Genomic DNA, 112465 nt, shown 5'->3' on the forward strand with positions numbered 1-112465 from the left:
GCAAAACAAATGAAGTAACTGGAATACTAGCCGAAGTGATTACAACAACCGAAGCCCATGCCCTTGCGCTGTTATACATCAAAAAGCAAGTTGCGGTGAAGGCTACCATCATGCCCGCCATGGAGATGAAGAGTGTGGCAAGTCCAAACACCAACTTTGAAGGTAATGACTTGAAGAAATCCTCTTCTGTGTAACGTGACGTGAGAATTGACAAGAAAATTACTATTGAAGTTGAAGAGGAACACAGTGCAACTGCATCTGATATGAAGAATACCGTAAGCCATTTACTTCTCAAAAAAATAGGAATGCCTGTATCTTGATTGCTTCCACCTGGTACAGTAAAGGCTGCAGCAAATATCACAGTGGCAATCAATGTTGCCACGAGCATGGAATAGTTTGCTGTGTCCTTCATCCATTTTTCACCATCTTCTTGCAATTTTGTATGTGTTTTTATAAATATCTCCTTAGGTGTTTTGCCTTCTGAATTCTCCATGTTCACGTATGATGACGGGACAATCTTTTCTATCTCCTACAATTGACTAGATATAAATTGACAAGTAACAAGTAATGGAACCAAAAGGAAACAAAAATTAAATAATTAATATTATCACTCACCTTAAACCACAATAACTCTCGTTGCATTTGAAGGGCTGCTCCTGATACGATATTTAGTCGATCTAAAGAAGGCAATTGTCCAGCTAAATGAAGCATGTTATTCTTGGTTTTGAAAGTACAATAGGATGCAATGCTCTCCTTGTTCGTACCTATCTCATATATTAGATTGAACACACTCTTATGCCGATATAAAATAGCAATGTGAAATATACTCATGTTATTTTCGTCTCGTTGCCATATAAGGTCAGGATAAGAGCGTATAAGTATAATGAGAAATTCAACATTTCCAACTTTTGCAGCTTCAAAAATTAAAGTCATATGATAGTGAACCAAGTTTGATGAGAATTGTGGAATTCCAACTTTTTGCCAAAGGCCTTCTACTAATTGATGGGCTAACGTCTTCATCAAAGCTTTTGCACAGATCCCTTTGAACCCTATATATGTACGTTTAGAAATGAGAGAGAGTTTGGTAATAAAGAAATATTAAATCTATATAATTATTTTATCAATATCCATAATAAGAAATGATCATACTGAAAGCTTTATAAAATAAAAATGTAAAGATAATTACTAAAGCATAAATATTGCGCAGCTCCTTAATTATTTAGTCCAAATTATTGACTTCTTAACATATGTTTTGACTTTGAATAACCCGATTTTAAATCTTCTATCTTTTGAATTCAAAGAAAAAGAAATGCTATAGCTTTTGCTAAAAAGGAAACGGCTCTGCAAGTACCATTACAATAGACTGAGTCATTCCAAATAGAAAATAACTTAATTATTTCATAGAATTTTTCATACTTTAGAAGTATATATATTTTATTCAAGTGTTTCGAAAGTTCTTGTAAATTGCTTAAAAATCATGGATCATTTTTATAAATTATTTTGAATAGAGGTGTAGTTTGTGATACCGACATTTATTAAATTTTATGATTATAAAAGAAAATGTTTCTTATGACAATTGTCTTTACTGAGTCATAATTCTAATATCAATAAAAGAAAATGTGATATTGCTTATGTAATGATTTAAATATTATTCGGTTAATGTCGTAAAGATATTCCTCCGGAATCCATTCTCAGTAGGCTAACAAGACGAATCTTAGTGATCATGTCAGTGTATCGTCTAATGCCAAGCATGAGGTATTAATTTATTTAAACATGTGCCAGGTGATTAGCTAGCGGTAGAAATATTTCAACAATGTATTGCGTCCAGAGATGTAAGGAATCCTCTACCCCTTCTAAAATTATTTTATGTCATATTATTTTATCCATTGATTCTAGCATATTTACGAATAATTGTTCTCGTTATGTATTTCAAATTTACATTTGCATGAAGGATTGCTTTAAAATAGTTTTGAAATCAAAGTTGTTGGTAGAAATGATATTATTGAAATCAACGGTTTTAAGAAAAGTTTTAGTTATAAAGGACTTTCTAATTATAGTAAATTGCTTATTTGGTTCCCGAGATGAAAAGTTACTATTTTTTTTTGAAATTAATGAAAAGAGGAGTGTAAAACTCTCCCACACGTTGCCTTAAGAGTTACCAAGCATAGTGAAAGGAATAAAAATAATTTATGAGAAGGAGAAAGATTTTATAAATGAGACACGTGTGTGGAGGAAACTATTATTTTGGCTCCAGAGATATTTACAGAGATTCAAAGAGGATTAAGTTCGGTACCGTTGCTTGGATGGAAGCGTAACCGCTAAAGAACTTTGAGAATGTGGTAATTCATCCTTAGGTCATGCTAAGTGCACTTTAATTAATTAGCTGACGGGGCAGACCTATGGCCACAGTTTACCTGCCTAGGTTATATTGACCATGCAACCCTAGTACACAGGCCATAATAATCTACATGGGCCCTAAATATGAGGAGTTTTATTTATCTACCAGTAATTTTATGCTTTAAGTAAAATGCCAAACTTATATTTTATATCTTTAAAATTTAGATTTCAAATGTGCTTTAATAATTGTTTTAAAGAAAATGATTTTAATTCAACCGTTTTATGGTTGAGGGTTACCTTACTAAACATTTTTCGCTCACCCTTATTTTGTTTTGTTTTCAGGTTATGAGCAAAGAGACCTAGGCGACTAGAATGGAATCTAGGCTAGCATTAGGACATTGCATTTCATTTACCTTAATAAGTGCACCAGCACAATAAATTTATTTCTACTTTGATTTTTTATTTATCGAACATAATTATTCTTTTCAAAATACTCGTTTCCGCATTTATTGAAGCTCTGAGTTTAAAAAATTATTTTTTTGGCAATTTTTTTAATTTAGCATGTTAGCTAGGTTATCTGGCAGACCTTATGAATCTTTGCAGCTTTGTGTAAGAAAATTGACGAACCTAACCCTAGCGGTTTGGGGCTGTACAGTTTATATGTATATATCATCTAAAAATTTAACGAAATCAAATAAGAACTTTTTCCCATGCCAAGGTAATATATTTGAGTAAAATTGTCATCAAAATGTGATTAATGTAATAAGATAACTACTTTGGAAATGTCATGTGTGTGTTTGTGTATATGTATATCTGGAATTAAAGTAGTTTGGGTTGGAGGCAAACAAACATGAATTTAAGCAACTTTTCCAGAATGCTAGCTGACTTTCGCTGCCAACTGCAAAAGGTTTCCTGGCCAACTCATCCAAAGCTCTCCACCCACATTCAGTGTGGATAGTTAGTATGTTTGGATCCATTTCGAGAATTTTGACTGCTATATCTGTTCATGAAAACAACACATTAATTTGATCATTCAAAAGGTTAATGAAGAAATGCTTATATATAATTAATATTGCAAGAGAAGTAGTGGTAACTTCATCAAACAAAATTACAGATATATATATATAGTCAGATGCAGGGCTTACCATACATATCATAGTAAATAGTACTAAGAAGAAGCCTTCTGCGTTCATCAGCAGACAACTGTTGAAAATGAGTCATAGAGAATAGATAAGAAACCATGTTTCTATGTCCTAGCTCAACTGCATAGAGAAGTGGTTTCCTTCCACAGGAATCATGGAACAATAGCGGTTTTTTATTGATTTTCACCAGCTGCTCGGCAATTCTCACGATTCCTGATTGAGCAGCAAAGTGGAGGGCCGTAACTTCCTGTGTGGTTCTCAATTCCAAGTCCTCCGGAGTCATCCGTTTCAACAATTCTTTTATAAAAGTGGTGCGCTGTGCAACCACCGCATTGTGAAGCGCCGTCCCCTGCTCTTTCGTTATGGGAGCTCGAACACAGTCTGGGTTTTCCTCAAGAAAAGCCTTAGCAGCTGGCCAATCACCTTTTATGGCAGCTTGAAGGAGGGGACTACACAGGGCACGGTATTCATCTACTGTTCTTTCCCCTGGAACTTTTTTTTATGTAAAAAAAAAAAAAAACACGAAACGTATTAATTACAACATGCATTTGGTGAAAAATCAAGCCACTCGGATGCATGCAAAGATCTTGGAACAACTAATTTATCTCATGACCTTGCGTATTATGCAGCACAAGTGAAATTTTGTCTACTTCTTTTTCCTGCATGCGTGTTTGTAATTGTTGGAACTGTAAAAGTCCATGGCCTATTTTCATACTCAAAAAGACACTTTAACATAGAGAGAATATCATGACTTATAAAAAATCTTAATAATGTGGAACATTATAACACACCCCACGGATGGCAACATTAGCCAAGTACGTGTTTTATTTAGTGATGTGGCATATTCAGTGCATCACTAAATAGTGAGGTGGCATATTCAGCATGCCACTAAATTGTTTAGTGACATTTCATAAAATGAAACTTCACTAATTAATGATGTGGCATAAAACGAGTTACTGTAACTACGTCACTAAATTGCTAATTTTTTGTAGTGAACACTTTAACTGATACGAGTGTTAATTTAACATATTTTTTCTTGACCTACAGAAGGTGCTTAACAAAGCATTTTCGACCATTTCAAAATGGAGTTTTTGCAAGGTGGAACTGGAATGGATAGGAAAATTCGTGACTGCACATAACGAGAAAGAGAGATCGACCACTTACTTCTATTACTTTCACTTTCAATATCTTCGCTTGAGCTTGGCTGCAGCGACACTATCTGCTCCAGTTCTTCTTGTGATATCTTTGCATATGAGCTACTTTCTTGGGGTTTGTCAAAGTTTGACGCCGGTAAGAACCTAGCTGCATCCCAGTTTGCCAAATCTTGTAGAAGAGAGCTTAAAGAAGGCTGAAGTTTAACGAAAAGCGGCCATAGCGCCTCAAGGCTAGCATCTCCTTCCTTAGCTACTTGTCTATCATATTCCAAGTTTGATACATATGGTTGTTGTTGAATAAAAGATTCTCCCTGATCCAATTCTGGAGGAAATGACGGAAAGGAAGAGGATTTTTGTTGATGGAAAATCCTTTGAGGATGACTTGTTGATGGAAAAGTCTCACTCCTTGCTAGTGTTATCATTTCCTTTTGTGTTCTTTCATGAAGATTATCGATAGCACCTTCTTCCATTTTTTTCTTGTTTCTTCGAAAATAAAATGAGATAGAAAATAAATAAATCAATGTGGTAATATGAATATATATCCTAATTAAGCGAGTAGATTAAGAGTAACGGCTTAAAAAAGTAGGTATTTATATCTATGTGAACATCAACAAAGTCTCTTATATCCTACTTTAAGTTTGTGGGGATATATAATGATAATTTATGTGTTCAAACACTAAAGAAGACCTCCCATATGAAGCAGATGGGTGCTTGGTATTGATTAAATCAGAGAGATATTTTCAACAACAAAAGCATGTAAATTTATAGTGAAAACCGACACATGAACATATCGATCTTGTTATACGTTTTATGAATGGAGATATTTGCAAATAAATTTGAAGATTTAGACAGAAAGAGTGAGAGAAGTAGTAAATTTCTATCGGTTACCCCCGTTACATAAATTTCATAAGGAAAACTTCACTTCCGTACAATGCTGGATCTTTCATCACTTTTGCAATTATAACGTCAAACTTTAAAAATTCTCAATTTTAGGTATTTATCTTTCAATTTTTTTTATTTTTCGTTAAATCCTGTTAAAGTTCTCAAAATACCCGTATTTTTAATATATATATATATATATATATATATATATATATATATATATATATATATATATATATATATAATTCAAAGATTCAAGCATAGGTATTTTTGCAAATTCTATTAAATTCTAATCAAAACATAATCTTCTTGCAAATTTTTTTTCCTAAAAAAAATGAGGGGTATTTTGAGAATTTTGACATGATTTAAAGGAAAATTCTAACTTAAAAAATAAAAAATAAAAATGAAAAAATGAAAGATGCTTATCTTAAATTGACACTTTTAAAATTTTGAGAAATGATTGCAAAGGTGAGAAAATTAAAGATCAAGAGTTATAAGTGAAGTTAATCTAATTCCAAACAAAAATATTATAGATTGCAGAAAATGAAAAGGGAGGGGGGGAATGATGGATGTATGGATGTTTATTTTCAAACTCCAAAGAATAAATGTGCTAATGACAAGAAGTAATATTATGCCGAAGATTAGAGGTTATTGACAGTACTTACTATTAGAATTCTAGCCCTTATTGAGCTTCAAGCCCTGTTGAGGAATCAGAGGGAAAGAGAGGTTTGATGCTCAATCTTGCAGGGAGCTTTTTGGCTACAAAGTCCACCATATTCATACAACAATGTTCACCATTATATAGTGATAAATTAACATAAATTAATGCATTAAACAACGTTCACATTGCTCTGAGAAACACAAACAAAAAACAATGTTCATATCTTTTGAACATGCATCGTTTCCCTACCAAAGAAAAAATGTTTTTAATATTATATATTAAAAATTACAAGTAGTCGTAGTTCTGACAAAAAGCGAGCTGAGCGATGCTTCCGTGGAAGCATGACTTCACTTATATCAGATCATGCATGTGTCATTTTATTTGTTTACTAATACTTTAATTTATATTGAGTGAATCTGTGAATGCATGTCGTAGTGCACTAAAATTATAAGATTAACTTAACCATAAAAGTCAAATAATGTCGGAGACCTAGCTGTAATTGTTCGAGCGTTTTAAGAATAATCTACATGCATGTGGGCAACTTCCAAAGTTCAAATGCTGCAAATTAGGAAATGTACATGTGAGCCCTTTGTTCAAATAATGTGATGATAGGCAGTTTCATTGTTTGGATGGTTAGTATTTTGGATATTAACAGTATTTATGAAACTCAGTCTGTTTGAATATATAGGCAAATTAGTCTCATATGAACTCTCATAATTGTTGGCCAAATTACTAAAAATCTTTTTGGTTATTAGAAGACATATATAATGGTTTATCGAAAATAAATTCAGTAGGCTAGAGAACACAGTATTCTTAAAGATGATATTCTAATTAATTTCCAGAAATAAGAGAGTCATGTAATTAAAAACAAATACTGCAGCTCATACTTAACCTCGTCTAATGGAAATCATCTTTTTCCTAATAATTTTCCGTGCATGGTACATAGTCTTATCCCGATTATTTCAGCCCACAAAGTGGAATAAAGATAAATAGAGATAAAGGATTTTACGTGCTTCACTCTCGATCTATCACCCTAATAAAACCCTAAGTGCTACAATATTTCTCTTATGACGTTTTTATGATACATGAGAGTATGGTAATCAAATCAATTACAATAAATTTCTGAAATCAAATCTCTAATCCTAATATATTCTAAGTCCCTTGTGTTCAATAATGTACTCGCAACTTAGCTAATAATAAAGAAATCATATATATCATTGTATTTGTCTTGTTTTGACAGAGAAGACATTGCAATTTAATTTTGGTATTATTCTATTAGGTCAAACAAAATTAGATACCTCACAAATTAATTAAGCATAGAATTTATAATTAAATTATTTGGGCTTTTAAAGTCACTTATTTCTAGAATTGATTGTTTATGGAGGTTTACTTCTGCCTTAACTATATAAGGATTATAATAACACTTACCAAAGTCCAATTGCACATAATCTATAAACATATAATATAATAAAACATAACAACCCAAATTGCATATAATCTATAAACATATATACATATACCCCCCTCGGAAAAAAAAGTCCTTAGTTCGATCGAGCACTTCGCATGTCCATTTTAGTTTAAACTTCATTAATTCTATAAGCAAAATAAAATATATGACCAACCTCACAAAGCACATGAAACTTATAAAATTTATTTATGCCTTTAAAGTCACTGATTTTTAGAATTCATTGTTTATAGAGCTTTCACACATGACTTAAGTCTAGAGATGATAATAATACTTCAACAACCCAAAAGAATATAATATATATAACTAGAAAGAAAAAAATTACAAAAGTATATAATATTTTGAACTCAGTGATTTCTAATATTTATTGTTTTTTTTTTTTTTTTTTTAAGAAATATAACTGATCTCATTAAAAAATGTGAATCAACCAAAGCCTAAACAGCTCTATGAAATCAAAGATGGAATTTCTGAAACAACAATGTGATGAATAAACTCAAGAATACAATCAATCCAGCTACGACTTTGAACCTGTTTAACTCCAACTTGTGCCATAGTGTGAGCAGCCCTACTTCCTTGCCGTTTAATATAACATGTTTTCCAAAACTGAAATCCCTGTAGAATATCTTGAATATCTTTTATAATAATCTCATACCTACTCCAGTTTGCCCCTAAACGATTAATAGCATATACCACAAGAAAAGAATCTCCCTCCAAAAAGAGCGATAAAAAACCTTTGTCCCCACAAAACTCCACCGTAAATAAACCCGTAAGAGCTTTCCCAACCACTGGATCAGCCACTATATTTACCGAATGACAAAAAGCCGCTTTCAAATTTCCACAAGAATCCCGAACAGTGCCGCCAAAGCCGAGCTTGACATTTTTATTGTATTATAAAGCCTTCACATATGCATTATTTTTGCCTACATAATATTAAATAGTTTTGGGCATATATGCCGTTGTTGAAGTGCTATTATCATCTGCGCATCAGCTATTTGATATATATTTTTAGACTAACTTGACTATAGAAGGCAGATGATAATAATGCTTCAACAGCTAGCCCAAAAGTATATGATATGTCGACTAAAATATATATACTTTATGTTCTCGAATTTTTGAGTTACTATTTATTTGATTCATGAAATTCTAAAACTTGAAATTAACACATCAACCTTTGGAATTGTTCTTATCCATAATTAAGGTCCCTAATAACTGCAAGACCGTTCAGTATTCAAAACCATAACGTTTACAATTTTTCAAACTTTCCAAGATTTAGGAAGAAAAAAAAAAAAAAGCCCCAATAAAACGATGTTGTCCCAACGGTTATGCCACTGCAATGACGTCGTATCGACGTTTCTATTATATGATTTAAAATCTTGAGTTGACATCAATTAAACCCAAAACAAATTCAAACCATGGCCCATGTTGCATCACCTCACCCATGGCCAACTTGTTAGAGTATATTATGAGCAATTCTAAACCTCAAATATCCATATCTATTTAAAAATGATGTGGTTTTTAAAATTATTATTTAATTTATGATTAATCACTATTAAATTTTGATTTTAAAAGTCATGTCAGTTTTGAAGGGACACAAGAGGAACATGGATATGACATCTAAAATTATTCATATATTATGGGATTTGATTTCAGAGAATTATTGTAATTATTGTTATTTTCTATAATCAGATTTGATGGTAATCAAAACACATATACTTATCTAACCAAGTTCTCCTATAAATATATATGAGTCTCATATATTGTGAAACTATCAAAAGGAATAAAAACAAAATGTAACCATTTGATCTTTATCTTATAAATGTAGGTCATAGACTGAACCACGTAATTCTTGTTCTTATTTTCTTAATTTCGCTTTATAAGCTAAGATTAATGTTTGACCCAATGGTCTTGTGAATTCTTTTGTTTTCTATTTTATTGTCTTGTTTTAATTTGCAAATCCATCATCACTTATGTTTCACCCATGCCACTTTCCTGCCTATTGGCTTTTCCTATGGTAAGTTGTAGTTCATTATAGTAATTGCTCCTAAAATGTCATGGCACAAGTCTATGGAAGTAGAAACACGCATTTGCCTCTGCCTCTGCCTCTGCCTCCTCACTTTTTTTTTTTTTTTTTTCTTCTTCTTTTCTTCTTTTACGCCACAGTGCTCACTGGCCTGCTCGGTGCTCCCACTCCCAATCCTAGTCTGATCGAGCAGCCTACAAGTGAGGAGGCAGAGGCAGTATCTTCGGACACTTTTTGATCCATATATAAAATTGACACATAAATGTGAGTCCTAAATGCCAATGTAGATTGTGGAACCTCCTTTGTGTTAATTTTTAGCCTAATCAAAAGGAAACAAAAGAAAGCTCCATTGTAAAGTGTATTCTTATTAACAAATACAAAAGTGACATTTTTATAGTCAACATAAAGTTAATTATATTATCAATTTATCATTTTTTATCAGTTCTTTCTCCATGTGATTCATTGTTTTACATGTATTTACTAATATTTCTTTGGAAAAAAAAAAAAAAAAAAACTGTGCATTAATTCTAGGGCTACTAGTGATACAAAGAAAAGTGTCTTCCCATATCTTTCAATAAAAAGTTTTGCAAAATAATGTACGTAATTTATCAAGTAATCAAAAAAAAAAAAATCCTTTCTATTTTTGGTGGTTTTGATATTTTATCTTCATGGCTTATTTTTATCATATTAAAAATAAAAATAAAAAAAATCAACAATTTATAAAAAACGGTTATCTGTTAAAAACCAATTTTTAATAACCACATAACCGCCAGTCTAATAACCACACTCAATACTGGTTGCGGTTGCAATCACAACCGACTGCACACTCCTATCTAACACTTAATGATTTTGCAAGAAGTGATGTTCTTAGACCTAATTGACTTAATTAATATAGACATTTTGTAAGGCGGTGGAATGGATAATATTCCTCCAGGCTCCAGCTAAGTAATTATATTATTTGAAAAGGACTAATACGCTAATGGACCTCTAGCCTATTAAAAATTACAAGTAGTAGTTCTGATAATAAGCGATCGAGCGATGCTTCCGTGGAAGCCTGACTTCACTAATTATATCAGATCATGCATGTGTCATTTGATTTGCTTGCTAATACTTTATATTGAGTGAATGCATGTAGTGCACTAAAATTTTAAGATTAATTAACTTAATTAACTATAAAAGTCAAATAATGTCGGAAACCAAGTTGTAAGCGTTCGAGCGTTTTAAGAATCTACGTACATTCAATGGGGGCAACTTCCAAAAGTTCAAATACTGCAAATTAGGAAATGTCAGCTTGCCCTTGCATTCAATAATAAATGTATACGCATTATTAAATCATATCTATCTATCAATACTGATTTTGTCTTGTTTTGACAGAGAAGACATTGCAATTTAATTTAGCCATAATTCTATTAGGTCGAACAAAATTAGATAACTCAGAAAGCATAGAATTAATTTATATTTAAATTATTTGGGCTTTTAAAGTCAGTACTGATTTCTAGAATTGATTGTTTATGGACGTTTACTTCTGCCTTAACTATATAAAGATTATAATAACACTTAACAACTCAAATTGCACATATATAATCTATAAGCATATATTACATTAATACCTTAACAACCCAAATTGCACATATATAATCTATAAACATATATCATAATAAAACTTTAACAACCCAAATTCCATATTATCTATAAACATGTATATAAAACTTCATTAATTATAGCAAAATAAAATGACCAACCTCACAAAGCAGATGAAACTTATAAATTTATTTATGCCTTTTAAAGTCAATGATTTTTAGAATTCATTGTTTATAGAGCTTTCACACGGGGCTTAAGTCTAGAGATGGTAATAATACTTCGACAACCCAAAAGTATATAATATATAATTAGAAAGAAAAAAAAAATTACAAAGTATATAATATATAGAACTAAGTGATTTCTAATATTTATTGTTTTATAAAGCCTTTCAAATATGCATTATTTTTGCCTACATATTACATAGTTTTTGGGCAGTTGTTGATTGTTTACAATACATAAGTCCCTATTTATAGTTAAATCAGTCGACCTATACAAGTAAATTAAACCTAAATCAACTTATACAAGGTAACACAAATCGACCTAGACTAGGAAATATAAATCAATAATATTATATTCATAATATATTTAGAATATATTCTGTCATCCGCCCTCAAACTCAAGGTGAAAAATTCTGGAAGCTTGAGTTTGAAAATAGAAAACGGAGGCCTGTGGTGAAGACTGACGGACGCTGCCAGAGAGACAAGAGGCTTGCGGGCGTTAACGCTGACTTGAGCCTGAAACTTAAAAATGAATGATCAACTTCTTCTTCTTTTCTTTCTTCTTTTTTTTTTTTAAAAAAAAAAAAAAAAAAAAAAAAAAAAAAAAAAGAAAGAAAGATTAAAAAAAAAAATGATGAGCCCACTTGGACAGTTATAAAAGGCGTTGTGGGCCTATAATCGACTACGGGCCGACTGTGGGCCAAGAAGAAAAAAAAATAGCCCAGTTGGGCGATTATCGGTAGGGCGCCCTGCGAACCAAGAACCGACTAGGGGTCGACTACGAGCCAAGAAGGAAAAAAGATGAGTCCAACTGGGCGGTTATCGGTAGTAGCAGTGGGCCAAAAACCAACTAGGGGCTGACTGTAGGCCAAGAAGAAGAAAAAAAATATGAGCCCAATTGGGCGGTTATCAGTAGGCTTTGTGGGCTAATAATTGACTAGAGGCCGACTGCAGGCCAAGAAGAAAAAAAAAATGATGAGCCCAATTGGTCGGTTATAGGGTTGGCACACCAATCCCGACATGGTGTGTGGCGCGCAAGAAGTCGTCCATTTAGACCGCTCCTTTTTTTTTTCTTCGAAACCCACTGGATGGGTTCGAATCTGGTGTATGCAGGAGCACTCTAACCTTGTGAGCTTGTAAGTATATGATCTAGTGTAGGTGAGTACATTAAAAGGAGAGTAGGACCTCAGGGCTGTGATCTAGTGTGGCACATACAAGTGAAGTCGCGGACTGTGATCTAATGTAGCAAAAAGGTGTAGGTGGTATCGCGGGCTGGGATCCGGTGTGATGTACAAAAGCTGGACAGGTGAGCCTTGGTGCTTGGAAGACACATGTAGTCAGTATAGACCGTGCGTGAAAGCGCATGGCAGCTCCAAGGGGCGCGTGGTTGCAGCGGTCTGATAGATCGGCAACTTTTGATCCTGCATCCAAGGTTATCTTCCTCATACGACTGGTGGAGCAGGAGCGTGATTCGCAGTGGAGGCACGTGGAGTAGCTATAAAAAACTACATGTAGCACGTGAGAGCGCATTAAGGCTCTGATGCCGGTGAAACTGGCAAATCTGTCTAATGGCTTGACTGTCGAAGTGGTTCGATGACTGTAATGGCGCATAGTTGTATGTGCAGAATTTTTGAGCGGTGACGATGACTATGGCGGTGATCTCAACGGCGATGGAGCCATCTACTTCAAATCTATTGATTGGCATGGCTACCAAGGTGATTGGACGACTTTGAAAGTGCGTAGTTTCAAAGGCATAAACTCTTAGCGGCGGATGGAGGAGTGACTGAACTTTTTAGGCCAAGGAAATATGGCTTTGATATCATGTTGAGATTTGTGTATAAATTTAAAATAGAATAAAAGCGAAATAATAACAGAAGCAAGAGAGAGAGAAAAGAGATGGAGAATTTATATAGTTCGGTCTATAATCTTTGCCCACAGGATAAGAGCTACATTGTGCTCAATAATTTCATTATTTACAATATATAGGTCCTATTTATAGTTGAATAAGTCGACGTATACAAGTAAACCTAAATCTACTTATACAATGAAACACAAATCAACCTAGACTAGGAAATATAAATCAATAATATTATATTCATAATATGTTTAGAATATAGTCTAACACTTGAAATTCTAAAACTTGTAAGTAACACCTCAACTTTGGAATTGCTGTTATCCATAAGATCTAATGACTGAAAGGCCAGGGGTGAAAATGCGGATACAGTTATTAGCAATACTTATATCCACATTATATGATTACTATCTGCACCCACGTGTTTATTACAGTTATTATCCGCATATGAGGTAATGGGCACTTTGGATTACTATCTAAATTTATATACAATATTAAATAATGCAGTTATTACTATATGTAGCTTAAATAAATTAATATTTAACTAGTTACACAATTCACGATTAGTAATTTGGATTACAAAAAAAAAAGAAAAATAAATAAATGCAATGGGTATGACTTTGAGATAATAGTGAAAAAAAACCTAAAATAACCTAAAGGTCTTAAACTTACTATATCCAAAACAATGTCGTTTTAGTGAATTTAATTTTATATATATAAAGGGAATGTAGATGTAGTTATTAACTACATATGCATGTACGGATAGTGATTAGGTGCGGATAGCGGATGCAAACGGTTACTATCCGCCCGCATTTTCACCTTAGTTCAGTATTCAAAACCATAACGTTTACAATATTTCAACTTTCCAAGATTTAAGAAAAAAAAAAAAAAAAAAAACAACAACAACAACAACAACGATATCATGCCAATGTGGATTGTGGAACCTCCTTTGTGCTATTTTTCAGCCTAATCAAAAGGAAATAAAAGAAGGCTCGTAAAGTATATTCTTATTAATAATACAAAATTGACCTTTATATAATCAAAATAATTTAATTACATTATCATATTTTATTAATTCTTTCTTGATGTGCTTCATTGTTTTAAATGTATTTATTAATATTTCTTTGAAAAGAAAAAAAAAAATTGATTAATTCTAGGGCTAAAAGATTTTTTTTTCTTTTTATTTTTTGGTGGTTTTGATCTTTTATCTTCATGGCTTTTTTTATCATATTAAAAAAAAATATAAAAAAATATATATAAAAAAAAAAAAAAAAAAAAAAAACAATAACAACAACAACAACAATTTATGAAAATTGGTTATCGGCAGGTTTTTAATAACCACATATCCGCCGGTCTAATAACCACCGCAACCGATTGTAAACCTCTAGCTAACAGTTAATTATTTTGCCAGGCGTGATGTTCTTAGACCCAATCGACTTTATATAGGCATTTGTAAGGAGGTGGAATAATAGATAATGGGCCTCCAGCCAAGTAATTATATTATTTGAATAGAACTAATACGCTAATGGACCCCTGGCCTATAAATATGTCAACCCAACTCTTGGTTGGTTTAGCTCCACCAAGTCACACCCTTTACTCTTTATATATATGGTCAAATATTTTTTTGCAATTTTGTTTTTCGCGGTAGTTAGGAGAGGTACCAATATATGTAGAATTCTTGAGTTTGAAGTTTATTCATTAATTTTCTTTAAAGTTACCCATTATGGTCTATGAATTGAAATGTGATTCAACACTAAGTAAAAGAGAGAACAAAACAAAAAGATTTGATAGATTGATAATTTCTTATTAAATTTAAGCAAGCAATAAGATTTGATATACCAGTTTCAATATTATTATTTCAAAGATATTAAGATGTTTTGAGAACAGTTATTGTTTTTAAAAATAAAAGTACATTTTATTAAATACATTTCTTCATACACTTGAACTAATCGTTGATCACCAACGAGATGTCAGGTAAAATAACGTTCATCACATCAAGATATAAGCAAAAGTAAAGGATTAGAAAAACCATGTTTGATATATATGGTAATTAGCTCGTACAAAAATTTTGCAATGTTATCGTCAATCATTAGAATAGTATCCCTCTCCAATTCAAATTAAATGGATATTATACATTTCATAATCTGGACTTAAAGTTAGTACATCTATATATAAAGTCAGCACGTTTTTTAAAAAATTGAATAATTTTTTTTTTTATTAAATGTTCCTAAAAATGCATTAACCGGAGAGAATCTGAAATGGAGAGGATCCTTGTCTCCAACCTGCTCCGCCACCGGCTCTGGTCCTCCTCCGCCGAGAATTAAAAAACCAATCTAGCTTCCCTTCCCTCAAAAGCCAACCAACAAATTAGATCCCACCAAAATACCCATTCGGTTGTTATACACAACACACCACAAATTCAATCAAAATCATCAAAACTCAAATTTTAACCCAAACGGTAACAACACCAATCCATCGGCCAACAACAGAGAACCAAGTTCTCACCAGACTCGGCCATCCAACCCCCACCAAAACAGAACAACAAACGGCCAACTCTACCCAATCGGCCAATGACTCAGAAAACACAAAATAAACCTATACCGAACACCTATTCAATTCCCTGAAGGAAATTAAACCTATATATATATATATATATATATATAACAAAATAACATTAAACAAAAAATACGTGATATCAAAATGCTCCCAAAACTGAAGAGCAGATACTCAAGCAGATATTTTGGGAAGTTAGATCAAGAATTTCTGGAAGAGGAAAGTTTAAGAAGAATAGAGAGAATGTTAAGCTTTGTCATCTCTGGAATGTAGATGTTTGTATTCTTGAATAGTCCTAGTTAGTGAGACTTTGGTTGTTTTGGTTCTGCTGCAGTTTTTTCTGCTTTGTTTGTTGTTCTGTTTTGTTTCTTGTTGGTTTGTTGTTTGTAACTCTGGTTCTTAGTTGTTAATAATATTGATCACTTATTCATCAAAAAAAAAAAAACGTGATTGGGGGACCAACAATTTTTTCTAATAAATTCGGAAGCAAAAATAGAGAAACTAATTATATATTAGAAAAGTTGAATATGTGTTTCAATTCAACATTAGATTTTTTCGTGGACTTCAGAGTTTTAGAGGCATTGAAAATGGCTCCAGCACAAATCTAAAAGCCAGCCCACTAGCGCAATGGTTTTCTCAAGATTACTTTTGTTCCTCTCTGCCATTTTCCTACTCAGTGCACAGGCAGTCAGGCAGAACCCTAGCTACCCCTTTCTGTTCAAACGACAAGGGTAACTACACTGCTAGAAGTATAACAAATTATGGGATCATAAGATGGTCCCCCACTTGAACAATTAATGGGATATCTTTTCCACTCATTAGAATATGAATGAAAATTGATCTTATGTATTAGTTGGGCTATCTTATCAACCGATGCAGGAGGAAACTAGATACAACTATAAAATTAATTGGTCTATGATGTGGCGATGAGATTCATTTAGCTTAGGCAAGAAAGGAAAGGGTTAACTACTCAAGAAGGAAAGAAGAGACCTTTGACAATTGTGATTTAGAAGATATTCTCTACCGAGTTGTCAACATCCATCAAGAGAAAGACCAAGAAGGAAAGAAGAGACTATCGACAAATCTTTTGATTCATCTTTTAAAGAATTCCCATATTTATATTTACGTTGTCGTCAAGTAATATTATAGTTGTTGGGGATAAATTCCATTCAACCCGATCCAAAGAGGAGATTCAAAAGTCAAATAAGGTCCAAACAGATAAGAATAATGATCATATCAGAAGTCTTAGAAGATATCAGATCAGAAGTCTAAGAAGATATCATATTAGAAGTCTAAGAAGGATTAAAGTCCAATTAGAACTCTAACAACAGTTCTAGATCAATAAGGAGCAGCAGTTTTAATCCAGGTTTGACTCCACCACTTTGCCTATAAATAGGCTCATATCCCAGGTATAAACTAAGACTCAGTTTTTATGCATAGAGCACTATTTTTCTTACAGAAGCTAATTTAGGCATTGGAGAGGGACCCCCGGAAGGGTCCCTAGTTTTTGTTGTTTTGCAGAATTATCAAGGAGCGCGAAAAACATCAAAGGAACGTGCAGATTCACATCATACCGGAAACTGTACCAACAATAGTTATTATTTTTTTCCCTAAATATGGTCATTCTTTGGCACCAAGTATTTTCCATTAATTTGGAGATATTCTTTGGTACAAAGTATTTTCATAATATGCTTATTTATATTTATTTCAAGTCTTACGAGATTTATTAGGCTTTTCGGGATTTTGCTATTTTTGGCAAAATTCTTCTAAAGACCTAATTTTCAGCTATTTAAGCCCGGCTTGTGGGCCTTTTTTTCAGCAGATTATTGTTATTGATTAATTATCAAAATTCAGAGTTTTCTCTCTGTTTTGGGTGAATTTTATTGTTTCTTCCTTGCAAAGTACTTGTTGATTAGCCTAAAAATAATCACTATTCTGTTCTGGCATCATCAACCCTCAGAATCTTCTAATGAGAACAGTTTTATAATACGATTCTTGCACGGAGCGAGAGCAACAAATTTTTGCATGACTGTCATCGTTATATATAATTGTGCCCACTGTTGCTTTTGTGCTACTAGTCATCGATCTCCTCCTGCCTATATTTCAAAGAGAGCAGGCCATGTCAGAAACTTGAAAGTAACTAAAATATTTTGTTTTGTTATTTATTATTCCAAAGGTTAGGCCTAGTGAATATCGCAGAGGCCAGGAAATGACAAAGATGACACATACCATAAGTTATAGGCCTGTTAGAACAATTTCTGATATGGTAGTTGACGAACCAGTTGAACCTATCTTCGTTATCCTGTAAATAAAACAAACTACGTCGGGGGGAATCCGACAATCCCACTCCGATGCCTTTGTCAGTTTTTATCTTAGGTGTATATCACTCTTATATCACAATGAGCAATCTAAATTACCTGTTCAGTAGTGAGGTATTTATACATGTCATGTTGCGAGCGATCTGGTTCTTTCATTGAACCACGTGTTAGGTTTGGAGCACTTGTCGGCCGCTCAAATTGTGGGATCAGGGCACACACTTAACAATCGTGGCCAGAGGTTGGTCTTTAACCTTCTGGAGATCGTGGAGAATAGTCCTTCACGACCACTTCTGGAATCGGTTCTCAACCGCCCTCACGATCGTGGGCTAGTCGGTCCTCAACTGCTCTTAGATCGTGGGGACACCTTCCTAAGTAGTAGCGATCGTGTAGGTAGTGGGCTTCCTTCCCTGGTTGGTACGAGGTCGGTAATTTACCGTCCTTAGCCTTATCGTGGAAGTCGGCAAATTACCGACTTTAAGTACGCATCCTTGGATATTAGCCGAGTATGATTCTGATGGGCCGTGAATCTGGCCCATTGGGCAAGATCGGGATTATTTCCCAACAGTTACCCCCCAATTCCTTTTGCACGACGTAGTTTCGGTAAAAGGAATTTCTCTGTACATTTTTGCTAATTTCAAACTAAGTTGAAAGCCTTTAGAGTATCGGGACATTTGAAAGAGAAGATTTTTTTTTTTTTTTTTTTTTTGAAATCAGAGCCATCCGAAATAATGGACTTAGTCATTATGAGATTCGAAACCTGCTGTCAAGTCGGTTCATATCCTTGTATCGCATGGCTATGACTAGGTTGATTCGGGTTGCTATGCTGTGCGTGTCGAAACTCACTGGCTTTTTCGCCATGACAGCTGATTCACGCGCTAAGATGCGCGTTAGCTTGTCTTCCGAGGCCAGCTGTAGACCCGACGATAATAAAATCTTTTAACCCGGTGCATTTAATTAGCGTCTTTTCAGCTACTTCAAGGAGGAGTATATATATCTCCACCCCTCATTTTCACATTTTACCATTTACTATTCCGTAAAACGTCTCTGAGTTTTCCGGCAAGAACTCTTCTTTCCGGCGAAATTTTCTATTCCCCGATTATCTCCAAACGGCTTTCCGAGTTGCTTCAAACATTTCACCGACTTCCTTCAAACATTTTACCGACTTGCTTCAAACATTTTACCGACTTGCTTCAATCATTTCACCGACTTCCTTCAAACATTTCACCGACCTGCTTCAATCTCTGAATCACGCTATGGGTTCTGATTCTGAGTCTGACGGTGCTCAAGTTGGGGGCGACCCCACTCTCGTTCCTCATGAGAACAGATATAGGTCTTTGATTCTGGCTTCTGAGGAGAGACGCCTCCGCCGGAGTTATAGTATTCCGTCTTCAGTAAGCCTTCATTTCCAGCATTCCGATCAACTGTCCATTGCAGGCGGCGATGTAACCATCACAGAGCGAATGCTGATGGCCAGATGTCGGTTTCCTCTTCCCGATATAGCTCGGGAATTATTAGTACGGCTTGGGGTGGCTCCCTCCCAAGTAAAGCCGAACGGATGGAGATACTTGTTCGGCTCTTTTGTTCTCTGGATGACTAAGCTCCAGAAGAGGATGACCATAGACGAGTTTTTCACAATTTACCGAGCTGGTTTCCGACGAGATGGTACAGTAGAATTCACCGTTCACAAGAAGCCGTCTATCATCCATCTCGCTTGGAGGTATTCAAACAACAGAGAGTGGAAGGAGCAAACGTTTCGGGTTTCTGGCCAGTGGGAAAAGCCGGAACAGTTATTATTGCCAGAGAATCAGAGGGTTCCCCGAGAGTGGGGTCGCATGAGAGTCGGGGCGTCGGAAGCCCCTGATCTAAATGATGAGCAAGTCGACAATGTCGACACCATACTTGCCTTTGTGAAGGCCACATCAGCCGAGGATGCTAAGGTGGTGTTGGATTTCGACCACCTTGTCACGAACGAAAATATGCGGAACATGCTCGGGTACGAGATCCCAATTTCCGACCTTCCTTTTCTGAAGGAGAGGAAAGGTAAGGCTCAGAAACCGAGAGAAGATCCTGCGCCTACCATTCTCAAGGGTAAAGAGAAGGTCTCTGACGGATCAAAGAAGTCAAAAGAGCCAAAAGAGGTTCCAAAAACTGTGAAGAAGCTCCTCGCCGATGCCCAACGGATAGGGGCTGAACAGGAAGCTAAAGCCAAAAAGGCCGCAGAAAAGAAGAAAACAGCCGAGAAGAAGAAGGCAGCTGAGTCGAAGGTCGTTGAGAAGCCGGCTGAAAAATCAAAGGCTTTTCAAGAAAGGCCTCAACCAGATGAAGAGGCAGAAAGGGAACCTGTTAGGAAAAGACCGAGGATCGAGGCGGCCCAGTCATACCTCAAGTCGATTGGCTCGGCGGTTAAGGGTATTTCCATTCGCGTCGAGCCTTCGGCAATGGTTTCTTCCGAGGGTACTCATCGGAGTATCGAGAAGGAGGGAGTGCCTCAGTGCCCATCTTTAGGCGAAGTGTTAGTACTTCGTGACGAGGCCATTCCCAACTCGGATCCAATAGTTGCCTTGATTGCCCCTGAGTGCCCATCCCGAAGTACCGAGGAGGAGGTTGAGCCTCAACATTCAACAATAGGGGAAGTACCGGCTCTTCACAATGAGGACGTAGTCAGCACGGAACCTGTGAGCCAAGACGTGATCCTTCCGCCTGTGGTTAGGGAAGAGGTGTTCCAGATCGTCCTTTCTGAAACAGATTCGGCTTTACCCGAGTTGTTGAATGCACGGGTGGAAACCGAAACCGAGCCTTGTCAAATATCGCAACCAAGAATGGGCTTTGAGGTTGGTGAAGACACGGGCTCTGCGCAAATAGAGGCCGAGAACACAGCCACAGGGCCAAGTGTTGGACCTATAGTTCAGTCCATGGCAGAAAGGGCAGAGCCGAGTTCTAGCACGCCTTTTGTCGAGCCTCGACTTAGAGAAGACGGGCCAGCGAGGGAACCCACTCGTGATTCTGTTGGGTTTTTTAGGCCGGCCCAGGAGTATGAATTTGACGAGGCCTCTTTGGAAGAGCGCTTAGCTGGACCAATTATGGACGCGGTTCAGGCTTTGACTCCAGCCGACTATTTGGGGTTAAGTACCGTTGGTTGCATACCGACCGAAGACATGATCGCCTCGTTAGTTCGTCTGCAAACCATGGTAAATTGCTTTCCCTTTTCTTTTTGTGTTTGGCTTTTGATATTCTGTTTTCTAAGTTTCTTCTTTGCTCGGCAGCAATTGGTGGATACCCTTGCTCTTTATGACCAGCATAGGGATTTCCACCGAAATCAGGTCCCGGTTATGGCCGGACTTCGACAACGGATTTCTGAGCTTGAGCTTGAGTTAGCTCGGAAGTTATCCTTGGAATCCGAAGTGGCTCGGTTGAGTAAGCTTCTCGTTGAGCGGGAATCGGAGCTTGCTAGTTATGACGCGCTGATTGCTAATGCCGAGCTCAGGCGAAATGTGGCCGAGGTAGCCAATCATGGTTTATCCGCCCAGCTCGATGCGCGGACTCGCGAACTGTTTGCGCTTAAGGCTCATACTGATGCTGTCGAGGCAAGATACTCGGCCACATCCTGCAGCAATACTGCGTTGCGAGCGGATCTGAGTGCGGCGAAGGCGCAGAGAAGAATCGCCGAAGATGCTCGGCGGGAAGCTGAAGAAGCTAAGAGCACTGCGGGGGAAAAGTTGGAGGCGCTTGAGGAAAAATTGAAGGAAGCTGAATTGGGCTTACAAGCTACTCAGGCCGACTTGCAAAAGGCTAAACTGAAGTCTAGCGAGCTGCGGAAGAAGTCTAAGCACTACAAATCGAAGGCTGCTCATTATAAAGCAAAGGCCGATCGGTTCCATAGTCAGATTCTTGCTTTCACTCGAGTTCGAGATCGAACCTGGGTTAATGGGTTTAGCTGGGGTTTTGATTCCCTTAAAGAATTCGTGCTTAACCCTCTGACGCCTTCCCCAAATTTTGCCGGGTTGAATTATACCGACTTTATGGATGTTCCAGAGCAAGCTATCTTGGAGCTATGGGAAATTGGCCGAGACTTGATTCCTGATGTCCCGGACTGGGTTGGTGAAGACGTCGGAACAGCTGATGAGGTGACTAAGCCGGCAGACTTAGGTGCTTCGACTAAGGCCACTGAAATTGAGGCTCCTGATAGCCCAGCTTCTAAGGAACCGAATGCAGATAGGATTTAGCACGCCTTTTGTTTCGGCGTTTTTGTTGACCTTTTCTTTTCCATGTTAATAACATTCGGAAAATCTATATTAGTGTTGTATATATTTTACTCTATTCTTCAGCATACTCATACTGTCTTAGGTTTCACACTTAGACAAAATCTTTAAATTTGATTCGGATCTAAGACTTTGACCGGTTTGAATCCCCTCGACGTGATTCAAACCTTGGCATTGGTCCGGTTTGAATCCCCTCAACGTGATTCAAAACTCGGAGCTTGACCGACTTGAATCCCCTCAACGTGATTCAAGTCTCGGCATTGGTCCGGTTTGAATCCCCTCAACGTGATTCAAAACTCGGAGCTTGACCGACTTGAATCCCCTCAACGTGATGCAAGTCTCGGCATTGGTCCGGTTTGAATCCCCTCAACGTGATTCAAAACTCGGAACTTGACCGACTTGAATCCCCTCGACGTGATTCAAGTCTCGGCATTGGTCCGGTTTGAATCCCCTCAACGTGATTCAAAACTCGGAACTTGACCGACTTGAATCCCCTCGACGTGATTCAAGTCTCGGCATTGGTCCGGTTTGAATCCCCTCAACGTGATTCAAAACTCGAAGCTTGACCGACTTGAATCCCCTCAACGTGATTCAAGTCTCGGCATTTGTCCGGTTTGAATCCCCTCAACGTGATTCAAAACTCGGAGCTTGACCGACTTGAATCCCCTCAACGTGATTCAAGTCTCGGCATTGGTCCGGTTTGAATCCCCTCAACGTGATTCAAAACTCGGAGCTTGACCGACTTGAATCCCCTCAACGTGATTCAAGTCTCGGCATTGCGAATGTTGTACTTGGATATAATATGATGTCTGAATCTGCATTTTATTGATAAACATTAAGTCTAAAAATAAACAGATTACATATAATATAAGCGGAATTACATATAATATTTCCGGAGATGCTCGGCATTCCATGGTCTTTGCAGCTTTTTCCCGTTTGTATCTTCAAGATGGTACGCTCCTTTTGGATTGCTTTTAATAACTCGGAATGGTCCTTCCCAGACCGGCCCCAGCTTCCCTTCCGTGGGGTCTTTAGCTACCGCAGTAATCCTCCGTAACACCCAATCGCCATCATTGAACGATCGGGGCCTCACCCTTTTATTATAATACCGAGCTGCCCTTTCTTGATAAGCGGAAGTTCTGACTTTCGCATCTCCTCGTTTTTCTTCCAGAAGATCTAGGTGTAGCTTTAATCCTGTGTTGTTGAATCCGGGATTATAGTGCTGAATGCGGAAGCTTGGGGAACCAATTTCAACTGGTATCACTGCTTCGACCCCGAAGGCTAGTGAGTAAGGAGTTTCGGAAGTTGCCGAGCTGACTGTCGTCCGGTATGACCACATAACTTCTGGTAAGTACTCTACCCATCCTCCCTTACGCTTAGGGAGTTTTTTCTTTAGTATTGTCACCAGAGTTTTGTTTGTTGCTTCTACCTGCCCATTTGACTGTGGATAATATACCGACGAGAAAAAATGCCGAATCTTGAGCTCATCGCACCACTCCTGGAATGGCTTGCAGTTGAATTGCGTTCCATTGTCAGTTATTAGGGCGTAAGGTATCCCAAATCTACATATGATTGCCTTCCAGAGGAAATTTTTAATTGCCCCGGTCGTGATAGTCATTAAAGGCTCCGCTTCTGCCCATTTGGTGAAGTAATCTACTGCAACCACTAGGAACCTGCAATTCCCCTTTCCCGTGGGCATGGGCCCTACAGTGTCAACCCCCCATTGGGCAAACGGCCACGGTGAAGAAACCGAGCTAAGTTCTGCTGGTGGTTTTGTTTGTAACTTGGCGAACCTTTGGCACTTGTCACACCTTCGGACCATTTCCATTGACTCGATTCATCGTCGGCCAATAGTAGCCTGCTCGTACAGCCTTGTGTGCCAACATTTTACCCCCCGAGTGACTGCCACAGACTCCCTCATGAATTTCCTTTAACACATACCTGGCCTCAGTCGCCGAGAGGCACTTTAATAATGGGAGTGAATAGCCTCAACGATATAGAATGTTGCCGACAAGAGTGTATCGTGCTGATTACATCCGGATTTTTCGAGCCTCCTTTTTGTCATTTGGCAGTTGTCCGTTTTTGAGATATTCAATCATGTACCTTGCCCATTCAGGAATTATGTAGACGTCATCGATCTGCATTACCGATCTGACATCCTCCACGGAAGGTCTGTCTAGAATGATAACCCGGTGTTTTGAAGCTGAAATTACTTCGTCCAATGCCAATCCCAGCCGAGCTAATGCGTCGGCTCGTCCGTTTTCGGTCCTCGGGATTTGTGTAACCACCACTTGCTCAAAGCGGTCCCAAAAACCCAACACCTTGGCGAGGTACTTTATCATTTTTTCACCTTTGGCCTCAGATCCTCCTTGGATTTGGCCGACAACAACCTGTGAGTCGCTTCGTACTTTGAGGTTTTTTGCTCCCAGATGTTCTGCCAGGCTAAGGCCTGCTATTACCGCTTCGTACTTTGCCTCGTTGTTTGTGGTTGGAAAGTCTAACTTCAATGCCATTGCAATTTCCTCCTTATCCGGTGTTATCAAGACCACCCCAGCTCCGCTTCGGGAATTCGTGGATGATCCATCCACATAGGCTATCCAGGCTTCTTTCGCAGGCATTTCGTGGCTTTCGGGGAGATTGCTGAATTCGGCTATAAAGTCTGCCAGAACTTGGGCTTTGATGGTGGTTCTTGGATAAAACTCCAGGTCAAATTCTCCGAGTTTCACGGCCCAATTTATTAACCTTCCTGAGAGGTCGGGTTTTTGCAATACTTTCTTCAAAGGATACTCTGTGAGTACCCTTATAGCATGTGCCTGGAAGTATGGTCGCAACCTTCGGGCGGAAGTAATAAGGGCAAAAGCTAACTTCTCAATCCGGGGGTACCTTTCTTCGGCCCCGTGTAGCGCCCTACTTGTGAAGTATATCGGCTTTTGCAGTCCGGACTCCTCCCGAACCAAGACCGAGCTAACAGCGGATGGTGACACTGCTAAGTATAGATAGAGAATTTCCCCTTCTTCTGGTGAGCTTAGGAGCGGTGGGTTGGCTAGGTATTCTTTTAAATGTCCGAAAGCCACTTCGCATTCATCGTTCCAAACAAACGCCTTCCGGAGTATCTTGAAAAAGGGCAAGCATTTATCTGTTGACCGAGAGATGAACCGGTTTAGGGCTGCAATTCTCCCGGTCAATTGCTGCAGTTGCTTTGTTGTACGAGGAGCTTGCATTTCAAGTATAGCTCAGACTTTTTCAGGGTTTGCCTCGATTTCTCTACTCGAGACCATGAATCCCAGAAACTTTCCGGATGAGACACCGAAAGCACATTTTGCCGGGTTTAACTCCATTTGATATCTCCTTAATGTGTCAAAGGTTTCTTCGAGATCGGTCAGATGGTTGGTTGCTTTTCAGCTTTTCACCAACATGTCATCCACATATACTTCTACATTCCTTCCGATCTGGTCACGGAACATTTTGTTGACTAGCCGTTGATAGGTTGCACCGGCATTCTTCAAGCCGAATGGCATCATATTATAGCAATACAGCCCCCGGTCAGTGATGAAAGAGGTTTTTTCTTGATCGAGCTCGCTCATGTGTATCTGATTATACCCCGAGAAGGCATCCATAAAGCTTAGGAGCTCATGCCCCGAGGTGGAGTCGATTAGGACATCCATCCGGGGGAGAGGGAAACTATCTTTTGGGCATGCCTTGTTGAGATCGGTGAAGTCCACGCACATTCTCCATTTTCCGCTCGACTTTCTCACCAAGACAACGTTGGCCAACCACTGAGGGTAGTCCACCTCTCGGATAAAACCGGCTTTTAATAGCCTTTCCACTTCCTCATGTATGGCTTGGTTTCTTTCTGGAGCAAAACATCTTCTTTTTTGCTTAACGGGTCGGTGATTAGGATCGACATTTAGCCTATGCGAAATTACCGAAGGATCAATTCCTGGCATATCGTCATGGCACCAGGCGAACATGTCGGTATTATTCCGTAGGAAAGCTACCAAGGATTCTTCGACTTTCGGAGATAACAGGGATCCGACCCTAATTTTTTTTTTTTCCGTTTTCTCCTATTTCAAATTCTTTCATCTCCTTGGTTGGTTCCCCCTGCTGTGATTGCTATTGCTCGCCCTTCTCCTTGCAACTCTTCTGTGAAGGAGTCCCTTTCAGCGTTATGTTGTAGCACCGACGTGCCACTCCCTGTTCTCCCCTTACTTCTCCAACACCTCTCTCGGTTGGGAATTTGATCTTCAAATGTGAAGTGGAAGTGACCGCCTTCAGATCATTAAGTGTTGTTCTTCCAATGATCGCGTTGTAGGCCGAGGGTTTATCGATCAACAAAAACTTAACCATAATAGTTTTCGTGGTCGGATAATCCCCAGCAGTCACGGGGAGTTCAATGGACCCGATCGGCAAGACCTGTTCCCAAGCAAATCCTACCAAAGGGCAGGTAGTCGGGATCACCTTTTCCGGACTGATCTCCATGTTTCGAAAGGCCGACCAATATAGGATATCAGTCGAGCTCCCATTATCGATGAACATTCGATGGATTCGGTGGTTAGCCACCTGCAGCGTGACCACGATCGCGTCGGTATGCGAAAGTGAAACTCCCGCGTAATCTTCATCTGAAAACCCCACCACCATAGATTCCCTCCGGTAGGATTTGTGGGGTCTCTCTATAGCCATTACCTCATGATGTTTCTGATACCGAGCGTATGCCTTCCTATCCGCACTTGTTTCTCCTCCTCCGCCAAAACCTCCGAATATAGTTCGGATGTCGGCGATGACCGGCCCATTCCGTGGTTCATGGCCTTGTGCGCCTCTACTTCTGCTTCTGCCACGCTGAGGTTCCTCCCTTCTGTCTCGGTGATCCTCATTACGTCTTTGAGGAGAACGCCCTCTATGTCTCTGAGGAGAACGCTTTCTATGTCTCTGAGGAGAACGCTCTCTACGTCCTTGCTCTCGGTCTCTATGCTCTCGAGGCCTCTGATTCTGTCGAGGCAGACCCTGGTTGTCTGCTATAAAACGGAGTAATTTTCCGTTTTTGATAAACTTCTCGATCAGGATTCTGAGATTTCTGCATTCCTCGGTAACATGACCCCGAGCATTATGGTACGCGCAGAACTTGTGTCTATTTTCTTCCCTTACCTGCTTGTTGTGAAGGGGAAAAGGCCTCTCGTATTGCGGATCCTTCTTGATTTCCATCAATATCTCGTTAATGGGAGCATTCAAGGGAGTCCATTCCTCTATGGAGAACTGGTAATACTTTGCTGGTTTGGTTTCTGTCCTCTTTTCTTCCTTCTGATTCTTTTTTTCCTTCTTTACGGAGTTGTTCGACTCCGCAACCTTCTGCCTCTGGGATTCCCTCAACGCTGAGAGGGTTTCCTCTTGGTTTACATACTTCTCAATCACGTCTGTCAAGTCGGTCAAATTTTCAGGATGATTGAGAGCAATTTCCGACATCAAGGGCCCTTCCACCCGCAAACCCTGGTACAGGGCAGCATAGACCATTTCTTCAGTTGGACTATCAACGGTGAGCTTCGCTTGATTGAATCGGGCCACATAGTCTTTTAGAGACTCGCCTTCCTTTTGGCGCATCGCCATCAGTTGCCCAGAGGGCTTCTTCCTCTTGCATCCAGCCAGGAATTGAGTTATGAATTTCTGCCCGAGATCATCAAAACTTGTGATGGAATTCGGCGGGAGTTTTCGAAACCAATCCCGAGCCGAACCGGACAGGGTAAGTGGAAAAGCTCGGCATGCCATCTCCTGAGGGGACCCATGTAGATCCATATGCATCTTATAGCTGTCGAGATGCTCAGTGGGATCTTCAATCCCGGTATATGCTTGAATGGCCGGAATTTTAAATTTCTCCGGGAGCTGAATTGCCAGGACACGCTCGGTAAATGGGGAAGACCTGTTCAACAGGCTATCCACCCGAGAAGTCTTCCCTTTGTGGTTTTGCTGGATTTCGAGTTGCAGTCGGTTATACTTATCTTCATATTTCTCATCAAGTGTGGCGATGGCTTCATTAAGTCTTCTTTCTTCATATTGATGATTCACCATACCTTCACCAGGAGGGGGGTTTGCAATCCCTTCAGCCGGCCGGGGTTGATCTTCTTGTTGAGTTCTTTCTGTGATCCTTCTGCTCTCCATGTCTGCTTCTTTGTGGGTATTGCTTTCTTCTTCTTCATTTCCCTCGGCCATTTCAGGAATTCGTTCGTCCGCCAATCGCCTTAAAAGACGAAGGTTCTGTTGAGTTAGGACCTCCATGTCCCTAGACATCTGGGCTAGTCGTGCCTCCATCTCAGTTGCATTCTGGTGAGACCCACCTCCCATCTCGTGGCGAGGGTCGTTTGCTCCTGAGGTCGTGGCTCTTGTTCGTACCATTTCAGATAATTTTGTTTTTGCGTAGAAAACGACACACACGTACTAGTCGTTCCCACAAACGGCGCCAAACTGTTATAACAGTTTCTGATATGGTAGTTGACGAACCAGTTGAACCTATCTTCGTTATCCTGCAAATAAAACAAACTACGTCGGGGGGAATCCGACAATCCCACTCCGATGCCTTTGTTAGTTTTTATCTTAGGTGTATATCACTCTTATATCACAATGAGCAATCTAAATTACCTGTTCAGTAGTGAGGTATTTATACATGTCATGTTGCGAGCGATCTGGTTCTTTCATTGAACCACGTGTTAGGTTTGGAGCACTTGTCGGCCGCTCAAATTGTGGGATCAGGGCACACGCTTAACAATCGTGGCCAGAGGTTGGTCTTTAACCGTCTGGAGATCGTGGAGAATAGTCCTTCACGACCACTTCTGGAATCGGTTCTCAACCGCCCTCACGATCGTGGGCTAGTCGGTCCTCAACTGCTCTTAGATCGTGGGGACACCTTCCTAAGTAGTAGCGATTGTGTAGGTAGTGGGCTTCCTTCCCTGGTTGGTACGAGGTCGGTAATTTACCGTCCTTAGCCTTATCGTGGAAGTCGGCAAATTACCGACTTTAAGTACGCATCCTCGGATATTAGCCGAGTATGATTCTGATGGGCTGTGAATCTGGCCCATTGGGCAAGATCGGGATTATTTCCCAACAAGGCCTATGGCCTATATATGGGAATAACAGTCCGCTGCCATTACGAGTAGTATGGTACTACATACCGTCTCATTTGGTATTTGAAAAATGTTTATTTCAATCATTAATTAGTATTAAAAAGCCCTTTGCTGTTGCATGCACATATTTCAAATAATTATGAATCTAATTCATTCATTTGAGTGTTGACTTGTTCCTTAATTATGCGAAGCTGTTGATGAAATTAGAAGTGTGGAATCCTTGCAATTCGACTTTGGCACTATTAGATTGCGACACATAACTTTTCTGAAGAAAAAATACTCGACCAAGGTGAATTTGGTGTCGTTTACAAGGTGATCATTCGATATACACTTATGGAGAAGGGTACCATGCATATATATATATATATATATATCAGTCAAAACATGTTAATTTTTAAATCCCTTATATATGGTTACATGCATTTTGTTATTATATGTTAACACGTACAGTAAGCTCTCTAATGGACAAATTATAGTTGTAAAAAGACTCTAAAAGAATTGTGAACAATTAGATTTAAAATTTAAAAATGAGGTCTTATTAGTAGTGGCTAAACTCGAACATTGTAATCTAGTTAGGCTCCTTGGCTTCTCCTATGGAAGGAAATGAAAGTCTTTTAATATATGAGTTCGTGCCAAATACAAGCCTTGATCAATTCCTTTTTTGGTATGGTTGTATTTTTCTTTTTATGTTATACTGTATTCATAATGAGTACTAATGCTAGAAATCATTTTTTTATCTCACAATACTGACGTAACATTCTTAATCAGACATTGTTCTAAAAAAAATCCAAGTATTGGTTGAGATTGACACATCAATATTGTGGGACAATTGTGAGATAACAATATAGTTTCTACCTTCTAGCATTACTCATTTACAATATATCTTATTTGAGTGCACCTCCATATATTTTACATCATTGAATCAAAGTTTCCTGGACATATAGATCCAATCAAGCGTGCACATTTAGATTGGGGAAGGCGCTACAAGATCATAGGAGGCGTCATTGTTCGAGTGATTCTTTACATTCACAAAGTATTATTCATCATGATCTTAATGCTAGCAATATTCTTTTACATCTAGAAATAAATTTAATTTCAAATTTTGGCACCGCAAGCCTATTTTTATTGGATCAAAGTCAAGGAAATACAAGTAGAATTGTTGGAACCTAGTAAGTATCCTAGGATGGGAGATCTGATGTTTACCTTGTACCAAAGAAACAACATCAAAGTTCTAATTAAGAGTTAACTTGTTTCAAAAATCAAGGGAAATTATCAAATTTGAAGATAAGTATGGAAAGCTCTATTATCATATTCAAATTAAACTAATATTATTGATGTTGACATGCAGTAAATATATGACTCCAGAATATGCAATGCATGAAAAATTCTCTGTAAAGTCTGATGTCTTTTGTTTTGATGTACTAATATTGAAAGTGATAAGTGGAAAGAACAACTGCTTCCAAAATGGAGAGAATGGGCAAGATCTTCTAAGCTATGTAAGTACAATCATACTTGGGTACATTATCATAATAATAAAAAAATAAAAAAAAAAAAAAAAAAAATCTATCTTATATTGTGTTTGCCCATCTAAATCATATATTGTAGGCGTGGAAAAACTGGAGAGCGGGGACTGCTTTATATTGTAGATGCAACAATAAGGCCGAGCTCGGCAACTGAAATTATGAGATGCATCCATGTTGGGTTACTATGTGTTCAAGAAAATGTAGTTGACAGACCAACCATGGTTTCAGAGGTTGTCATGCTTAATAGCTACTCCATCACTCTTCCAATACCCTCATAGCCTATATCTTTTAAGCACAACAACATTGACTCAGAGAGAACATCCCGATGATAACAAAGCACACGGGTTAAAGAGTGAGATGAGAGATCTAAAGACAACTTTGTCCAAGCCTCAACAAATGAAGTTTCAATTATTGAGCTCTACTCGCTCCAGTGCTTTGGAGAAGCTACAATTAATGGTGTTTATTTTGAAATAATTGAATGAGATGAAAGAGATGGTTATCAATGGTTGCCGAGCTTCTCCTAAATTTTTCTTAAATTTAGGGGAATCAAATTATATTTTTTGTTTTCCTACTCAAATAAACTTAATAATAACTTTTCGATCATGTCTTTTCTCTATACCATTTAAATATTCTTTCAAGTAAATTAAGAAAGAGAAAGTCATTTAAATATTATTTCAAATAAACACTAAAGGGAAGCAAGAGAGGAAAAAAATAAGAGAGAAAGCCTTTTTATACTAAAGTAATGTTTAAGAGAAGCAAAATTGCTTAGATTTAGGGTACGTAGCACTTTTGGTTATCTTAATTTAGGAAATAACAAGAGAGTCAATTACCTATAGTTTTTTTTTTTTTTAAATATATAAATTTTTCCAAAATTTAAAAAATAAAATGAAATTTAAAAAAGCCGTGGCTAATACTCAAATTCAATGGCCTTGTAACTTAATGGTAATTCCCTCTCTTATACAAGGAAAATTAGTTTTGTTGATGTATGATGGATGTGTTTTATTTTAGTTTGAAAAAAATAGTATAAATAGTTTTGAATATTTGAGTGGTTCTAGAGGGTCGAACCAGCCAGATGTCATTTTTGAAAGAAGAATATATGAAGGTACGTAGCTAGCGTCCATGCTAAACTGCCCGCCGTCAAGGCGATAGCCGCCGGTGATCGATGTCTCAAAAGGTAAGCTCCTGAAAGACGCAAAAATAAAAACCTAAACGAAAAATAAAAGAATAAGAATAGGTAAAACTTATTTTGCATTCTTTTAATCTTTTTGCAACATACTCAGTTAGTTGATAAATAATTATTTTGTATTTCTCAATATTTTCACAGCATATTCAGCTGACATAATGCTCAATCTACTTTCGACTTGCGATGGAGTTCTCTTATGATTAAGGAAATTGTCTTAATTGTTCAATTTTCGGTGATGCGTCTTATTCAGGAAATTGTCTGATTTTTCTGTAATGTTAGGTTGGTGATGGTGAAAATGGTCTAATTTTTATCTTAATAAAATTTTTTAGAAACGATTATTTTAATGAATAGAGAGGAAATATAGATAAACTATTCGACAAACATTTTGAGAAGTGTTTACCTAAACTAGAAAACTTGAGTTTTAGTCCCATTTTGCATAGAAATATAAATAAGCAATTGGAGATCATATTCTCACAATGGAGAATTATAAATTGCATCTTCGTTGAAGGATAAGAGTAAAAAGGACAAAAAAAAAAAAAAAAAAAAACCACAAAAAAAAAAAAAAAAAAAAAAACAAAAAAAAAAAAAAACCACAAAAAAGAAGTAAATGATACCTTTGCACCTTAATTAAATTATAGGATCATTAATAATTTCTTCTAAAATTTTAAATTTGAATAATCAATTCCATATTTTAGTGAGGCTACTAAGAATGCTATTATATTTTAGGTTTGAAAAATGAAACTTACAAAAAAAAAAAGTTCCTTTATTTTTTTTCGCAATATATATATAGAGCTTTATAGTAAAATAATTTTTAAAAAAATTGTTATATACCATAATTCTATTCAACATTTATTCAACCATACAAACGTAGCACTTCCGAGTCCCACCTAACTTGTACCAATTATTCGACAATTCTTAGCATCTTTTAAATGCTGGAAACCCAATTGAAAGTGGATCTACACTGGGTGAGATTGTTTCACCAGGGGAGGGTGGCTTCACGCCTCCCTCCTCCCGGTAAGGGCTTCCTCCTAGCCCTTTTGGACTATGGATTGATTTTTGTTCCTCTATGGTGTGAACCAGTGAAGGTTAGGTCTCTCCCAGTCGTTAGGGTTGCAGAGTTTTGTTCCTCCCCGTAGATTCGTTGGTGGTTGCTCTTCCCTTAGCCCTCTTTTGGCTATGGTGGTTTGTTTTTGTTTTTTTTATTTGTTTGCTTTTTTTTTTTTCTTTTTTTTTTTTTGTTTCTGTTTCTGTTTCAGGTAGGAAGACTCAACCCAAGACGTCCAGTTGGGGGAGAGACTGATCTATGCTATGTCGTCAACGGTGGATGTTCTGGCCGGACTTCATTTTTTTTTTTTTTTTTTTTAATTTTTGAAGCCAGATCTACTCATCTCCGCCGATTTCTGGTAGACACGCGCCTCCTAGTCGCAATCACCGTCGTTCTCTGCTCCAGCCGCCAAAAGTGTTGGTTGTGTCGGACATCGAAGCATGGCACATGGCCATCACGCGCCAAGGAGCAAAGCTCCCTGGGACGCTCATGAGGGCCACGTTCCACCTTTTCAGGCCAAGCACGGGGGTGACCGAGGTTTAGGATGACCAATATGCTCGTTGGGTGTCACCGGTGGAGGCGCGTGTCCCACACGCGCCGTCGTTTGGCGAAGACTGCCTCTCATTCACTGTTTTCAGGCTTGGATTGGGTTTTTTTTTTGTCTGTTGCATTTATGTATTCCCTATGTTTTCTCTAGTACAGTCTGCCTTTGTAGTGCCCAATTTTTACTGGGATATTTGTTGGCTTGTTGCTAGATCGGCCCTCTTTTATTTTGAGTTTGAGGGTTACTGTAAAGAGAGGCTCAATTGCTATTTTTGTAAGATTTTTGTTTCTGCTTATGCAGCTGTTTTTAAGTCAGATCTTTCTGACTTAGAGGGTCATGTACCTATTTTTTCAAATTGTAAGCCTTTGGGCCTTTTTCAGTAATATATTGTAGCACATGCAATGTTCAAAAACAAAAATGCTGAAAGCCTACAACATGTGTACAGTCTGTAGTCTATTTTGGTTTGGGGAGTGGGGACACTAATCAATATTCTTCTTTCAATTTTTTTTTTCTTTGAGAGGTACGCTAATCAATATTCAGATTGCTGAAAGACCCCTGAGAGTTTTTTTTTCTTTTTTTCTTTTTTTTTTTGGGTAATTACATTTTCCTCCATTAATTACCAGCCATTGTCAACAGGCCCCCATGAACTGACACTTCGACCAAAAAAGAGTATTCAACTACCATCTTTATATACTTTGTCCCCTTCTGTCAGGGAATCCCGTTAACTTTGATGGAATATGCTATTTTTTAGCATTAATTTTGGTTTAAAGACCAAAATGCCTTCCCACAGTAATTAATAAAAAAATATTAAAATTAATATATTTTTTTTAAAAAAAAAAAACAAAAAATAAATAAATAAATAAATAAACATAAGGGGGTGGCTGCCGTTTGGTGGAGGGGGTGGCTCGCGGCCACCCTAGCTGTTTTCTAGGATGGCCGGAGCCACCTTTAGGGGTGGCTCGCGGGCCACCCACGGCCACCCAAAGATAAGCTGGGGTGGCTCAAAGGTGGCCGGAGCCACCTCTTGGCGTGGCTCGCAGGCAGCCACCACCTTTTCCTTTAGGTTTTTTTTTTTTTTTTTTTTTGTGTGTGTTTAAGGTGAGGGCATTTAGGTCATTTTTGAAATTGAGTTAGGGCATTTAAGTATTTACATGAATTAAATTTGATAGAAGGGGGCCAAAATATGTAAAGATGGTAGTTAAATACTCTATTTTGGTCGAGGTGTCAGTTCATGAGGATATGTTGACAAGGCTGATAGTTGATAGGGGAAAAGGTAATTTTTTTTTTTTTTTTCATTGTTGAGATGAAATTAAGAGAATGTGCAAAATAATTGTCAAAGGCTCTATTAATTAAATAAGACTGAGAACAATAAATGGCTCTAGACTCTAGAGTATGCGATTCATGTACAGTTGGACACTCTTCTTTTTGTAGTCCAATGCCATTATTTTCAGTGTTTTAGTTTTGGAGATGGTGCATGAGTAGAAAAAGAGACTTGCTCCTTCCTCAAAAATTATCATTAAATTTGTTTAATGGGTGTTGGTCTAGTTTCCAGTTTGATGACGTGTCTTTCCTAAAGGTGCTCTCCTTGGCCCAACAACTTGCAAGACAAAATAATTTTAAAAACTATATTAATTTTGGGAGGATAAAAACTGGTTCATAGGCCTAGCATTACTCAAGGTGATGGGGAAAGAAAATAGGATTAAATTATGGTAATTCTTCTAATTTTTTAACCTCTTACTTTCTTCCGTTTGACTAGCAAGGTCTATGTGTACGCCGGTGCATGATACATACCAAAGACTTCAGTAAAAGGCTCCTCCTTTCAAGTTTTCCGTGTGAAATAATGCAAGTGTCAAAAAATCTTCTTCATTCTTGGCAAGAAATTGAAGTCTCATTTAGCTGGTCACTAAGAGTACATTATTAGCAACAACTTGTTCAGATTGTTAACACTACGCTAATAGCTAGGAGGAGTTGCTATTTTCTAGCTGAGAGAGTTGGATTATTGACGATGAAGCGTTTGTTCCTAAAAGTGTTCTTTTAATAATAATTTTGTTATAAATATGTGAATTAATTATATGTTTTTCACTAAAAAAACAAAACTATGTAGGAGGGTCTCTAGGGAGTTGGAGTACTTGTGATAGGAGAAACTCGATTTTCTGCTCCATCTGTCTCTGCTTGGCTTCCATTTCTTGCAGTTGCTGTGCTTGTTGTCTTTTCAAGGAATTCACTTCCTCCTGCATCTCTTTACGCACAGAACTTATTTTCTCGCGCTGTCGCTTGACCTTTCTCTCTGCCTCTTCACACTTCCGCTTATACTCTTCCAACTCGCTACTAAGTTGACTCACGTGCCGGGGTGAGCGTGATGAAGAAGACGAGGAAGGCATCACAAAATCTTGATCACTCTCCGAGAATCCATCGGGCATGATAGGGAGATCAGATATAAGCTCTTGGATCTTCAAAGATTGCACAAACAAAGTGAAAATTTGTTGCATAATTTGTTTAATTAAATTCAAAAATTAAATAAAGATTTAACAAATTATTATTGTACAGAAATTGAATAAATTGCCTACCTCATTTTCTTCTTTAATATTGGGAGTGACAAAAGATCCATCTTTCTTCTTCCGCATGCTACTTAGCTTCTTCCTAATCTGAGTGTAGCTCTATATCATTTTAAACGCAATTAATTAAAAAACATCACATGCTATATATAAAGAAATAGTTAAGAAAATAGGAACTTATATACATCAATACATATTATTTTGTGGAAAGCACATTTATCACCCTCTAACTATGTACCAACAAATTTGTAATGTATCCTCCAATAGATCATTGGGGTTTCAATATCCCACTTCCACGCAAAAAATACAACCAAAAAAAAAACCCTGATAAAAAATCTAAAAAAATCATTTCTTATAATATTTTTTTTTGTCTTCTAGGTCTTTCTGAATTTTTATCTTTTTTATATTTTTTTTTTTGTCTTTTTTCTTTTTTTTTTTAAATTGTTTATCAGGGGTATTTTTGTTAGTTTGGGTTCTGAAAGGGAAACACTGAAACCTCAATGGTAGATTAAGAAGAACATTACAAAAATTGAAACACTAGGAGATATTAAAATTTTGTTGGTCGTTAGAGCTAGGGAGATAAATTTAGCTGGTTTCCCCTACTATTTTAGTTAACGACTTCAAAACCCAATGACCCAATATGTGATTTACTTTCAACTTGTCCTTATTTGCATAATTTCGGTTAACCAAGAATATTACACTACTTAACCAAGGAAAACAATGCAAAAATAACATGATTTTGTAAATCTATTATTTATTATTGTTATTGAATATTTATTGAAGTAATTATAGTGAATGTTAATTTATTTTATAATTTTTTATTGATAAATTGATAGAGCCTATTTCTTCCAAACTTAATCGGAAGAAATTTTTTCAACCAAGCCAGTCTATAAAATTGTCACGTGTTCCTTTGTTCTCACATACTTTTTTAATAGAATTTCCTCTCATTCTATTAATGCTCTTGAAAGCATATGTTTTTTTACATAATCAAATAACACATGACTTGGTTAAAGAAAAATCATTTTGCATTAATAATTATTATAAACTTTTTCATATAGTAATAATTAGGTAGGGCATACAGAAGGCCCTAAATCCCTAATTATGTAGTGTCTTAGTGTCTTCAATTATAAGCTTAACCTAGCCAGGGCCTAATTATGGTTTCACTTGGCAAACCCTAATTTAGGATCTACTAAAGGCTCGACCAAGCTGAAATTTTGGACCTAGCTTGGCAGGACCAGCCACAGGCCCGGCCAAACCATTATCATCATCACCATCAACTAACAAAATTAGAACCCTAAGGTATCATCATCATTGTAACCCAACAAATTAGAACCTTAATTCTACTCAAAACAGTATTGAAGAAAAATGAGCAATTTCAAGCCATCGTCATCATCAATTCTCTCATAATTCTCATACCAAAACCGAAATAAATTATCCTGATTCGAAGATAATAATTGATATTTTATATTTTAAGTTCAGAAATTATTCCGTTTAAGCTTGAAATTGTTTAAAAATCATCACTACGTGCCATGTCTGTTGAAGTAAATTAATAATGTTGGGGAAATTATTATTTCCAAAGCTAAGTAAGCCCATGGCCAAACCGGGGGCCCAGTCGGTCTGACCAACTCTGCTAGACTCGCTCGGTCACCAGGGTCTCGGATACCCATTGCAGAACTTATGGCTGAGTCGTCTCAGGAACCCTGTAAATTATATGCTAGAAGAGCATACCAAAGGCCCATATCCAGGGGGTCCCGGCAACGACTTTCCTGAGATCATCACGATGCGATATGGATAAAACTTGCTAAAATTATGGCCGGGATTCAAGGGATAAGTTTAAATCTCATAATCCTTAGCAAGTCACAGAAGGACTTTATCCCAGGTTACCAGGGATAGACTCTTATCCCACAAAATATGGGACAAGATATTTGATTCCTATATGGAATCTGCTAATAAAGAAGTGTCCTACCCGAACTAGACTTCCAGGAAGATAAGCCCGATCCTATGCAGTTTAGGGATCAGATTCTTAATAGAATTGTATTAGAGCACTCTAGTAATCTCAGAACTGTGTGCCTATAAATAAGCTGCTACTCCAGGTATAAAATTATGGTATAAATACTCTTTGAAATTGTCTATCAAAATCTGGCATTTGAGTGGGGTCGGTTGGCACCCCCGACAAGTTGTTTGTTATTGTACAGATTTAAAGGAAGGCGAATCAAAAGGCGACACTTCACCATACCGGAAACTGTATCAACAGTTTGGCATTGTCTATGGGAACATGATAATTGTTTCTACGCAAAATCTGCAATGGTGAGTACACGAAATACTGGACGCAACAATCTTAATTGGCCCCCACAATACTGTTGATGATTGGCGATCTACAAACCCCATTGTCACAATAGCTAATCTATATGAGTGACTTGCCCAGTCACAAAAGAACGTAGAGGATCTGGCAGCACATAATGCTTTGTTACAAGCTGCTCGCACTCCTCCACCATCTCATGAATTGACGAGCAGAGAAGAGAATAGCCAAACCGGTGGGTGACAAAAAGATGGAGGAGATCCAAGCACTCACCAAAAAGGATCTGGTGAAAAAATTGAGCCCGGGAGGCTAATCTCGAGAATCCTCCACCTCCCCAAACCAAAGCACAAAGGCGATCTGTTATCCGAGACAATCCAACGAAACAACAAGGGAAAGGCTTCCCTAGTGGACAACCTCTTGCAAAAGACAGCCTCACCATTACTGACAAGGTGGCCAACTTCCTCATTCCTGAGAAGTTCAAAGTCCTGGATATCCCGATCTACACCAAACTTGAAGATCCGATGGAGCATTTGGAGAATTTTTGAGCTCACACGGATCTCCACAGGACACCTAGTGGAGTGGCATACAAAGCCTTTTCCCTCACCTTGATAGGAAATGCCCGGGACTGATTCAGGAAACTTCCCTCAAAGTCTATCAGCAAATTTGAGACTCTCAGAAAAATGTTCCAAAGACAATTCTTGGTAGGAAGAGTAAGAAGAAAGCATGTTAGATCCTTGATGTGCTTACACCAGGGTCCCGACGAGTCGTTGAAGGACTATTTCTAGAGGTTCAATCAAGAGAAGCTCGGTACAGAGAGTACAACAAAAGACTTCATCTATGGTCCCCTATCCCAGGGAATCAAAAAAGATGGGGCTCTGATGGAAGATTTGGCCCAAAAACCACCTAAGGACCTCCACAGGTTTATGGACAAAGTAAAAGAGTTCATAAACCAAGAAGAGACACTCTAAACCCTCCTAGGCTCTGAATAGTCTCAGGCATCATCCGAGGTACCTAAGAAGAAAAAGAAGGTCAACCAGGAGGAAGGTTATACCGACTTTAAACAACCTAAGAAATCGTTTAAAGATTACGACTAGACTCCCTTCAATGCTCCGATCACCGAGGTCCTTATGAAGGTGAAGAGAGATCCTGCGTACCGGAAGCCGTAGCCAATACCAGGGAGGCCACCTACCCGGCTTGCAGACAAGTATTGTGCATTCCATGACTTCACTGGCCATGCTACCGAGGGATGTATATCCTTAAGGCCAAGAATGGGAAACTTGTCCGGTTCCTTGTCACACAGAGGAATCAACAGGATCAAGATCGAAACCGGCAGCGACAGAGAACTTACACGCTGAGAAAGAAGTCAGGAATGAACTCGTGAGAGAGCCAGGGAGCCTACTCCCTGAGCAAATGGCTGGGAGAGGCAAGAGAGAAGTAGAAGCCGAGCAAGGCAGGGAGGCCACGACAACCTTCCTATAGTCCACACTATCTCTGGAGGATTCAACAGCGGAGGAGAATCCAGTTCGGCTCAGAAGGCCTATGCAAGGCAGTTGAAGGACTTCGAGGTTTACTCAGTTCAGAAACCTCCTAAGTCATGGAGATGCGAACCCTTGGTAGTAGGGTTCTCCAATGAAGATTATGTGGGAGTGTCACTCCCTCATACCGATGCATTAGTGGTCACTTTGGCAATCGCCAATCATGAAATACGTCGAGTTTTGGTAGATAATGGAAGCTCGACTGATATCTTGTTTCAGGCAGCCTTTGGTCATATGAGAATTTCCCGGGACAAAGTTGTCCTGGCCAAATACCACTTGGTAGGTTTTGCAGGTGAGAAGGTGTTACCGGTTGGTTCCATCGAACTCCCGGTCACTGCAAGAACATACCCGGGACAGTGGGTCATTACGGTGAAATTTATACTGGTGGACAAACCCTCAGCTTACAACGCTATATTCAGAAGAACGGCATTGAATGAGTTGAAAGTCGTAACGTCAACACCCCACCTGAGTATGAAGTTCCCGACCAAGGAAATGGTCGGAGTAGTGAAAGGAGATCAAAGGAAAGCCCGAAATTGCTACAATATTTCATTGAAGAGTCATCTCAAGGAGACCAATCTCGGGGAGAAAACCAAAGAAGATGGAAAGTAGCAATCACAATTGGGGGAGACGGTCAAAGATCTGGAAGAGTTTGAGGTCGGAGATTCGGGAAAGACAATACAAGTAGGCTCACAACTCTCCCAAATGATAAAAGAGAAGTTAGTGGCATTCCTTAGGTGCAATAACGATGTATTTGCATGGAGCCACGAAGACATGCTGGAGATAGACCCCTCAGTAATAGTCAACAAGCTAAATGTGGACCCAAGCCATCGATTGGTGAAGTAGCAAAGGAGTTTCACCCTGGAACGAAACCAAGCCATCGCTGAAAAAGTGAAGAAATTGCTGAAGGCCGGATTTATCAAGGAGGTGGACTATCCCGAGTGGCTAGCCAATGTTGTGTTAGCAAAGAAATCCAATGGCAAATGGAGGACGTATGTAGACTTCACCGACTTAAACAAGGCATGCCCGAACGACAGTTTTCCACTACCTCAAATGGATCTCCTAGTAGACTCGACATCCGGACATGAACTCCTCAGTTTCATGGATGCCTTCTTGGGATATAACCAGATACACATGGATGAGGCCGACCAGGAGAAAACTTCCTTCATCACCGACCGAAGGTTGTACTACTACAAGATGATGCCGTTCGGTTTGAAGAATGCTGGACCCACCTATCAACGGTTAGTAAACAAATGTTTCCAAGGTCAAATTGGAGGGAATGTTGAAGTTTACGTAGATGATATGCTGGTAAAAAGTATAAAGCAGTCGGACATGTAGCAGATCTGAGAGAGACCTTCCACACATTGAGGTGGCACAAAATGAAGTTGAATCTCGCCAAGTGTGCCTTTGGAGTCTCCTTCGGGAAGTTTTTGGGATTCATGGTGTCGCAGAAAGTCATTGAAGCCAATCACGAGAAGGTCAAAGCGTTTTTAGAGATGCAACCACCTAGGACCATCAAGCAATTGCAGCAACTGACCTAGAGGATAGCTACCTGAACCGATTTATCTCCCGGTCTACTGATAATTGTCTGCGCTTTTTCAACATCTTGAGAAAGGCATTCACCTGGAGCGAAGAATGTGAAGAGGCCTTCAACAAACTAAATGAATATTTGAAAAACCCGTCGTTACTGAGCCGACTGACCGAGGGTGAGATACTTTATCTTTACTTGGTGGTATCTCACACGGCTGTAAGCTCGGCACTAGTCAGAGAAGATGCGAGGGTCTAGAAATCGGTCTACTTCATCAGCAAATCACTTCATGGAGCTGAGGAAAGGTATCCCCGGATTGAAAGGTTAGCCTTCACCTTAGCCTTCGCCTTAGTCAATTCGTCTAGGCTCAGAGGCTCATGCCATCCGGGTATTGAGCTCGGACAGTTCGACATTGAGTTTCATCCTTGGACAACAATCGAAGTTTAGACTCTAGCTAACTTTCTGGTAGAATTCTGCAATATTCCCGAGAGTGAAGAACTCCCCATAGAATCTACTTGGGTGGTCTACGTAGATGGGTCATCGGCAAACAAAAGAAGCAATGCTAGAGTTACTCTCACCAGCCCAAAAGGTGAAGAGTTTCAGTACGCCATCAAGCTGGACTTCATCACCACAAACAACAAAGTAGAGTATTCAGTTGTCCTATCCGAACTAGCCATAGCTCAGGAGATGGGTGCTATGATTGTGGAAGTCCGGAATGATTCCCAAGTGGTGGTAAGCCAAATCCAAGGAGAACTTGAAGCTCAAGGGGAAAACATGGTCAAATACCTCGACTAGGTACGTAAATTTCAGTCTTACTTCGATAAGGTGGTACTGACAAAGGTTCCCCGAAAGGCTAATGTCCAAGCTGATGCATTATCCCAACTGGGATCCGAGACTAAACAAGTTATTGAAGCCAGATGTGATGCAAATAGATGAAACTCCAACTGACCCCGAATGGTCCACAAATGTCATCCAATACTTGAAGAACGGACTGCTACCCGAAGATAAAGCACAATCCCGGAAGGTGAAGCTCCAGTCAGACTAGTATACAATGATTGGAGGGATATTATACAAAATGGGATACACCTAGCCTCTTCTTAAATGTCTTCCGAACTTCAAAGCCAAATATGTGATGAAAGAAATACATGAAGAGGTGTGTGGAAATCACTCGGGGGGGTCGGATGTTAGCACACAAAGCAATGTGGGCCGATTATTACTGGCCTACAATGGGCAAAGATTTGGCCGAGCTGCTCAAGCATTGTGATAAATGTCAAAGGTTTGCCCAAGTCATGAAGAATCCTCTCGAGAAGTTGAGTTTCGTATCTTCACCATGGCCATTTGCGAAGTGGGGCATAGAAATTGTTGGACCAATGCCCCTGGGGAAAGGTAGCAAGAAGTTCCTAATTGTTACTGTCGACTACTTCACCAAATGGTCAAAAGCCGAAGCACTCGCCACTATCACCATCAAGAATGTAATGAATTTCCTATGGAAATCGGTCGTGTGTCAGTTTAGGATACCCCACGCTTTCGTTATCGATAACGGGAAACAGTTTGACTATGGATCATTCTAAAAATGGTGTGCCGAGTTTCATATTAGGAATTACTACTCAACTTCAATATATGCTCAACTCCAACTTCAAATGGTGTGCCAAGTTGAAGTGATGAATAAAAATTTACTGAGAACTTTCAAAAAGAAGCTTAGCAAAAAGAAAGGTGCTTGGGTAGAGTTCATCCCGAAAGTGTTATGGTCATACCGAACAACGACTCGAACTCCAACCGGGAAACCCCTTTCTCCCTAACTTATGGGACCGAGGCGGTTATCCAGGTTGAAGTGGGTCTCCAAGCTTCAGGGTATCTCACTACAATCCAGGACTCAATGATGAAGGAATTAGCTTGCATCTAGACCTATTGTAGGAAAGAAGAGAAGAAACACAGATCATATCGACAGTCTATCAACACAAAACGGCTCGCTATTTCAATAAAATAGTGAACCCCAGAAAATTCCAAGTAGGAGATTGGGTTCTTAGAAAAGTAAGCTTGATTACCAAAGACCCGGCATAAGGATTGCTCGCACCCAAATGGCAGGGTCCTTACCGAGTGGTCAAGTGTCACGAGAAGGGGGCTTATCATTTGATATCAATCGATGGCAAGCCATTATCGAGAGCATGGTATGTCGAGCATCTGATAAAATATTATATGTAACTCGGATGTATTACAACCTTCTTTGACTATGATCAATAAATGCATCTTTTCATCAGATGAGTGTATATTCATTCCACCAGAACAAAGAAGCAGCCTAGAACTGATCAGATACCATCCTCGGTTATACTTAGACAAACTGATTGTTTATCAAAGTTAGGGGGGTAGCTTGGAAAAATTGCCTGTCTTCCCTTCTCGGTCATAACTTAGACCAACCGATTATTTGTCTAAGTTAGGGGAGTAGCTCGAAAAAATTGCCCGTCTTCCCTCCTCAGTCATAACTTAGACAAACCAATTGTTTGTCTAAGTTAGTGGGTTAGCTTGAAAAACTGCCGATCTTCCCTCCTCGGTCATAACTTAGATAAACTGATTGTTCGTCTAAGTTAGGAGGTAGCTCAGAAAAACTGCATGTCTTCCCTCCTCGGTCATTACATAGACAAATCGATTGTTTGTCTAAGTTAGGGGGGGTAGCTCGGAGAAACTGTCTGTCTTCCCTCCTTGGTCATAACTTAGACAAACCGATTGTTTGTCTAAGATAGGGAGGTAGCTTTCGAAAATTGTATGGCTTTCCTCCTCAGTCAAAATTAGACCAACCGATTGTTTGTCTAAGTTAGGAGGGTAGCTCGAAAAAACTACCCGTCTTCCCTACTCGATCATAACTTAGACAAACTGATTGTTTGTCTAAGTTAGTGGGGTAGCTCGGAAAAACTCAATATTTACGTCTTCCCTTCTCAGTCATAACTTAGACAAATCAATTATTTGCCTAAGTTATATGGGGTAACTCAGAAAACTGGTTAGTTATCTCCCTCGGCTAGGGGTGTAGCTCGGATAAAATTTATTAAGGTATGATTTACCCAGTTAAAACACTTTCTCGGAAATAACTTAGTCCGATTTTTATTCTCTAACTTATTAGGGGTAGCTCGGTAACCATCATAACTCATAGAACAAAATCGAAAATTCAAAATCAAAAGATACAAAGATTTCATTGAAGAGTAATTTTCATTACAAAGAATTCAAAACAAACTACAAGTTCAAAAAAAAAATACAAGCCTTCCAAGTCTTCCTCTCGGTTGTCCTCAGTCCTGTCAGATAGAGGCTCGAAAGTCGAAGGCTCGGGACCAGCTTCATCCCCAGAAGACTCTTCAAGTTTAGGAGAAGGCCGAAAAATCTCAGCATCTTTTGGATTATCCCCGAAAGCATCAAGAAGCAGTTGTCACATCAGCTGGAAATCAAAAGAGATGAAAAAATGAAGAAGTACACATATTTTCTAATGCTAGAAGGATTCTACGTCCTCTTTTAGTTGTTGGAATTTGATCAAGATTAAAAGGACATAGAGCTGAAGATTACACATTCCAATCTCTTTTGCACAAAGGAATAGTTGAAGGCAGACATCCATGAACCTAGGATCCGAGAAGACATTCTCATCCGATTGAGGAAAGTAGCTTCGTGGACGCCAGAACTCCGTTTCATGGTGGAGGCTTCGCTGCCCTCAGTAATTGGCTCAGGCTGATCGACGCAGAAAAATGCAGGATCGGTGGCGATATCAATGTTTTTGAATAGAAAGGCTGGAGAACCATCGGAAGGAGACATTTTTTTGGTGAAGGGAGGATTAAGTTGCAGAACACTTGAAAGCAAAAGTGAAAGCGTAAGAATGAAAGGGTGAAAGTGAAGATATATGTAGAGAAAGCGTAATTAATGCACCAGCCGGTCACGCCTACCCGAGAATCGAAGCGACAACTTTCAAGTCGATAGCTGTCACACGTGCCCGGGAACTAAATCGATACCCATCAAGTCAGCCGCCTTCCAGAAATTCAAGACTCATTATCAAAGCGGCGCCTCGAGTTCCAAAACCTGGGATTTGAGGCGCCACTCATCATAATTGTTTTTGAAAAAAAGTGGCAGCTATCAAATATGGATTCCAAGACATTAAAAAAGATTCCGGAAATTAATTCTCCTATATTCAAAATTGAAATAAGAGAATTGTGGGGTAACTGTTGGAGAAATTATCATTCCCAAAGCTAAGTAGGCCCATGGCTGAACTGGGGGCCTAGTCAGTCTGACCGACCCGGCTAGACCCGCTCGGTCACTAGGGTCTCAGATACCCAATGCAGAACTTATGGCTGAGTCATCTCAAGAACATTCCGTCTCGGATATGCTAGAAGAGCATACCGAAGGCCCATATCCAAGGGGTCCCGGGAACAACTTTTTCAGGATCACCACGAGGCGATATGGATAAAACTTGCTGAAATTACGGTCGGAATTCAAGGGATAAGGTTAAATCTCATAATCCTTAGAAAGTCACAAAAAGACTCTATCCCATGTTTCCCAGGATACTCTTATCCCACAAAATATGGGACAAGATACCTCATTCCTATATGGAATCTACTAATAAAGAAGTGTCCTACCCAAACTGGACTTCTAGGAAGATAAGCCTGATCCCATGCAGTTTAGGGATCAAACTCCTAATAGAATTGTATCAGAGCACTCTAGTAATCTCAGAACTGTGTGCCTATAAATAGGCTGCTACCTCAGGTAGGGGTGTACAACCGGTTGCGGTAACGGTTACGGTTATTAGCTCATAACCGCAATCGAGGTCTCCCGTTATTCCTATTTCAATAATCGCAGCTGCAACTGATAAGCCGGTTGTGATTTTTACTAACCGCCGATTATCCAGTTATTTTAACCTAGTTATTAACCGGATAACCGATTTTTATATATATTAAAATTTTCAAAAAAATAAAAATAAAAATTCAATATTTACATTCAATTATATCATTTTCTATCGTAAAAATGACCAATAATGAATCTTCTTCTGGAAAATTGGCAAAACGAGAAAAAAGTAAAACATAAAAATGGCATCGTACGGCCGAGATAATCACAACCAGAAAAGCAATCAAGAACCGGAAATAACCATTACAATAGTTTCCAAGCACAAATCCAACAACAACCGGGGCCAGAAACGAAGCTATAAACCCTGATAACCCTAATCTCAACATGATTCCATGGTTATCAAATGAAGCAAATAAAATTTAGACTTGAATCAGCTAAAGAAAGGTACCGATTGGAACTGCAATGTAGAGAAGAAGGGAATCTAAGAGAGAAAGTGTGAAAGAGAAATGACTCTGTGGGTTTTTTGGGGGGTTTAATAGTTTTTGTTTTGTTTGATGGGTTGGGTTTATGCTTTTTGGAGAGGGATTTCGTGCGATCTGTGAGGTGGTGGTTCATAATTCATATTGAGGGGGTGAGGGGTATTTATGGATTTCAATTGATTTGGGAAGGGGTTTCTGGGGTTTTAGGGGTCTGTGAGGACAGATGCTGTTTCTTGAGGAATGGAGAAGAAGAAAGAAGAAAGGCTGGGTGGCGTAGGCGAGCTTAAAGACTTAAGAGTGAATTGTGAAGAGTCGACGCACTGACGTTGTCCGGTTATTATATATATATATATATATAATAAAAACTGGAACCGGTTACCCAATTATTAACCGGTTTTTCAGGATGTAATAACCAGTAACCGTAACCGGGTACCCGGTTATCCGATTATCCGGTTGCGGTTATTTTTTGTTTTTCCGGTTAACGGTTATTAGAGGTTACCAGTTATTTCCGGCTAATAACCGTCCCGCTCGTACGCCTATAACCCTAGGTATAAAATTACGGTCTAATCTCTTACTTTACTCTGCTCTCAATACTCCTTGAAATTGTCTATCAAGATCTAAATTAGGCATCGGAGTGGGGTCGGCCGGTACCCTCGACAAATTGTTTGTTATTGTGCATATTTAAATGAATGCAAATCAAAAGGTAACACGTCATCATGCATACTGAAAACTATACCAACAAGTTTCATTCTAGATAAAAATTATATTCAATTACCTTGTAAATCGCACTATATCCCCCTTGCCCAAGCTTATTTGATTCAGAACCACGGTCTACTTGCAAGGATTCCAATTCTATTCTTGTACTTTCATTCGTAGCTTCACATGAGAAACAAGTAAAGGTACTCTAATTAATGAATGAACCAAGTTAATTAACTAAATATAAGAAGAGTTATATATTTTAAAATATATGCATACAACAGCAGTACAGGACTCTACAATTAATACTAGAGACTGAAATAAATTAACTTTTTAATGACACATATGTCTAGAAATGTAATAAATTAACTTACCTCCGTCATTATTCCTTAGCCTCTTCACACTTAAATAGACGCCCATGGAGATGCTTAATACCATGGAAGCTATTAGCACAAATATAATGTTGATGACGAATATTGAAGATCTCTTGCTATCGTCCGCTGCCAAAATTAACTATATTAATCCTGTCTCATTATAACAATCTGAGGGTTGAGTTTTGGAATCGGTACTGTTGCATCTGTTATGAAGAAATAACCTTAAAATTGCATAGATAACTTACAATGTTTAGCACAATAAAGACTAATACTGTACTACGTACATACATCCGATGTCAATCAGATTCTTACGACCACATAATTTGTTGTGTTATAATTATAAAGAAACGGGTACCTTCTCTCTTATTATCTGTATTTGTTGGTCTTCTAGATCTGGGTGACGCAGCAGTTGTAGGGTTATAGAACTGGTAGATCTCAAACCTGATATTACAGCTGGGTCTAATGACTCTCCCACCTTGCTTACCATCACAACAGAGTGGAATATTTTGAAAAGCCCCAGCTAAGCAATTGTTGCAATCTAGCTCAGACAAATCAGGTGTACACTGTACAAGTGCATATAATGTTTGGAACATCGGTGCGGTTGCGTTTCCTGCTGCAAACTTAAGATCAGGACCACCTGCGACAGCTTCACTTCTTAGGCTTTCCAACAAGGTCCTAAGAACTTGGTTGAATTGATTCACGTAATAGACCGATACGTTGCTCGGGTTCCACATATAGAAACTGGGAAAAGTTTCCATGACGCCGAGAAGGGAGCGATTTGAGTAGCGTAACATGCATTCGTCGTACCACCCAATTGCCTCCTTTTGGTTGGGACAGCGCTCCGTGAGAAGAGACGCAGCATTATTGAGACAACCACGGCAAACATTCACGTTAATATCCCCTCTACAAAGTCCAATTCCATATACTCGGTCGGAGTTTTGGCCATGAGATGAATGGTAGAACCCATGGTCAATTTCAGTGTTGGAGGAGAGGGAAAAGAGAAGGTCATTCAAGTTTGCCTGATAGGTACTATTAGAGGTGTAGTTGCCCTTTTCGAGTTCACAAAAATTATAGAGAAAGTCTGGACGCGCGACGGCTTGGGCAGTGAGAATGAAAATGGCAGATACGAAGAAAACTAGTCTTGAGGAAACCATTGCCTTTCTGTTCCGTAAACTGCCAGGGTTTAGGTTTAAGCCTTGAATGAAGACTCCGCTAGCTAGTCTTTTTATTTAGGTTTAAAAGTTTAATGAAGACTCTGTAAAATGCCATTGCCATTTCGAAGCGATCTATGACGTCCATAGGCCATGAACTTAAAGTTGAAACACTCAACCTCATCTTTTTCAATTGCTTGGTCAACAATAATTAATGGCAGGCGAACGCGTTTCTGACCGTGACCTATTATGTGATCAGGAAATCTGAGCACAATTAAAAGACTTTTGTTACAAGAAGAAAACAAGGAGTATTATAATATATATTATTGGATTTATTCTATGTTGCATATACATAATTCAATATTTCTACATAAATATGATTAAGAAATTCGGTAGAAAGTCTTTGTCAATGGACCACGGCGATCAAATCACCTTCAGGTATCAATTAGTATTTTATTTTTTTTGTCAATGTGCGTGGTAAAGGGGGTAATTGCTATGAACTAGCCAGAGTGTCAATTTGATACTCCAATGCATGAGAAACTTCCATGATTCCATCCGATGCAAAAGGAAAGATATCAACTAAAGAAATTTTATTATTTCAGTTCGATTATAAGTCTCGAATTTTATTTTTCCTTTTTTAAAAAAAAAAAAAAATTAAAATTAAAACACTACTTTTTAATCAAATTTGTTGGAGTTCAACCTATAGGAACTGGGATTAGTTTCCACGACGTCGAGAATGGAGCGATTTGATCGAGTAGCGTAACATACAGTAGTTGTACCATTCCAATTGCCTCCTTTTGCTGGGGACAGCGCTCCGTGAGAAGAGAAGCAGCGATATTGAGGCAACCACGGCAAACATCTGGGTTAACATCTCCTCTGTTAAAGTATTTTCAAAATTAATATGTATATATATTTATTTTGTGTTTTGGGAATGATTTAAAAGGAATGTGTTAAAGAGCATTAAATGAAGATAATTACACATGGGAAAAAGAGAAGAGTAATGATTCACTACCACCTAAATATACAACTTTTCACCACATTTTCTATGTGGCAAGGTGGTCCCCCACCTTAATTTATTTTTAAAAAATAAAAAAACTCAAAAAGTAGTGGGGGACCACCTTACCACATAGGCAAGGTGGTGAAAAGTTGTATATTTAGATGGTAGTGAATCATTACTCAAAAGAGAAACTGAAGTTGGCATTTATAAGGACCAACACACTTTAAGCATTTAAAGTAATGCTTGGGTGTATACTCTAACGTGTATACTCTAGTACGGTGCGAAGCACAAGACGCACACGCGCGTGTGGCAGTGGGCGGTAGGGCGCTTTGATGGCGCACTTGGCACCTTCGATTTTGGATGGTCCTGATCAATCGATCTAGTGGTTTAATCTAAACCATAGGATCCTTCATAGGTAAATCCAGTGGTTAGATTTACTGGACAATCAAATAAATAAACTGTAAGGTCAAATCATATTTGATCTAATGGTTGAGATCAATCAATAACGATCTAATGGTTATTATTAATCAATCATAAACAGTTATTTGATCTGATGGTCAGATTTAAGTGTCTGTTAAAACAGCAGTTTATAACTGTTGCTTAAGCAGTTATGGACGGTTGAATTAGCAGTTATTTCAATATTATACAGAAGTAACTGTTGTCCAGTTATCAAAAATAATTGTTGTACAGTGTTTAATAAAAGAAATTTTGTTATTTCTTTTATCTTCAATGCTTTTTCTGATACCTTCTGTATTTAAAATTAAAAAAGTCTCTGTCTATCTCTTGCTATAATAGAAAAATCTGAAAGTGTTCGGGTTTAATTTTTCGTTAGTGCAAAACGCAATTAAACAAACAGAGATTTATGGGCTCCATTGTATCCTGGAGAAATATTTGCTGTAACCTTTTTGCATACATTTCTGGTGGGGGCAAATAATTTCTCAAGGAAAGCGATGTTGTAATGCGTCTTAGGAGCATTTCATTTTTCTGTTTTCGTTTATCTTTTCTAACATCCTCTACAAAGCCCAATCACAAATACTTGGTTAGTGTTTTGGCCGTAAGCGGAATGGTAGAACCCATGGTCAATTTCAGTGTTGGAGGGGAGGAGGAAGAGGAGGTCATTCAAAGTTTGCCTCATAAGTGCTTCTCTTCATTCATTCTTTCTTTTTTTTTTAATTGATTGAGAAAATGGTTATAAGGGTGGATTCTTCCAATTTTTGATCCAAAAGAAATAAAAAGTAGACGATCTTATTAATGAAACAGGGGTGGGCTCCCAAACAGTAAACCCAAACCAAACTAAAATAGTGTTGAAATATTTACAAATAGTAAGAAATATAATGGATCAAACAAATTACCTGGTCCTTTCAAAGGGCCGTACAAGGCAGTTTCAAAAGTGAAAGGAAAATAGATTAGGGCAAGCACATCTATATCCTCACTTGAGACCTGCAACAACCACCAAAAAATGGTTGGAACAGTAAAAACATTGTTAGATTCCGAAAATAATACTGCAGTAAAGAGAGACACCAACACAATTTCAATTACAAACAATAACCCAAGCAACTAAAACAAAAAGCAGATAAAACAACAACACAACAGATCTGATTAAGGGAACGGACTAGGAGCCACTAGCACGTGAAGACCACGGGCCTCCACTGGAGTGTCTCTCTCCAGCATGAATCGCAAGGAACTGCCATGGACCACCAATTAAAAACCGAGGTGGAGGAAGGATAGAGGGTGATATGTGGCCACCACGTGTCGAAAAGGAAGACAATCTCATAGGTACTATTAGTGGTGTAGTTACCCTTTTCGAGTTTAAGAAAATAAATAAATAAAATAAAATAAAGGGAAGTCTGGCCGTGTGATGGCTTGGGCAGTGCTGAGAATGAAAATGGTAGATAGGAAGAAAACTAGTCTCTTTTTTTTTTTTTCTTTTTTCTTTTTTCTTTTTTGAAGAAAGGAAGAAAACTAGTCTTGAGGAAACCATTGCCTTGTGTTCCGTAAAATGCCAGGGTTTAGGTTTAAGCCTTGAATGAATTGAAGACCACGCTAGTCTTTTTTATATTTAGGTGAATAATTAGTCAATGGATCATGGCGCGTGAATGTAGAGTGTAGAAATGCGCGTTTGTCCTGCGTAGAAAGTAAAGAGGAATGCTTGGTATATCTCACTCACTCCTATCTTACCCTTGTTTACATGAACGAATAATATGAAAGATATCAAAGAGAGTATATATGGTGAGACCCTATTTTTTAACAATATTATTAATTCATGTAGACCAATAATATTCATCCACGTAAACGAGGATGGGAGTAGGACACCAAGCATTCCTCTTATAACATTTTGAAGTTTTTGAATAATCTTCAAAGGGTCAAACCAGGCAGCTATCATTATTGAAAGAAGAATATATAAAGGTATCGTCCATATATGCTTAATTACCTGCCCACCATCAAGGCGATCGCCGGTTATGTCTCAAAAGGCAATTTCTTGAAAATCGAAAAATAAAAGGGTTAAATACGCTTGACCTTACTCGGTTTTATTTTTTTTTATTTTTTTTTCCTTCTTGTGATTTATTTTGTATTCTAGATGGTATTTCGTTTATGTCTAAAAGTTGAGATGGTTTCAGCCACCCCCATTTTTAAAGCTTTTATTTTTTAAAAGTTTTTATTATTTTTAATTTTTAATTAAGCATATGACATGTGTCAAATTCTTAGAGCTAGGTGTTGAAGTGGACTTCCGTCAATTTTTGGATGGAAGTACTATCTTCGTCTTTAACCATAAACTAGGTACCATCTACGATACAAAATGAACCACATGGGTAAAAAATAAAGTCTTTAAACCTCATGGGCAAAAAAATATTTAACCCAAAATAAAAACCTAAACCAAAAATAAAATTATAAGAATAGATAAATGTTATTTTGTTTTCTTCTATATTCTTGCAGCATACTCAATTAATAGAGAAATATTATTTTGTATTCTTCTATATTTTTGCAGCATACTCAATTAATAGAGAAATGTTATTTTGAATTTTTTGGTATTTTTTCAACATTATCACAGTATATTCAACTAGCATAACATGCTCGGTCCACTCTCGACTTGAGATGGCCGGGGTTTTCTTCTGATTAAGGAAATTGGCTTCATCGTTTAAATATTCAGTGATGCGTCTAATTCAAGAAATTGCCTGAATTCTTGGTAATTCTGGGTTGGTGATGGTGAAAATAGTCTAATTTTTATCTGAATAAATTTTTTTTAAACAATTATAGAGAAGAAATATAGATAAACCATTGGACAAACATTTTGAAAAGTGGTTAGCTAAACTTAAAAAAGTGAGTTTTGTTCTCATTTTGCATAAAAATATAAATAAGCAATTGGAGATACTCTCACAATGGAGAATTATCAATTGCATCTTCGTTGAAGCACAAGAGTTTTTTTTTTTTTTTTTTTTAAAAAAAAAAAAAAAAAAAAAAAAAAAAAAAAGAGGAAGTAAATTATACCTTTTCACCTTAAATTATAGGATCATTAATAATTTCTTCTAAAATTTTAAATTTGAAGAATCAATTCCATATTTGAGGAATTAATTGCGTTAACCCCCACCTTTAATATTTTTCTAACTTTCGTCATATTTAATTTTAATTTCACATACGTATCATGTGATCTTATAAAAACTAAAGCATAACATATATATTGAGAAAATTTAATTATAGAGAATATTACAACCACGTAATATTATTAATGGTTGATTATTTATAATTAAATTTTATAGGGACGTACATTGCAACTGTGTTATATTTTAGGATTAAAAAATGAAATTTACAAAAAAATAAAATAAAATAAAATAAAACTGCTTTTGTTTCACAAATATATATATATATTTTGAACAGATAACATGAGTCACCATATATTACTGAAGAACGTCCGAAGATAATTACAAAGAATAAAGGTACAAAACCCCATACACCCTAAGCCAGAAAAATCTGACTTAAAACAGTTATCTAAACAACATACAAAAATTACATGAACAACGTCTGAGCCACTCTTTACGTTTAAGCACAATCTAAACAAATAAAAAGATGGCTAATCTAGCTACTATGCCAACAAATAGTCCAGTAACAATTGAGCATTACAAATGCAGATTGTGAACAGAAAAACAAACAAAAAACCCAAACAAAAACCAAACGAAAACGGCGTCGGGAAAAAGCTGTCACCGACACCAAGGCGTGTAAACATGCGCCTTCACCGGGGACCTCCCTTTGCAGCAGACGACCGCTGAAACCACCGATCTCCAACGATCTCCACCATAACGCGGCGCGTGTCATGAAGGACCTAGCCGAAGAACACAGATCTGGCTCTAAAGAAGACATCAAAAAAGCATAGCTAGAAAAACTCGCTAGAGACACCAAAAAAGCAGCTCCCCAACACAGACGTCCCGTGTATCCTCCTGCTAGGAAAACCAATAGAAAAAATCACAAGGAAAAACTAAAAAGGAAACTTCGTAGCCCTGAAAGGACTAGGAGAACATCAACCACAACTGGATCTAGCACGGGGGAACAAAACTCCTTATAAGGGATAGGAGGTAAACCGGCCAAAGCAAAAAAAAAAAAAAAAAAAAAAAAAAAAAAAAAAAAAAAAGGAAAAAGCATAAAAGAAATGAGAGAGGAGAGGAGAGAAGAGAAGAGACCCTTCTCTCCCCCCTCACTGGCTGCACGAAGAAGAAGGATACCAGAATAGAGAAGAGAATATATATATATATATATATATATATATATATATATATATATATATATATATATATATATATATATATATATATATATATATATATATATATATTGATAAAGCTTTATAGTTAATTAAAAAAAATACTATATACTATAATTCTATTCAACAATACTGACATAATCAATTACTCTCTAGTCACAGTTAACTAACATGCAGCAATTCGGCAATTTTTAGTATCTTCCAAATGCTAGAACATGTGTACAGTCTGCGCTCTGATTTTGGTTTGGGAACACTAATCAATATTCTTCTTTCATTTTTTTTTTTTTCTTGAGAGGAACGCTAATCAATATTCAGATTGCTGAAAGACCCCTGAGAGTTTTTTTTCGTAGAAAATTAATTATTTCCGTAACGAGAAAAGCCTACAAGATTTTCATATATAGTTATTATGTAAGCATGGACACATATTTATAAAAATTTTATTTTTCGAAATGTTAGTATTTTGATCGGCTTTTAACGTGAGAAAGTTAGGGCACGTTAGGTACGTATGCCGTATGCGAAATGATAATCTTATTAGGGAAAAAAAAAATTATAGAAAATTAAAAAATATGAAATAAAACAACATTAAAATAGTCATTTCCGGCCATATCCCATAACAAAATATTATTCTTTGAACTGACGAATAACTACTCCTCTGGCAGTGTTTTAGATAAGAAAAATGGATATTTTGACTCGTCTAATTATTACCACTCTAATTAAGATTTCGGTGTTTAGCGCGAGAAGATGGAAACGTATCCGTGGAGCACGGGGCGAGCAAAATAAATTACCTTTTAAACATCGTGGCTTGTCCTCTATAACTTCTGTCTCGATCAAACCGCGTGCATAACTTTTATCAGAATGCTGTTCAAAGCCATGATAAAAGTTTTATCAGAATTATGGGGTCATTAGAATCCGAATGACATCTGATCTTATGTATTAGTAGTCTTTGTTTAATTACTACAAACACTTTCAAGTTATTTATGCTACTAAGATTGTTTCTCCAGATCCTGAAGGAATTAATGCTAATTCCAAACTCAACCCTCAGAATCTTCTAATGAGAACAGATTTATGGTTTTTGCAGGGAGCGGGAGCAACACATCTAGCTAGGACTGTCATCATTATAGTTATGTCAACTGCTGCTTTTGTTGTACTACTAGTCATCTCCTTCTGTATATTCTTCAGAGCAAGGAGGAAGCCAAGAGAAAAACTTGAAAGTAAGTAAACGTTTAGGAATATCGCTGAGGAATTAACAAAAACGAGGAACATTAATCCGCCGCTATAACGATTACAACTTTTCCAACATTTATTAGCATATATATAACGTGATATAATTTGGGAAATACTTATATAAGACGATATTTAGCTACCCTCGAGTAAGGTTTCAATGAGAAAGTTCTGTCGAGAAGTGACTTAAATGGAAATTACTACATCAATAAGCACTACTATGCCATTCGGTATTTGGAAAAAAAATATATATATATATATATATATATATATGTATATATATATATATTATTTCAATCATTAATTAGTATTATAAAGCCCGTTGCTTTTTTGTGTATACATTTAAAATTGTGTTACTCTTAAATAATTATGAATCTAATTCATTTATTTGAATGTTGACTTGTTAATTCCTTATGTATTTGAAGCTGTTGATGAAATTAGAAGCATGGAATCCTTGCAATTTGACTTTGACACTATTAGAGTTGCTAGAGATAACTTCTCTGAAGAAAATAAGCTCGGCCAAGTTGGATTTGGTGCTGTTTACAAGGTGATTTCATATAATCTTATAGATAAGGGTAGCATCCATATATGTCAAAACATGTTAATTTTCAAATCCCTTAGTGGTTACATGCCCTTCATTATTATATGTTAACAAGGTAGGCTCTCTGATGGACAAGTTATATATAGCTGTAAAAAGACTATCAAAGAATTCTGGACAAGGAGATTTAGAATTTAAAAATGATGTTTTATTGGTGGCTAAACTTCAACATCGTAATCTAGTTAGGCTCCTTGGCTTCTGCTTGGAAGGAAGCGAAAGACTATTAATATATGAGTTTGTGCCAAATACCAGCTTTGATCACTTCCTTTTCAGTATGTTTAGACTTTTCTTTTTATCTTAGATTGTATTCATAATATATATATATATATATATATATATATGCAGATCCAATTTAGCATTTACATTTGGATTGGGAAAGGCGTTACAATATTATAGGAGGCATTGTTAGATGGATTCTTTATCTTCATGAAGATTCTCGACTTCATATTATCCATCGTGATCTTAAGGCTAGCAACATTCTTTTAGATGCAAAATTGAACTTGAAAATCTCAGATTTTGGCATGACAAGACTGTTTTTATTGGATCAAACTCAAGGTAATACAAGTAAAATTGTTTGAACTTAGTAAGTATTCTTTTGTATTTGGGGAGAGCTTATGTTTACTTTGTACCAAAGAAGCAACATCAAAGTTTCAACTAAGATTTAACTCGTTTCGAAAATCAAGGGAAACTAATTAACAATTTTGAAGATAAGTATGGAAAGCTCTATTACCATATCCAAATTAAACTCATATTATTGATGTTGACATGCAGTGGATATATGGCTCCAGAGTATACAATGCATGGACAATTCTCAGTAAAATTTGATGTCTTTAATTTTGGTGTATTAGTATTGGAAATAGTGAGTAGATAGAAAAACAATTGCTTCCAAAATGGAGAGAATGTAGAGGATCTTCTAAGCTACGTAATATAAGTATAATCATAAAAACCAACATACTAAAAGAACTTTTATGTCTAATATTGTGTTAATTTGTCCATCTAACTAAATCATATATTGCAGGCGTGGAAAAATTGGAGAGAAGGAACAACTTCAAATATTGTAGATCAAACATGGCTTGGCTCAACAACTGAAATTATGAGATGCATCCACATTGGGTTACTATATGTTCAAGAAAATGTAGCTGACAGACCAACCATGACTTCTATGGTTCTCATGCTTAATAGCTATTCTATCACTCTTCCAGTACCCTCACTGCCTGCATTTTTTATGTACAGTAGTAACATTGACTCAGAGATAACGTCCCTATGGGAGCAAAACACACAAGTTACAAAATCTAATAAAATATCAAAAAGCAACTCCATCAAAGCCTCAATAAATGAGGCTTCAATCACTGAGCTCTACCCGCGCTAGTGCTTTAGAAGCTACAATTAAGAATGTATATTTTGTAAAGTTAAACTGCTATGGTCTATGATTATGTCCTATATATATATAGTAGTATATTTAGTTCGTTGTTTCTGTTTGTATGCTGCTAGCTAGAACTGAATGTTTGGGTGGTCCAAAAAAAAAACGTGTTGATGGGGAGATGAAAATAAAAGAACAATATTGTCCTTAAATCCAATTGAAAAAAATTTCTGTCCCGTTGTGATTGTAGTAATTGCATGTAATTCAGTTTTGTTAAAATATTAATTAAATAATTAAATTTATTGTTTTATTATTTGTTTAAATTTATTAGATAATTAACTATTTAATATTGTATAAAACAAAGATTGTGCTCCCATTTCACTGCACCCTCTCTTCAACTGACTCCAGGTCTACCTCCTCCCCACTAGCCTTTGCCTCTCATGCTCGTGTATCTGAACGTTTTCTTTCTGTCTCTACGGGAAATGGAAAATCTTTCTCTGATTTTCTGGGGGGAGTTGCATGCATGGAAAGTGGAGTAGTTGGTGGATAAAAAGGAAAGTGGCTAACGTGACAAGAGCTTTCCTTCTTTCTTTTATTAATTTTTTCTCTTTTTTATTAATATTTTTTTTAATTTTTAATTTTATTTATCTTTGGATTAAGATTAAGGTCGCCAGTAGGATAAAAATCCCAATTGGGATTAGTATTATCTAATTGGGTTGAATGGTATTATCTAGTGGGATAATACTATTTATTCAAGAAGAATTTATTATTAGTCCCCAAATGATAGCTCAATCGGTTGGGGACCACGCCTCATGAAGCGGAGGTCACTAGTTCAAATCGTCTCTCCCCCCTCTTGTGTGGACATGTCAAAAAAAAAAAATTATTAGAAATGATGTGGATGAGATGTAAATGTGAACATCTATGTTTGTTTGATAGCAAAACTTACATATTACAATTGACTGCCAGCGCTGTAGAGAAATAAGATATCCAAATATTATGCACAATCAATTCTCAAGTAGTGCAATAAAATTACACTAGCCCAAATATTCACAACCAAAAGTAGAAGAAAGATCAAAACTAAATGAAAAAAATATACTTCTTATTTATGAAATATTACAGCAATAGAAACTTGAGTTGGACCACACTTGCACAAGATAAAAATAAAAAAAAAATAAAAAAAAATAAAAAAAAAATAAAAAAAAAAGATTTTGGTGAGATATGATGAAATGAGAGGCTTGGAAGCACGCCTAGAGTATATATAAGTGTTAGAAAAGGGTTCTAGAGTATTCTCACACTAACTAAGAAGATAATCATGACTTTTTATGTGACCAAGGAAGAACAACGAATTTATATATGAAATGATAATAATGTTCCATAGAAAGGTGTAAAGTAGTATTGAGAAATAAAGTCGGTTGAATAAGGGTAGTGATGGTTAGATGACCAAGATAGAAACTTAAGGTGGTAAGGTGAAAATGCTAAGAGAATAAGAGAAATGACATGTGTCATCCATCATGTACAAATGAGTCCACCTACATTTAAAATTACATAAGTTCCTTACTACATCACTCAAAAAAGAAGAAAATTAACAATTGTAGATTCTAAAACATACACTTTAAATTTAACAAGCGTGCTTTGCTTCAAGCCAGCCCTCGTATGATCATATCATCCAAATTTTGGTAGGAAAACCATTTATGACGTTTGATCTCTTCCTTCTACTAGGAGTAATACTAGAGACTATTTTATTTATCCTCATTTTATTTTCCTAAAGTTGACGTGACTTTTAAAATTACCATTGGATCAAAATTTCAATAGTAATCCCTCTCAAATCTAATGATAATTTTAAGAGTCATATCAATTTTGGAGGATAAAAAGATAATGCCTAACATTACTCATCTACTAGGCTCGCTGCGGGCGCAGCCTAATCTTCTTGATGGTTTCTTATGCAGCAACTGCAAAAGAAAGGAGAAATTTCTACTTCTCTAGGTGTTTTTTTTTTTAATTATTATTATTATTATTTATCGGAAGAGCAAAATTGAGAAACAAATAAAAGAAAAAGAGAGGGAAAAATTAAATAGAAAAGATACACTTACTCTTCTGAGCAAAGAGAGTATCACTGCTACTAACAATTTCTTTGGAGCTTTACCTTGTAATTCTCCTCTTTTTTCTTTGTTCTTTTTGTTCTTCCTTGTAATTTTGTTGCGCCTCCCACTTTCATTGTATTGCTCAGAAAACTATAAAAAAAAAAAGAGAAAAAGGAAGAAGAAAAAGTGAGCATCACTGCTATAGGTAGGGTGGAACCGTGGAACTTGCACCTTCTCTTTGATGATTTCCTCCTTAAGTTGCTTTCAAGTCAATTACTAACTAATTAAGTTGACAATTCATATTTTGTGCTTAATCGACATTTTTGTTGGGACCTTTCTGGGGCAAGGATAAACAACCATAACAGCTATCACACGGCTGGACCGAGATAGGCTTCCTTGGTGTGAGAATGATGTACCTGTAAAATAAAGAAATCGTAAAGAAATCGTCAAAGGGTCCTCGGCCGGAACAGAAGATGTCCGGGGCAAGGTGTAAGAGACCCTGGATTTTGTTTTTATTTTTTTAATATACATATCAATTTTAAAATCTACAGATTTGAAATCTAGACATTCAAAATCCAATACTTTGAAATCCAAAACCCAAACTTGCCAATGTAACTTGAGACTTTCCACGTACGGTGACAATTGACTAGCTGACATCAGCCGCCGGCCCGCCACAACCATTGGAGGCATTAATTAGTAACATTTGAATTTCCAAATCGAAGGACGGACACGTTTCCATATTGTCATTATAAGTGAGACAAACGGAAAAGTTATCTTCCCAAGTGTTAGAGGATAAAACCAAAACCTCAACCTCTTCCATGTGCTCCTCAAGACCAGCCACAAAATCAGCAACAGGACTCTACTTTTCATGCTGACCAGCCGGCCTGTGAAGAGTAGCATAGCAGCAACCTATAGCCTCTCTTCTCCTGGATTCCTGCTCCATGTCTTCCGGATCTGCTCCTCAAACTCAGCACTAGCCTTTTTCCTCTTTTGTAACACCTTTTGTTTCTTTAGTCTTCTGTGATTGTAACCTTGTACTGATATTCCTAAACTAGTGTCCATGTAACCTCTATAAATAACATATTAAAATCTGGTTTTGGTAAGTTAACCAAACCAGTTCTTCCATCAATTCTTTCATCGTATCAGAGCACTTTGGCTAACGCCCTGTTCTTGTTTCTCTTCTTCCTTTGGCTGTAGCACAGCCCGTGTGAGCTATGCTCACACAGCTCACACGGGCAGTGCCTTGAGGAAGCTCTACAAGAGTTTTCCTTACTCTTTACTCTCTTTGAGGCATTCTATCAAACACCTCTGTTACTGTTCTCCTGCTTATCCGTTGCTGTGCCTTGAGGAACCATCACCTGGTTCGGCCTCTCTACTCCCACGTGCTCCTCCTTCACCTCTGTTTCACCTCAAAAACAGAGCTTCATCTCAAGTTCTTTCCCCAAATAACCTCTCTTTCACCTTCTCTGCCCTCTCTTGAACCACTTTCTCCAAAATTCTCCCAAAATCTCTCCTCTTCCACTCAAAAAAAAAAAAAAAAAAAAAAAAAAAAAAAAAAAAAATTGCTTACTGGCAGAATCCCTGGCGCACTTTTTCAGCCTCTTCGTCGCCGTCTCCGTCGGTGCCAAAAACTCCGGCGGCCATGTCAACTCAGAGTGTTGCGCTTTCTCTTCTCCTTCTCTTTATTCTTTCATGGTATAAAGTACTCTTTATCTCTTTATTTTTCACATTGGTCTACCGTCTGTATCCTTGAAGATGCAGACTTTTTATTTTCTTTGTTTTGATCTACGTGTCTAGAAGATGCTAGAATTTTTCTTCATTTTTGTTTTGGTCCAGAAAGCATCAGAAGATGCTAGAAGTTTATAAAAAAAAATAAAAAAATAAAAAAAAAATAAAAAAAATAAAAAAAAATCAAGAAATTACTTGAGGTATCTAGTTGGCTCATTGTTGGCCCAAATTTCTTGCTTGAGGTAATGTTGAAAAACCCAAGCCCTTTTTAAGCCATTTGTTGGCTATTTTCTTTTGGCCTAATTTCTGACTTTGTGGTCATGTTCTAAGACCCAAGCTTATTTTTAAAAGCCATTTGACTGATTTGGCTGCTTTCTTTTAATTTCTTCTCCCTTTTAATTTGGCCTTGTGGTACTGTTAAATTGTTCAAGCCTTTCTTTTCTATTTCTGGCTTTATGGTACTGTTTCAAAACTCTTTCTTTTCTATTTCTGGCTTTATGGTACTGTTTCAAAACTCTAAGCCTTTCTTAATTTCCTTTGGGCTTTGTGGTAATGTTCAAAACAAAAAAAAAAACCCAAGCCCATTTTTAATTTCTTTTGGCCCATATTTGGCCAACCTTAGCCTTGTAGTACAGTTAAAATACTCAGGCTTTTCCTTTTAGCCCTTTAATGGCTCTTTTTGGTCCATAGTTGACCTTATGTTTGGCTTTTGAGGTATAGTTAAAGACCCGAGCCAAGTCAAAAAAAAAAAAAAAAAAAAAAAAAAATTCAAACTAATGGAAGCTTCTCCCATCAGTTTGCGCACGCGCGCGGGGGGGGGTGTGGGTGTTAGAGGATAAAACCAAAACCTCAACCTCTTCCATGTGCTCCTCAAGACCAGCCACAAAATCAGCAACAGGACTCTACTTTTCATGCTGACCAGCCGGCCTGTGAAGAGTAGCATAGCAGCAACCTACAGCCTCTCTTCTCCTGGATTCCTGCTCCATGTCTTCCGAATCTGCTCCTCAAACTCAGCACTAGCCTTTTTCCTCTTTTGTAACACCTTTTGTTTCTTTAGTTTTCTGTGATTGTAACCTTGTACTGATATTCCTAAACTAATGTCCATGTAACCTCTATAAATAACAGATTAAAATCTGGTTTTGGTAAGTTAACCAAACCAGTTCTTCCATCAATTCTTTCACTAATTAAGTTGAACAAGTAGTCCAAGGTTGCCTCCAAAATCAGTATTTTACTTCTTCTCTCATACATGAGAAGATTATTTAATTGTATAGATAATCTGCTATAATTAGCATATGTTCATATATGGACCAATTTTCTGTTGAAGCCTAGGAGGTATAATGTCTTTCTTCCAAAAAGCCTTCCTTTTTCTATTACTTGCAGACTGTGCGCTTATGACCATTAATTCCCAGCCAACCTACAATTACCACTATTGTCTAGACCAATCTAACGAAACCCCCAACACTTCTTTCCAATCAAACCTCACAGTCCTGTTGGGTTCTTTATCGTCTAAAGCTTCCCAAAGCTACAGCTTCTACAACGATACCTCTAATGGCATCTACGGCCTCTTCCTCTGCTGAGGTGATGTTAACATCAGTACCTGCCAAAGCTGTGTCAGCTATGCGAGTCAAGATATCACAAGTCGGTGTCCATCTAATAGAACTGCCACCATAGGGTTCGATGAATGCATGTTAAGGTACTCCAACAGTAATTTCTTTGGAGTGGAAGAGACATCGCCAGAGCTTCTTGCGTGGAATATTATCGGGAATACCACTTCACCTAATGAAGCTAATTTTGGAGCACTAGCTCTAATGAACGGACTAATAGAAGAAGCTTTAAGAACAGATATGTTGTTCAAGGCAGGTAACCGGCCTGTGGGTAGTGGGTCTGAGTTTAGATATGGGTTGGTGCAGTGTGCTAGAGATATCAGTGCCACTTCATGCAGCGATTGTTTAGGACAATTGATGAATGACGCCAATCAGTGTTGCCAACAGAAGCAAGGGTGGCACATTTTGGCCCCAAGTTGCAATATAAGATATTAGAACTACGTATTCTTTCAGCAACCACCTGTGCCGCCATCGCCCCAACATCTGCCTGCTGCACCACAGCCACTGCCCAATAATGGTAAGACTAATTCAATTTTTCCGGCCCCTACATAATTTGGACTAATAAATATGAGGATGTAGGCCCAACTTTTAGATCAGTGCTTGTTTGTATAGAAGAAATAATTATCTTAATATTTTTTGATCATAAAGGTACTAGTATTAGACAATCAAACTTTTTATTCTTCAAATGACCGTCGTAGAACTAAGAAAATCAGTTGACAAGGGCTGATTGGTGTAAGAGATTGAAATCAGTAAAGGCATTTCTATTTATACGTAAATCAGTTACAACTTACAAGAGATTGAAATGATTACGAGTTGTATTCTATACAAACACTACATATGAAAGCTATACATTTGAACTTGAATGTTTTGCATCCTTATCATGAATGATATCTTGAGCTTTTGAATTCATCTTGATCTTATCAGTAGTAGGAGTTGCTGAAGTGGATATATCTCTAACTATTGGAAAAATAAACAGATGATAGATGATATAAAGTCAACTAAGAATAATGGCAGTCTTCGGAACTGATGGGAGTAATTGGGACAAAAAAAGCTAAGTAAACATTCACTGAAGCTGGCAAACATGAATGACCCCTTATGTTTGATTTAGAACTTGCATTTATCAGGAAAATTTAGTGGTATCCCCCATTCACTGCTTCGAACCTTCATGGAATACTGAATCCATCATCTCTACTGAGTGATAAAAATGACCCCTGCAAAAAGGGGTGCTTATGCATTTGTATATTTGTTTCAAGATATTGTAAGCACACTTACACTTGTATTGTATGATGAGACAGGAGGAAACAATACAATAAACAATACAACAAAGATCGTAATCATTACCGTATCATTAATTGCAGTAGTAGTTGCGGCCCTCTTGGGTTTCTGTTATTATTCATCCTTTGGCAGGAGGAAAAGAAAAGAAGGTAGATTACATGCTACTCGAGGGGAAACCAGCCAACTAATTCTATTTGATTTGTACTTCTAGACTGCCACTAATTCTAAATCTAATTAATTTGTTACTGATCAGAAGGGCAAATTAGCCAAGAAATTATGTTAGGAAGATCGGAAGGTTCACAGTCACTACACTTCATGCAGGGAAGTATCCATACCAGGGATCAAGACAACAGTGGAGAATTGCATTACTTCAATTTAAGTACCATGCAGGCTGCTACAAATAATTTTTCTGATGAAAATAAGCTTGGAGAAGGTGGTTTCGGCCCAGTTTACAAGGTTAAAAGACTGACTAGTTTTCTGTACACATGCATTTTTGGAAATTATTGTATAAATTTCATTTGAAAATAATAAATAGCAATAGTTGAGGATCAATGGCATCTAACACAACAATGAACTACAAGTGGATCGTAATGTTGTGACAGATAGTAATGTATGTCTACCATTACCATGAGACGAATTTTCTTTGGTTGAGAAAGTTTAAAATGCTTCCAGGGAAAGCTGGTTGATGGAAAGGAAATAGCAGTTAAAAGGCTTTCAATGAGATCTAAACAAGGTCTAGAAGAATTCAAAAATGAAGTGTTGTTAATTGTCAAACTTCAACCCAGACATCTAGTGAGGCTCTTGGGATGCTGCTTGGAAGGAGGTGAAAAGCTTCTAGTCTATGAGTACATGGCCAACACTAGTCTTGATGCCTTCCTGTTTGGTTTGCTCACTCTCTCTCTCTTCCCCAATACCAAGGAACAATTCTCCTATCTGAAAGAACTATTTGCCTTCCTGTTATTACAATGCAGATCCAAAAAAAAGTGGATTACTAGATTGGGTTAAGCGCACAAATTAACATTCTCAATGGGATCGCTAGGGGCCTTCTATATCTACATGAAGACTCTCGGCTCAAAATCATCCATAGAGATATCAAAACAAGCAATGTATTGTTAGATGATGAGATGAACCCAAAGATATCAGATTTCGGCACTGCTAGGATTTTCGATGGCAATCAAATAGAAGCAAACACTAACAAAGTCGTGGGTACATAGTAAGTCATTCCTCTTGTGTACATGTTTTCAGGGGTGGGGTGGTTCATCCCTTTTGCACTTCTTTGTTTTGCAAATCCTGTTTGAATGTCACATTTGCTCTTAATTATAGTATATTACATCTAGAACAGTTGACTGATTGAAGCCATAATTCATAATATTTTCTCCAATAGTGGATACATGGCGCCTGAGTATGCAATGGAGGGGCTATTTTTAGTAAAGTCCGATGTTTACAACTTTGGAGTTTTAATGCTAGAAATTATAAGTGGGAAAAAGAACATGGGCATCTATCATCCAGAGCATGCAGAAAGCCTTCTCCCACATGTAAATCTCTCTTTTCTTTTTTTCATCTGTATCTTGAGTTCAGATATGAAGTTTTTTATTTACTATACTGATGTAGAACAACCCAAGGAGGATCCTCGAAGAATTCATTGTGTCATCTCGGACATTGTCCGAGATGGGGATTCTGGAGCGCCTCGGAGCATTCCTTGTAGTATCTCGGACATTGTCCGAGATGGGGGATTCTGGAGCACCTTGGCAGGTTGATAATGTTGTCTCAGTATAGAGCTAAGACCCAGCTCGATGAATCCCAGCTGAATACTTTTGCTGATGAATCAGACGAAGACCGGGATTTCTGGAGAGAAACAGCCACATGGATTTCCTGGAAGATTCCATTGCTGATTTCATGGAGATTTTGTTGACTCTCCATATTTTATTTTTAAATGGCCACGTCTTTCTTTTCCTTAAATCAAAGGATTACCTCATCCATCAAATCTCCTTCATTAATGAAGATTTGATGATATCTTTTAATATTATTTAATTCTTTTATAAGCTTTTAGGGTTTTGCTATAAAGGAGGAGACAATGTAAGAACGGATTATTATTGATTATCATTGAATGAAAGTTTGATTTTCCTCTTCAACTTGGAAGTTAAACATTGTGCTTGAGAACACAGCTTCTCTTCACTTTTATCCGCCTGCGCTACGTCAATTGGTATCAAAGCCTTAACTACCCTGGTCTGATGGCAAGAGACGGAAACGACAGCAACCACTCTGACGGCGAAGAACGTGGAGTGCAGGCCCTTGGGCAGCCATAGACACCCGTGATCAGCAACTTCTCCGCATGGAACGCACACTTGAAGCGTTACAGCAAGCAGTTGCCGGACTGGGAGTTGACGGCAACAGGAACCATGAACCCCCCCTGAATCACGTCTACGAAGAGGCTCGTGGCCATCCCGGCGGAAAACGTGACCCTGGACCTCGACGAAGGCATCAACCCTTCGCAGAGTCATCTAGTGAGGAAGAAGACCACCTCTGGGAAGGAGAAGGCGATAGAAGAAGGCCGGAAAATGCCCACAGTTTCCGGGTAAAAATTGACCTCCCAAATTTTAACGGTCATCTCCACGTCGAGAACTTCCTTGATTGGATTCTTGAGGTAGAGAATTTCTTTGACTACATGCAGACTCCAGAGACACAACAAGTGAAATTGGTGGAGTACAAGTTGCGTGGAGGGGCATCCGCCTGGTGGGAACAAATGCAGAGCAACTGGAGAAGGCAAGGGAAACAACCGGTTCGGACATGGTTAAAAATGAAGAAGTTGATGAAGGCTCAGTTCTTACCCCCAGACTATGAGCAAATGTTATACCAGCAATTCTAGAATTGCCAACAGGGAACTCAGACAATTACGGATTATACTGAGGAATTCTATTGGTTGGATTCTCGGAACAATCTATCCGAGACAGAGGGACAACAAGTAGCTCGGTATATTGGTGGGTTGCGCATGGCCATTCAAGATCAAGTCTCATTACATAAGGTATGGACTTTGTCCGAGGCTGTGAACCTAGCTATGAAGATTGAGTCGCAGATGGCACGAAACTCGGGTCTGTCACAAGCTTTTAGACAGACTAAGAAAAATGGAGAATCGATGGTTGTACCGAACCCTCTACAAAGTTCCCAGCCCTGAAGGTTTCAAAGTGAGAGCAATAACACCCAGGCAGCTAAAGGAGCGTCCTTTCCCCCTCGGGAAAAGGAAGTTGGCGGCAGTAGTAACAACCCGTACGCCAAGCCTATTTTCAGTAAATGTTTCAGGTGTGGTCAACCAGGTCACCGATCCAATGAATGCTCGAGCCGACGTCAGGTAAATATGTTGGAATCGGCGGAAGGAGTCTTACCAGAGGATTCGGTAGAGACCGAGGAGGACGAACTCGGTGAATATGAAGGAGGAGAATTCACCGAAGGTGACAATGGAGAGTTCGTCAATTGCATAGTCCAGAAAGTGTTGTTAGCTCCGAAACTTAAAGAACCAACGCAGCGGCACAACATCTTCAAAACCCAATGTACTATCAATCAGAAGGTATACAATCTGATTATAGATAGTGGGAGCTGCGAGAATATTGTCTCTCGGAAATTAGTTGACACGTTGCAACTAAAAACTGAGAAGCACCCAAGTCCCTAAAGATCAGTTGGATCAAGAAAGGAACCGAGACGAGAGTCACGGACACTTGCCGAGTGTCTTTCTCAATCGGGCAGTCGTACCGAGACGAGGTTAAGTGCGATATTGTAGACTTGGATGTCTGCCATGTCTTGTTGGGACGACCGTGGCAGTACAATGTAGACGCCACGTATAAGGGTCTGGACAATGTATACCTCTTTTGGTGGCACGGGAAGAAGATTATATTAGTACCAGCTGGGACTAATAACACACCTCAACGTTGTACTACGACAAGCAAATCGTCTTTCCTTACCCTGGGAGAAACAGAGTTTATGCAAGAATTGAAAACTGCCGAAACAATCTTAACTATGGTAGTTAAGGGTGTCAAGTCGAAGTCAAAGCAGATATTCCTAAGTTAATTCAGCCGACGTTGGATGAGTATGGGGATCTCGTGCCAGCTGAATTACAGACCGAGTTACCTCCCATGAGGGACATTCAACATCAGATTAACTTAGTGCCAGGAGCAAGTCTTTCTAACCTCCCCCACTATCGGATGAGTCCCTAGGAACATAAGATCCTCCGAGAGCAAGTAGAGGGTCTGATCCGAAAGGGTATGATCAAGGAGAGCTTGAGTCCTTGCGATGTGCCAGTGTTACTGATTCCAAATAAGGATGAGAGCTGGAGGATATGTATTGACAGCCGAGCTATCAACAAAATCATGGTGAAGTATCGATTCCCCATTCCCAGGCTACATGATATGCTCGATATGTTAGCAGGGGCAAAGGTCTTTTCAAAACTTGACCTACGTAATGATATCACCAAATTCAGATCCAACCCGGGGATGAATGGAAAACATCATTCAAGACAAAGGAGGGTCTGTATGAATGGCTGGTGATGCCATTTGGGCTCTCGAATGCACCGAGCACATTCATACAAGTGATGAACCAAGTGCTGAAGCCTTTCATCGGTAAATTTGTTGTAGTTTATTTCGATGATATTCTGATTTATAGTCAAAATAACGAGGAGCATCTGGTGTAGGTCCATGAAGTTTTGAATGTGCTGAGGGACAACAAGTTATACCTTAATCGGAAGAAATGCATTTTCCTCACGGACAAGTTGCTCTTCCTCAGATTTATTGTAGGTGCCGAGGGCATACAAGTAGATGAGGAGAAGGTCCAAGTCATTCGAGAATGGCCGACGTCCACTACAGTCGGACAAGTCCGAAGCTTCCATGGCTTGGGAAGTTTTTACTAAAGATTTATTCGGCATTTTTGCAGCTTGGTAGCTCCAATTATAGAGTGCTTGAAGAAAGGGCAATTTCGATGGGGAGACGAGCAGGAGGCCAGTTTTGCCAAGATCAAAGAGCGACTCTCGACAACACCGGTCCTAGCTTTGCCCGACTTTGAGAAGTTATTTGAAGTCGACTGTGATGCGTCCATTGTAGGGATTGGAGCAGTTTTGTCCTAGGAAGGTCGGCCAATAGAGTTCTTCAGTGAAAAGTTGAATGAAGCTCGACGGAAGTGGATGACCTATGAGCTTGAGTTTTACACAGTGATCCGAGCCCTAAAACATTGGGAACACTATCTGATTCATCGAGAATTTGTTCAATACAGTGATCACCAAGCTCTGAAGTTCGTCAACACGCAGAACACTTTGAATCGGATGCATGCCCGGTGGATTGCTTTCATGCAGAAGTTTACTTTGTGTTGAAGCACAAGTCGGGAAAACAGAACAGGGTGGTAGACGCCTTGAGTCGACATTTAGCTTTACTCGTGACATTATAGTCCGAGATAATAATCCTAGAGACTTACGAGCTCTATATGCCGAGGATGAGGATTTCAAGGAAGATTGGGAGAAGTGCATGACGATGCAGCCAAATGTCGACTACCACATCCAGGAGGGATATCTGTTCTGAGGAAATCAACTTTGTATTCCTCGAACCTCGCTACGTGAACATATCATGAAGGAATTGCATGGCGGAGGACTCGGTGGTCATGTGGGCCAGGAGAAAACCATTTCATTGGTCTCGGATCGGTATTATTGGCCAACACTTCAGCGAGATGCTGGCAAATTTGTGCAAAAGTGCCTTGTGTGTCAGACCGAAAAGGAAAGTACGCATAATACCGGGCTATACACTCATTTGCCAGTGCCCGAGACCATTTGGGAAGATCTAAGCATGGATTTCGTGCTCGGACTTCCGAGGACCCAACGAGGTATGGATTCTATTTTTGTAGTCGTTGATCAGTTCTCCAAAATGGCACACTTCATTCCCTATAGGAAAACCTCGGACGCCACCCACGTAGCCCATCTCTTCTTCTGAGAAGTGGTTCGGTTACATGGAGTACCAAAATCCATCACCTCGGACTAAGATGTCAAATTCCTTAGCTACTTCTGGAAGACTTTGTGGCGGCGGTTCGACACCTCCCTCAACTATAGCAGTACTTGCCATCCACAAACAGACGGGAAAACCGAGGTGACCAACTGTACTCTCTGGAATATGCTTAGATGTGCCTCCCGAGACAAACCGAAGTAGTGGGAGATCAACATTCCTCAAGTGGAATTCGCCTTCAACTGTATGAGCAACCAATCTACAGGCAAGTCACCCTTTGAGGTTGTCTACACCAAACCTCTAAAGCATGCTCTTGACTTAGTTTCCCTTCCAAAGCTTCCGGGGTTGAATGTTGCAGCCGAGCATATGGCTGACCGAGTGCAGCAAAGCCATGAAGAAGTACGTCTAAATCTAGAGTAGGCGAATGGCAAGTACAAAGATGTCGCCGATTCAAAGCGGAGAGCAAAGATTTTCCGCAAAGGTGACTTGGTTATGGCGCATCTGCGTAAAAAGTGCTTTTCGGCCGAAACCGATGGCAAATTGAAGAGCATAAAGTATGGGCCGTTTCGGATTAAGAGGAGGATAAACGATAATGCTTATGTGGTGGAACTTCCCGAAGACATGGCCATTTCCAACACTTTCAATGTGGCTGACCTATTTGCCTACCATCCTGACGAACCAATGTACGCTGACTCCAACTCGAGGACGAGTTTTTCTGAAGAAGGGGAGACTGATGTAGAACAACCCAAGGAGGATCCTCGGAGTATTCATTGTGTCATCTCAGACATTGTCCGAGATGGGGATTCTAGAGCGCCTCAGAGCATTCCTTGTAGCATCTCAGACATTGTCCGAGATGAGGGATTCTGGAGCACCTCGGCAGGTTGATAATGTCGTCTCAGTATAGAGCTGAGACCCAGCTCGATGAATCCCAACTGAATACTTTTGCTGATGAATCAGACGAAGACTGGGATTTCTAGAGAGAAACAGCCATACGAATTTCCTGGGATTTCCTGGAAGATTCCATTGCTGATTTCATGGAGATTTTGTTGACTCTCCATGTTTTATTTTTAAATGGCCACGTCTTTCTTTTCCTTAAATCAAGGGATTACCTCGTCCATCAAATCTCCTTCATTAATGAAGATTTGATGATATCTTTTAATATTATTTAATTCTTTTATAAGCTTTTAGGATTTTGCTATAAAGGAGGAGACAATGTAAGAACGGATTATTATTGATTATCATTGAATGAAAGTTTGATTTTCCTCTTCAACTTGCGAGTTGAACATTGTGCTTGAGAACACAGCTTCTCTTCACTTTTATCCTCCTGCGCTACGTCATAAATAATTTGAGATAATTAAAAACAACATAAAACAGGCATGGCGAGTATGGAATGAAAGCAAAGGCTGGAGTTGATAGATCAAACCTTAGTGGACACTGGTCCTGGAAGTGAGGCTCTGAGATTGATCCATATCGCATTGTTGTGTGTTCAGGAAGATCCCAATGAAAGACCTACAATGTCATTGGTCGTCCTCATGCTTGGAAGCAGCTCGATAAACCTTCCTCGGCCATTAGCACCTCCATTCTCCTTAGCTAGATCTATCTTCTTTGATTAACCTTCAACAAATGGGGCCATGATAGTATTTTCTGCATATGATCAATCTTCAACAAGTGCTTCTACCTAGTCAAGAGATTAACTGGAGTATGTTGTTCCATCTACTTAAGTACATGAATTTTCCATTTTGATTATAGAATTTCCTTCCTATCAGGGACGCATCATTTTCGCGCAAATTAATACTACATGTTAAGAACTGTAGTACTTCTATAACCATATCCTACTTCTATTCTTATAATAGTTTTTACTGTAAATATATTTGCATACGAAGAGGAACTACATTAAATTAGCACATAAACCAAATTCTCACATAAAGGAAACGACTACTATCCCCAAAGCAGGGCCGGGTCTTATGATATGAGTTTTGAACAGAAATGTCCCAAGTTTTGCATCGTGCGTTGATGCATGTATGTAGGGAGGTTTAATTTCCGTGCATCTGTATGTATGACCTTCATCTTCAGATCTTACATCGACCTCTGGAACATTTTACAAAAAAGGATTAATATTTTTGTTTTAAAAAAAAGAAAACAAAAAGGATAATAAAAAATCATTAACAAATAAAGTTCTTTGAAATTGTAAATTATTAAATTATGTAAATTCATGCATATTTTGAATCGAACGACATAAAAAATGCAACCTATTAAAAATGTTACATCTCACTAAGTCAGCCAAAAAAAAAAAAAAAGAGAATTCCTTCCAAAATGTTTTTTTCTTCCCTTTTGAAGATGCTTCGTCTTCGGTAACTAAAAGGGACAATTTTTGGTTCAAAGCTTTTCTATGATATAAAGTTCAAAACCTGATGAAAATATACTCAATTCTCATTGGCAACCTGTCATTTTTTTTAATAATAGCATTTTTTACGCCGTTCGATGCAAGAAGGGTGAGTTAGTGGGACCTTTAGGTTTGTGTTGGTGCCATTTTTGAAGCCTCTATGATCTTTGATCCTCCTGATCTATTTTAATTTTCTCATTACCTTCTGATCTATTTTAGCTTCAGAAAATACTAGCAGGTTTTAACTTTTAAATATTTGAGTCTGTCATGAAAGTTAATCAGTGCAATATTAACTGGTTAGGGAATTAGGTAATGCATGTAAACCTGAACAAACTATTTGTGTATTGGAAGATAACAAAAACAATACCGGCCCCTTTGCATACTTAAATATCTCTACATTGACTGGGGTTTCTCATGCTTTGAATATATACTAATCTGATAAGTTTGATCGAGACATAAGTGGAAGAGGACAAGCCACGATTCCTAAACCTGATTAGCCCGCGCGCCCCTTGGTCCATGGACAAGCTACTGTGTCTTCGCACATTCTTAATTAGTATGTGTTTCCCGTCAAAGCAGTGAAAGGGTATTATTGTTGGACCACAAAGAGTGCAAACCCAAGTGTAGGTTTTCGCAAGTAATAAATTACGGTAAGTTCGAGGTCGATCCACAAGGAATGATTAGACATGAGAGAATAATTTTTTTTATTATACAGAAAAGAAAAATAAATAATAAAAAAAAATATGAATTTTGCTTTTGGTTTCCACTCGAAAGTGGAGCAGAGAAATATAATTTAAATTAAAAAGTAAACTATGAAACTAAAATAAATAAATTTGATTTGGAAGATAATATTGGATAAGACTAGGGTTTCAAGGATCCACCTAGTATTTTATTACGTATTCATGAGACATAAAAAATATATATATAAAATAGATCAAACACGGGTTGATTGAGAATTTGATTTCAAAAATATGAAACAATAGATTAAGCATTCCATATATTTTCGAATCATATTAAATCAAACAAAGTAAACATTTGATATAAACAAAAATCATAAGGAATCAAAATAAATTTGTCTCATTAAATTACTCTCAAATAAAAATTATCCCCAAAATTTAATCATTCATCTATGAAAAACAAATAGTCCCAGGAAAACATAATAAAAATACTAGGCTTCACCTCTAGCCCTAGGTAGAGGTTTAGCCACTCATGTTTATGAAAAGAAATTTCATAATCAAAATACTAAACATAAATTGAAAACAAAGAAAATAAAAATTCAAACTCTGCGCCTCTATGGTCTTCTCTTCGTTTCCCCCCTCTCACCAAAGCAAAGCATGATATATATAGACCGAGTAGTCTCCAGGGTTCAGCGTCTCCATACTCAAGAAAAACCCGCGTCTTCTACTTATGGAAAGAAATCAATTCACTCAAGAGACAACTCAGACACGGGCGCCGTATTATGTGTGAAAAATCTGTCTTCTTTGCTGCCAGTTTTGGAAAGAATTGAATATCTTTTTCTACCCGTTTTATATATTGCAACACCCATGTTTCAGCCTCACGTTTCCTTCCTTTTAATGTGGTCTTCCTTCCTTTTATTTTCTTGTCCTTTTTTTTACTTTCTTGTTGGAGTTTATTTTCTTTTCCTTCCTTTTAAATTCTTTCTTTTCTTCTTTTATTTTTCGGGTCCCACGCATGTCCATCTCCATTCCATTTTTTTTTTCTTCTCCTTTTATTTATCGTCTTTTCTTTTGGTCTTCTACAAAATAACAATTCATTGCATTAATACCAATTTAAGCTCAACTTTAATAATTAAACAATATTCCACAATTAAATATAAAATGCAAGAATTAAAATAAAAGATAATATGACAATGCGTATTTTAATAGAGAAAATATGCACTTTTAAACAATTATCAATTATATCAAAATCTCGACAAGAGTTCATCAAATTATAAATCTCAACAGAGGTATGAAGTAGTCATCAATATTTCCTAAGGATTTTAAGCCTATACAATTTCTTAATAATTTTTTTAGTTTTCATATTTGTGTAGGACATAAATGGCTACATTTAATGCATTACATTATCTTCAAATTTTAATGAAAATTTTACTTTCATTTATTGTAATAGATCTTGTTAAAATAATTTATAGAGTATAAATAAATTTTAATGAAATATTCTTTGAATAGATTATTTTCCTAATCCTTGGATCGAAAAGGGTCTATTACAAAGCTTTGATGCAGACGATAGAGGATCAATCAGTTGAAGCCCTTTGCAAAGAAGTTCAAAACTTACCATTAGAATAATTAAGAAAATATTCATTTGCAATTCAATCTAATACATGAAATAGGCATTTTCAAGGATATGGTTTCAACCATTTGTAACAAAAATGGAAAAACATGCTACACTTAGTTGGAGAATTGGCTACTATATATAGATAGACTAAATTTTGTATAAAGAGCAGCCTTCAAATGTAACGGGGGTTATTATGGTTTAAGATGTGTTAATATTATTCCCGCTTCATCTCTTCTAATTCCATATATTTAAAAATTCAGTTTCACTTACTAAAATTTTACCTTGCCAATTGTTACAACTTGAACACTCCTAAAATACCACTTGTTAAGATTTTAGAGATCCTAAATTTCATTCTTCAAGGAAGGAATGGTTGGTACATATCCGAATTTGAATTATTTTGCTATTAAATTTATTCAAATTATATTAATTATATCTCCATTGTACCTATTCTTGACATGGCTCTTAAAATCTCACTACAAAAAATTTTGGATTTAGTAACACGCAAATTTTCACGCGTTACCAAAACTAGTAACGTGCTAAAAATTCGCATGTTACTAACGTGCTAAATTTAGTACATTACTACATAGTAACGCGTGAAAATCTGCACGTTAATAAACATTATGTTACTATAATTTTAAATAATTAGTCGCGTGCTAAATTTTGCACATTACTAAATTAGTAACATGCAAAATTCCGCACGTCACTAAATTAGTAACGTGCAAACAATTGCACATTACTGAATATTATGTCAATATAATTTTAAATAATTAATAACGTTGTAAATTTTGCATGTCACTAAACTAGTAACGTGCAACCGTTTGCACGTTACTAAATATTATGTTAATAAAAGTTTTTTAAATATTTAGTAACGTGGTAAATTTTGCAGGTCACTAAATTTGTAATGTGCAAAATTGACCACGTTAATAATTTAGTAACATGCAAAATTTAGCACGTCACTAAATTAGTAACATGCAAAAATTACCAAGTTACTAAATATTATGTCAATATAATTTTTTAAAAAAACAATATAAATTTAAATAATTAATGACGTCGTAAATTGGCCATGTCACTACTTTAGTCATGTGCAAAATATGACACGTCACTGATTTAGTGACGTGCTAAATTTGGCACGTCACTAAATATTAAATTAATATAATTTTTTTTTTTTAAAAAAAAAAAAACAATTTCAATTTTAAATTTTTAGTGGCGTGTGAAATTTTGCATGTCACTAAATATTAAGTTGATATAATTTTAAAAAAAAAAATAATTTAAATTTAAATTATTAATGACGTGTTAAATCACGATAGAATAATATGATCGATAGGCCATCTTATCGATCAAAATGTATTACTCTAATCGATCAAACATCCGATTAAACCTATTGCATTAATCTGATCGATCATGATAGAGTTCAATCGTCTTGACTTGACATAGTGAAGATTCGATCTAACGTCCGATCGATCCTAGTGTAGTAGTCTGATCGATCATAATAGAACAATATGATCGATAGACCATCCGATCGATCATAGTGCATTAATTAGTTCGATCGATCGTGATAAAGTTCAATCGATCAGACTTGACACAGTGAAGATTCGATCGAACGTCCGATCGATCCTAATAAGTACTAGTCCGATCAATAATAACAAGATCGATGATAGGATCGGTAAAATATCTGATCGATCAAAGTGTATTACTCCAATCAATCAAACATCCGATCGAACCTATTGCATTAGTTTGATTAATCATGACACAGTCCGATCGATTAGACTTGACACAATGAAGGTTCGATCAAATGTCTGTTCAATCCTTGTGTAATAGTCTGGTCAATCATGATAGAATAATATGATCGATAAACCATCCGATCGATCACAAAGCATTAATTAGTCCAATCGATCGTGATTGAGTTCGATCAATCATGCTTGATACAGTGAATGTTCAATCTAAGAGCATTCACAACGATCTACATAACGTGCGATTGATCCTAATAAGTACTAGTCAGATAGATCATGGCAGATCATAGGATCGATAGAATATTTGTCACCACTTAGTGACGTGTCAAATGTAAAACATCACTAATTCTTTCACCTTTTTTTTTTTTCTTCCTCCCCCCGTTACAAAAACACCCACAATTGGAGCCGTTTTTGTTAAAACACCTCCAAATTAAGCCTTTTATATATATATATATATATATATATATATATATATATATATATATATATTTTAAAAACAAATCAAAAAAAATTTAAAAAAAAAAAAAACGAAAAAAAGAATTTTTAAAAATGAAAAAGATTTTTAAAAAAAAAATATATTTACACTCAAACGAGTCATATTTCTAAATATATTTACATATATAAAAATAAATTGAAATTAAATTTTTTAGTTACATACTAATTTAGCACGTCACTAAATTAGAAACGTGCAAAATTTAGCCACATCACTGATTACTTAATTAATAATATAATTATTTAAATAAAAAACAATTAGTGACATGCTAAATTTGGCACGTCAATAATGCTTTTGAAAATTTTCCCATGTGCCACACCCCAAAATTTTTCTCACTCTGCGCATTTTTTCCAATCAGCGGAATACAATTATGCGGTTTTTTTTTTCCCTTTTTAAAACACGTCTCTGTCTCTCGCACTCTCTGTCACTCTAACTCTCTCTCTTTCTCTCTCTCACAGACACAGACAAAAAGAGAAGAAAGAAGCAGAGGAAGACGAAGAGGAAGAGGAAGAAGGAATGGAGGACATGAAGAAGAGAAAGCTGGTAGAAGCATCGGGTGACAGAGAGACATTATCAGAAGAAGAGATGTGTTTGCTGCTTGACCCTCTCCCTAAGCCCCAGCTTGTCCATCTTCTTTCTAAAGTGTATGTTTCTTTTATCCCAATCCCACTCTTTTTCACTCTTTACCTAGTGATTCTTATGGGTTTTTGTCTTTTGGGTTTTGTCTCCAATTCCCTTGCCCTACGTTTTCTAGCCTTGAAATATGAAAAAGAGAATAAGATTTTTTGGTTTGTTATGATTTATTTTTCAATTATCAATTCCTAGCAAAGTGGTTCTCTCTCATCATTTACTATTTTTCATTTAGGTTTTGTTCTTTCATCAGCATAAAATGATAAACAATTTGGTCTGCTAAACCAATTATTTGATGATGGGAAAAGATAACCCATGAATGTAGCGGGCAAAATTTGCAATATCAACATGACAAAAATTAGTTCTAATAATTTCTTTAGTGGAAGGGAAAGAATAGGATAAAAGACACAAAACGCAGCAGATTGCAAAGTCTACTGAATGCTATACATAGAGCAACAGACCATATTTACAAACAGCCTTGCTATCACAAATGACAAAGAAAACTAAACTCCCAATAAAGTAAGCATTATATGATCAATAAAATATTCAAAAGCAGGAAGATAGGACAAATCAAAGAGTGAAAAGAACAACTATGAATAAGTTTGTCTCATAAGCAATTTGTCGACGTCCGGCACTGGGCAGAGCTTCATCTGCCAGTTCAATAAAAGTAAATAGTAACATGGTGACAATTTCCATGTTACTAAAATTATTTTAGTAACGGAGGGTTTAGTAACCTAAGCAACACGTTACTAAATTAAGATTACTAAAGTTAGGTTACTAAAATCTAAACTTTTTGTAATGTCTACTTATTGACATTTTCTTCGAACATATTGATGATCACTTTATACTTCTATTGAAAACTTAATCTGGATGAGCTCTTATTGAGATCTCGAGCTTTATAAATTAATGGCTACAATAAAAGTAAATAAGGAAAAGTTCACAAAATCCCGCCACGTGGTTTGAACTAACCTTCTCAAAGTTCAAAAACTTTCAATTTAGGCCGATGAGAAACTCTTTAAAATTAACTGCATTGAGTTTATTTAGAGGGATATGAAGGGTTCTAATGTTTAATTTCTGTAGAGTCTTACTGAGTTGATAACTTTTCAACCACATGGTTGGTGGAACTAGAGAGTTTTTGATATTGATAATGGAAAAGACGTAGTTGGTTTTAGCGAAGAAATGAATAAAATATTTAGAGAGATTGCTCTCCAAGTTCGTAGCTTCCATTAAGCTGGTGTTTACTGTGGAGATGTGTTCAACACTGTATAGATTGACCCTTACAACCTTAGAGTATGTTTTCCATTTTTCCCTGCAAAAAACCACCGATTCCGAGAATGAGTAAAGTGCGATACCTTTCATTTTAGGTATTCGGTGACCGTTACCATGAGAGACTTGAATGCCAATGTCATTTTACCGTTTAATTTTAGGTTGTTTATTTTAGATGATATGATAAAAGCATATAAAAAATTTTGTCATCTCAAGGGAAGTGTTGATTAATATTATTTACAAGAATAAAATATTATTTAATTTTTTAATTTTCTTATATATCTTGGTGTGACATGAAATTTATGAAGGATTCAAGAATCTTAACTCACATGTATAGGATTCACATGTCATCCTCATTGTACGATTTGGCAAAGAAGGAAAAACTCTTTGGTTAGTAATGGCTTCAAGGGGAGAAAAATGCAAGTGAAGGGATTTGAAAAAATTGCTAAGTCTAATCTATCATAAAATAGCTTAATTTGTCAAATACATTATTGAGTAATACATTGAATAGTAAAATGACATGTCAATACTATTTTTAGTAATGTTTGTTCATTTACATACTTTATTATAGTTCCATATATTTAAAAATACAATTTCACTTATTACAATTTTACCGTGCCAATTGTTACAATTGTTACCGTGCCAATTGTTACCGTGGCAATTGTTACAATTTTAATACTCCTAAAATGCCACTTGTGACGATTTTAGGCATCCTAAATTTCCTTTTTCAAGATAGGAATGGTTGGTAGTATTTTCGAATTTGAATTATTTTGCAATCGAATTTATTCTACTTATATTGATTATGTTTCCATTGTACTTATTCTTGACATGGCTCTTAAAATCTACTTATTTACATTTTCTTGGAACATGTTGATGATCACTTTGTACTGGTATTGATAACTTAATTTGGATGAGCTCTTATTGAGATCTCGAGCTTTATAAATTAATGGCACAATAAAATTAAATAGGGAAAACTTCACAAAATCCTCCTGAGCTTTTACGCGATTTGAACTAATCTTTAAAAGTTCAAAAACTTTCAATTTAGGCAGATCAGAAACTCTTTAAAATTAATTGTATTGAATTCATTAGGAGGGATACTAAGGGTTTTGATGCCGTTACTCGGAGAAGAACGTCATGTTTGCTTCTTAAAGTACTCGGTACTTTCTATAGGCAGAAGGTCTCTAAAAGACTTATGCAAAAGTAAAGCATTTTTCAATCTTCTTTTTATCAAACCCGAATGCCAATTGGAAAGGGAAGGAGAATGCAATATGTTTCACATTTCTATTCTATATCGGCAAGAGAGTATATTCAAACTAATACATGATATGGGCATTTTCAAGGATATGATTGCAACCATTTGTGACCAAAATGCGATAAACATGCTACACTTGGTTAGAGAATTGGCTCATGTAGATAGACTAAATTTTGTATCAAAAGCAGACCTTCAAATGTAACTGGATTTATAATGGTTTAAGGTGTGTTAATATTATTCCAACTTCCTTTATTCTAGTTCCATATATTCAAAATTATATTTTCACTTATTACAATTTTACTAGACCAATCGTTACAATTTTAACACTCCTAAAATGCCACTTGTCAAGATTTTAAGCATCCTAAGTTATCTTTTTCAAGGTAGGAATGGTTGGTAGTGTTTCCAAATTCGAATTATTTTGCTATCGAATTTATACGAATTCTATTAATTATGTCTGCATTGTACTTATTCTTAACATGGCTCTTAAAATCTACTTATTGACATTTTCTTGGAGCATGTTGATGATCACTTTGTACTTCTATTGAGAACTTAATTTGGATGAGCTCTTATTGAGATCTCGAGCTTTATAAATTAATGGCTACAATAAAAGTAAATAGGAAAAAGTTCACAAAATCCCATTGAACTTCCACGTGGTTTGAACTAACCTTCTCAAAGTTCAAGAACTTTCAATTTTAGGCTGATGAGAAACTCTTTGAAATTAACTGTCTTGAGTTCATTTAGAGGTATATGGAGGGTTCTAGTGTTTAATTTCTGTAGAGTTTTTTTGAATTGATGACTTTTCAACCACATGGTTGGTGGAACTGGAGAGTTTTTGAGATTAATAATGGAAAAGATGTAGTTGGTTTTAGCGAAGAAATGAATAAAATATTTAGAGAGATCGCCCTCCAAGTTCGAAGCTTCCATCGAGCTGGTGTTTACTGTGGAGATGTGTGCAATACTGTACAGATTGACCCCTACAACATTAAAGTATGTTTTCCATTTTTACCTGCAAAAGACCACCGATTCCGAGAATGAGTAAGGTGTGATACCCTTCATTTTAGGTATATGGTGACCGTTGACATGAGAGACTTGAATGCCGATGCCATTTTACCTTTTGATTTTAGGTTGTTTATTTTAGATGAGAGAATAAAAAAAGCATATAAAAAATTTTGTCATCTCAAGGGAAGTAGGTGTTAATTAATATTATTTATAATAATAAAACTGTATTTAATTTTTTAATTTTCTTATCTTGGTGTGACATGAAATTTATGAAGGCTTCAAGAATCTTAACTCACATGTATATGATTCACATGTCATCCTCATTGTAGGATTTGGCAAATGAGGAAAAACTCTTTGATCAGTAATGGCTTCAAGGGGAGAAAAATGCGAGTAAAGGGATATGAAAAAATTGCTAAGTCTAATCTATCAAAAAATAGCTTAATTTGTCACATTCATTATCGAGTAATACATCGGACCAAAAATCAGATGTATCATGAGAGAACCAAACAGATGTTAACTAACCAGTTCTAGTTTTCAAGTTCAAGCATTGCTTGGACTTAATTGGAGTTTGTATCTTGTGATTACGTACCCTTAGGGCTGTTGGAGGAGACATTGTGAGAAGATTTGCATTAAATGCTTAATGAAATTCTAGTCAAGGTAGAGATTTGTCGTGTCTGATCAAGTCACACCGTGAGCCAGCTTTTGTCTTTTCTTCTCCTAGTAGAAGTTAGAGATATGTTTGTTGCACTTCAACTGTACATCAGTTGTACACCAAATCTGACGTGGACCACTAATTTTTTTTTTTTTTTTTTTTTAAAAAAAAATCACTAAATCGCTGAAGAGGGAAATGAAAACTCATTTCCCCCCTTCCAGCGTATTATTGACGCTCTCTCTCTCTCTCTCTCTCTGGCTGGCCGGCCGTCATTCACCGGCGCCGACCAACCCCTCTCTCGATCTCCGGCGATTTCTGCTCCCCCTTCGATCTCTCTCTCTCTCTCCCCTTCATCTGGCTTTTTTCCCCCATTTTCCGGCGTGCTCTCCCTTTCTCCGGCGATTCTTCTCGTTTTCCGGGGTGCTAGCTCTTCTCCGGCGTAAAAGGTACTCTCCAGCGTCCGGATCGGTGAGTCCGAGCCCCACGGGCTTTCAAGTTTGGGTTATCTCTGAGTTTTTCGCTTGAATCGGTGAGTTCCATTATCCGAGTCTCCGCTCCGAGTTTTTCTGGATTTTGAATGTCTGATTTGCTTCAGTCAATTTTTAAATCTCTGCGCTTTTTTTTTTTTTTTCTAATGAAATCTGCCTGGCTGCCTTGTGCTTTGGAAGGCAGGTTATGCTTTGGAAGACTGCTTTGTGGCTTTTTGTTGTTGAGTGTGATGCAGAAGAACATGTTGTAGCAGCCGAGAATTATGGAGGTCAAGATAAAATGCCTTATGAATTTGAATTGAAAATACAAATATAATGGAATCTCTGGAATATAATGGAATGTAGATGATGTACTTGAATTTGTAACTTGTAGTTTCTATTTTTTTTTTTTTTGAACAAGCATTTCAAACATTCATTCTCTGATGTTTATGTTGAGGAATGGTTGAATTGTACTTGGCTACTTGGTTCTTGGAGAAATAGATGGAATGGTCGAATGTTTAGGTTCTACTACTAGTTGCTTTGTTCCTCTTTTCTGTTCTAGCTGCTTGTTTTGTTTTGGGCAGTTTGAAGACGGTTTTGGTTTTTGTATCGTTGGTTGCTGTGTTTTGTCCTGAAGCAGGGGATGTGTTGTTGCTGGTTTCCAGTACAAATTTTGCTTTGTGTTGTTTCAGGTTGAGTGTATTTTTCTTTTTGTTTTGGCCGTTCATAAAAAAAGAAGAGAAAAGAAATTGTTGTGTGACTGACTATTATATTGGACAGATGAACCGATTGTGTTGTTCATGTTCGTTTTGGGTATCAAATTTTCTGGGTTTGGAGAACTAAAATTTCGTTTTGGGTATCAAATTTCTTGAGTTTGGAGAACTAAAATTATATAAGGCAGAGGAGAAACATTTGAAGTTTTTCTGGATCTCTTCATATACATGTATATGAAGAGATCCAGAAAAACATACACACAATCCCTCATTAAAAATCGTCCTGCTGCTCCCAGCAGGACGATTTTTATTGGTTGGGTGGAGGCGTAATCCCTCATGCGCCATCTTTCACGCCCACATACACACAGATATCAGATTACACAGCACCAGATGATATCTATCAGACTGCTGTGTCAATGGGTCCAAACACAACCAAGAACCTGCATTCTAATTTGACTTTGAAATTACCTGTTGATCCAGGATTCTATTATCTAGTGAGGCTCCATTTCTGCGAAATAGTGTTCCCGATAACGAAACCAAGCCAAAGGGTATTCAAAATCTATATAGACAATAAGATAGCAGAGGAATGGGCTGATGTAATTATGTGGACCCAAAGGAATGAGACGCCTGTGTACAAGGACTATGTAGTAGAGATCCAAAACAAGCGTAATCTTTTCAGTCGGCCTAAAAAAATTAACCACAAGAAATAAACTCCAATTTCATACTCCCCTTCTCATTTTACGGTAATTCAAACAACAACAAAAACCCCATAATTTCAATTGACATTCCAACAATCCAGCTAAGAGAAGCTAGCAACTACCAAAAAATCACATAAACTTGTTTTTCCCCCTAATCGGCTACAAATGTTTTCTCCTAAAAATGGACGAACCAATTAATCAATACAAAAAGGAAGAAAACTCCATAAAACCCACAGTCAAGACCCACGAAAATCCACAAAGAAAACCCAAGCTTCAATAAGTGATGTTATAGTTATAACCAATTATACAAATAACATAAGAGAAAGTAGATTTAACGTAGCAGAATCATAAACAAATGTTCATCTTCCAGAGGCAATTTAATGCACATGAAATTATGGTAGTTCCCCATCGCTACTACTGAAAAGAAAAGATGGGAATATAAAGCAACAAAGCCAAAGAGAGCAAAGACGACAAAGCAAAACTAGTGAACACCATGCAACTCAACCTATCAACCCTCATCAACCATACCCAAAGAGAGCAAAGACTTCAAAAATACCATTAACTACTACATTCCCAACGTGGAAGTAATGACTTGAATCAGAAGACAGATACTTGAGCGCTCAGGAACGGTAATTCTGGGCAGGATACTTTGATGGTTGACCATATTATATATTTCATTGAAGATGGGCCGCACATGCAATGCAATCGTCGGGTCAGTTGGGATTATGACATTAGCAACGTCTGTCATCCAAGCAACAATTTGGGCTGGGTTGTAATTAATACAATAGGATAATTGCCACAACAAGTGGAGCAATACTACTTGACTCAAAGGGACTGGATCTACAGTCAAGACCCACCGTAGATCAACCTGAAAACATCAACCACATCAACCTCAATAAACATAGTTCTAAAAAAAATGAATTTCGGTAACTAAGACAATATAGTCACGTCATTCTAAAAATTGTTAGATTAGACGACTTTACTTGGGAGCATAGCCAGTTCACAATTGACACATCACATCTTTGTAGGGCTGTAGTGAAAGCCTCTTCGTACTTGTGTTGGTGAATCAATATGGATAACCCATGTCTTGGATCAACCGGCAAATTCACCTAATGCACACATAAGAAAGGTTCCATGAAATTCCAACATAGAAACCACATAAATGGAATGAAATGCCAACATAACGAAATAAAAAATACACGTAAAGTATACTTGAGAAACAATAGAATCATGATGACCACCCAATGTTTGAGGCACTGTCGATGCTGAAGCGATAGAAGCCTGCATACACACACTAAATAAGTACAAAAAATATCAAATAATTATCAACTATCAACTATCACCTGAGTATGAATTATATGGTCGTGAGCTGCAGAAGGCAATGGAGTTTGACATGTATTGTCTTCATCTTCCGTTGCTTTGGAGGCCTACACGAGTAAAATGGTTGTCTATGAGGGGAAGTGCACATGTTTTCAAGAGAAGGGGAAAAAAAATGTAGCAACCTGATTCCTTTGTCTCTTCTGTTTGGCATTGTTGTCTGTTGGTGGCTTTGTTAATACTTTGGATTTCTTGGCTACTTTTTCTATAACAGGCACCTTTCTCAATTTTGGTGGCTTCCCTTTACATTTAACCTTAGTAGGACTAAGCACCTGATTATTTTGCAACGCCACATCATCATTACTTTTAACGACTTCATTACAGCTAGAAGATGCAACAGCAGCTGAAATGCGATGGGAAGAATGACTTGGCGCAAGGTTTAATTCACGAAATTTCTCCTTCAACATATCAATATTTTTCATCACATCCATGCAACGTTCCACTTTTACTGCTGTGAGCGATAGTAATTCCTCCAAATTATTTCTAATTTTGTCATGTAGTTGGGCATTAGGATTATCACCAATAGCATCAAAACTACTTTTAATCATAGAATACTCTCGCTTTATATCCTTTCTCCATCTGTCAAGAACATATCTTGATGGCAACGCTGTCACTTTCTTTGTCATTAACACAGAAATAGAATGAGTGCATAAGATGCCTCTTAATTCGAACAATGCACATGTGCACTTCACATCCAATTCATCTTCATTCAAGTAAACAAGAAATGTTTTTTCTATCGTGCGGCTTCCAACAACGACACCGTAGTCAATAACTTCATAGGTAGAAATCGCGCCTTCACTTTTAAGATGAGAGTTATTACAAGTCATAACTTTCCCAAACTGCTCATGAACTTCTTTGAACTTTGCATTTGTGTAAACATCTTGAAACTGCTTCTCCAAAAGGAGTGGGCTTATACATGGGATCGTGCGATTAAAAAAATCGAAATCAGCACGTGTTTCATTCTCGACCATTCTTCTTAAAGCAATATCAAATTGATCAACAAATTCTTTCAATGTGGTCTGTGAGTGCACATAACCATCAAAAAATGCATTCATGCTTTCACTTCGCGGTGTGGTATTCATTCCCGCCCAAAATGTATCTTTCATGTATGCCGGCACCCAAAATGTTCTCTCACTATATAACCCACGTAGCCATGCATTATCATGAAGATCATAGCTCTCCAATAGATTTTTCCAATTTTTCTCGTATTCTTCAATTGTTTGAGAATCATACAAACAAGATTGCAGGGCACTCTTAATCCCATCAAAATTAGCATGTGCTCCAAATTTTTCAGGGAGTTTTCTCATAATGTGCCATAGACAATATCTATGTCGAGTCTCAGGGAAAACTATTGCGATTGCATTTTTCATAGCCCTATCCTGATCTGTTATAATTGCTCTTGGGGCTCGGCCGTTCATGCACCCCAACCAAGATTTAAACAACCACACAAATGTGTCTGTATCCTCGCTTGATATTAGTCCTGCCCCTAACAGTATCGACTGACCATGATGATTCACTCCTACAAAAGGAGCAAATGGCATGTCATATCTATTGGTCAAGTACGTCGTGTCAAATGTAATAACATCACCGAAGAATTCATAAGCTGACCTACTCCGTGCATCAGCCCAAAAAACATTTCGCAACCTAGAATCATCATCCATCTCCATCATAAAATAGAAGCCACTATTTTGCTTTTGCATTCTACTGAAATAATCACAAAGTGCCTGGCCACCTCCTTTACCAAGTCGAAGCTCTCTTGCCTTGTTAATATAATTTCGGCAATCTCTCTCTCCAAAGGGAAGATTCTCAAACCCCCCACTTTCAACAACCAATGATTCAAAATTCTTACTTGTACGTATTCCTGCTCTATCATTTAGATCAAGCCTTCTTTTCGCAGCATCATTTATTTTCTTATTGCATTTAAAAAATCTTGCTTTGCCTGGGCTTAACGAATGATTATGCTTCAGCTCAACTTTACTAAAAAACCACGTTCCATCAGCACATAAAGTGGCACAAACCCTGGCACTACACCCTGTTCTTTTAGTTGCTGGAGTTGGCTTCGCAACATCACTTTTTCTAGTTCGATCTGGGGCTCCACGAGTACATATAAGGATTGCATATGTTTTTTTATCAGCTTTTTTTCTCGAGCTTCGTTGTATCACACCAAAACCAGCTTGCTTAGCATAGATCCTATAATATGAGCAAACTTCTTCTATTGAACTAAATGTCATTAATTCCTTCGGTTCTTCAACTTTTTCATCATCCCTTAACATCGTGTGTAGTACTACATTTTCTTTCTCATCATTCAACTCTTCATCCGAAATAAACGTCACGGAGTCCTTCGGTTCTTCAACATTTTCATCATCCTTTAACATCGTGTGTGGTACCACATTTTCTTCCTCATTATTCAACTCTTCATCCGAAACAAACGTTATTGAGTCCTTCGGTTCTTCAATTTTTTCACGATCATCTATCCAAAAAAGGATACAAAGTACAAAAATAAAAAAGTGAAAAGTTGCAATCTAGAGAACCATCTTGTATCATCTTAGGCAAACTATATTGCGTACATCAATACTCTTATAACAATTAAAGAATTTAGATTTAAGATGCCAACATCTATTAACAGAAAAAATGCATCAAATTTTCATGTTTTAGTCAAAATTTGATCAAATTAGGCATAATTTGGTTTTTCTTTGTCCATTTCTTGGTCCATTTTTTATTCCACCAGCTATAGTAGACTGAAACTCAAAAAATACTACTTGGACATACCTGACAGAGTTGGCTTTTAAAATATCAATATGATGAATTAAACATCCATTTCACTAAAAAAACTCAAGATAAGAAAGGAACAACATTGAAGTTTTTAATTTTCAATCTATTGCATGACATCAAAGATTCTAATAATTGCACTTCCATTGGTTAAGCAATCTCTCACTCTCTCTAGTGGGTTCGTTGGGAATTTGTTTTGCTTGTTTTTTTTTTTTCCCCCCATATTTTCCAATTTGTTGTGAAATATTGGGTGCTTTTGATGCCAGATATTGATACATGTAATTTGTATTTGATCATTGTGATTTGGGTTTTGCTTGGTTGGTAGGAAAATGGGGAAAGGGGAAAATAAAATTCCGGAAAATTTTTGTCTTTTTTCGGTCACTATACTGTTCACGTTACTATTTCGTGCGGATGTTTTGGTTGCATTTCATATACTGGTTTTATACTTTTATAGATTCCAGAACAACATAAACAAACCCAGTAGCATTTAAACAACAGCATTTGTCTTGTTTTATCCAGCTTTATTTGTTTATTTATCGGTTGTTTTCTTCACATAGCATACCTTGAGAATCTGAACTCATAGCTGAGAGAAGAGAGAGCACACCGGAGAAGAGCTAGCACGCCGGAAAACGAGAAGAATCGCCGGAGATTGAGAGAGGGGTTGGTCGGCGCCGGTGAATGACGACCGGCCAGCCAGAGAGAGAGAGAGAGAGAGAGAGAGAGAGAGAGAGAGAGAGAGAGAGAGAGAGAGAGAGAGCGTCAATAATACGCTGGAAGGGGGGAAATGAGTTTTCATTTCCCTCTTCAGCGATTTAGTGATTTTTTTTTATAAAAAAAAAAAAGTGGTCCACGTCAGATTTGGTGTACAACTGATGTACAGTTGAAGTGCAACAAACATATCTCTAGAAGTTATTAAGCTGACAAAAACTTGCTACTCCTACTCCCATCAGCACTCTATTTTTTCTTCTTTCGTGTCAGTCACTTGAAATTAAAAAAACAAAACATAAAGAAAGCTACTTAAAGCACTTCACATCAGCCGATGTGAGATGTGAAATAAGTGTGATAAATAGGTGTAAAGAGTAGCTTTCCTCAAAACAAAATGGCTCAAAGTGGAGAGAACATCCAAATTTTCTCTCTATGATTGAGTTGATTAACATTGAAACTGGTGTAAATGTCTCCCGCATTAAATCCCTAAAAAGTTTCGGTAATAGGGCGTGAAAACAAGCCACCAAAATTTAGGGGACAAACCAGCTGGTTAATATTTGTGATCAAATTCTAAATGGCATGATGGGAAAAGCTATACATGTAACGTCATGAATGGGAAAGGAGCCGCTCAGTAAGTTGAGTTTTCTGCAATAAGCCAATCTTTTGCTGCCATTAAGTCAGGAAGCACAATGGCACCTGATTTCCTCCATTCCTGAGCATCAGGCGTCTTAAATCTATCCAATAGTAATGCATGCATCCCCACACTCTTTGCAGGCACGTAGTCTTTGCGCATGCTGTCCCCAATATGCAGAACTTCCTCTGGTGCGACACCACCTCTCTCCAGGGCAATCTCATAAATCTTTGTGTCAGGTTTCTCTACACCTTCCAGACCAGAGAACACACCAAAGTCCCATTCAGATCCCTGAATAACACATTAGACTTGACACTATCAGCATTTCTAGTCTATGCCACGTACATACACATGAATGAATTCAAAAGCAATCAACTTCGTTGATATTTAAAACTTAGACAGGGATCTTATACAAATGCATGTATGGAAAATAACAAAAAAAAAAAAAAAAGGACAAAAAACACTACTCTTCACCAAAAATTTTAAGACAGCTTGAAGTTGTGTGCTGTGATATTAATATAAAATTATAAATCATGGGAACCTGAATTATTTAGTAAAATAAGAACATTTCAGGGATCCCAGCATCCTATATGTGTGACCACAAATGCATGTTGTTATGGTGGTCGTCTGTTTGTGTGCATATATGTACGTAATAGTTTGAAATATTACCAATTGGTAGACTTTCATGACAATGCTTAAACCAATTAGTCTCCTACTTTAATCCAGATCAATTAAGATAAACTAAATAAGAATTTGGGAACCAAAATTCCAGAACAGGACAATTTTTTTACCTGCTTTAGATTAAGGGCTGGAAGAATTACATCCGGATACCGGTACTCCGCATTACTAATAATCCCAACTTTAAGCCCCTGCTCACGCACCCATCTTAGAAATGGTTGGGAATCCGGAAAGACGGTATAAGGAGCAGATGAACCAAATGATGAATATATGCGCCTAAACACCTTCTCAAATGTCTCCTCATCATAATCGTATCCAGCCTGTAGTCAAAACAATATTTCCATTATAACTTGCTAAAAAGGAAAATTATATGTAAAAGTCTCAGCCAAAAAGTACACATTTTACTTTCAGTATCATTATGGTCACTCTGCAGTACTTTATGTTAAGTAGGGGTTTGTTTTATAACTAACAGAAGTAATTAAAAATTCTCACATACTAAACTACACTTGCCTTTTTGGAGAACAATGTGTGTACCACCGTACCATGATTTGATACACTAGGATTACCAACAAGCTAGTCATTACTATACACCATGCCTAAAGCTATACTTCAGATTTTCTTACCCTGACAAAGGAGTCTCTCACACAAGTCCTCCACCACATTATGTTGGGCATTTTCGCGGCATGCCCGAAACAAGGATACTGTCTGGCCATCTCTTTATATGCAAGTTTGAAGCCCTCATGCATACGTTTGTAGTCAGGGCATTGTAGCCCAACAGATTTGGCTGCCATGCAATAGTAGTCACCAAGTTCTCCCTTGTAAGCTATCAAAGTACCAGTAACGTCCACAGTGATGCAACGTAATTTGGACAATATTGACATTTTAGCGGCAACTGCAATGGAATAGAATGACCTCAAAATTGTCTTTCAATGAAATTTCAGTGTAGCACTTATTGCAAAAGTTATAAAGCCAGAGCGATACTTTTGATCAACCAACCCCTTCAGCAGTTTCAACAAAACCTGCATTTACACTATTTAAACATTTAGGTAACATAAAAAGTAAAAAATAAAATAAAAAATAATAATAATAATAATAATAATAATAATAATAATAAATGTCCAAAAGTCAGTGAAAATGATAAGGTAAGTCTCCATTTTTTGTTTGATCAAGTTGCTCTACATCAATGACAAATTATGTGAAAGGCAAAGGCTTCTCTTTTTAGATACTTTGGTTTTAACCTTCTCCATTTATGCTGCACAGTTATGCTATATAATCTAATCTCTTAATTGAAAGCATTGACCCCAACACTGGTGATGCATCAATGTAGTAGGCTGATAATTTCTTTCTTTTTATACACCACTTCACCAACTTGTCATTTCAGTTCTCACTTATTTCTTTTCATACTCCAGTCACCAACTTTCAGTTCACCAACTTGTCATTTCAGTTCCCACTTTTTAACACTTACTAGAATTCCTGTTTTGTAACTTTGTTTACCCTAACTAAGCTTTGTTTGTTAGTTTCTCCACTATCTACTTCTTAGAAGATGTATTAAATCCACATATGTTGTCAATCATAGCTCCCTGACTTCTGAACAATCAGCAAATTTAAAATAAAATGGATTTTCTTTTCTTTCTTCTTATTCATTTTTCCTGTTACGAAGGAAAATGAATAAAGTTACATTGTTTGTCACGATCAATGAATTTTTACATTTAGCATCATGAGGAAATTTCATTTAGCTAAGGACCTAGTCATATAAAACATTTCTAGCACAGGGAATACAACCCCACCCATGAAAATGTTATTGTTTATTCCCATGCACCATTCAATAAGAACAAATCAGTCTAGTTCACCTGAGAATGAGATGCATACGTATTTCAACTTTGTCACCCTTTCCCAACTGTCTATAACCCTTTGATTTCTAAATTAATTAAGAAATGAAATCAATGTCAAAACCTATGGGGTTCTATAATCTACTTATGACTATGTAGTCCATATTACTCAAAAAGAATTACGAAAAGAAGGGACATCAACCACTGACAATCGCAAGAATATATCAATATTAGAGTTAGATACGGTTATGAATTTTCCCCGATCTATATTTTGGGGAGTTGTGGTGTCCGATTCAAAAACAGAACTCTTGTAAACATGTTGCAGCTACTTAGATCTACAATCACCAAGTAAGGAAGGAAACATCCCATATTACAAATTATGAGCATCTTACCCGAATATAAACACTTAAGGAAAGGAGAGATTCATAACCACTTATCAAACTTTCATCTACCCCATGAAAATCCATGTCTTGCCAATCTTTTCAAACAACACTGGATAAGAAACTTAGCAATGTTATCTAATTATACTTTCCTCGTCAATTAGATGCCATATCCAATTATATACTCATTGCAAGTGTAAAACTCTAGAAAGGTGGGATATAATCCCTCAATTAAGTATGTGCTTAAAATTGAAAGATATTAGCCTTCAAAATATGTCACACAATCTTTACAAAACTACAGAATATTTCAGATACACTGGAAAAAAGAAAATGATAAAAAACAGAAAGAAAAAAAAAAAGGTGGGGGGTGTGGGGTGGTAGAATCCCCATCTAGGCAACTGCTGTTGATCTGCTTCCAGTGTCCATAACTTTCATTTATCAACTATTTTAAGCACCCAGAAAGAAATTTTTAAACTACTTTGATCTTTTTGAGATTCTCATACTAAGAATGCTGCTTAATTGAGATTGATTTTAACACCAAAGATAAAGTTACTATCAGTGTATTAAAAGGTTATTGAGCTGAGCACAGGGATATTAATCCTCTTACCCCATTTTACAGATTATTTTAGTATCCCCAATATATCATTTCTAAACCAAAACTCCTTCAAGTTTTCAGTTTTAATATCAACAGACTGCTTTGAAATGAATATACCTTTGGCCTCATGCAGTTTCCAGTTACAAACTAAAATAACCCTCACCATATTTAGAAATACATTGTATATCTTTCGGTAATTTTCTGTCAACATTCCCCTCCGGCTCTTTACTTGTCTGGCAGTGGGGGGTAATGTTGTGGGTAGGAATGTGGGAACAGCGCGTGGAGGGGGGAGGGGGAATGAGGAAAGAGAAGGGTGAGGGTAAGAGGTGGAAGGAGAGGGCCTAACACTGCTAGAAGAGTAAAGATGCATCTAGTTTTCAGTTAAAAAGACAAGCAAATTGACTAGCAGCAATTTGCAAGTTTGGTTAGGGAATTTACACAAACAAGTTTTCAGTTCAAAAGATGCATATCTGAAGCATTTTCATTCAATGCATAAGCATTTAAGTGATGTACTAGATGAGCCTAAACCTCACTGCATCTCACCTAACTATATTTATGAACCTAAACTTCACATGAGACATCATCATATCTGTGAATGCAGCCAGCAATAGAAAAAGAGCAAGAACTTGTTCGGAATACTGTTTAAATAAATGTTGTTTATGATAAGGATAGAAATCCTTATCATAAATGAGGATTGGATTACCCTAAATGAAGGGATTTGATTAGGATTAGATGAGGATTGGATTACCCTAAATGAAGGGATTTGATTAGGATTAGATTAGATTTGAATAAATTCAAATCATTTGTAAGCTTATATAAATAGAAACGTGTACACAATCATATCAATTAACAAGAGCAATATGTAGCCCTATAGGGCTCTACCCAAGTGGCAGACAAATGTGTCTAACACGGAATCACCCCTAAAATCCTTTTCTCCATATTCTCTCTTTCTTCCCTTTCCTCTTTCATTTTCCATTTATTTATAAACTTCTTCAATAAAAAAACATGTAGATTCCTTGTAATTATCAAAACGAGAAAGCTCTTTTTATTTCTTTCGAGAACAGTATCAAAGTCCCTTTAGTTGCACGAGACTTTCACCAAAATCATTTTCTTCTTCCACTCAAGTAGTTAAAGTGTACAAGTAAAGGAGTGGGGAATTTCAACCTTGAGAATGCTCTGGCATCCTCTAATTTTTAATTTATCACAACTCACTGATAACATCAATGTTACACAAAGAGAAGCCCATGAAGATGAAAGTAGAAGCTTACTAAAACTTATATAGAAAAAAGAAAATGGAATACCTTTCTGATCAACAAATCTTAAAAAAGCCTGTGACTAGGTAAAGGACAATATCCCAGGAAGGAACTACTAATCTTCAACTCAAATCTTTGAAAACCAACATATCAATCTTTTATAGCTAAACTCATAAAAATGTGAAGCTTTTACCATTCTAGATCAATTTGACTCGCATCAATTCCACCTTTGTCATCCAAGTCTGCATTACCAATCTGTTGAGTACCAAAGAGAACACACCCAAATGCTCAAACGAACCATCATTTCCAACTTCCAAGAAAACCCAATCAGAAAATAACATCAAAAGTTCAATTGAAGGTCAACAAACTTAACAATGTAGATACCACAGTTCACATCTAACGAATTAAACAGAACCAAAAATTCCGACCCGAAGCATTTACAAAATATATATATATATATATTAACAGAAATGAAATAAGAGCAGAGAAACTTGATTGCAAGATCAGATATTAGCTGTATTTAACTCAAACTAATACTGCAATACACAAACGAATACAAATTTTAGGAGCCAAACAAAAAATAAATTATCCAAAAAAAAAAAAAAAGGATTTTGAGACATACCCAGTTGCTTCGGAGAAATCGCGGGTCTTGGAAAGTTAGCTTCAGCTGCACACTCATGGGACAGAAGCTGACAGGCTTATTATTATATAGAAGAGAAAAGAAAACATACGTTTCGTTTTTGACGGGGTAAGTGAAAAGAAAACGTTTCGCCAAAACAACCAACGATGTGCCTTTGCTTCATATTCCCTAGTATGGGACACAAATATATGGGCGTCGCAGGATTTTGGTCTATCTTTTTAGTTGCTCTCTTTTTGGCTTTTATGTTATGCCCTTTCCTTATTATACTTTGAGAAAAAATTATAAGCCAAATTTTAGGACTTGAAATAATATAATATTTAATATTTGAGCCATGTTTTATGCATGAAAACATAATTGTGGAACCAAAAGAATAAAAAAATGTTTGAAATTAGATATATAACATGTGACTTGCAAGAGGAGTAATCTCGCTTAAAAAAAATATTTGCCATTATAAAGCATTTTGTATAAAAACCCAAAAACAAATTTAAAACTATGAGATCTTAAGTTCGAGTTTGTGCATTGTTAACAAATTTTTTTAAAAAAATTAAATCATTTAGAATTATGTATACCATCGTATATATTAATTTTTAATTCTTATCATAAAATAAATATTCTATATTTCATTTAAAAAGAAGAGAATTTTTGTCTAATTTATTTAATATCTTTTGGATTAGACCTGTCTTAAAAAGGGATTTCAATTAGAGTCAATTTATTTTAGAGTAGTCCTATTTTAACAATATTGATAGTTTTTTCCACATGTATCTATTAAAAAATAATAATAATAATAATTAAACAAAAAAAAAAAAAAAAAAGATTTTTCCACGCCAAGATTGTCTTAGAAATCGGGTTGAAAATCTGAGAAGCACCCAAAACCGGGGACTCTTGGCCGTGGTATTACAGCGCAGTTTTCGTGCCAATCACCAAAACCATGAGCACATGTGTGATTCGTGCCACCACAAATCCAAACACGTGTCGCATGCTGTGGGTTCCTTTTTTTTCTTTTTTCTTTTTTTTTTTTTTGAAATCATGCTATGAATTTTTTTTTTTTTTTTTTTTTTACATATCTACACAAGAGAGGGGAAGGAGGATTCGAACTAGTGACCTCCGCTTCATGAGGCGTGGCCCTCAGCCGATTGAACTACCTCTTTATTGAACTACAACTGAATAAATGTAATGTTACTTTTAATCGCTAATTTATATTAATTGACTTGTCGTGTTTTAAATAATTTTTTTATTAATTTTTTAAGTGATTGTTAAAAAAAAAAACAATAATAAAATATATTTATAGAATAACACTAGTCAATGAAAAGTTCTTCTCAAACTGCATGTAAGGCATTGGCCTAAAGTCAATAAAAATGTGGGTAGATGTTTTATATGGAGAATAATTATCCTTTTTACGAGTTCATTTGGATTTGTGATTTCAAAAAATGCGATTTTAAAATGTACGATTTGAAAAAAATAATTTTTAAAAACACAGTTAAGGGTTTCGCAAAATCGTAGTTTGATCTTTAAAATCTTAGTTTAGTCTTTAAAATTTTGGCATTTTCAAAAAAGAAACTGATCTTTGCACAACAGGTTGTGCAGGGAGCTTTTCCCTTAAAAAAAGTATCACATTGCCTGCAATTTGAAAAAGCAACTTTCTGCATTTTCAAACCGCAATTTTTTTAAAAATTCAATTCTCAAACCGTTTATTTTTTGCGATTTAGTTTAAAATCGTTCTTTTTGTCTGCATACGAAATCACAATCTCAAGGCACCCTATGTGTTTTAACGTAGAATTCTTTAAATGTCAATTATTATATCAAAAGTAAATTATTGAAATGATAAATATTGAATTGGTAAAAGAAATAAATAATATTGTTATAAAAATCACAATTATTTAATTTAAAAAACAATGTTTAAATTTAAGAAATTTTACAATATAAAATACAATCAAATTGAATAGCATTTTAACCTAAAAATAAACAAAAAGTAATTATTGCATTTCAAAAGACAAAAAGTAAACGACAATCCTTTAAGCAATCCCCTAAATCCTAATCTAAGATATGCTTGTAGTCAACTTTAATATCCTCTTGATTGAGTTTTGTGGACCCCTCTTCGAACGAGAATCTATTTCTCCTTTCTTTTTTTCTTTTTCTTTTTCTTTTTTTTTTTTTAAAAAAAAAAAAAATTATCGACTCCCTGTTTAAAGCTAAAGAAAATGCATTATTCACTTCTCGGTTGCCTTGGGAGCTAAGCTACGATTCTGAGCTATGGATTAACATCTTAAAGGGGTTTCAAATATTACAAAAAGCTCACGGTTACATAATCATTATCATGTTAAACGAATATTTAACTACTATATGGGACACAACTTAACATAGGCCCTTAATTCCAAGGGCAGACCGAGCTTCAATCGAAAGCAAACATGGGATAAATTACACGTGAAATATAGATTATAGTATGAAAACAAGTAATTCGGAAACAGATAAAGAGGCATTTGGCCTTCGTTCTAAATTTTCCGTCAACATACTCTTTCACTTCCCTTCTTCAAATATTTTGCTAACATAAGCATCAGAGTTACCCCCGTCGGTTCTTTTGGACAAGCTCCATTGCTTTATTCTTTTTCTCCCTTTGCGAGTGCAAATTAACTGGTGTTCGACACAGAAAATATTTGTTCTGACAAACTTCATCTTTCATAAATATTTATTCAAGCTCAGAAACATAATAAAACAGTACAGATTGCAAGATAGACTCATATAGCCTAATATATTAGTGAACAGCAAGATTTACAAATTAGCTAACAACAAAGGGGTCGTCGTTGTAGGGAATAATAGTACTAAAAAAAAAAACAAAAAACAAAAGGAAGCTAATCCAAATTCCCTGATCATTCTAGATAATAAATTAATTGGTCAAAATTTGAAAGTAAAAAAAATTTAAAACCTGTCCACCTAACATGCACATGCAAGTTATGACTCAAAAAGAGGTTCATTGGCAATAGCCACAAAAATGATTATCACAATAAATCAACAAAAAAAGTTTGCCTGTACCATTTCAGTCAATGTCATGTTTCACGATATCAGTTTCTATGTACATAGTTGACTGGCATTCTAGCTCGTTTACATACAATCTATCGGAAGAATGATAAAATTGCATATGTGCAAACAGCACTTCTAGGACTAGCCTTGAATGCATGGCATTTTCAGGTTTCCAAGCATTCTCACTATTCAATAGATTCATGAAATCAAGAAACACAAAATATGTTTCTCTAGCTTGATAGATAACTCACCTATGTACAGTATGGTATCATTAGGACTCTTTATCTGTTTTTGGCTGGTAAGAAATAATGAGCTATACTCGAGCCCCTTTTAACTATATTAGGCCGCTTATGAGGCCGGAGCCAGGCCCGAACTTCTTCCCGAATATCTGGTGGTAACTCATCAACCACAGAGGGATCAATCTCATCAACTTTGTAACCCCATGCTTCCCTTTGCTGTTCAATATGAGCTGCACTAGACCCGCTACTGTTGGTCCCTGTCACCTCAAGAAGAATTTCTTTTGGCTCGACTTGATTCGGATCTGAACGGATACTACTTGTAGACGGGAAGCCTGAAGTATACTTCAAAGTTGAGAGAGAGAGAGAGAGAGAAGGGGAAGTGCAGAAAGGAGTTGGCATAAATGTAAAACCAATAAAAGCGGGGTTTGAAAATTACCGGCAGATGATGCTGCTTCAACATTTTGGACGGCTTCAACATGCTCCTGCTTCCTTGAGGAAGCAGAGGTGTCACAATTCTTAAAGAACCTCAATATTGAATTTGTTCCCTGCCACAAAATAATTCAGAAATAAGTTAATGTTCAGCTTTACTCAGTGCTGAATGGATCAAACAGAACAAAAACTACACTTCTGTTGCATTTATGGCTCTGGGATCTCCTTTTGATTGGTAGAGTTGGGCACCTTACAATTTTCCTCTTTTTTGGATTTCAATTTCAGGTTGTAGCTAGCTAGTGGTCCCTTTTAAATAAATCCCGAATAGTTGAGTTGCACATTTTCTTCTTTTATGCCCAGTAACACTATCCGTTTATTACTCATTTGGATGAATATTTTAGTAGATAGTAATGAATCTGTTGGTCAAAATGCAAAGTGGTTGTAAGCGCCAAAATTTTATTGTCCTGAACTCAGCAGCCAGGTTTTAACTTAGATATTTCATAAGATATATTGGTCCAAAATACAAATAATTATCAATAGTTATCCAAAATTTAGAATCAAAATTATCCCAAACACAAACTATCATCAAAACTTCCTCATTATAATCAAAACTGTTAATCAATATTATATTAAATATTAAAAGAACACTCATATTTTCATAGATTTTCCCAAAACTTCCCCTTCTCTGCTGAATTTTCCACATTTACAAGTTAAAAAAATTTTGGTAACTTGTTATTGCCTTGAGTAATGTTACATACTCAACTCTCATCCTACCCTCATCCCACAGGGCTAATGTGGCAATGCTCATCAACCCTTAAATCAGCCTTTATTAAAAAATAAAAAATAAAATTTAAGGGCTAAGCCCATCCAGCCCAGTAGAATGAGAGTGGCATGGGAGTTGAGTATTTAGAATTACTCTATTGCCTTACAAACAATAAAAGGAAAAGAATAAGGCTCATAAGCATAATGATTAAGGAAGTAACATATGTAATATATTTAAACATGCACCTTCCAACATAAGATTAAAATTCCTATCAAGTGGAACAGTAGAACATGAATTGTTACAAAAATGCTTATATAGGAAAAAATAAAATGTTGAAACAAACAGCAAAAACCATGTAAACTAAAATTAAAAGAGAAAAGTGAGTTAAAGTGACCACAAGAAAGACATTTCATCAATATGAGGAAAAAGAAAATACAAAACTTTAGCAACTTGTGCTCCCCTGAGAACTCCAGAGGGTAGTTTCAAAAACTGAATAATAATGAGGGCACAATCTCGGCCAAATTATTAATACAGTATTGTCCAACAAATTACTAGCCAACTAAGGACACAATCTACTTAAATTTCCTGATTATTCAATATCTTTTCTTTAAAGAACACCAAGATATTCTCAAAGTGCCAAAATCTTGAATAAAACTAGTATCCTCATGACACCATTCTGACAACACAGGCACTTGGCAGAGCAATGTTAGTGCAGAGATAATGAAGTGCACATACGTACCTTCTCTTTTGCTGTGTTTCTTTTCTGCACAACTTGATCAAAACTAGGTATGGAATATTTAACCCCAGGTTCTTCCTCAGGGAGTTCTCTTTGTTGCTCACTTTGACTTATGATCTCCAAACCGCTTGCACCTCCTGACAAATACCTGCCTTTATTATGATGTGGTAAAGGAAAACTAAAGAGTTAAGTGAGGCAACCAAAAGCGATAACCAGCACATGATACTACCTGAAGGCAACAATTGTGAAGTTTCTTGGATAATACCATTTTGCGTCCGTCGTGGTGACAAACAAGATGGATCCTGCACATCAAAGGATCTCACGATTGGACCTATTTGCCACAAGAAGCATTTGCCCAAATTTGTCATTCAAGAATCAAGACCCACATCTCGGTCCATTAATAGCACAAATGATGCTTTAGAAAAAAGGGTAAATCTCTGCCCAAACTCCATCTAACCTGTTAAAGCCTTGTAAAATCTAACTACCCATGCTAAATATGCAAGAACTAGTGTATAAACGTCTCAAAGGGTTAAACATTTTCGTATAGCATGGTAAAAATCATGAAATTAGTTAAAAATAATAATGAATCTGAGTAGAGTAAAACCTGGTCTTTCCACATATTCTTTTTGTCTTCCTGTTGATCCAGACTAGTAACATCATACTTAATCTTGGTTTCTTCTCCAGTGAACTCAATCTGTGGCTCAGTTAAATTCAAATCTGAATAGCTTTCACTTCCTAACAAAAAACAGCCTCAATAAGACAAGAAAATTAGGAAACCAAGAAGGAACAAGAAGCACATTTGAGACCGATGTACCTGAGGGTGACAATGGTGCAGCATCATGGATGAAGTTATCATGTGGATGCTTTGACGGAGAGCTGGATGAGTACTGGCCATGAAAGTATTTCATAATTGAAGATGTTCCCTAACAAACATATATGCACCATTAAAATTATAGTTGAGGACTAGCAAGTCTAAGCCTGAATAATTTGATTAGCATAATATTTATTTCAGCAGCTGGATTAATTCATTTTGAAACTGCTTTAATTCAATTACTTCTTGATTGCTCAATATTAAGAAGCATCCACGATACGAATAACAACTCCATGGTCTGCTAAACATATATTAGTTAGGTATTGAGAGGAAAAGAAAAGCAGAATATTATCAGTATCTGACAAATCCTACAAAGGTTCGATCACCAACCAAGCTGGCAATGATACCCTGCAGTGTTGAGAGCTAACTTCCTAAGGGGAAAAGTTAGACCAGAAAGACCCAAAACACTTAGAACCAAGAAAAACTTACAGATGGTATCGCAACGATTTTACTCGCTGAAACAGAAAGGGCTGTTATACCCCAACCATTGTATTGACTTCCTTGAGTCTTAGATTTGTATGAGCCCAGATATTCACGTAATCCAGCTTGAAATAAGCTGAGGGCATCTTCTTGGATCTTGACAGTCCCATACCTTAGGGGACAAGACTTGGAAGGGAACTTCTTATGTGAATCTGAGTCATTGGACTGCAGGAATGCAGGATAACTCATAATCAGAACGGAAACAAGAAGTATACACAAACTACAATCTAGATTGATGGATGGAAAATAACTACTTTGTATGCTCTAGCATGCAGAGTTAGTGTGTGAGCAATCCGTTTATTTTGATCCAAGTCAGAACGAAGGCGTTCACCGAGTTCTTCACAAAGTTGATTGAGCCAGTGTTGAACCTGGAGGAAGAGCCACAGGCTGGTTAAGAGAAACATTTAAACTTCAGCATTACAGACATAAGAACTTCAAGAAACACTATGTCGGAACAAGAACAGGACAGGGCTACTAATATTAGAAACATGTGCATGTCAAATTCATTTTGGAATCTCATATCTATTTAGACTCTCTCTCCCTCTCTCTCTCTCTCTCTCTAAAACTGATCGCGTAGGAAAAGCTGGGTATAGTAATAGTTTCTCAGCACCCAGTCGAGTTTTCTTAATTGATAGTCCCTTCTAACAAATCAAAATAGCAATGGTTCTCTTTGGCATGCAAAAAAGTCATCAAATTAGATTTTCAAAAAGAACAAAATAAAAAAATAAAAAAACCCTGTATTACAAACACAGGTCATTTTCTCTTTCCAAATCGCTTGCATAACTGAAAATACTGATGTTTTGAAAGACCTAGGAGAGATTATTGGGAAACATATATTTGTTTCTTAGTTCCAAAATTGATTTCTTCAGCATGGCAATTTTGATCTACTTGGAGATGGAAAGTGATATTTGTCTAATTAGATAATTTCTCCAACATCATCATGGTTGACTTCAAGAGTCCAACAAGAAGTCAATATTATTCTCAGAAACCAGATACTCTATTAAAACCCCAAAGTAGTGGCAGTGCTTATAAATACAGCCACTGGGCCTGCTCAATTACCATATCCTAGTTAAAATTTGAAGGCTACAAGGCAACACTGTTGGGAATATCATATACTATCATGCTTTTCAACACTTAAGATGACTTTTAGATTCTAGGGTGATATATTCTATTATGCATAGAATATATAACCATAACTAATACAAGGCCCAAATCTGGTATGAATTGTCTAACTTTATGCCCTATTTAATGAACGAACCATAAAATAGAGACTACCGAAAAGCTGGGAATGTCTTTACTTTCGACATTTTTGGTGGCCACATGATAAGCATACTGAAACTAAGGTTAAATATTGGAGAAATTGGAGAAGTTTTAATTGTCTGGGGACATTACAACTAATCACACAGTTTAGGGGGTTGACTGATTAGAGTTAAAGTTTAGGGATAACATTGAAAATGATCCTATAGTTTAGGGTGGGAATTGTGAAATTGTAATTTACCCAAAATAGTCTTAACAAATTTTTATATTTTGGGATTTAGAGCATGAAAAGCATTTTACACAGAGTACGACTAATGCCTTAATCAAATCAATATCATTTAATGACTCTGTACATGGGAAGAAAAGATTATACGGCATCATGAACAGAGACATTCATCTGGTTGGGGGAATAATTCTTACAGAAGAAATTTTCTTCAGAGCCCGAGGACCAGGAAATGTCTTCCCAGAACCATGACTCTTGGGAAGAAGGCGTCCCTGAACTTCTTCGCCGCTGATTCCTCTTGCAATATTCCATAACCAAGTACTGGAATCCATGTAAAAAAAGTAGAAATAAGGATACATTTGGGCAATTATTAGATGAATATGCAAATGGATAACCAACAGCAACTAACACAACAACAAATGGCATTTCTCCGGATACTATTCAGCATAGGAATTAAAAATATATCTATCAGATATTAATGGGATAAAGCATGAAGAAATTCAAAAAAAAAAAAAAAAAAAGAAAAGAAAAAAGGAAGAAGAAGAAGAAGAAAATAACATCTGGAGACATTTTTTTGATAAATAACATCTGGAGATAATTGAGAAAATAACCATGATTTGACTTGGGAAAATCACAATTCTCAGTCAAATTTGGAAGTTTTTGATATGCGATTTTCTCAGTCAAATTTGGAAGTTTTTGAAATGTATGTTAATTATTTTAAAAAATCTACATTTTCAGGACAAGCCTACTAGATACGTTTACTTATCAAAATAAAAAAGATATGTTTAATAGAAAAGCTGTCTATCCTCTATAGGTTCAAAATATTCAGAGAATATTCCTCAAGGATAGGTACTAACCCTGTATTGATGCCATAATGCTCTTGTAGCTTCTCCTCTGAAAATTGCAACAGATCTCCAACAGTGTTCACACCCAAGTCACTTTGTAAAGCAGTCCCAAGCTTTCCTCCAAGCTGTTTCCTGCAAAACATGTTTGCTTCAACACTAGGCATTGCCTGTCACAAAGTCTTACAAGTGGCTAGCTTTTGAACCATAAGAAGAATACGAAACAAACAAATAATATAAGATCGACTTTACTTTCTTTTTGAAGCTATCATTGTAGCAAAATATGGCGGTCACCTCATGTACATAGCATTTAGACTCAAATTACTAAATGAAGACAGGAGTACAAAAATCCATACAAGCACTCACATTTTCTTAATTGGCAAGGACTCAAGTAATCCTTTCACAGATGAGAAGGGCACAACAGTTTGTTGTGCAGGTTTATTCATAGCACTTGCATGTTTGGCCAGCATCTGCTAACAAATACAGAGATAAGCTGATTATGAAAAAATCAAGTCATGAAGTGCTCCATGAAGAACAATTTTAAAAATTGAGGACCGCTACCCACCTTATTATGAGCAACACCAGCAGAACATGTAAATTCAGTCTCCCTCAACACTTGCATCCTAAGTTCTGCAACAATCAGAGCCCCACAAGCTAGTAGCTTATCGCGGCGATCAGCATCAATCCTACAAAGCCATTCCCTCACATTTTCTTTTGCATCACTTCCATCCTGAATTCAAAACCAATTTCAGTCTAATGATTGCCACTAACACAACACTAGGAAGTTCAGAACTTAGTGATTCAACCATGTCATTTAGGTGAACTCTTAAAATATTTGCAGAGGGAAAAGAACCTTGATATGGTACATTTTAAATCTTAAATTTAACATAAGTAAGTGCTGATGAATGTTGCCAAATTGAGATAATAGGAAAGTTTTGGCCTCCAGGGAGAGCCCACCATTATACCTTTTCCCCAAAGCCCGTGTCTAATATCCTTCTGATGTAAACACAAACACCCCCCCCCCCCCCCCCCCTCCAGATAACACCTCCCAAAAGCAAATTTCTAGGAAAAGTACTCTACAATTTTACATTTTTGTGCTCCACATTATGATCTAAATTTATTTTAACAAGTAGAGATTAATTATTGATGCTCTCTTCAAAAGCAGATGCCTATACACAAAAGATACCAATGGATCAGGAGGGAGTTGCTGGATAAAAGTTTATGGAAATAATCAGTAATTCAGATAGTTTAATATGCTTTACTCCATCAAATTTCCTGAAAATTTTAATTAAAAACTAAAATCTGAATTGACATCCATATCAAGATTGACCTTTAGTCACACAATTAACTTCTATCATCTTAGCATTGATAAAAATAAAAATAAAAAAGATCGGTAGATCTCAATGCACTGTCTCTGACCTCATTATTAAGTCCCAAAATGTGTGACTTAACAGCTTCCTCATCAATTACTTCCAAGCCCTCTAGAGGAGTTTCTGCTAACATTGTTTCTGCTGCATCAGTAAGGTCAAGATACACTTCATCAATAGAAGCCCTCTCACATCGACCCTTCCTTGCAAGAACAGAAACCACCTGAAAATTTGAAAAGGAAAAAAAAAAAAAAAAAAGTTCACCATCAGTTCAACTCTTAATGAGTATAAATGACAAAAACAAATATAAAGTTATTAAGAATGTGATTTGAATCTACTTACCTCTGAACCCGCATTGCGGTAAGTGTTCAGATCAGCTTTACCTCGAGCGACCGGGACTTGGACCAACTGAATTTGTGGGCAGACTTGCTTTGCCTCATCACCTCGCATTGAACTGATAATCATACATTTCATTTTCATAGTCTAAAACTATTCAGTTATTGGTAAACATGTACTAATAGAATAAGCAAAAACATTCTCAGTACCGCTTCACACCACATTTACGGGCCTCATAGCTAACAGCAATCAAGCCCCCACCTTTCCAGGAGTTATATTGTACCACAGCAGTGGGTAACCCTCTTAAATGTGGCTGTTTCCGCTGCTCCACTACAAAGAATAACACATAGCACTTAGCCAGGGTAAGACTAGAATTTTCTGTCGCTACTAACATAAGGCAACCGCAAGAGGACATTCATGTTCAATATTTTTGAGACAAAAGAGGTTGCTAAAAGTGTTAAGGATCATGTAGCAAATTGAAGTGAGAGGTAGCACTGTCGACAAACAAAGGCTATCGAGTGAAAAAAAAAAAAAAAATTGTAATGTCAAGTATCCGTGTACACCATCCAGCCCTTACACTAATGGGCATATGTAATGTTAAAATCCAACATCTGACAACATGTAAGTCACCACTTGACATCAGTGTTCCACCAGTCTTGCAATTAAACTTTCCAACCAAGGCCAATAGAGAATTTTACACCAAACATTTTCAGAGCTTTCTGAATACACGTTCTCATCTCTTTTAGTCTTCAAAGCCACTTCGTAATAACAGTTAATCATTTGATATCAACAGATGTCATTCCGAGTACCTCATCACAAGTAAAAAATCAGACTTTTCCTGTATATTCAATTTTGAATTCCTCACTTTCGTATGCTTCTTTCAAATGCAAAACAACAAACCCATGCACTCCATGGTACATATCAGCCATGTGTATACATATTCAAGCCAGTTTCTGTCCGAACAGAAAGGGGACATTCTATGAATTTGAATATAAACAAACACAACACCTTAGTTTGAACTGAAATCAAAATTTAATTGGACAAGAGCATCTTGCAGCATTGTTTGTTCTCAGAAACATGGAAGGGATTAAGCCACTGTACTCAATCCCTCTTTAAAAAAGGGCATAACTTTATATCAAAATAACTAAATGGGCATGCTTGGAATTGGTCAGAAAATCAATATGAGCCCCATTACACTGAAAGAAATAAAACATAAAAATTCAAATGGGCATCTCTATATTTGCATTCTTGACCATCATTTCCTAATATAACCCACCAATTAAAATATCTACGTCCTCGCATACTGACATACATGCATTCACTCATATTTACATAAAAGAGAGACACAGAGAGAGTTGGAAACCCTGAACGTAGAAGCAGTCCATGTCGATGTGAGCGATGACTCTGGCATCAGATGATTCGGGTTTGGCCACAGGCATTCCTTTTCAATTTTCTTTGATCCTTCTTTTTCTTTCCCTCCAATTACAATATCCCAAAGATCGAGCAACGGAGAATACGCAGTGTGTACTGTATAAGGGGCCGGGCGCTATTTAGTATAGACGCAGATGACTTATCTAAAGTACGCTGAAGGCGTTTGTTTTTTTGGTTCCACCACAGTGACCTGTCCTCAATGATACGTGTTTCTTCCAAGTCGTCTCATATAGCAAAGGAATGAGTTAATGCTATATATGTATATATTATATGTACAACTTTATTTTTCTTATATATATTTAAATATGACACCGTATCAAAATTTAATAACGATTCATTCTAAATTCAAGTCTTGCTTAGTAACCGTGATTTGAATTTGCCCAAATATTATATACCTTTGATCATCTTTGAACTCTTAATAAGAATGTGCATGATATGGGTATAAAATGATGTTCTCATTAAGGTTGGTAATTTTTTATATGACTACTCAATTCGACACGAACAAGGTGAGTCCCAAGTTCGATTTACAAATAATTGCTGCTAATTAAATACCAATTCCTCGATCAATGCTCCTAATGACCTATATGATGACCCATTTTCCATCACAGCCATCTTACTTTTCTTGCTCATTTCCTTCACCTTTTCCCTCACCTCATTTTCACCATCCATTAAACGCTTTATTCCTCTCTCAACCTCCTCTGCCAGCACCAAATCACTTCCCTCCTTATAATCCAACGATATCTCAACCGCCAATCCCAATTCTTTCACCATCTCAAAGGCATTCATTTGTTGCTCCGCATAAATCGGCCATGTGGCAATTGGTACTCCGTGCCACAAGCTCTCCAAGATTGAATTCCACCCACAATGCGACACGAACCCTCCGATTGCCTTGTGGGCCAGGATTGTCACCTGCGGAACCAACCCACAGACCAATCCAATTCCAGCCGTACGTTCCAAGAACCCATCCGGTAAAACCTCCTCGAGATTTGCGTACTCACTCGGAAGATGAAATTGGGCCTTTGGTTTATCGCGCAAGGCCCACAAGAACCGAAGTCCGGCCCGTTCAAGCCCAAATGCTATCTCTCTCACTTGGGACCCACTGAGACTCCCCATACTACCAAAGCACAAAAACACCACCGATGATGGAGGCTGGTCATCTAGCCACCTCATGATATTCTCATGGTGGGTCCGGTCTGGATGCCATTGGGCCGGCCCAGCAAGGTCCAGAATTGGTCCAACAGGGTAAACCGGTGGCAATTGGCTCGTGGAGACCGAGTCAAGCGCGTAAGGCTCAAGCTCCAAGTATGTGTTTACAATTATACCCTTCGTTTCTGCGTACCTGCGTGCATTTTGCAAAATCGAAGCGTACCCATCTCGCGTCAGGGCCGGCGGAGGCAAAACGGTTGGAGGAACAGGATTCACAAACGCCGGGATGACTAACTGGGTTTCCAACTTGGCCAGGTCGGTGGTGAGTTGGATGTCTAAAACCGGAAGATGAAGCATGAAGCTGAGAAAAGTCGCTGGAGAAGCAAAGAAAAGGTAGCAAGCGATGTTGAGCTCCTTGGCTACATCAATCATGGAAGTACAAAACATGTCAACGAATAACCCAGCGACTCGTCGAACGGGCGAGTCGGAGTGTGACTCGGTTGCCATGAGGTCGGTGATTGCGTGCTTTACGTGCAATCTGTGTTTTTCAATGAGACTGCACACGAAGCCAATGGAAGAACGGAAATGATCGGGTGAGGGCAGATCCTCCACCTCCCTGATGTGGAGGAATCGGACGGTGTTGGCGGCTGGTGAGGCGGCGCGTGATTGGACGTAGGTGCTGACGAGGGGTCTTTGGGGCATGGTGATGATGAGTACGGTGGCGGAAAACCGACGGTCGTGATCGATGAGGCGCTGCGCAAACTCAACAACTGGGACGAGGTTTCCGAACCCTGGAGTTGAAATGAACACCACCTCATATTTTCTCGCTGCCATGGCTAGCTTTCTTTTGAGCTTTTTTCTTTCTCTGTTTTTTTTGGCTTATATGTTTATCAAGAAAAGGCATATGTGATGGACATGATCAGGTGGTCCGTATTGACATTATTTATAGAAATGGGAATCCATAAACAAACCCATGTTGAAGACCAGACCTCCTCGAATTTATTAATATAGTATGGCGCCGTATGGACTCATTGTTTTGGCGTATATATATATATAAGAATTAATGGCTCGCCGCTTATCGATCTCTTTCTGAAATGCGTGAGACAGGCTTGCGCTCACCAACCGGCAACCACACATTCATTTTATATATATATATATTGCTGCCGTACTATTTTATGTGACAATAAAAATTAATACTTATTAAATCAATACTTCCAAAAATAATAATAATAATGATTAATTTTTATTGTCATATTATCTCAATTATCAAACAGTCATATAATAATATATGAATAATAAGAAATGCTATACATCACCTTATAATATAAGGGTATGGTTTTTGTTTTTTTTTTTTTTTTTTTAATTAGTTAATTTATTTTTATTTTATAGATGAGTAAAAAACTACCATAACATAACAATACAAAAGATCGATTGAAGAAAGTTAGAGGAACTACACCAAAAATTAACAAAATAACACTATTCATACAGTAATTCATTCTACAATTTTGTAGAAAATCTTTAAGATAGAAGGAGGATACGAAAATGCTATACAAGCAGTGCAAGTTGTAGCGGCGTGGGGTAGAAAATTGTGAATATATTCCATAAACACTGCCCAAAAAGTTATTAATTAATTAACTTCAAACTATCTGCAGAATAATCTGCAAAGGCTAAAAGATATAATAGGATGGGGTTTGGCCATTGCCATACATTTCTTTTTTATATTATTTAATCCTTTATTTTTTTTAATTTCTTTTCTTTTCCCTCCACATCCACGACGGATCGAGTGAAAATTGTATTAGGGTTGGGCATAGATGACTGTTCAAAAGTGATTATGCAGAACCGCATCTACAGAAGTGAACTCGGATTAATTCTTTAGTATCCCCTTCCCCGGTGTAAAGCTCTCTCTCTCTCTCTCTCTCTCTCTCTCTCTCTCTCTCTATATATATATATATATATATATATATATATTATAGTACACTTTGTAGTACCCTTTTGCGGATTTTTTTTATTTTTATTTTTCCTGCTATTTCAGTTTAATTTTTAAGTTTTTATTTTTTACAATTAGCTCTTTTATGTTTTCATTTAGTTTTAAACAAGTCTTTTTTTAGTTAACTTACTGTCCAATTAATTAACAGCACTTCACGTTAGATTAATCAATTAATGACATAGTGCTTTAGAGTTTAGAAGCATGCACTTTGCACGTACACACGAGCCATGGGCTTGTTTTTTAATAGTAATAAACTGCTCTTAATACAATTTTTTTTTCTTTTTTCCTCTTTTTCACTGTTGTTACACAATTTATTATTCAGATTAGTGTTCATAATTTGCTATTTGCACACTATATTCGGGCACCATTGTATCCTATTGATAAATTGTTATATTCCATTAATTTGCAAAACTTATTGTATAAGTAGGAGACAATATTTATCTAAAGAGGAATATTCATATTTGCCTTATTGTCTATGAGTCCAGACATTCCCATACAGATTTTTATTCTACTTTCTTTAATTTTGTAGTTCCTAGACTTTTATTTTATAACAAATAATGTTATAAATAGGACGTACATCCATCTCAAATTTAATGGTGAGTTTAAAAGCTACATCACATTTGAGAGATAAAAGAAAGACATGAGTCTTACTAGGGATGTACATATAAGTAGATATATATTAACCACCTGCATCCGCTATCCACATCTGCTATCCGCACATGCGGATATGGATAGCAAAAACTATTATCTGCAAGTGCGGTTGCGGATAACGAGTTTGGCCCTTTACATATATATTTCACTTATGAATGTGTGGCAACTTATGTTTTTTATATTATGAATTTATAATATTATTTTATTTATGTTGAATTTGTAATTTAAGTTTTTTTATGTTTGCTGGCTTGATTGTTATGCTCATTGAATCATGTATAAAAAAAATAAGGGTGTTTCTTGTTTGTATTGATTACCATAGATATTTTGAGGTCATGTCCATCAGACCATCATTCCTTTTTTTTTTTAGGTTCTACATATTTTTGGTGTTACATTATATTTTCAAAACAAGCTTAAAAGACTAAAAATCAGTCAAAATTATTTTTAAAAGCGTTTAAAATAGGCTCATTACCTATTTGCATATAGCCGATAATAACCGTACTTGATAATCACAATAATCATGTTGATGCAGATAGTAAAAAAAAAGTTTATGGATGTAGATAAGAATATTTAAAAATAGTATCCGCATTTTGCGAATATTGTAAATAATCGCGCATATATCCACATATACACCCTTAAGTCTTGTTTATAGCAATTACTCCATGCCTGTTACAATATTATGTCGTAGAATCTCTTTTCTTTCATTCTAAGTCTTGCTTGGCAATTTTGATTTTAATTTGTTCAAACAATATTCACGATTCAACATCTTTTAGAAATTAGTTAATTAATATATATGAATGATCGTCAAGATGTATAAAATGATTTTCTCATGCTACTTTCACGGTTTTATACTTAGTTCTCTGTTTAATCTATCATTTTAAAAAACACATGCGGTCGATCGTCATGCTTTATGTACATGCAAGGGTGGAGGTAGACGACAAGGTGTTTTACCTGAATCCCTTGATTTTCTCTGTTCTCTCTTCTAATCCTGAAGAAAGCTTCTCTATTAGTCATGGTCTCCTCCTCCCCTTTCCCCCTTTTCTTCCCTTTTCCTACCTCCCCCTCCCTTTCCAGCCTCTCCCGAGGCTCCAACCGCCTTCTTGAAGGCCCTACCTGCCTATTTTGAGGCCCTATCTACCTCTTTTGAGGTTTTACCTTTCAATAATAGCAACATCGACTCCTCCTCCACCGTCCTCTCGGATTCTGCTTCCCCCAACCGTTTCCTTTGGCGGATTCGACAGTTTCTTGAAATTTTTGAATTTAGGTTTTTCAAACTCAGATCTGTCTATTTCTGGAAGCCTCACCCTCAAATGCGTCATACCACCGTGCTCCTCGGCTTCACTGCTTCCATCTGTCACCGATCTTGTCTCCATCTGGCTTCTATGCGCCAGCGCATAGCCCACACGCGCCCGTGAGT

At 36.9% G+C, this 112465-nt stretch overlaps 7 protein-coding genes, 1 long non-coding RNA gene and 1 pseudogene across 17 annotated transcripts in view; 2 read left to right on the top strand and 7 right to left on the bottom strand.

Annotated features, from left to right (window-relative positions):
* LOC133867910 (ankyrin repeat-containing protein ITN1-like) overlaps positions 1–6302 on the bottom strand; it is a 6697-nt gene extending 395 nt beyond the window's left edge. Inside the window, exons 1-6 of one of the 2 annotated variants that reach the window (XM_062304679.1) lie at positions 6181–6302; positions 4644–5116; positions 3483–3971; positions 3188–3337; positions 616–1049; positions 1–529 (exon numbers count right to left, since the gene is read on the bottom strand). The exon at positions 1–529 is cut by the window's left edge and continues 395 nt beyond it. In XM_062304679.1, the coding sequence (XP_062160663.1) occupies positions 1–529; positions 616–1049; positions 3188–3337; positions 3483–3971; positions 4644–5103 (2062 nt within the window). In that variant the 5' untranslated portion in view covers positions 5104–5116; positions 6181–6302. Of the gene's footprint in view, positions 530–615; positions 1050–3187; positions 3338–3482; positions 3972–4643; positions 5117–6176 lie in introns of both variants that reach the window. The other variant, XM_062304680.1, reaches the window with a different exon arrangement.
* Positions 6303–26555: 20253 nt separating this feature from the next.
* LOC133869267 (uncharacterized) lies at positions 26556–28823 on the bottom strand. Its single transcript, XM_062306223.1, has one exon. The coding sequence runs from the start codon at positions 28821–28823 to the stop codon at positions 26556–26558; it is 2268 nt and encodes a 755-aa protein (XP_062162207.1).
* Positions 28824–47759: 18936 nt separating this feature from the next.
* Positions 47760–49269, bottom strand: LOC133869268 (cysteine-rich repeat secretory protein 38-like). The gene is made up of 4 exons (XM_062306224.1): positions 48471–49269; positions 48116–48184; positions 47821–47921; positions 47760–47768 (listed from the first exon to the last, which is right to left on the bottom strand). The coding sequence occupies exons 1-4, from the start codon at positions 49267–49269 to the stop codon at positions 47760–47762; spliced, it is 978 nt and encodes a 325-aa protein (XP_062162208.1).
* A 2057-nt stretch (positions 49270–51326) lies between these two features.
* On the top strand, positions 51327–72462 carry LOC133869269 (cysteine-rich receptor-like protein kinase 10; annotated as a pseudogene).
* Positions 72463–82783: 10321 nt separating this feature from the next.
* LOC133869618 (uncharacterized) lies at positions 82784–83774 on the top strand. Its single transcript, XR_009900484.1, has 2 exons — positions 82784–83072; positions 83216–83774. It is a non-coding gene; the product is annotated as an uncharacterized LOC133869618 (long non-coding RNA).
* A 1212-nt stretch (positions 83775–84986) lies between these two features.
* On the bottom strand, positions 84987–88173 carry LOC133869270 (protein FAR1-RELATED SEQUENCE 4-like). The gene is made up of 5 exons (XM_062306225.1): positions 87785–88173; positions 85924–87682; positions 85634–85702; positions 85405–85530; positions 84987–85289 (listed from the first exon to the last, which is right to left on the bottom strand). Exons 1-5 carry the CDS (start codon positions 88171–88173, stop codon positions 84987–84989), a joined length of 2646 nt encoding a protein of 881 aa, XP_062162209.1.
* Positions 88174–89571: 1398 nt separating this feature from the next.
* On the bottom strand, positions 89572–95388 carry LOC133867801 (uncharacterized). Of its 5 annotated transcripts, XM_062304563.1 has the most exons (5): positions 95261–95382; positions 91563–91600; positions 91205–91473; positions 90695–90901; positions 89572–90194 (listed from the first exon to the last, which is right to left on the bottom strand). In XM_062304563.1, exons 3-5 carry the CDS (start codon positions 91460–91462, stop codon positions 89901–89903), a joined length of 759 nt encoding a protein of 252 aa, XP_062160547.1. In that variant the 5' UTR covers positions 91463–91473; positions 91563–91600; positions 95261–95382; the 3' UTR covers positions 89572–89900. The 5 variants fall into 5 exon arrangements, with proteins under 5 accessions (XP_062160547.1, XP_062160543.1, XP_062160545.1 ...); XM_062304559.1 differs by having other exon boundaries at positions 91205–91600; positions 95261–95388; XM_062304561.1 differs by having other exon boundaries at positions 91205–91611; positions 95261–95321.
* A 2919-nt stretch (positions 95389–98307) lies between these two features.
* Positions 98308–107584, bottom strand: LOC133868313 (DNA polymerase eta). Of its 5 annotated transcripts, none has more exons than XM_062305149.1 (16): positions 107200–107584; positions 106046–106166; positions 105843–105954; positions 105553–105723; positions 104699–104863; positions 104500–104603; positions 104149–104268; positions 103489–103612; positions 102066–102179; positions 101761–101976; positions 101275–101383; positions 101065–101195; positions 100690–100762; positions 100464–100597; positions 98969–99077; positions 98308–98864 (listed from the first exon to the last, which is right to left on the bottom strand). In XM_062305149.1, the coding sequence occupies exons 1-16, from the start codon at positions 107273–107275 to the stop codon at positions 98575–98577; spliced, it is 2169 nt and encodes a 722-aa protein (XP_062161133.1). In that variant the 5' UTR covers positions 107276–107584; the 3' UTR covers positions 98308–98574. The 5 variants fall into 5 exon arrangements, 2 of the variants coding, with proteins under 2 accessions (XP_062161133.1, XP_062161132.1); XM_062305148.1 differs by having other exon boundaries at positions 100464–100612; XR_009900315.1 differs by lacking the exon at positions 98308–98864 and having other exon boundaries at positions 100464–100608.
* Positions 107585–107703: 119 nt separating this feature from the next.
* Positions 107704–109373, bottom strand: LOC133868314 (UDP-glycosyltransferase 43-like). Its single transcript, XM_062305150.1, has one exon. It carries the CDS (start codon positions 109245–109247, stop codon positions 107808–107810), a length of 1440 nt encoding a protein of 479 aa, XP_062161134.1. The 5' UTR covers positions 109248–109373; the 3' UTR covers positions 107704–107807.
* Positions 109374–112465: the final 3092 nt, after the last annotated feature.

The sequence above is a fragment of the Alnus glutinosa genome, chromosome 5 (assembly GCF_958979055.1).
Source record: "Alnus glutinosa chromosome 5, dhAlnGlut1.1, whole genome shotgun sequence".
In the NCBI taxonomy this organism is placed as follows: Eukaryota; Viridiplantae; Streptophyta; class Magnoliopsida; order Fagales; family Betulaceae; genus Alnus; species Alnus glutinosa.

What these genes read in the sequence shown, in the direction of transcription:
- LOC133869267 (XM_062306223.1), bottom strand. Translation starts at nt 28,823, where the DNA reads ATGGTACGAACAAGAGCCACGACCTCAGGAGCAAACGACCCTCGCCAC.
- LOC133869268 (XM_062306224.1), bottom strand. Translation starts at nt 49,269, where the DNA reads ATGGTTTCCTCAAGACTAGTTTTCTTCGTATCTGCCATTTTCATTCTC. An exon ending in TACAGATAATAAGAGAGAAG is followed by an intron (nt 48,185 to 48,470) that starts GTACCCGTTTCT and finishes TTGTGCTAATAG; the next exon opens with CTTCCATGGTATTAAGCATC. An exon ending in GCTAAGGAATAATGACGGAG is followed by an intron (nt 47,922 to 48,115) that starts GTAAGTTAATTT and finishes TCTCATGTGAAG; the next exon opens with CTACGAATGAAAGTACAAGA.
- LOC133869270 (XM_062306225.1), bottom strand. Translation starts at nt 88,173, where the DNA reads ATGTTAAAGGATGATGAAAATGTTGAAGAACCGAAGGACTCCGTGACG. An exon ending in ATGATTCTATTGTTTCTCAA is followed by an intron (nt 85,531 to 85,633) that starts GTATACTTTACG and finishes TGTGTGCATTAG; the next exon opens with GTGAATTTGCCGGTTGATCC. An exon ending in TGAACTGGCTATGCTCCCAA is followed by an intron (nt 85,290 to 85,404) that starts GTAAAGTCGTCT and finishes TGATGTTTTCAG; the next exon opens with GTTGATCTACGGTGGGTCTT.
- LOC133867801 (XM_062304559.1), bottom strand. Translation starts at nt 91,462, where the DNA reads ATGTCAATATTGTCCAAATTACGTTGCATCACTGTGGACGTTACTGGT. An exon ending in TGAGAGACTCCTTTGTCAGG is followed by an intron (nt 90,902 to 91,204) that starts GTAAGAAAATCT and finishes TTTTGACTACAG; the next exon opens with GCTGGATACGATTATGATGA. An exon ending in CAGCCCTTAATCTAAAGCAG is followed by an intron (nt 90,195 to 90,694) that starts GTAAAAAAATTG and finishes TGTGTTATTCAG; the next exon opens with GGATCTGAATGGGACTTTGG.
- LOC133868313 (XM_062305148.1), bottom strand. Translation starts at nt 107,275, where the DNA reads ATGCCTGTGGCCAAACCCGAATCATCTGATGCCAGAGTCATCGCTCAC. An exon ending in CGTAAATGTGGTGTGAAGCG is followed by an intron (nt 105,955 to 106,045) that starts GTACTGAGAATG and finishes TATGATTATCAG; the next exon opens with TTCAATGCGAGGTGATGAGG. An exon ending in GAAACACAGCAAAAGAGAAG is followed by an intron (nt 99,078 to 100,463) that starts GTACGTATGTGC and finishes ATTTTGTGGCAG; the next exon opens with GGAACAAATTCAATATTGAG.
- LOC133868314 (XM_062305150.1), bottom strand. Translation starts at nt 109,247, where the DNA reads ATGGCAGCGAGAAAATATGAGGTGGTGTTCATTTCAACTCCAGGGTTC.